Here is a 144,179-nt window from a genome sequence, read left to right on the forward strand (position 1 = left end):
AAATGGTAGTGCTGCCCCAGGTTCTGTATGTTCTGCGTAACTCACCTGTATGGATCGCGGACAAATATTTTAGACTTATAGAGCGGATGCTTAACGATCTACTGTGGGGGAGGAAGCGGGTCAGACTGAAGGCACTGTATTTTTCTATGCCTTATAATCAGGGAGGTCTTAACCTCCCTTATTTTAAGGGCTATTTTGTGGCCTCTCAACTTTGCTTTTTTAATGACTGGGAAAATAGCCATTTCTGCAATAAAATGGTGAAAGACTCAGGTCTTTCAGACTTCTTTTCAGTACTGGAGTCTTACTACCTATCAAATATACAGATTGGGTACACACTTTTTTGCAGAATGGCTATAAGGACTTGGCTGGTTATAAGAAGCTGGTGTGGAGTTAAGGCATCACTTGTTTGCACCCCACTATGGCATAATTCAAAGATCTTGAATTTAGGGGACTTGAGCTGCTGCCAGTACTGGAGGACTAAGAACGTTCAGTACCTACATCAGGTGGTCAATGGCGGACAAATTTTGCCCCTGATCGAGCTAAGGCAAAGGGCAAATCTGGGTGAGGTAGCTTGGTACGCATATTTTCAATTGAGGTCGGCACTTTCTAGCACTTTGAATAGTCATCTTTTTTTTATAGATACTCCTGAATTTCTACACGATTTAATCAGTAAAAAAACAGTCACGAGAATAAAAATATCACATTGCTATAGACATTTAATGAAAAAAAATTTTGGGGGTGTTTTCTCTCCAGGACAAAGATCCTGGTCTTCTTTACTTTCAGAGGTGGGTCCTCTAGATTGGGATAACATAGGGGAAAGTCTAAAATTAGTTTCACATAACTTCAATCACATTGTTGTACAATTCAATATTCTTCACAAAATATATGTGACACCCAAGTGGCTATATAGGAAAGGATACAGAGCCTCCTCTGACTGCCCACGATGCGGCAACACCGAGGCAGATCATTTACATCTGTTTTGGGATTGCCCAATGCTGAGCAGCTATTGGAGATCGGTCCAAACCAATTTGGCTCACAAACTTAATATTGCAGTTCCTCTGTCCCCCAGGATATGGGTCCTGGGAGACCTATCGGAGGTTAATTACCAGCCTATAAAACGCCAACTACTGACCAAAGTAATGTTTCTAGCCAGGCTTCTTATTTCCAGATCATGGTTTTGTCCTTCTGCTCCAGACTGCAATAACTGGCTGGCTCTGGTTGAGAAAGTGAAGAGCTACGAGAGGATAATGCATAAACAAAGAGGATCCTACTTAAAGTGGGGTGCAGTCTGGAAGGATTGGGATAAGAATAATTAACTTAATTAATTAATTAATTTATTTATTTATTTATAAATTTACTTATAATTTTTTTTTCTTTTCTTTGTTTCCTGCAAGGCGGGGGGGGGGGGGGGGGCGGATGGGGAATGATTTATTAGTAATGTATTATGTAAATGAATCTTTTGTATATCAATAAAAAAAAAAAAAAAAATTTAGACTTTGTGGGGTTAATCAAGAAGTTAGATATATCCCCAAAAAGATCAAATAGGGATTGTATAGCCATAAAGGCTACATCTGGGTTTGTAATTAATACCAATAGGTCATCAGCAAACGCTGCCAATTGGTGGTGATCCCCCTGCAGCTCAATACCCCGTATTCTGTCATATTGTCTTATAGCCTGAAATAGACACTCAACTGTCAAGACAAATAGCAAGGGTGACAAATGACAACCCTGTCATGTCCCATTGGAAATCTGCAAAGGGGGGGAGAGTGTGCCATTGACCACTACTTTAGCAGAGGGCTTGGAGTACATAGCCATGATAGTGTTGACAAAATCTGCAGGAATTCTGAATCTCTTCAAGGCCTTTTGCATAAACAGCCAATCAATGTGATCAAATGCTTTTTTGGCGTCTGTACCCAGCAGTACTAAAGGTACAGAACGGCTACGTACGTATTGAATGATGTTTATGAGACGAGTAGTGTTCATTCTACCTTCTCTTCCCGCTACAAACCCAACTTGTTCACTAGTTATAAGGTTTGGCAATAGTGGTTTTAGCCTAAGGGCCAGGGGTTTGGCAAACATTTTTAAATCATTGTTTAAGAGAGAGATGGGCCTATAACTGGCGCAGATCGTTTCATGTTTCCCCTCTTTAGGGATAATAGTGATGTGAGCCATCAGCATCTGTTCTGAAAGGAGGTATTCTGGGGGGTAGATAATTGGTCCGAGAACGCGGTTAATCCGCGCACACGAGCAGGTAGGGCTTCCTTATGTCACAACAAGAGAAAGCAAATTAGACACAGGCAAATAGGCCTACGTATAGTAGGTATGTCCAGCAAACCTGACGTATCTATAAAGGAACCTGAGCTTAACAACTCATTAAAGAGGATCATTAAGTATAAGTAACAGGTTTTTTTTGTATGGTAATTCTTGATCTGCAGAGCTATCTAGACTGTCACATATCTCAATAAAATTGAGGAACGGGGGAAGGGGGGAGGATAATGGTAAAGGATGGGAAAAAGAGGGAGGGGGGGTATGAGGTAGAAAAATGGGAGGGTGTGGAGGGAGGTGGGGGGGAGAGGGGAGAGGTATATGATTCCTATGGCTCCTACATTTCAGTTAGACATCTAGAAAAACATCTTTAGCGTTACCTAGCATAGAGAACAAATGCAATAACATAATAACAGCATCAGAACTTTTTCCCTAGCTAAGCTCAAGAACTGTATAAAACTCCTCAGTGCCCCTTTGCCTAGATGGTGGACGCGGCATCAGAAATAAACATAAAGTCTCAATCTGGATGGAATGATAGCCTCTTTGGTGTCATCTTAGGTAAATTCCTCTTGTGTCTTTGGGGTCTGGAGGACGAAGCAGGGGTCAAAGCAGCCAATGCCGGAACAGCAGGAAGATCTGTAAGATTCCTTACGGTGGTCCAGTCCTGAATATCTAGCGGCTCTATTTCCAGGGTGTTGTAAATCTGGACGAGGTCTGCAGGAGATCTTATCACCGCTTTCCGTCCTGGGGCATTCACTAGCAGCCCGAATGGATGGAGCCATCGGTAAATAATGTTCCTACTTTGTAGGATTTCCAGAAGCGGCTTCAAAGCTTGCCGCTTTTGCAATGTCATAGGTGACAAATCTTGAAATAAGGTGATTGTGGAACCGAAAAAGGCTACTGGGTGTTTGTCCCATGCCGCTTTGAGCAGCTTTTCCTTAGTGCTAAAGCTGGTAAGTCGGCATATTATGTCCCTCTGTGCTTCTTGAGGCTTTGGGGGAAGACGTAGTGCTCTGTGGGCCCTGTCCATTGTAAAATCATCCTTGGCGTCTGAGCCTAATATTTTGTGAAACAATTCCACCATTGAGGCCATGATGGCGTCTGAAGGCTGAGTCTCCGGTACACCCTTAATGCGCAGGTTGTTTCTGCGCCCACAATTATCTTGATCTTCTATAAGATTATACAGCTGATTAATATGGGCTTGAGTATGATCAAAGCTGTTGGTAACCGCTGAATTAAAGGCAATAGTCCCTTCCCAGCCTGCTTCAAGGGATTCAACCCTGTCTCCAACCTGCTTCAGGTCGAACTTAATATCCTGCAGGTCTTGTCTCAACGGAGCTAGCGCAGCCCCTAAGGCTTGTGTAATAAAGTCCCTGGATACTAGGAGGTTGTCTCTGGGACGTCTGCACAGGTTTCACTGTCCCTACCTCCATCAGAGTCAACCGAGGCGTCCGTGTGCTCTCCTTGTTCAGAGGCATCTCTTTCCGGCGCTATCTTGGATTCGGCTCTAGTCGGCCCGACTCCTCTCCTCAGGAATTTCTCAATTTCTCCATGGGTAGGGTGAGTCCCACGCGTGCCTGGAGTGTCTTTAGCCTTTTCTCGGCCGATTTTCCCCATTTCTGGGCTCCAGTTGTGGCTTAAAAAGCTTGTGTGCACGTAGCCAGAAGCAGAGCTCACACAGACATGTGTGTCTCGCTCTGCAGCCAAGCTCCGCCCCCAGGAGACACATTTTAAACTTAACAAATATCCTAACCTCTCCCGGTCTCTATTCCCACATTGGTATCATTGTGGATCTAATTCTGCAGCATCTAGAGGCCCGAGCATCGGGTTCCAGAGAAGCCTTCCTTTCACATATGTCTCACACATTCAAGACGTGGAGGGTAGATATATCTTGCTAAAGGGAACTATTGCCAATCAACTATACACTTTTGCAAATATATATGCCCCCAATGTTAATCAGGTGTCATGGTTAGATGAGGTGCTCTCCTTTTTGGAGACATATAAGGAGGGTCTGGTTGAGCTTGGAGGAGATTTAAATACTGCACTGGATCCTTTAATGGATTCAACATCCAAGAAGTCTGCAATATCTACCAAGGCCCTTAGACATCTTAAGAGAAAACTACATCACGGTGCTATGTTTGATGTCTGGCGTCTCCTCAATCCCTCCACGCAGGATTACACCTTCTTTTTGCCTCCCCACAAATCATACCATAGACTGGATTATATATTCTTGACCCTCTCAGACCATGCGCCAGTGTTCATTACTATTCTTGCTCCCTCACTTGAACCCCATGCATTTAGATGGAGACTACACAAACAACTTATATCCACAGAAGAAAACTTAAAGGACGTACAAACCTTATTAGTAGGGATGAGCGAACTCGAACTGTATAGTTCGGGTTCGTACCGAATTTTGGGGTGTCCGTGACACGGACCCGAACCCGGACATTTTCGTAAAAGTCCGGGTTCGGGTTCGGTGTTCGTCGCTTTCTTCGCGCTTTTGTGACGCTTTCTTGGCGCTTTTTGAAAGGCTGCAAAGCAGCCAATCAACAAGCGTCATACTACTTGCCCCAAGAGGCCATCACAGCCATGCCTACTATTGGCATGGCTGTGATTGGCCAGAGCACCATGTGACCCAGCCTCTATTTAAGCTGGAGTCACATAGCGCCGCCCGTCACTCTGCTCTGATTAGCGTAGGGAGAGGTTGCGGCTGCGACAGTAGGGCGAGATTAGGCAGATTAACTCCTCCAAAGGACTTGATTAACTGATCGATCTGCAGCTGTGGATCATTGAGCTGCTGATCCTCAATTGCTCACTGTTTTTAGGCTGCACAGACCGTTTGTCAGTCACATTTTTCTGGGGTGATCGGCGGCCATTTTGTGTCTTGTGGTGCGCCAGCACAAGCTGCGACCAAGTGCATTTAACCCTCAATGGTGTGGTTGTTTTTTGGCTAAAGCCTACATCAGGGTGAAGCTGTCACACCAAGTGCATTTAACCAGCAATAGTCTGTTCATTTTTTGGCCATATACAAAATCAGGGGCAAGCTGCGCCTGTCACCAAGTGCATTTAACCCTCAATGGTGTGGTTGTTTTTTGGCTAAAGCCTACATCAGGGTGAAGCTGTCACACCAAGTGCATTTAACCAGCAATAGTCTGTTCATTTTTTGGCCATATACTAAATCAGGGGCAAGCTGCGCCTGTCACCAAGTGCATTTAACCCTCAATGGTGTGGTTGTTTTTTGGCTAAAGCCTACATCAGGGTGAAGCTGTCACACCAAGTGCATTTAACCAGCAATAGTCTGTTTATTTTTTGGCCATATCCCAGTCTAATTCTGTCACTAAATCCATACCGGTCACCCAGCGCCTAAATACTAGGCCTCAAATTTATATCCAGCTAAATCTGTCCCTAGTGCTGTAGCTGGGCGAGTTATTTAGTGTCCGTTCAAGCACATTTCTTGTTCTGGGTTGAAATACAATTCCCAATTTAGCAATTTCATAATTTAGTGGTTTCTGCTATATCAGAGCTATTTGAAATCTATCCCTAAAAGGGTATATAATATTCAAGGTGCACATTGGGTCATTCAGAATAACTTCACACACACCCGCTACTGTGTATTTCCAAGTCTAATTCTGTCACTAAACCCATACCTGTCACGCAGTGCCTAAATACTAGGCCTCAAATTTATATCCAGCTAAATCTGTCCCTAGTGCTGTAGCTGGGCGAGTTATTTAGTGTCCGTTCAAGCACATTTCTTGTTCTGGGTTGAAATACAATTCCCAATTTAGCAATTTCATAATTTAGTGGTTTCTGCTATATCAGAGCTATTTGAAATCTATCCCTAAAAGGGTATATAATATTCAAGGTGCACATTGGGTCATTCAGAATAACTTCACACACACCCGCTACTGTGTATTTCCAAGTCTAATTCTGGCACTAAACCCATACCTGTCACCCAGCGCCTAAATACTAGGCCTCAAATTTATATCCCGCTAAATCTGTCCTTAGTGCTGTAGCTGGGCGAGTTATTTAGTGTCCGTTCAAGCACATTTCTTGTTCTGGGTTGAAATACAATTCCCAATTTAGCAATTTCATAATTTAGTGGTTTCTGCTATATCAGAGCTATTTGAAATCTATCCCTAAAAGGGTATATAATATTCAAGGTGCACATTGGGTCATTCAGAATAACTTCACACACACCCGCTACTGTGTATTTCCAAGTCTAATTCTGGCACTAAACCCATACCTGTCACCCAGCGCCTAAATACTAGGCCTCAAATTTATATCCCGCTAAATCTGTCCTTAGTGCTGTAGCTGGGCGAGTTATTTAGTGTCCGTTCAAGCACATTTCTTGTTCTGGGTTGAAATACAATTCCCAATTTAGCAATTTCATAATTTAGTGGTTTCTGCTATATCAGAGCTATTTGAAATCTATCCCTAAAAGGGTATATAATATTCAAGGTGCACATTGGGTCATTCAGAATAACTTCACACACACCCGCTACTGTGTATTTCCAAGTCTAATTCTGGCACTAAACCCATACCTGTCACCCAGCGCCTAAATACTAGGTCTCAAATTTATATCCCGCTAAATCTGTCCTTAGTGCTGTAGCTGGGCGAGTTATTTAGTGTCCGTTCAAGCACATTTCTTGTTCTGGGTTGAAATACAATTCCCAATTTAGCAATTTCATAATTTAGTGGTTTCTGCTATATCAGAGCTATTTGAAATCTATCCCTAAAAGGGTATATAATATTCAAGGTGCACATTGGGTCATTCAGAATAACTTCACACACACCCGCTACTGTGTATTTCCAAGTCTAATTCTGGCACTAAACCCATACCTGTCACCCAGCGCCTAAATACTAGGCCTCAAATTTATATCCCGCTAAATCTGTCCTTAGTGCTGTAGCTGGGCGAGTTATTTAGTGTCCGTTCAAGCACATTTCTTGTTCTGGGTTGAAATACAATTCCCAATTTAGCAATTTCATAATTTAGTGGTTTCTGCTATATCAGAGCTATTTGAAATCTATCCCTAAAAGGGTATATAATATTCAAGGTGCACATTGGGTCATTCAGAATAACTTCACACACACCCGCTACTGTGTATTTCCAAGTCTAATTCTGGCACTAAACCCATACCTGTCACCCAGCGCCTAAATACTAGGCCTCAAATTTATATCCCGCTAAATCTGTCCTTAGTGCTGTAGCTGGGCGAGTTATTTAGTGTCCGTTCAAGCACATTTCTTGTTCTGGGTTGAAATACAATTCCCAATTTAGCAATTTCATAATTTAGTGGTTTCTGCTATATCAGAGCTATTTGAAATCTATCCCTAAAAGGGTATATAATATTCAAGGTGCACATTGGGTCATTCAGAATAACTTCACACACACCCGCTACTGTGTATTTCCAAGTCTAATTCTGGCACTAAACCCATACCTGTCACCCAGCGCCTAAATACTAGGCCTCAAATTTATATCCCGCTAAATCTGTCCTTAGTGCTGTAGCTGGGCGAGTTATTTAGTGTCCGTTCAAGCACATTTCTTGTTCTGGGTTGAAATACAATTCCCAATTTAGCAATTTCATAATTTAGTGGTTTCTGCTATATCAGAGCTATTTGAAATCTATCCCTAAAAGGGTATATAATATTCAAGGTGCACATTGGGTCATTCAGAATAACTTCACACACACCCGCTACTGTGTATTTCCAAGTCTAATTCTGGCACTAAACCCATACCTGTCACCCAGCGCCTAAATACTAGGCCTCAAATTTATATCCCGCTAAATCTGTCCTTAGTGCTGTAGCTGGGCGAGTTATTTAGTGTCCGTTCAAGCACATTTCTTGTTCTGGGTTGAAATACAATTCCCAATTTAGCAATTTCATAATTTAGTGGTTTCTGCTATATCAGAGCTATTTGAAATCTATCCCTAAAAGGGTATATAATATTCAAGGTGCACATTGGGTCATTCAGAATAACTTCACACACACCCGCTACTGTGTATTTCCAAGTCTAATTCTGGCACTAAACCCATACCTGTCACCCAGCGCCTAAATACTAGGCCTCAAATTTATATCCCGCTAAATCTGTCCTTAGTGCTGTAGCTGGGCGAGTTATTTAGTGTCCGTTCAAGCACATTTCTTGTTCTGGGTTGAAATACAATTCCCAATTTAGCAATTTCATAATTTAGTGGTTTCTGCTATATCAGAGCTATTTGAAATCTATCCCTAAAAGGGTATATAATATTCAAGGTGCACATTGGGTCATTCAGAATAACTTCACACACACCCGCTACTGTGTATTTCCAAGTCTAATTCTGGCACTAAACCCATACCTGTCACCCAGCGCCTAAATACTAGGCCTCAAATTTATATCCCGCTAAATCTGTCCTTAGTGCTGTAGCTGGGCGAGTTATTTAGTGTCCGTTCAAGCACATTTCTTGTTCTGGGTTGAAATACAATTCCCAATTTAGCAATTTCATAATTTAGTGGTTTCTGCTATATCAGAGCTATTTGAAATCTATCCCTAAAAGGGTATATAATATTCAAGGTGCACATTGGGTCATTCAGAATAACTTCACACACACCCGCTACTGTGTATTTCCAAGTCTAATTCTGGCACTAAACCCATACCTGTCACCCAGCGCCTAAATACTAGGCCTCAAATTTATATCCCGCTAAATCTGTCCTTAGTGCTGTAGCTGGGCGAGTTATTTAGTGTCCGTTCAAGCACATTTCTTGTTCTGGGTTGAAATACAATTCCCAATTTAGCAATTTCATAATTTAGTGGTTTCTGCTATATCAGAGCTATTTGAAATCTATCCCTAAAAGGGTATATAATATTCAAGGTGCACATTGGGTCATTCAGAATAACTTCACACACACCCGCTACTGTGTATTTCCAAGTCTAATTCTGGCACTAAACCCATACCTGTCACCCAGCGCCTAAATACTAGGCCTCAAATTTATATCCCGCTAAATCTGTCCTTAGTGCTGTAGCTGGGCGAGTTATTTAGTGTCCGTTCAAGCACATTTCTTGTTCTGGGTTGAAATACAATTCCCAATTTAGCAATTTCATAATTTAGTGGTTTCTGCTATATCAGAGCTATTTGAAATCTATCCCTAAAAGGGTATATAATATTCAAGGTGCACATTGGGTCATTCAGAATAACTTCACACACACCCGCTACTGTGTATTTCCAAGTCTAATTCTGGCACTAAACCCATACCTGTCACCCAGCGCCTAAATACTAGGCCTCAAATTTATATCCCGCTAAATCTGTCCTTAGTGCTGTAGCTGGGCGAGTTATTTAGTGTCCGTTCAAGCACATTTCTTGTTCTGGGTTGAAATACAATTCCCAATTTAGCAATTTCATAATTTAGTGGTTTCTGCTATATCAGAGCTATTTGAAATCTATCCCTAAAAGGGTATATAATATTCAAGGTGCACATTGGGTCATTCAGAATAACTTCACACACACCCGCTACTGTGTATTTCCAAGTCTAATTCTGGCACTAAACCCATACCTGTCACCCAGCGCCTAAATACTAGGCCTCAAATTTATATCCCGCTAAATCTGTCCTTAGTGCTGTAGCTGGGCGAGTTATTTAGTGTCCGTTCAAGCACATTTCTTGTTCTGGGTTGAAATACAATTCCCAATTTAGCAATTTCATAATTTAGTGGTTTCTGCTATATCAGAGCTATTTGAAATCTATCCCTAAAAGGGTATATAATATTCAAGGTGCACATTGGGTCATTCAGAATAACTTCACACACACCCGCTACTGTGTATTTCCAAGTCTAATTCTGGCACTAAACCCATACCTGTCACCCAGCGCCTAAATACTAGGCCTCAAATTTATATCCCGCTAAATCTGTCCTTAGTGCTGTAGCTGGGCGAGTTATTTAGTGTCCGTTCAAGCACATTTCTTGTTCTGGGTTGAAATACAATTCCCAATTTAGCAATTTCATAATTTAGTGGTTTCTGCTATATCAGAGCTATTTGAAATCTATCCCTAAAAGGGTATATAATATTCAAGGTGCACATTGGGTCATTCAGAATAACTTCACACACACCCGCTACTGTGTATTTCCAAGTCTAATTCTGGCACTAAACCCATACCTGTCACCCAGCGCCTAAATACTAGGCCTCAAATTTATATCCCGCTAAATCTGTCCTTAGTGCTGTAGCTGGGCGAGTTATTTAGTGTCCGTTCAAGCACATTTCTTGTTCTGGGTTGAAATACAATTCCCAATTTAGCAATTTCATAATTTAGTGGTTTCTGCTATATCAGAGCTATTTGAAATCTATCCCTAAAAGGGTATATAATATTCAAGGTGCACATTGGGTCATTCAGAATAACTTCACACACACCCGCTACTGTGTATTTCCAAGTCTAATTCTGGCACTAAACCCATACCTGTCACCCAGCGCCTAAATACTAGGCCTCAAATTTATATCCCGCTAAATCTGTCCTTAGTGCTGTAGCTGGGCGAGTTATTTAGTGTCCGTTCAAGCACATTTCTTGTTCTGGGTTGAAATACAATTCCCAATTTAGCAATTTCATAATTTAGTGGTTTCTGCTATATCAGAGCTATTTGAAATCTATCCCTAAAAGGGTATATAATATTCAAGGTGCACATTGGGTCATTCAGAATAACTTCACACACACCCGCTACTGTGTATTTCCAAGTCTAATTCTGGCACTAAACCCATACCTGTCACCCAGCGCCTAAATACTAGGTCTCAAATTTATATCCCGCTAAATCTGTCCTTAGTGCTGTAGCTGGGCGAGTTATTTAGTGTCCGTTCAAGCACATTTCTTGTTCTGGGTTGAAATACAATTCCCAATTTAGCAATTTCATAATTTAGTGGTTTCTGCTATATCAGAGCTATTTGAAATCTATCCCTAAAAGGGTATATAATATTCAAGGTGCACATTGGGTCATTCAGAATAACTTCACACACACCCGCTACTGTGCATTTCCAAGTCTAATTCTGGCACTAAACCCATACCTGTCACCCAGCGCCTAAATACTAGGCCTCAAATTTATATCCCGCTAAATCTCTCGTTACCGCTGTCCTGTTGTGGCTGGGAAAGTTATTTAGTGTCCGTCAAAGCACATTTTTTGTTCTGGGTTGAAATACAATTCCCAATTTAGCAATTTCATAATTTAGTCGTTTCTGCTATATCAGAGCTATTTGAAATCTATCCCTAAAAGGGTAGATCATATTGAAGGTGCACATAGGGTCATTCAGAATAACTTCACACACACGCTTCTGTGCATTTCCAAGTCTAATTCTGTCACTAAATCCATACCGGTCACCCAGCGCCTAAATACTAGGCCTCAAATTTATATCCCGCTGAATTTGAATACAATACATTGGGCCAAATAATATATTTGTTGTTGTGGTGAACCATAACAATGAGAAAAACATCTAGTAAGGGACGCGGACGTGGACATGGTCGTGGTGGTGTTAGTGGACCCTCTGGTGCTGGGAGAGGACGTGGCCGTTCTGCCACATCCACACGTCCTAGTGTACCAACTACCTCAGGTCCCAGTAGCCGCCAGAATTTACAGCGATATATGGTGGGGCCCAATGCCGTTCTAAGGATGGTAAGGCCTGAGCAGGTACAGGCATTAGTCAATTGGGTGGCCGACAGTGGATCCAGCACGTTCACATTATCTCCCACCCAGTCTTCTGCAGAAAGCGCACAGATGGCGCCTGAAAACCAACCCCATCAGTCTGTCACATCACCCCCATGCATACCAGGGAAACTGTCTCAGCCTCAAGTTATGCAGCAGTCTCTTATGCTGTTTGAAGACTCCGCTGGCAGGGTTTCCCAAGGGCATCCACCTAGCCCTTCCCCAGCGGTGAAAGACATAGAATGCACTGACGCACAACCACTTATGTTTCCTGATGATGAGGACATGGGAATACCACCTCAGCATGTCTCTGATGATGACGAAACACAGGTGCCAACTGCTGCGTCTTTCTGCAGTGTGCAGACTGAACAGGAGGTCAGGGATCAAGACTGGGTGGAAGACGATGCAGGGGACGATGAGGTCCTAGACCCCACATGGAATGAAGGTCGTGCCACTGACTTTCACAGTTCGGAGGAAGAGGCAGTGGTGAGACCGAGCCAACAGCGTAGCAAAAGAGGGAGCAGTGGGCAAAAGCAGAACACCCGCCGCCAAGAGACTCCGCCTGCTACTGACCGCCGCCATCTGGGACCGAGCACCCCAAAGGCAGCTTCAAGGAGTTCCCTGGCATGGCACTTCTTCAAACAATGTGCTGACGACAAGACCCGAGTGGTTTGCACGCTGTGCCATCAGAGCCTGAAGCGAGGCATTAACGTTCTGAACCTGAGCACAACCTGCATGACCAGGCACCTGCATGCAAAGCATGAACTGCAGTGGAGTAAACACCTTAAAACCAAGGAAGTCACTCAGGCTCCCCCTGCTACCTCTTCTGCTGCTGCCGCCTCGGCCTATTCTGCTGCTGCCGCCTCGGCCTCTTCCTCCGCCTCTGGAGGAACGTTGGCACCTGCCGCCCAGCAAACAGGGGATGTACCACCAACACCACCACCACCACCTCCGTCACCAAGCGTCTCAACCATGTCACACGCCAGCGTTCAGCTCTCCATCTCACAAACATTTGATAGAAAGCGTAAATTCCCACCTAGCCACCCTCGATCCCTGGCCCTGAATGCCAGCATTTCTAAACTACTGGCCTATGAAATGCTGTCATTTAGGCTGGTGGACACAGACAGCTTCAAACAGCTCATGTCGCTTGCTGTCCCACAGTATGTTGTTCCCAGCCGCCACTACTTCTCCAAGAGAGCCGTGCCTTCCCTGCACAACCAAGTATCCGATAAAATCAAGTGTGCACTGCGCAACGCCATCTGTGGCAAGGTCCACCTAACCACAGATACGTGGACCAGTAAGCACGGCCAGGGACGCTATATCTCCCTAACTGCACACTGGGTAAATGTAGTGGCAGCTGGGCCCCAGGCGGAGAGCTGTTTGGCGCACGTCCTTCCGCCGCCAAGGATCGCAGGGCAACATTCTTTGCCTCCTGTTGCCACCTCCTCCTTCTCGGCTTCCTCCTCCTCTTCTTCCACCTGCTCATCCAGTCAGCCACACACCTTCACCACCAACTTCAGCACAGCCCGGGGTAAACGTCAGCAGGCCATTCTGAAACTCATATGTTTGGGGGACAGGCCCCACACCGCACAGGAGTTGTGGCGGGGTATAGAACAACAGACCGACGAGTGGTTGCTGCCGGTGAGCCTCAAGCCCGGCCTGGTGGTGTGTGATAATGGGCGAAATCTCGTTGCAGCTCTGGGACTAGCCAATTTGACGCACATCCCTTGCTTGGCGCATGTGCTGAATTTGGTGGTGCAGAAGTTCATTCACAACTACCCCGACATGTCAGAGCTGCTGCATAAAGTGCGGGCCGTCTGTTCGCGCTTCCGGCGTTCACATCCTGCTGCTGCTCGCCTGTCTGCGCTACAGCGTAACTTCGGCCTTCCCGCTCACCGCCTCATATGCGACGTGCCCACCAGGTGGAACTCCACCTTGCACATGCTGGACAGACTGTGCGAGCAGCAGCAGGCCATAGTGGAGTTTCAGCTGCAGCACGCACGGGTCAGTCGCACTACAGAACAGCACCACTTCACCACCAATGACTGGGCCTCCATGCGAGACCTGTGTGCCCTGTTGCGCTGTTTCGAGTACTCCACCAACATGGCCAGTGGCGATGACACCGTTATCAGCGTTACAATACCACTTCTATGTCTCCTTGAGAAAACACTTAGGGCGATGATGGAAGAGGAGGTGGCCCAGGAGGAGGAGGAGGAGGAGGAAGAGGGGTCATTTTTAGCACTTTCAGGCCAGTCTCTTCGAAGTGACTCAGAGGGAGGTTTTTGGCAACAGCAGAGGCCAGGTACAAATGTGGCCAGCCAGGGCCCACTACTGGAGGACGAGGAGGACGAGGATGAGGAGGAGGTGGAGGAGGATGAGGATGAAGCATGGTCACAGCGGGGTGGCACCCAACGCAGCTCGGGTCCATCACTGGTGCGTGGCTGGGGGGAAAGGCAGGACGATGACGATACGCCTCCCACAGAGGACAGCTTGTCCTTATCCCTGGGCAGCCTGGCACACATGAGCGACTACATGCTGCAGTGCCTGCGCAACGACAGCAGAGTTGCCCACATTTTAACCTGTGCGGACTACTGGGTTGCCACCCTGCTGGATCCACGCTACAAAGACAATGTGCCCACCTTACTTCCTGCACTGGAGCGTGATAGGAAGATGCGCGAGTACAAGCGCACGTTGGTAGACGCGCTACTGAGAGCATTCCCAAATGTCACAGGGGAACAAGTGGAAGCCCAAGGCCAAGGCAGAGGAGGAGCAAGAGGTCGCCAAGGCAGCTGTGTCACGGCCAGCTCCTCTGAGGGCAGGGTTAGCATGGCAGAGATGTGGAAAACTTTTGTCAACACGCCACAGCTAACTGCACCACCACCTGATACGCAACGTGTTAGCAGGAGGCAACATTTCACTAACATGGTGGAACAGTACGTGTGCACACCCCTCCACGTACTGACTGATGGTTCGGCCCCATTCAACTTCTGGGTCTCTAAATTGTCCACGTGGCCAGAGCTAGCCTTTTATGCCTTGGAGGTGCTGGCCTGCCCGGCAGCCAGCGTTTTGTCTGAACGTGTATTCAGCACGGCAGGGGGCGTCATTACAGACAAACGCAGCCGCCTGTCTACAGCCAATGTGGACAAGCTGACGTTCATAAAAATGAACCAGGCATGGATCCCACAGGACCTGTCCGTCCCTTGTCCAGATTAGACATTAACTACCTCCCCATAACCATATATTATTGGACTCCAGGGCACTTCCTCATTCAATCCTATTTTTATTTTCATTTTACCATTATATTGCGATGCTACCCAAAGTTGAATGAACCTCTCCTCTGCCTGTGTGCTAGGCCTAAATATATGCCAATGGACTGTTGCAGTGGTGGCTGACATGAAGCCTGATTCTCTGCTATGACATGCAGACTAATTCTCTGCTGACATGAAGCCAGATTGTCTGTTACGGGACCTCTCTCCTCTGCCTGGGTGCTGGGCCTAAATTTATGACAATGGACTGTTGCAGTGGTGGCTGACGTGAAGCCTCATTCTCTGCTATGACATGCAGACTGATTCTCTGCTGACATGAAGCCAGATTGTCTGTTACGGGACCTCTCTGCTCTGCCTGTGTGCTAGGCCTAAATATATGCCAATGGACTGTTGCAGTGGTGGGTGACGTGAAGCCTGATTCTCTGCTATGACATGAAGACTGATTCTCTGCTGACATGAAGCCAGATTGTCTGTTACGGGACCTTTCTCCTCTGCCTGGGTTCTGGGCCTAAATTTATGCAAATTGACTCTTACAGTGGTGGGTGACGTGAAGCCTGATTCTCTGCTATGATATGAAGACTGATTCTCTGCTGACATGAAGCCAGATTGTCTGTTACGGGACCTTTCTCCTCTGCCTGGGTTCTGGGCCTAAATTTATGACAATGGACTGTTGCAGTGGTGGCTGACGTGAAGCCTGATTCTCTGCTATGACATGCAGACTGATTCTCTGCTGACATGAAGCCAGATTCTCTGTTACGGGACCTCTCTCCTCTGCCTGTGTGTGTGCTGGGCCTAAATATATGCCAATGGACTGTTGCAGTGGTGGCTGACGTGAAGCCTCATTCTCTGCTATGACATGCAGACTAATTCTCTGCTGACATGAAGACAGATTCTCTGTTACGGGACCTCCCTCCTCTGCCTGGGTGCTGGGCCTAAATATATGCCAATGGACTGTTGCAGTGGTGGGTGACGTGAAGCCTCATTCTCTGCTATGACATGCAGACTAATTCTCTGCTGACATGAAGCCAGATTGTCTGTTACGGGACCTCTCTCCTCTGCCTGTGTGTGTGCTGGGCCTAAATATATGCCAATGGACTGTTGCAGTGGTGGCTGACGTGAAGCCTCATTCTCTGCTATGACATGCAGACTAATTCTCTGCTGACATGAAGACAGATTCTCTGTTACGGGACCTCTCTCCTCTGCCTGTGTGTGTGCTGGGCCTAAATATATGCCAATGGACTGTTGCAGTGGTGGCTGACGTGAAGCCTCATTCTCTGCTATGACATGCAGACTAATTCTCTGCTGACATGAAGACAGATTCTCTGTTACGGGACCTCCCTCCTCTGCCTGGGTGCTGGGCCTAAATATATGCCAATGGACTGTTGCAGTGGTGGGTGACGTGAAGCCTGATTCTCTGCTATGACATGCAGACTAATTCTCTGCTGACATGAAGACAGATTCTCTGTTACGGGACCTCTCTCCTCTGCCTGTGTGTGTGCTGGGCCTAAATATATGCCAATGGACTGTTGCAGTGGTGGCTGACGTGAAGCCTCATTCTCTGCTATGACATGCAGACTAATTCTCTGCTGACATGAAGACAGATTCTCTGTTACGGGACCTCCCTCCTCTGCCTGGGTGCTGGGCCTAAATATATGCCAATGGACTGTTGCAGTGGTGGCTGACGTGAAGCCTCATTCTCTGCTATGACATGCAGACTGATTCTCTGCTGACATGAAGCCAGATCGTCTGTTACGGGACCTCTCTGCTCTGCCTGTGTGCTAGGCCTAAATATATGCCAATGGACTGTTGCAGTGGTGGGTGACGTGAAGCCTCATTCTCTGCTATGACATGCAGACTGATTCTCTGCTGTCATGAAGCCAGATTGTCTGTTACGGGACCTCTCTGCTCTGCCTGTGTGCTAGGCCTAAATATATGCCAATGGACTGTTGCAGTGGTGGGTGACGTGAAGCCTCATTCTCTGCTATGACATGCAGACTGATTCTCTGCTGTCATGAAGCCAGATTGTCTGTTACGGGACCTCTCTGCTCTGCCTGTGTGCTAGGCCTAAATATATGCCAATGGACTGTTGCAGTGGTGGGTGACGTGAAGCCTCATTCTCTGCTATGACATGCAGACTGATTCTCTGCTGACATGAAGCCAGATTGTCTGTTACGGGACCTCTCTCCTCTGCCTGTGTGCTAGGCCTAAATATATGCCAATGGACTGTTGCAGTGGTGGCTGACGTGAAGCCTCATTCTCTGCTATGACATGCAGACTAATTCTCTGCTGACATGAAGCCAGATTGTCTGTTACGGGACCTCTCTCCTCTGCCTGGGTGCTGGGCCTAAATTTATGACAATGGACTGTTGCAGTGGTGGCTGACGTGAAGCCTGATTCTCTGCTATGACATGCAGACTGATTCTCTGCTGACATGAAGCCAGATCCTCTGTTACGGGACCTCTCTCCTCTGCCTGTGTGTGTGCTGGGCCTAAATATATGCCAATGGACTGTTGCAGTGGTGGCTGACGTGAAGCCTCATTCTCTGCTATGACATGCAGACTGATTCTCTGCTGACATGAAGCCAGATTCTCTGTTACGGGACCTCTCTCCTCTGCCTGTGTGTGTGCTGGGCCTAAATATATGCCAATGGACTGTTGCAGTGGTGGCTGACGTGAAGCCTCATTCTCTGCTATGACATGCAGACTAATTCTCTGCTGACATGAAGACAGATTCTCTGTTACGGGACCTCCCTCCTCTGCCTGGGTGCTGGGCCTAAATATATGCCAATGGACTGTTGCAGTGGTGGCTGACGTGAAGCCTCATTCTCTGCTATGACATGCAGACTAATTCTCTGCTGACATGAAGACAGATTCTCTGTTACGGGACCTCTCTCCTCTGCCTGGGTGCCGGGGCCTAAATATCTGAGAATGGACTGTTCCAGTGGTGGGTGACGGGAAGCCAGATTCTCTGCTATGGAACCTCTCTCCAATTGATTTTGGTTAATTTTTATTTATTTAATTTTTATTTTAATTCATTTCCCTATCCACATTTGTTTGCAGGGGATTTACCTACATGTTGCTGCCTTTTGCAGCCCTCTAGCTCTTTCCTGGGCTGTTTTACAGCCTTTTTAGTGCCGAAAAGTTCGGGTCCCCATTGACTTCAATGGGGTTCGGGTTCGGGACGAAGTTCGGATCGGGTTCGGATCCCGAACCCGAACATTTCCGGGATGTTCGGCCGAACTTCTCGAACCCGAACATCCAGGTGTTCGCTCAACTCTACTTATTAGAGGAATTATTTTCTCTTAACTCCCTCCCTGAGACCTCTCCACATATATTGTGGGATGCCCATAAGGCATACATGAGGGGCCAATTTATTAGCATGGGTGCCAGAATTAAAAAAGAGAGGAAAAAATGAGTGGACAAACTTTTATTCCAGATCCAGCGTTTAGAAACTATACATAAAAAACCCTTATTGGAGTCACATCTTGCCGAGCTTACTGAACTGAGAGCAATTTTAAAAAACATCCTCAACACGACATCAGCAAAGTATTATCTCCATGCGTAATTCAAATATTACGCGCATGGCGATAAGGCTTCTAAATTCATGTTGCAGCACATAAAACAGAGGAAAGCTACCCTGCTTTATATTACAGTACCTTTCGGAATACACTTGGTCCATATTTACTTTCAATTTATAATAGCTTCCTGTCTGGTGTCCCACTTACCAAAAGAGGGGAAGGATGGTTCCCTTTGTGCAAATTACCGCCCTATATCCTTATTAAATTTGGATTTAAATTTACTAGCTAAAATCTTAGCGATTCGCCTCTCCAGCTTCCTCCCATCCCTAATCAGAGGAGACCAGGTAGGCTTTGTCCGTGGTAGGGAGGGCAGAGATAACACTGCCAGGGTCTTGAATGCAATATACTGTGCAAAAAGGTCTAAGCGCCCTCTGGTCCTCCTTAGCACGGACGCAGAAAAATCCTTTGATAGGGTCAGCTGGGATTATATGAGAGAGGTTGTTTTGGCCTTTAACTTCCCCGACCCGTATATTAAAGCCATTCTATCTCTATATACACATGCATCAGCTTCTACTATCATAAATTACACCTTATCCCCGTCCTTTATTATCCGTAATGGCACCAGACAGGGATGCCCCCTGTCCCTACTAATTTTTGTTTTAGTTATGGAAACACTGCTGCAGGCACTCAGGAGAGAGAAAGGGATTGAGGGCATTAAAATGGGTCAACACGAACATAAAGTAGCTGCATTCGCAGATGACCTCCATATATTAAATACTAACCCGGTTAACGTCCTTCCTTTGATATACAAAATACTATAACAGTTTAGTCTTCATTCCAACTTCAAGATTAACATGAGCAAGTCCCATATCCTTAGCATAGATCTCCCATCTCCACTCAGAAATCTAATGAAGGCTAGCTCTCCCTTTAACTGGGATACCCCCCATATCGCCTATCTTGTTGTTAAGATTGGTCCAGACCCAACATCACTTTTCCACCTGAATTATACTCCTCTCCTTAAATCAATAACGGATCAACTATCGGTGCTAAAAAAAAAAAAAACGTGCCTTCGTGGTTTGGCAGGAAAAATATGGTCACCTCCCTTGTCCTACCCAGACTGACATACCTTTAACAGGTTCTACCTATTCCAATCCCAAAGACATACTATATTAAACTTAAACGTCAAATCAGCGCATTTGTCTGGGCTGGGAAGAGGTCTTTACTGGCTCTGTTCTTTGTAGACCAAAGGTTAATGGGGGGATCGGATTACCGGATCCTGGGCTATATGGGAGAGCTGTCTTACTATCAAGGGTAGTTGACTGGCTAACAAGCCCTACACGGAAGCCTTGGGTCTTCATGGAGTAGAGTGATCTTGGCTCGAGCTCCTCAGCCCTCTTGGTGGGAATGGGAAATTTCCCTGCCCAGGATAGACCTCTTAACCCGATTGTAAAGTCAACACTGTCAGCATGGAAGTGGCTCCAGTCATCACAACACGCTATACCCCTTCTGTCACCTCTGATTCAGATAAGAGACATCATGGCCCATGCTTCTTAAGGGATTGTTTACTTTATTCAATTAGGAACTCCACAGTTCCGATACTCTCCTTATATGGTGAAGAGGGTACAGTGTTAAACAATAAAGATATTTAGCATATTTTCCCGGACTGTAAACCCTTTCCTCCCCTACTATCCTTTTTACGTTTTTTTATTGCTAAAAATATCACTATGGAAGCTCTCTTGTGCCCCTTAACGTGGTTTGAAAGCCTATTAGTTGACCATTCTAGGCACATCAAACTGATATCCCAACTCTATAAAAAATGTAATACACCTGTGACCCTGACCAAACCGGCTTTTATAGTCCTATGGGAGAGAGATCTAGGTACTGCTTTTTCTCAAGCCGAGGTCTCACAACTCTTATTGCTACCTCATAAGTCATCCAGATGTGTCTGAACCCAGGAAAACGGTTATAAGATCTTAATTCGTTGGTATAGGTCTCCTGATATCACTTGTATGTACAGTATGAACGGTTCGGACACATGCTGGAGATGTAAAGAACAAAGAGGTTCCTTTTATCATATCTGGTGGTCGTGTCCTCTTATACAGAAGTGGTTGACCGAGATCTTCAGCATGGCCAACAAAATATGTAAGTTAGTATTTCCAGTATCACCCCAATTGGCCTTACTGGGATCAAATCCTCCCACCTCTAAAGGGATCCCCACTCGGCTTTTCTATTGTATGCTATGTGCCGCTCGTCTCCTAATTCCAAAATTCTGGCTATATACTGACCTCCCTTCCATATCTCAATAAATAGGGAAAATGGATCAGATATACAGATTTGAGGAGATCTCGGCTTGGGAGAATCGTAGGATTAACTCCTTTAGATCTAGTTGGATGCCTGGATTACATATAGAAACTTTATTTAAACACCCTATCATGAAGGCCTTTGCCCTTCAAGTTCTTTGCCCTTCAAGGCTAAAAATTCTAAAAAATTTAATAACAACATGGAAACTGTGTGAAATATGAAAATTTGAAAGTTGCTATGTGTATTGATTATTACCTCTAAGTATCCTATCATTATAATGGAATTTCGCTGTCTAATACCTGCCATACCAAATGTTACCATTATAACATTTACTTCATATGTATGTTTTACATTTTTCTCCCAAAAAATTAAAATAATAAAAAAGTAATAAAAAAAATTTGAAAAAATAACTGAAATTAGTTGCTTCCTATAACCATCAATAAGATTCTGACACCTATCACCCAGAATTTTGGACCACTCTTCCTTAGCAAACTGCTTCAGGTCTCTCTTATTGGAAGGGCTCATTTTCCCAACAACAATTTTAAGATCTATCCACAGGTGTTCAATGGGATTTAGATCTGGACTCATTGCTGGCCACTTCAGAACTCTCCAGCACTTTGTTGCCATCCATTTCTGGGTGTTTTTGACTTATGTTCGGGGTCATTGTCCTGCTGGAAGACCCAAGATCTTGGACACAAATCCAGCTTTCTGACACTGGGCTCTACAGTGCGACCCAAAATCCATTGGTAATCCTCAGATTTCATGATGTCTTGCAGACATTCAAGGCACCCAGTGCCAGAGGCAGCAAAACAGCCCCAAAACATCAATGAACCTCCACCATATTTCACTGTAGGTACTGTGATCAATTCTTTGTAGGCCTCATTCCATTTTCGGTAAACGGTGGAATGATGTGTTTTACCAAAAACCTCTATCTTGGTCTTATCTGTCCACAAGACATTTTCCTAGAAGGATTTTGGCTTACTCAAGTTCATTTTTTCAAAATGTAGTCTTGCTTTTTTATGTTTCTGTGTCAGCAGTGGGGTCCACCTGGATCTTCTGCCATAGCGTTTCATTTCATTTAAATGTCGACGGATAGTTCAAATTGACACTGATGCTCCCTGATCCTGCAGGACAGCTTGAATATCTTTGTAACTTGTTTGGGGCTGCTTATCCACCGTCCGGACTATCCTGCGTTGACACCTTTCATCAATTTTCTCTTCCGTCCAACCCCCCGGGTATATTAGCTACAGTTGCAAACTTCTTGATAGTGTGGACAAAGGCAAATCTAGATCTCTGGAGATGGACTTGTAGCTTTGAGATTGTTGATATTTTTCCACAATTTTGGTTCTCAAGTCCTCAGACAGCTCTATTCTTCTCTTTCTGTTGTCCATGCTTAGTGTCGCGCGCACACATACAATGCAAAGACTAAGTGAACTTCTCTCCTTTTTATCTGCTTTCATGTGTAATTTTTAGATTGCCCACACCTGTTACTTGCCACTAGAGATGTCCCGAACTATTCGCCGGCGAACAGTTCCCGGCGAACATAGCTTGTTCACGTTCGCCGCAGCGGCCGAACATATGCGATGTTCGGTCCGTCCCCTATACATCATCATTGAATAAACTTTGACCCTGTACCTCACAGTCAGCAGACACATTCCAGCCAATCAGCAGCAGACCCTCCCTCCCAGACCCTCCCACCTCCTGGACAGCATCCATTTTAGATTTATTCGGAAGCTGCATTCTTAGTGAGAGGAGGGACAGTGTAGCTGCTGCTGATTTAGTAGGGAAATCGATAGCTAGGCAAGAGTATTCAGTGTCCACTGCAGTCCTGAAGGACTCATCTGATCTATGCTGTAAGGACAGCACCTCAAAAAGCCCTTTTTAGGGATAGAACATCAGTGTGATTTTATTTTTTTCTGTGTAATCAAATTGCAGTTGCCTGCCAGCGTGTGTGTCAGGCTCACAGCGTATACTGTGCCCACTTGCCCAGTGCCACCACTCATATCTGGTGTCACAACAGCTTGCATTTAAAAAACAGACAAAACTTTTTTGACTGTAATATAATAGCAGTCAGTTGCCTGCCTGCCAGCGTGTGTGTCAGGCTCACAGCCCTGCAAGTGCATAGTGTCACCAGCGCAACTCATATCTGGTGTCACATTCGATTCCATTTAAAGAAAAAAAAACTATTTTGACTGAATAAATAGCAGTCAGTTACACACGTGTTTGTGTGTTTAAGGCCCAGTGCAGCGCACAGTGTCATTTCAGCGCCATTCATATCTCGTGTCACATTCGATTCCATTTAAAGAAAAAAAAGAATTTTGACTGAATAAATAGCAGTCAGTTGCACACATGTGTTTGTGTGTTTAAGGCCCAGCTGCAAGTCCATAGTGTCACTTCATCGCAACTCATATCTTGTGTCACAGTCGCTTGCACGCATAGTACAACTTAACTAATCTGAAAAAAATGACAGGCAGAGGCAGGCCACCCCACAGGGGCCGTCGTGGTCGTGGTGCTGTGATTCCCTTTGGTATTAGACTAATGCCCAGTGTTCAGAGGCCACGTACCCTGAACTCAAAAAGTTCTGAGGACATAGTTGACTGGCTAACACAGGACACCCAATCTTCTACAGCTTCCGCTAGGAAACCTTGACGCACCATCCTCCTCCAGCTCAGCTTCGGGCACCTCTCAAGTTACCACTCGCCCGCCTGCCGCCACCACCAACACTAGCACCACAGCCGCTTCACTTGATCTGTCAGAGAAGTTATTTACACATCAGTTGGAAGAAATGAGTGATGCGCAACCATTATTGCAAGAGGATGTAGATAACAGGGATATGTCTTAGTCAGGCAGCATTACACAGATGGATGTGCGGTGTGATGATGATGATGTTGTACCCGCTGCTGCTTCCTTTGCTGAGTTGTCAGATACAAGTGAAGAGGTTGATGATGACGATGTGTCCGTGGATGTCATGTGGGTGCCTGCTCGAAGAGAAGAAGAACAGGGGGAAAGTTCAGATGTGGAGACAGAGAGCAGGAGGAGATGAGTTGGAAGCAGGGGGAGGTCGTCGCAAGGAGCTAGTGGCACAGTCAGACAGCATGTATCGGCACCCGTGGTCAGCCAGACAGCACGCCAATCAACACATGCTGTTGCCACCACCAGAATGCCGTCATTGCAAAGCTCAGCAGTGTGGCATTTTTTTTGTGTGTCTGCCTCTGATAACAGCGATGCCATTTGCAACCTGCGCCAAAAGAAACTGAGTCATGGGAAGTCCAACACCCACCTAGGTACAACTGCTTTGCGAAGGTACATGATCTCACATCTCAAACGCCTATGGGATCAACACATGAGTAAAAGCAGCACACAAACTCAAAGCCACAATCCTCCTCCTGGTCCAGCATCTTCAGCCACGTCAACTACTGCTGTCCTCCTTGCCCCCTCTGAACCACCTGCCACTCCGCCTTGAGCAGTTCCTGCTCATCTGCCCACAGTCAGGTGTCTGTTAAGGACATGTTTGAGCATAAGAAGCCAATGTCACAAAGTCACCCCCTTGCCCGGCGTCTGACAGCTGGCTTGTTGGAACTCTTAGCCCGCCAGCTTTTACCATACAAGCTGGTGGAGTCTGAGGCCTTCAAAAAATTTGTAGCTTTTGGGACACCGCAGTGGAACGTACCCGGACAAAATTTCTTTGCACAAAAGGCAATCCCCAACCTGTACTCGATTGTGCAAAAGGAAGTCATGGCATGTCTGGCACACAGTGTTGGGGCAAGGGTCCATCTGACCACTGATACCTGGTCTGCAAAGCAGGTATATCACCTACACTGCGTATTGGGTAAACCTGCTGACGGCTGCCAAGCATGGAATGCGTGGCTCTGCAGAGGAGTTGGTGACACCACCACGACTTGCAGGCAGGCCTGCTGCCACCTCCTCTACTCCCCCTACTCTATCCTCCTCCATAACCTCCTCGGCTGAGTCCTCTTCTGCTGCTGCGTCTTGCTCCACATCAACGGCACCCCCCAGCTCCCCAGGGGCTATTGCACATCCCGGATACGACAGTGCCACGCAGTCTTGGGGTTGACTTGCCTGAAAGCAGATAGTCACACCGGACCAGCACTCCTGTCCACCCTGAACGCACAGGTGGATCAGTGGCTGACTCCGCACCAACTGGAGATTGGCAAAGTGGTGTGCAATTTGTTGGCGGCATTGAATTTGGGTAAGTTGACACATGTGCCGTGCATGGCACATGTGTGTAATCTGATCATACAACGCTTTGTGCATAAGTACTCAGGCTTACAGTACGTCCTCAAACAGGCCAGGAAGGTGTGTGGCCATTTCAGGCGTTCCTACATGGCCATGGCACACTTCTCAGACATTCAGCGCCGAAACATGCCGGTGAGGCGCTTGATTTGCGACAGCCCGACACGTTGGAATTCAACACTCCTAATGTTCGACCGCCTGCTCCAACAAGAAAAAAACATCATTTCCGGTCACGCCCCCTCAGCCGGCCAAAGACGATAGGATTTTGAAGTGTTCTGGACCTTCGGGCCATGTATTTCTATATATTGTTAAGTACCATACTACAGTCTGTATCATTGTTTGGAAATTGCTTCATCATGCTGGAATGCATATGCACACGCGGACCGGAAGTGATGTCACACAGTCTGATTTTTGGCGCCAAAATCAGCATAAATAAGACCGTGAGTCCCCAAGAAAGTATGCTCCTGATGAAGGGGATTTATACATGTCCCTGAAACACGTCGGGCCTTCTCCTCACCCTACCCTGATTTCTTAATAAAGGAAATATCAAGACGTACCAGCTACAGTACTGCCGTTATTTTCCTGACATTCTAGAAGCGAACCAGGCGCAGGAGGAAGGGTTTGGGGGTGTCTTGAGTTTTATCCCCCATTTCTCCTCCTGGGTGAAGTGAGTACAAACCTTCCAGATGTGTTTTTTATGATATTGGCACAAATCGATTATATACTGTGTAGTTTAATTTTCCAGTTTGTCAGACATATTGACTCTGGTAAAAAGCATTTTTAATCACCTAAAGAAAGAGTGGCGCCCCCTTATGAGATTTTTTTTTTTTTTTTTTACACTTTCCTCTGATTGCATTCTCTTGCCTAGGTATGTATCCCAGTCAAGCTTATCTCATTGGCAGCCTTCTTAATTTATTTTATTTGCTCTTAAAAGAGTTCTCTTACTTAATACCCAGAGTAAAATTTACCGTAATTATCTATTTTTTGTTTGGACCTATACCTTTGGCGCCCTGCGAGTTAGGTTTCCTGACCTTCATCTTGAGAGCCAGGTGACTAACCCCCTCTTTTTCTCTTTCCTGTCCCCAACAAGAAAAAGCCGTCAACGAGTATCTGTATGACCGGGGTGCTAGGACAGCCTCTGCGGAGCTGGGAATTTTTTTGCCACGTTACTGTACGCTCATGCGCAATGCCTGTAGGCTCATGCGTCCTTTTGAGGAGGTGACAAACCTAGTCAGTCGCACTGAAGGCACCATCAGCGACATCATCCCATTTGTTTTCTTCCTGAAGCTGCCCTGTGAAGAGTGCTGGATCAGGCCGTAGATGAACGTGAAGAGGAAGATGAAGAGTTGTGGTCACCATCATCACCACCAGAAACAGCCTTATCATCATCGCTTGCTGGACCTGCGGCAACGCTGGAAGAGGAGTCTGAGGAGGAGTCAGAGGAGGAATGTGGCTTTGAGGAGGAGGAAGACCAACCACAGCAGGCATCCCAGGGTGCTGGTTGTCACCTATCTGGTACCCATGGTGTTGTACGTGGCTGGGGGGAAGAACAGACCTTCAGTGAGATCAGTGAGGACGAGGAACGGGACATGAGGAGCTCGGCACCCAACCTTGTGCAAATGGGGTCTTTCATGCTGTCGTGCCTGTTGAGGGACCCTTGTATAAAAAGGCTGAAGGAAAATGACCTGTACTGGGTGGCCACGCTACTAGACCCCCGGTATAAGCAGAAAGTGCCTAAAATGTTACCGAAGTACCGGAAGTTGGAAAGGATGCAGCAGTTCCAAAATAAATTAAAAAAGTATGCTTTAAACAGCATATAAGGGTAATGTCACAGCACCACGGGAATCTCACAGGGGAAGAGGTGAAAGTAATCCTCCTCCTACCACGACCACGCTGGCAAGGACAGGACGCTTTACAGACGTGTTGTTGATGGAGGACATGCAGAGCTTTTAAAGTCCTACGCATCGTCACAGCCCTTCGGGGTCCACCCTCAGAGAACAACTTGACCGACAGGTAACAGACTACCTCGCCTTAACTGCAGATATCGACACTCTGAGCTCTGAGGAGCAATGAACCCCTTGACAACTGGGTGTGCAGGCTTGACCTGTGGCCAATTTGCGATAGAACTTCTGGCCTGCCCCACTTCAAGTGTCCTTTCAGAAATGACCTTCAGTGCAGCAGGAGGTATTGTCACTGAGAAGAGAAGTCGCCTAGGTTAAAAAAGTCTAGATTACCCCACCTTTATTAAGATGAATGAGGGATGGATCCCAAAGGGACTGACAGTGGGCGATACATTCGACTAAAAAAGTCCTGATGACTGACATGAGCTGCCTTGGGCTAAAAATGGTCCACACGCTGCTGTATTTTATCTCTGAATGCCGGATGACTTGGTTGACTTATCCGCCACCAACTAGGGTTCAAGCCGCAATGCTTTAGGGCACTTTCTGCCTGGGAAACATCAATTTTTCTGGCCGCTGCTACAGCGGCTGCAACAATCCCTAATTTTTCAGGCATGTGTACATGCCTAATTTTTCTGGCCTCTGGTGCTGCACTGTGGATTCAAAAACCAAACAAAAAAAAAGGCACATACATGTGTCAATTCCCCTTCGTGATCGTTACCTTGTTGTGGTGAAGGGGCTTGAGTATCACAATGAAGCGACCACCTCTATGAGTGTGTTGGCAATGGCAATGTTTGCACACCCCAGATGATAAGGTCGTTGCTTCACTGTGAACAGACCAAAAGCGATCGGCTGGATAATTTTGCATAGAAAAAACATTAATTTTCTTTGTGATCATCTAAGGTGATCATTAAAGCCTACTAGGCCAACAATGGGGCAACACTGCAGAATCATTGTTTTCTGGGTCACTTAACTGTCACTGACCTACCTCAGCACGACCATAGGCTTTGAAAAACGCCTGCAATCTCCCAAACGTGCCCACAAGCACAGTCATCACTACACCAAGATTGACGCATAGAGGAATGCGATTTATGTCATGAGTGTGTCAACTATTGACAACTCTTTGCAGTTGTCTAAAATCTATTCCATACACTTCCCCTGATAGGGGACGTAATAGGGATTAAACTGATAGGTATAGTACTACTTAACACACCACACATATTGGGATTGCACAGTACATTACACAGCGCACGCGCAGTACCCCAAATTGGAATTAAGAGGACCGACCAAGCATCTTTTTCCATCTCCCGGTTCCTAAAATCGATGCCATATACACGTATATAGGGGACGTAACAGGGATTAAACTGATAAGAATAGTACTACTTAACACGCCGCTCATATCTGGTGGCACAGTCGATTGCACAAGCAGTGCCCCAAATTTGAAGTAGGAGGACCGACCAAGCATCTTTTTCCATCTCCCGGTTCCTAAAATCGATGCCATATACATGTCCCCTGATAGGGGACGTAACAGGGATTAAACTGATAGGAATAGTACTACTTAACACACCTTATAATAACGCAGAGAGAGGAGTCTGAAGAAGAGGAGTCAGAGGAGGAAGGTGGCTTTGAGGAGGTGGAAGACCAAACACAGCAGGCGTCCTAGGGGGCTTGTTGTCACCTTTCGGGGACCCTTGGTGTTGTACATAGCTGGGTGGAGGAAGAGACCTTCAATGACATCAGTGAGGACAAGGAACGGGACATGGCTAGCTTGGTATCCAACCTTGTGAAAATGGGGAGTTTGCGGTTGTGCAAATGGACTGTTTGCGGTTGTTTGCGGTGCGTTAAACAGGGAGTTTGGTCTGTCACTGTGAAGCGGGCATAACCGTTACACTACCTGATCGATACAACATCATACCTGATGTTTTTTCAAAGCACGTTATTCCAAACAATTTAGGAATGTTAGGTGATTTATGCCCTTTATGGATTAAAACCCGACTCTGCGTCAACTACGTAATTTTCCATGGGAGTTTTGCCATGGATCCCCCTCTGGCATGCCACAGTCCAGGTGTTAGTCCCCTTGAAACAACTTTTCCATCACTATTGTGGCCAGAAAAAGTCCCTGTGGGTTTTAAAATCCACCTGCCTATTGAAGTCAATGGCAGTTCGCTCGGTTCACCCGTTCACAAGCATTTTTCCGAAAACTTGCGTTCGCTGTTCGCGAACAGAAAATTTTATGTTTGCGACATCTCTACTTGCCACAGATGAGTTTAAAGGAGCATCACATGCTTTAAACAATCTTATTTATCCACAATTTTGAAAGGGTGCCAATAATTTTGTCCAGCACATTTTTGGGGTTTGGTGTGACATTATGTCCAATTTGCTTTTTTTCCTCCCTTTTTTGGTTTTGTTCCAATACACAAAGGGGATAAATATGTGTACAGAAAAACATGTGTTGCTGCAATACTTTTCTGTGAGAAATACTTCATTTTCTTGAAAAATTTCAAGGGTGCCAACATTTATGGCCATGAATGTATATGCATTACTATATGTCAGACCCCATTAGTAAGCACATAGTTTTTTCTGTTCCCCAGTTTTACCGCACATTTACATCCTTGCAATAAAGATAAAATAGGACGTTACTCCATTGTCAATTCATTGCCGGGATAAGGTTTAGCTGTCTGTCAAGCTACAGCCAGGTCCATAAATATTGGGACATCGACACAATTCTAGCATTTTTGGCTCTATACACCACCACCACAATGGATTTGAAATGAAGCGAACAAGATGTGCTTTAACTGCAGACTGTCAGCTTTAATTTGAGGGTATTTACATACAAATACGGTGAACGGTGTAGGAACTGTTTGCAAATGTGCCTCCCACTTGTTAAGGGACCAAAAGTAATGGGACAGAATAATAATCATAAATCAAACTTTCACTTTTTAATACTTGGTTGCAAATCCTTTGCAGTCTATTACAGCCTGAAGTCTGGAACGCATATACATCACCAGATGCGGGGTTTCATCCCTGGTGATGCTCTGCCAGACCTCTACTGCAACTGTCTTCAGTTCCTGCTTGTTCCTGCGGCATTTTCCCTTCAGTTTAGTCTTCAGCAAGTGAAATGCATGCTCAATTGGATTCAGGTCCGGTGATTGACTTTCCCTTAAAAAACTCTGTGGTTGCTTTTGCAGTATGCTTTGGGTCATTGTCCATCTGCACTGTGAAGTTCTGAAGCATTTGGCTGAATATGAGCAGATAATATAGCCTGAAACACTTCATAATTCATCTTGCTGCTTTTGTCAGCAGTCACATCATCAATAAATATAAGAGAACCAGTTCCATTGGCAGCCATACATGCCCACGCCATAACACTACCACCACCATGCTTCACTGATGAGGTGGTATGCTTAGGGTCATGAGCAGTTCCTTTCCTTCTCCATACTCTTCTCTTCCTATCACTCCGGTACAAGTTGATCTTGGTCTCATCAGTCCATAGGATGTTGTTCCAAAACTATGAAGGCTTTTTTAGATGTCGTTTTGCAAACTCTAATTTGTCCTTCCTGTTTTTGAGGCTCACCAATGGTTTACATCTTGGGGTGAACTCTCTGTATTTACTCTGGTGAAGTCTTCTCTTGATCGTAGACTTTGACACACATACACCTACCTTCTGGAGAGTGTTCTTGATCTGGCCAACTGTTGTGAAGGGTGTTTTCTTCACCAGGGAAAGAATTCTTCGCTCATCCACCACAGTTGTTTTCAGTGGTCTTCCGGGTCTTTTGGTGTTGCTCACCAGTGCATTTCTTCTTTTTAAGACTGTTCCAAACAGTTGTTTTGGCCATCTCTCTGATGGGTTTGTTTTGTTTTTTCAGCCTCATGATGGCTTGCTTCACTGATAGTGACAGCTCTTTGGATCTCATCTTGAGAGTTGACAGCAACAGATTCCAAATACAAATAGCACACTTGAAATGAACTCTGGACCTTTTATCTGCTTGTTGTAATTGGGATAATGAGGGAATAACACACCTGGCCATGGAACAGCTGAGAAGCCAATTGTCCCATTACTTTTGGTCCCTTAACAAATGGGAGGCACATATGCAAACTGTTGTAATTCCTACACCGCTCACCTGATTTGGATGTGAATACCCTCAAATTAAAGCTGACAGTCTGCAGTTAAAGCACATATTGCTTGTTTCATTTCAAATCCATTGTGGTGGTGTATAGAGCCAAAAATGTTACAACTGTGTTGATATCCCAATATTTATGGACCTGACTGTATGTACCTTCACACATAAGGAGGAAAGAACAGTAAATCAGCGGCTGCTTACGAGCTAGATACAAGGAACTGCGACTGCCTGACCGCAGTAAAACAACGGCTTCTTACAAGCTAGATACTAGAAACTGTGATTCCTCAAACCCTGTGAGTCAACAACCTCTAACAGGCTGAACCACATGGTACTCAACCCTGCAAGGTGCAGCATTGTCATCCACGACCGTTGCAAGTGTGCAGACCTGTTCGCAGTGCCATTATGTCATCAAGAGAATCCAAACTGTATGAGAAAAGGTCTCACTTCTCGGCTAGCTCCAGAAATTTAAAGAGATCAGTGAGCAGCTCTACGGTCACCAGTGCCTGCGCAAAAGCTGGAGCTGTCAAAACCCACGCAACATTTGCCGAGCAAGAAAGACAGTTAAAAGTGGAGAAGGCTTGTATGGAAATGGAGAAAGCACACATGGAAGCATGCATGGATGCAGACATGCAAGCAGCACTGGCTGAACAACAAGCAGCACTGGTTGAACAACAAGCAGCTCTGGAAAAGGAATCTGCAGCTGCTGTAGCAGAGGCAGAGGCTTTAGAAGAAGCAGCAAACTCGGCAAGTGATAGACCCAGCAGCATAGTTGGGCCTGAACCTGATCATAATGGTAACTTGCAACACACTTCAGATTACGTCATGCAGCATGCAGAGTCAGATGACAGCCTAAATTCAAGTCTAAAAGCAGCGCCAACCCCTGCTGAAGAACCCCGCTTTGAACTAGACAACAGTTTCATAGGACATCAACCCCCAATGCAACCTGCATTCAGACTTCAAGTTTCATGACAGACCTGAAAGTTATAGGTCATGGTGATCATCATTCAGAAATACAATCAGAGACCTAGATCTGTCTGCATGTGAGGAAATTGATCTTCTTGTCAAGTGGCTAGGAAATGAATCAGCAGAGCATGCAAAACGGATTAGAGCCATTAATATTAACTACCCGAGCACTGGATTAAACATGATATGGGAGAGACTTGAGGACTGTTACGGCTCACCAGAAGTAATAGAGAACGTACTCTTCAAAAGAATCGAGGATTTCCCCAAAATCCAGAACAAAGGGTTCCAGAAATTGAGAGAACTGAGTGATCTGCTGACAGAGCTCCAAGTTGCCAAAGCTGAAGGAGATTTACAAGGTCTGGCAATTTTAGATACTGTACATGGTGTACATTTCCTCCATTCTCTTTTTCTTTCTTTGTGAACTTCGAGCATTAGCAAGCAAAGACTAGGAATGATCCCAGCTTTGACGTCTCAATGTTTGACACCACTTACCCCAAACCAAGTAGGCCTGTCTTACTCCGTAACATGAAAGGTACACCTGTTGCAGTACACAAGACTAGTGTATCTTCCAAAGACCCCTCAAACAAAACCTACAGTACCTCAGAGAGTGATAAGATCTCAACAAAAGTAAGTCCCATGCAGAGAATGTCCCCTACATAAAAAACCACACTAATTGCTGAAATGCAGAGGATTTAGAGAAAAACTTCTCAGGGACCGCAAAACGTTCCTCAAGGAGAACCACATTTGTTACAGGTGTTGTGCATCAACCTCTCATCTTGCAAAAGACTGTACCGTAAACATCAAATGCTCTGAATGCAACAGTGAAGATCACAATACAGCCTTACACCCTGGGCCAACTCATGGACTTTCACACACTCAGAACAGGCTGTAGAGCACAGTGGGTAGGAAAGAGACACAGTACCTCCTGAAGTGACACACCAGTGCACCGAAGTATGCAGAAAATGTCTTAGTAACAAATCTTGCTCCAAGATCTGTGTTGTCACAATTTATCCTATTTGACATAGAGAGGAAGCAGTAAAGTTGTATGCCATCCTTGATGATCAGAGTAATAGATCTCTTGCTAACTCAACTTTCTTTGATATCTTCAATATTAAAGAACACAGCTCTCCATATTCACTTGAAACTTGCACAGGTGTGAGTGAAGAAAAAGACAGAAAAGCTACTGGCTTCCAAATCGAACCCATAAATGGTGAAGCATCACTAAATGTCACGGTGGACGTACACTTTGTACAAAAGATAACACCCCAACCAGGCTCTGGACGAGAGACAGGGGAAGGGTCACCTCCTAGCTTATCCCTGACCTCTTTCCCTGCACTGCTCAGCCCACAGCAGACCTTGAAGGTAGGTGTGCTAGTGTCCTCCAGCCTGGGCTGACAAAACCCTGAACTCCCTAAGATGGTGAAGTGGGGAGATAGGAGCAGTCTGCTCGCACAGAACCTGGATTGAATAGAAGACACAAACAACCGAACTAGAAATGACACTTATCTCTGAGAGCAGGAACTGACAGCCAACCTTCCCTCCAAGCTTCCCAGACAAGAATGAACAGTATAATCCGCTCAGGGCACTGGGCAGTGTGCTATTTAAACTAATGACCCCACCTAGTGCACCTGATGAGAGGCGGATCCAGCACAGCTCCAAAGCAACCACTAAACTTGTGCTGCAATCCTGGCCAACCACCGTACAACGTCAGAGTGGGGCATGACACTACCTTTACCTACCTTTATCAAATGCAATCGGATGCCAAACAATAGAGAATAGATTCCTACACCTGAGGCAGCATTACATCATGCACATCTAAAATCCATAGCACATCTCATAACTGCACTGAACCCAGAGGCCCAAATAATACTTCTGCTAGGAAGAGATATCATAAGAGTCCACAAGGTGAGGAAACAAATAAACGGTCCTCACGATTCTCCATATGCCCAGAAGCTTGACCTGGGATGGGTCATTATAGGTGATGTCTGCTTAGGAAATGTTCACAAGCCTACCACAGTGAATTCTCTTTACATGAATACCTTGGCGAACGGATGTGCATCCCTCTTTCAGCCTTGTCCTAACAGATTCCTTGTAAGAGAAAAGCCGACAAGTGTGCTGTATCCTCACTTTTCAGAAATCGAGAACCATCCTTGTGGTGAACACCAAGACCACTTGGGGTGCAAGGTGTTCCAGAGGACAAAGGAAGACTACAAGATAGCTCCCTCTATTGAAGATGAGGCCTTCTTAAACATAATGGAGCAAGGATTCTTCAAGGATAAAACAAACACCTGGGTTGCACCACTACCTTTCAAAACACACAGACACCGTCTTCCCAACAACAGAGACCAAGCCTTTAAATGCTTCTGTTCACTCCAACGCAACTTTCAGAAAAGACCAGAAATGATGGAATATTTTTTTCTTATTCATGGACAAGATATTGGAGAACAGTCATGCAGAAGTAGCTCCACCACTAAAAGAAAAGGAAGAATGCTGGTACTTACCAATCTTTGGCGTTTACCACCCCAAGAAGCCAGGACAAATCCGAGTAGTATTTGACTCTAGTTCACAATATGAAGGAGTCTCCCTCAATGATGTTCTTTTGACAGGACCAGACCTCAACAACACACTTCTCTGTGTCCTCATCAGATTCCGCAAAGAACCCATTGCTGTAGTCGCCAACATACAACAAATGTTCTATTGTTTCCTAGTTAAAGAAGAGCACAGAAACGTCTTAATATTCCTTTAGTTCAAGGACAATGACCCTACCCAAGACAACAAATATCGCATGAAGGTGCGTGTTTATGGCAACAGCCCATCTCCTGCAGTCGCTATGTATGGACTCTCTGCCCAAGAAGGTGAAAAAGGCTATGGAGAGGATGTTAAGAAGTTTGTTGAAAGAGACTTCTATGTAGATGATGGCTTAAAGTCGTTTCCCTCACCAGAGGCCGCAATCGGACTACTCAAAAGGAGTCAAAGTATGCTTTACTGTTCAAACCTCAGGCTGCATAAGATAGCTTCAAACAGCAAAGTTGTTATGGATGCCTTTCCTACTCAAGATCATGACAGTGATTTGAAGGATCTAGACTTGGCAACAGACCCATTACCCATGCAGTGCAGCCTAGGGCTCAGCTAGGACCTCAAGTCTGACACCTTTTACTTTTCAGGTTGACCAAGAACAGAAACCCTTCACACGACGTGGAGTCCTGTCCACCATTAACAGTCTATACGATCCACTTGGATTTGCAGCCCCTGTGATCATCCAAGGAAAGACTCTGCTCAGGGAGCTAACCACAGATATATGTGATTTGGATTTGCCACTTCCCTCAGAGAAAGAGGCACTATGGGTAACATGGAGAGACTCTCTAAAAGCATTATCTAACGTGCGTATACATAGGCCATATCTCCACTTATCTCCTGTTGAGGTTCAGTCCAAGCAGCTGTGCGTGTTTTGTGATGCCTCAGTAAAAGTAATCGCTGCAGTCGTTTACCTTAAAACTATAAACATTAAAGGCCAGGTCCAAATTGGCTTTACAATGGGCAAAGCAAAGCTGGCACCAAGTCCTGAGCTTACCATACCAAGATTGGAACTTTGTGCTGCTGTTCTAGCAGTAGGGCTAGCAGATCTTGTTGTGTCTGAAATAGATGTAAGTCTTGATAGTACAGTATTTTATACTGACAGTAAAGTAAGTGTTGGGATACATTTACAATGAGACTAGGAGATTTTATGTCTATGTTCATAACAGAGTTCAAAGAATCAGGAGGTCTACACATCCTACCCAGTGGCACTATGTACCAACTGACCTCAACCCTGCAGACAATGCTACAAGAGCCGTTCCTGCAGCCCACCTTAAGGATACCATATGGCTCACAGGACCACCATTCTTTTACAAACCTGTCCTTGGCACTCTTCAGAAAGACAAATTTGAACTACCGGAACCAAACGTTGATGCAGAGATTTGTCCTCATGTTTCTGTACTCGCCACAAAAGTTTCTAACAAAGAGCTTGCATCCAAACGATTCAACACGTTTTCTACATGGAGATCACTGAACAGAGCTATAGCTGGCTTCATCCACATTACTGTCACAAGGCTCATACAGTGAACGAGCTCATGCAGGCACAAGATGTTATCATCCGTTGTATCCAACACAAAGTTTATGCTCAAGAACTTGGACTCATCCAAAATCAAAAGGGTGTCCCTAAAGACCGTTCCCTCAGAAGACTTGACCCCTTTATAGACGCTAATGGACTGTTGAGAGTTGGAGGACGTATTTCAAATGCAAAAACTCGAGAGTTATGAATATACTCCTATAATACTCCCAATCAATCATATTGCATCCTTACTTGTGCAACACTACCATGAGAAGACTAAACATCATGGACGTTTGATCACTGAAGGCGCTTTACGTACGGCTGGATTCTGGAATAATGGGAGCCAAAACATATGCAGAACCCCCCTTTACTAACATTGGTCTTGACTAGAGTTGAGCGGACACCTGGATGTTTGTGTTCGACGGGTTCGGCCGAACTTCACAAAAAGGTTTGACTTCGGGAACCGGACTTGACCCCGAACCTGAACCCCATTGAAGTCAATGGGGACGCAAACTTTTGAGCACTAAAATGGCTGTAAAAATGTCATGGAAAGGGCTAGAGGGCTGCAAATGCCAACAAAATGTGGTTAAGAGCATGGCAAGTGCTCTGCAAACAAAAGTGTATAGGGAAATGACTTTAAATAACATAAAATATGTAAAAATAAAAAAATATAATCTTGATCTAGGAGGACTAGGTCCATATGTAGGAGGTTGAGGAGGCGGTGGATGTGGTGGTGTAGGTGAAAGCAGCAGTGGATGAGGAGGAGGTAGCCTACACTGCTTTTTGGTTTTACATAGTTATTTATTTTTTAAATTGGGGTACACCTCAAAACATTGGGAAACATAACCTGTGATAACCTCCTCCAGTCGTGCTAAACACACGTTCAGACAATACACTGGCTGCAGGGCAGGCCAGCACCTCCAAAGCGTAAAGGGCAAGCTCAGGCCATGTGCCCAATTATGGTACCCAGAAGTTGCAGGGGGCAGAACCATCAGTCAGTTTGTGTAGGCGTGTGAAAACATACCGCCCCACCAAGTCGCACGTTCCCCTTGATGATCACAATCCAATTGGATATCTGCTCTATCAACTTTTGATGTTCTTTTCTGCGCCTACCATGTTGATCACGGTTAGCAGCAAATCAGGGTTACACACAAAAATTGGCGAATTTCACCCGAAAATGTAACAGACAAATTTGTGAATTTTTTTACCTGTCTACTAGGTATAGCAGTGGTATATCACAGCCAAAAATTGGTGAATGTCACCAGAAAATGTAACAGACAAGTTTGTGAATTTATTTAACGGTCTACTAGGCATAGCAGTGGTATATCACACCCAAAAATGGGTTAATTTCACCCGAAAATGTAACAGACAAATTAGTGATTTTCTTTTAGCCTGTCTACTAGGTAGAACAGTGGTACATCACACCCAAAAATTGATGAATTTCACCAGAAAATGTAACAGACAAATTAGGGAATTTTTTTACCTGTCTACTAGGTATAGCAGTGGTATATCACACCCAAAAATGGGTGAATTTCACCCGAAAATGTAATAGACAAATTTTTTATTTTTATTTTTTACCTGTCTACTAGGTATAGCAGTGGTATATCACACCCAAAAATGGGTAATTTCACCCAAAAATGTAACAGGCAAATTAGTGAATTTATTTAACTGTCTACTAGGTAGAGCAGTGGTACATCACACCCAAAAATTTGTGAATTTCAGCCGAAAATGTAACAGGCAAATTTGTGTATTTTTTTTACCTGTCTACTAGGTATAGCAGTGGATCATTACACCCAAAAATGTGTGAATTTCACTAGAAAATGTAACAGACAAATTTGTGTATTTTTTTTACCTCTCTACTAGGTATAGCAGTGAAAAACCTATAAACGAACTGCTGAGAGTTGATAAGCTATAAAAATAATATTTATTGAGATACATGATTAAAAAACATACAATACGAGATGACACCCCCAGAGGAAAGTTTCCACCGAAACGCGTGTCGGGGTGTGCGGTTCTCCTGTGGAGTTATTACTTTAAATTACGATATGTGACTTTTTATGCTTACATTGCATCCATTACTGATGTTGAGCCTTTGATAGGATTTTATCATGCTCTTTTTCCACTTATGTGGCTTGCACATGCACTTTATCATGATATCTGTTGCACTTTATTAATTAGTTATTTACTCAATTGATGATATATGTACCTGCAGAGCTGCTACTGTTTAACTGCTTATTTTGTGGTTTGCACTTGCGCTTTTTATGTATGGCATTTTCTGCCTCCATCGATTTAAGATATCCACATTTTTTGGATTTATGCAATAGATTCTTTTCCTCAGGTTCTATTTTATGTCACTTGTCTTACCAAACTCTCCCAGGGTTGTACCGCACTTTCGTCATTGATTTGTCTGTCATCTCGTATTGTATGTTTTTTAATCATGTATTTCAATAAATATTATTTTTATAGCTTATAAACTCTCAGCGTTCGTTTATAGGTTTTTCTAGTTATCTCTGAGTTAGCTCTTTTGCTGAGGGGCTTATGCCACGTTGCTGCTTTACGCATCCCTTTACGTAAGCTATTTTGTATCTAATTAGGTATAGCAGTGGTATATCAGACCCAAAAATTTGTAAATCTCACCCGAAAATGTAACAAATTAGTGAAATGACATACAATAAAATAAAATACTTACAAATAAAAAATTTAAAAAAACTTGTTTTATGAAGTGGAGGTCCATATGGAGTAGGAATTTGAGGAGGCGGTGGACGTAGCGGTGTAGGTGGAAGCACCGGTGGAGGAGGACAAGGTAGCCAACACTGGTTTTTGGTTTTAATATTTTATTTTTTTATTAGGGTACACTCCCCTTTCATTTTAGATTGATTGACGCTCAGCACTTACAATCTCCTTGTGTGCCCCAGAAGACAACACAATTGCTCATTGCATATTTTACATCCGGATTTATTTCCAAAATATTTATTCATATAATGATTTACAATATCATGGATATATTCACAATGGATCAATTCCCATTTTATTCATCACCTAGAACTTTAATATATATATATATATATATATATATATATATATATATATATAAAAATAAGAAATTCCGCAGCACATCCAGGTTGTAAGAAAGTAAAAAAAGACTTTATTCACCAAGCATGCGACGTTTCAATCCTCTCAATGGGATTTTCCTCAGGCAGTGAGGATTGATCCCATTGAGAGGATTGAAACGTCGCATGCTTGGTGAATAAAGTCTTTTTTTACTTTCTTACAACCTGGATGTGCTGCGGAATTTCTTATTTTTATACGTTTGGAGGTGGATCGCCTACCCAGCCGCTGGCACTCCGCATATACTTTACAGATAGTGGTGCTGCCCACACTTTCTCTCTATATATATATATATATATATATATATATATTATTACTGTATGACGTGTCATACTGGTGCATGATACCTCTGCAGGATGTTTCTCTTTTGCATGTTCACGTTTGTACACTTGCACTGAGCACGTTATGTCACTTTTTTTTAGCATTGTTTGTCTCACCATGCATGCACTTGGCTTATTTTGGTCAATCATTTATTATTATCATTAATATTTATTGTTCATATTTTTACACTATGTATTTCTTATAGTGTTTATTGATACATATTGATAGTTATGTAGGGAAGCTTATATACTGAAGGTTTCACATATGGATGCTATATATGTATTATACAGTATATGATTTATTTCACATACTTTTGGTTTTGTAGTATCACACATGGACTATACGCTGTCAACTTTGTTGCTTGCTATAGATACATATATACCACATATCCCTCTAATGATTCACCCATATGTATCTTGCTATAGATACATATATACCACATATCCCTCTAATGATTCACCCATATGATATATTTGTTATATACTTTAGTATTGATCATTTGGGGTTTGTCCATAGATATTATGCTACACCTCACCTATATATCAATTGGGGCTGGTTTATAATATTTAGTGATTAATGTTATGATGTGCTATAGGCCCTAACCAGGACGATTATGTGATGTGTGTGAGGTGCCCAAACTGATGACCAGCAGTGATGTGGCGCAATGTGATTGGAGCATGAGCGCTCACATGACTCTAGACAGGGGCTTCCTATGAACGGAAGGCAATGACTAGTATATGTATCTGACATTGCTCCATACTTCGATTTTCCTGTTTAGGAAAAGATTGATCATTTCCTTGACAAATACATTATGCCCTAGGTATAATGTCATCTTGTTTTATATTATCGTTGCCTTGGGTGCTTGTTAGTGGAACTGCACCGGAAGTGACATATGGTTGTGTCAGGCGACTGATGTCACTTCCTGTTTGCATCACAGAATATTCCATTCACTGCATGTATTGGGCGTCTGACTAATTAAAGGGGTATATAAGACTTAGAAGCACCATCCATGTTTATCCCCTGAAGAAGTGACAGCGAAACGCGTGTCGGGGGTCAGGATTTACTAGTCTGTATTTATTGAGCAGTTATTTTTCCCACGTTTATCCCCATTTTCATGCACTTTGCACTTTATTATTACCTATTGACTTGATACCTACTTGGCACTTGGCAGGGGTAGATGGGATTTACTGCATTTATTATATTGCTACATTACCAGCAGTGCAGTGTTATTCCGGTGTCTTCATTGCCATATATATGTTTTTTATTATTATATTTTGTATGTAGCAATAAAGATTTGGTATGTTTTTACATTTGAACACTGGCTGCAGGGCAGGCCAGCACTTCCAAGGCGTAAAGGGCAAGCTCAGGCCATGTGCCCAATTTGGAGACCCAGAAGTTGAAGGGGGCAGACCCGTCATTCAGTACGTGTAGGCATGTGCACACATACTGCTCCACCATGTTGGTGATATGCTGCCTCCTACTAAGACGTTCCATGTCGGCTGGTGGTGCTGGTTGTTGTGGCCTGCTGACAAAGCTTTTCCACATGTTGGCCATGCTAACACTGCCTTCTGAGGTGCTGGCGGTGCCCAAGCTGTGTTGGCGACCTCTTCCTCCTCCTCTGCCTTTGCCTTGTGTTTCTACTGTGCCCCCGCTGTCAGATGGGAATGCCACCCGCAGTGCGTCTACCAGCATGCGCTTGTACTCAAGCATTTTACGATCACACTCCAGTGACGGAATTAAGGACGGTACATTGTCCTTGTAACGGGGATCCAGCACCGTGGCCACCCAGTAATCAGCACAAGTTAGAATGTAAGCAATTCGTCAGTCGTTGCGGAAACACTGCAGCATGTAATCGCTCATGTGTGCCAGGCTGCTCAGAGGCAACAAAAAGCTGTCCTCTGTGGCAGGTATATCGTCTGTGTCCTCTGTATCCCCCTAGCCATGCACCAGTGATGGCCAGGAGCTGGTTTGGGTGCCACCGTGCTGTAGAAAAGGTTCCTCCTCCTCCATATCCTCCACCTCGTCATACTCCAAAACTGTGCCCTGGCTGGACAATTGTGTACCTGGCATTTGAGGGTGCAGAAATGCACCTTCAGAGCCACTTGTGAATGACTGGCCGGAAACCCTACAAAATGATCCCTCTTCCTCTTCTACGATCGCCAGCAGTGTTTTTTCATGGAGGCATAGAAGTGGGATAGTAACGCTGAGAACGGCGTCATCGGCACTGGCCATGTTGGTGGAGTACTCGAAACAGCTTAACAAGGAACACAGGTATCGTATGGAAGCGCAGTCATTGGTGGTGAAGTGGTGCTGTTCTGCAGAGCGATTCACCCTTGCGTGCTGCAGCTGAAACTCCACTATCACCTGCTGCTGCTCGCACAGTCTGGCCAGCATGTGCAAGGTGGAGTTCCACCTTGTGGGCATGTCGCATATGAGGCGGTGAGCGGGAAGGCCGAAGTTACGTTGCAGCGCTGACAGGCGAGCAGCAGCAGGTTGAGAACGCCGAAGGCGCACACATACGGCCTGCACTTTATGCAGCAGCTCTGACATATCAGGGTAATTTTTAAAGAATCTCTGCACCACCAAATTCAGCACATGCAACAGGCAAGGGATGTGCTTCAAACCAGCTAGCCCTAGAGCTGCTACGAGATTTTGCCCATTAGCTCACACCACCAGGCTGGGCTTGAGGCTCACTGGCACCAACCACTTATCGGTCTGTTGTTCAAGGCCCGTCCATAGCTCATGCGCGGTGTGGAGTTTGTCCCCTAAACAGATACGTTTTAAAACTGCCTGCTGTCGTTTACCCCTGGCTGTGCTGAAGTTGGTGGTGAAGGTGCTACGCTGACTGGATGAGGAGGCGGTAGAGGATGAGGAAGCGGAGTAGGAGGAGGAAGCAATAGGATGCAAACTAAAGCGCCCTGCAATCCTCAGTGGTGGAAGGACATGCGGCAAACTGCTATACGCCTCAGGCCTAGCCGCCACTGCATTCACCCAGTGTGCTGTTATGGAGATATAGCATCCCTGACCGTGCTTACTGGTTCACGTGTCATAAGTGAAGTGCACCTTGCCACAGATGGCGTTGCGCAGTGCACACCTGATTTTGTTCCATACTTGGTTGTGCAGGAAAGGGATGGCTCGCCTGGAAAAGTATTGGCGGCTGGGCACGACGTACTGTGGGACAGCCACCGCCATAAGGCCTTTAAAACTCTCCGTCTCCATCAGACGGAATGACAGCATTTCAAGGGCCAGTAATTTTGAAATGCCGGCATTCAGTGCCAGGGATCGCGGGTGGGTAGAGGGTACTTCTGCTTCAGTGTTTGTGAGATGGAGAGCTGAACGCTACCGTGGGACATTGTGGAGATGCTTGGTGACCCAGATGGTGGCGTTGCTGGCAGATCCTCTGTTTGCGGGGTGGCAGGTGGCACTGTCACTCCAGAGGTGGATGAAGAGGCCAAGACTGCAGCAAAACAGGAAGCAGGAGGAGCCAGAGACCTTTCTTGGTTTTTGAGGTGTCTATTCCACTACAGCTCGTGCTTTGCACTTAGATGCCTGGTGATGCAGGTTGTTCTCAGACTGCTTGGCTGATTTGCAAGGGGGTGAGGTGAAAGAATGATGGATATTGGCTGCAGGTGCCAACTCTGATCTTTCAGCAGGAGACTGGGTTGCTTACAGCGCATCCAGTTCCTTTACATTGTCTCCCACCCAATCTACTACCGCCTGTACTCGTTCTGGCCTCACCATTCGTAGAGCCACATTAGGCCCGACCAAAAACCGCTGTAGGTTCTGTAGCCTATTCGCACCTGAGGTAGGGGTTTCACTTGTGCGTATAGCTGGCACAGATCGACCAGGTCCTCTGTCTGCAACAGGAGCGCCACCAGCAGCACCACGTCCTGGGCCACGTCCCTTATTTCACGCTCTCCTCATATTTCTCAAATTCAGGATCTTGCCCTAAATGGGTGTTTTATTAATAGCAGAATAGAACCACAGTATGTAAAGGGTGTGTCTCACACATACAGATCCAGGCTAGGCCGCAATTAAAGATTTTTGCACAAAATAGTTGTCTTATTAATAGCAGAATAGAACCACAGTATGTAAAGGGTGTGTATCACACATACAGATTCAGACTAGGTTGTAATTAAACATTTTTAGCCACAGTATCTAAAGGGTGTATCTCACAAAGATATATGTAGCAAAGGCTGCAAAACTATGTTGTTTTTTTTGGGTCCAAAATGGGTGGGGGGTTTTTAATAACAAAATATGACAGCAGTATATAACGCTTCAATTTCACACGTGCAGATGCACAAAGGGCTGTAAAATTGTGTATTTTGCACAAAAAGGGTGTTTTTTAAAACCCAGAAAATTATATATGCATTTCTAGCTTAAATTGCACACTGACTAATGCGGCAGAGGCCCAAAATGAAGGTTATTGCCAAAAATGGGTGTTTATTCTAAGCCAGAAAATAATTGAAGTTTTTAAAACTTGTTTTTAACAATCACAGAAGCAGCAAGGTCTGCAATATGAATTATTTTGCAAAAACATTTTTTTTTTTTTTACTAACAGAATATAAAAGCTGTATATAACGCTTGAATTCCACACGTGCAGATGCAGCAAGGTCTGTAAAACTGTGTATTTTTCCCCAAAAGGCTGTTTTATTAATAGTAGAATAGAACCACAGTATCTAAAGTGTGCATCTCACACATACAGATCCAGACTAGGCCGCAATTAAAGATTTTTGGCCAAAATGGGTGTTTTATTAATAGCCGAATAGAACCACAGTATCTAAAGGGTTCTATTCGGCATCTCACAATGCCATATTCAGCTAAGGCTGCAAAAAATTTTTTTTGTCCAAAATGGGTGTTTTTTTTAAAAATAAAAGTATATGACAGCAGCATATAACGCTTGAATTTCACATGTGCAGATGCAGCAAGGGCTGTAAAATTGTGTATTTTGCCAAAAAAGGGTGTTTTTAAAAACTCTGAAAATTATGGCTGTATTTCTAGCTTAAATTGCACACTGACTAATGAGGCAGAGGCCCAAAATGAAGGTTATTGCCAAAAATTTGTGTTTTTTCAAAGCCAGAAAATTATAGAAGTTTTTAAAACATTTTTTTTTTTACTATCAGAATATGAAAGCTGTACAGTATATAACGCTTGACTTTCACACAAGCAGATGCAGCAAGGGCTGTAAAATTGTGTATTTTTCCAAAAAAGGGTGTTTTTAAAAACCCTGAAAATTATGGCTGTATTTCTAGCTTAAATTGCACACTAACTAATCCTGCAAAGGCACCAGATGTTGGTTATTGCCAAAAAAGGGTGTTTTTTTTAAACCAGATTATTATTGTAGTATTTGAAGCTTGGATTTGAATGCCACAAGAGCACAGATGCAAACAGTAAATGCTGGGCGGCCATATTTACGTGCACGAGTATCAGGGCTGTGCATATAGAAGTTATTGAGTCTTTGGATACATCCAGCTTTATAAATTCTCTCAGACGTTTCATTTCCATTAGAGGTGCAGTTAAACTTATCCACTCTGATAGGGGTACCAACTTCGTTGGAGCCTGCAAAGAACTGTATATCCCCTCAAACATTGACAGTGATCATGTAGAGAGATATCTTGCTGACTAAGACTGCAAATGGTCATTCAATCCCCCACACTCTTCTCACATGGGAGGCTCTTGGGAGCGTATGATTGGCTTAGTCCGCATGATCCTTGATTCTATCTTTTTAGAGCAGGGAACTTCAAAGCTCACTCATGAGACACTCTCAACCGTTATGGCCTAAGTAGTGGCAATCATAAATGCCAGACCTTTGACCTCAATATCCAACAACCCAGAGGATCCTTACTTGCTCCACTCTTCTCACCCAAAATATCAGTACAGCATCCACTCCCCCTGGTGAGTTTAGTACTAAAGACTTGTACAAATGTCAATGTAGACGAGTGTAAACTCTACCAGATGCCTTCTGGAATAAACGGAGGAAACAATACCTCTCTACACTTCATGTCCGGAACAAATTGCAAACCAGCAAACCCAACATGGAAGTTAAAGTTGGCAATGTTGTCCTTGTCAAAGACCCTTAGTCAAAAAGAAATGACTGGCCTTTGGAACTGATAACCAAGATGTTCCCAAGTGGCTGTTTTAAATACAATTGCAGCTATTTCACACTACAAGTTTGGTCTACTTCAGCTTCCTTATCTTAGTGACATCATCATCCCTGCACATAGTAGCCATTTTCTTAATTCACAGTCATCACTGCCTGAGAATAGCACATGGCTTGAAAGCCACTTGAGCCATCCTCTACATCTAAGCTCACAGTAGCATCGCTGATATGTCACATAGCCACATCCTGTTTTGCATCTGTTTTTATATGTATTTTGCAAATCCTTTTCCTCTCCTTAATAGCAGCTTATAGTTAGCAGCTAGGGACCATGCTTGTTATGCAGATAGGTAACATGCTCTTAAATGTTTGTGGTGTCCGTTATCAAATTGAGCTACTGTATAAATAAGAAATAGAATCTAAGGCCCTTATAGGGACCCTCGGGATGTCATAATCAATATACTCAACGGTCTGTAGACCAAAAAAAAAATCCCTTTAGGGGTCTCTAACTAATAATAAAATATACCTTTATTTAATCAATATTAAAACCTAAGTGCGATAAGGAAAAACTTGGTGTTAAAATTCTCAGAGTGTACTAAAGTATGATGTTTAATAAACTCTTAGCTGCTGATGGTTGCTGTTAGCAACTCAGGGATCTTGTCCCTTTCAGCAGTTATTATTTGAAGACACCTAATGTGGTGGACTAGTTGTGGAAATGCTGAGGGTAAAAAACGAATGTGTATAGGTAATTTAGCACTGGTCTCGGCAGGGGGTAGTGTTACTACCTCTGTAGTCTTGGCCTAAATGGAGTATTGGCAGGATGTGGGTATATGACTTTATTTACACACTTAGCCCAACAGTCTGTTAGTGCGTGGCTGGTTGAACTCAACAACCACACATCTCAACTGTTCAAAGCGCTCAGTACGTATTATATACAGTAGTTCTGAAGTTGTTACAACATTTTGCAACAATTTGCAGTCCTTTTGGGCTGCCCCTAATGTATTTCCTTGCCCTCTGTGTGCTGCTCAATTTGCAACAGTGTGGCTGAAATTTGTTACCACTACTTGACTCTGTTAACCCTTTCCTCTGCCATAAACTCCTACTCGGCTACCTACTTAAATGCTAAATTGCTAATACACTGCCGTGGACATTGTTCTAACTTACTCTCGGCTAATCCTAGTGCTCCTTAATAGCTCCTCACTGTCCTCTGTCTAAAAATAACCGCTACACTATAACACACCTCTCGACATGTTTCGCCACTGTGTGGCTTCGTCAGGGGAAGTGGGGTACTAGCGTGCATGAACTCTATTTATGCACTGCAAATGTCCGCCCGTCTCTCACCTATAGCCTATGACATTACCGCTAACCCTCAGTGGCAGGCCTTTCTCCCTATCAAGTGTGAGCGTGTCATTTTGCACAAACTGCGCTCACTCCCCTTTGACCGGTCTCAGGTAATTCAGCTAGTGTTCTCTCCTCCCCACAGACTCCGCCGCCCGTCGATCATCTGCTCCGATCGTATAGCTACTCCCACAGCAGTGATCTTCTGTCGCCTATGATGGGATCATAACTCAAAGTTCCTGGTCACCCGTTGTTCTAGTATGTACAGGTCCTTCTCAAAAAATTAGCATATTGTGATAAAGTTCATTATTTTCTGTAATGTACTGATAAACATTAGACTTTCATATATTTTAGATTCATTACACACCAACTGAAGTAGTTCAAGCCTTTTATTGTTTTAATATTGATGATTTTGGCATACAGCTCATGAAAACCCCAAATTCCTATCTAAAAAAATTAGCATATTTCATCCGACCAATAAAAGAAAAGTGTTTTTAATACAAAAAAAGTCAACCTTCAAATAATTATGTTCAGTTATGCACTCAATACTTGGTCAGGAATCCTTTTGCAGAAATGACTGCTTCAGTGCGGCGTGGCATGGAGGCAATCAGCCTGTGGCACTGCTGAGGTGTTATGGAGGCCCAGGATGCTTCAATAGCGGCCTTAAGCTCATCCAGAGTGTTGGGTCTTGCGTCTCTCAACTTTCTCTTCCCAATATCCCACAGATTCTCTATGGGGTTCAGGTCAGGAGAGTTGGCAGGCCAATTGAGCCCAGTAATACCATGGTCAGTAAACCATTTACCAGTGGTTTTGGCACTGCGAGCAGGTGCCAAGTCGTGCTGAAAAATGAAATCTTCATCTCCATAAAGCTTTTCAGCAGATGGAAGCATGAAGTGCTCCAAAATCTCCTGATAGCTAGCTGCATTGACCCTGCCCTTGATAAAACACAGTGGACCAACACCAGCAGCTGACATGGCACCCCAGACCATCACTGACTGTGGGTACTTGACACTGGACTTCAGGCATTTTGGCATTTCCCTCTCCCCAGTCTTCCTTCAGACTCTGGCACCTTGATTTCCGAATGACATGCAACAGTCCAGTGCTGCTTCTCTGTAGCCCAGATCAGGAGCTTCTGCTGCTGTTTCTGGTTCAAAAGTGGCTTGACCTGGGAAATGCGGCACCTGTAGCCCATTTCCTGCACACGCCTGTACACGGTGGCTCTGGATGTTTCTACTCCAGACTCAGTCCACTGCTTCCGCAGGTCCCCCAAGGTCTGGAATCGGTCCTTCTCCACAATCTTCCTCAGGGTCCGGTCACCTCTTCTCGTTGTGCAGCGTTTTCTGCCACACTTTTTCCTTCCCACAGACTTCCCACTGAGGTGCCTTGATACAGCACTCTGGGAACAGCCTATTCGTTCAGAAATTTCTTTCTGTGTCTTACCCTCTTGCTTGAGGGTGTCAATGATGGCCTTCTGGACAGCAGTCAGGTCGGCAGTCTTACCCATGATTGCAGTTTTGAGTAATGAACCAGGCTGGGAGTTTTTAAAAGCCTCAGGAATCTTTTGCAGGTGTTTAGAGTTAATTAGTTGATTCAGATGATTAGGTTAATAGCTCGTTTAGAGAACCTTTTCATGATATGCTAATTTTTTGAGATAGGAATTTTGTGTTTTCATGAGCTGTATGCCAAAATCATCAACATTAAAACAATAAAAGGCTTGAAATACTTCAGTTGGTGTGTAATGAATCTAAAATATATGAAAGTCTAATGTTTATCAGTACATTACAGAAAATAATGAACTTTATGACAATATGCTAATTTTTTTAGAAGGACCTGTATATGAAGTATGTTTTGATTGCTGCTTCGTTCGTTACAACATTTTCCTTAACCCATCAGTCTTACTTATACCACTATATATTTATCTCTATGTCTCCTGTAGTCACTCCGATGGCAGGGCACAGTTAATAGAACTCTCTTGCGATTCACCACATTGCATTCTCTTTTTACTCACAATGGACCAGGCGATGTCTGGCAATTTGTATATTAAATTAAATGGATGGCATTTAGCTGGTTTACTCCTAGGGGAATAGAGAGACAAAACTAGCATTTCCGCAACTAGTGCACCACATTAGGTGCCTTCAAATAATAACTGCTGAATGGGACAAGATCCCTGAGTTGCTACCAGCAACCAACAGCAGCTAAGAGATTATTAAACATCATTCAAGGGATTATTTTTTGGTCCACAGACCGTTGAGTATATTGACTGTATAAATAAGAACCAGGCATAGGTTCAAAACGTGCAAGCAATTCATCCTTGGATGTACATTTTATGGTTTTAACTAAGCAATAAAAAACGAATGTGTTTTTGTTTTTTAAGATACAGCGAATGCTGGAGAAATAAATTTATTTCACCTTATGGATCTTTTGTGGACCTGTTTACAAGGCCAGCGAGTGTCTCTGAGCACCACAATCAACTACCTAGATTTATTTACTGTAAAATGTTTAATCTACATTTACAAAAACAAAGATACAAATCTAGAAAATCTTTTTTTTTTTCCTATGTCTAAAATGTTAATTGACTACACTAACTGCACTAGTGCAAATTACAAATTAATTTTAAATATTGCTGCTATATAGGATAAATGCATCTGTAATGTATTGACAAAATATTTAGATAAAATATTTTAAATGAAAGAAGTGTGCAATTCATCTGTTCATTACAGGACAACCAATGATGAATTTATTTCCGAGTATACATTTATCCCTTTAATATATTAGTTTCATTAAAAAAAAAAAAATCATTACTTAGTGCTTTATCAATGTCTCTTATGTAAATGTATTCATGGAACAAATGTGACTGGTCAGGTCAAATTTGCAAGTTAATAAATGAAGGCGCTATCAAATCAATATGTGTTATTGATTAAGTAGGAGGGGTTCAGTGTAACTGATTCAGGTCCCAACATCTACTATTAATATAAATACTGCTCTAGGGAAAAACTTGAAACAGACAAAGAACTAAAATGTAAACCAATTTTAGATATTTGTTTAAGGTTATGCCATCTAGCTTAGTTTTTTTTTTTTTTGCATTGCTTTTTAGCGATTGCAACTTTCTCCATTTCCTTCTCTTGCACTCTCCCACCTGTCTTGTTTTCACCTAATGTGGACAGGACTGGTGACAAGTCATTTTTAATAGTGAAGATTCTTATTGGCTGACCTGCAAATAACAGGTCTCACTCTATCTCCTGAGTAGAAGAGGATTTGGGTTTGGAACTGAGCTAATTGACATATGCGACCACAAGCACTGGATACAATAGGTGGACACTTCTGAAAGGGTGCCAAAACAATTATGTAACAGTGATATCTAGAAACGAGAACAGTTTGGCAATGCTTGTCTATTTTGTGTGATCGAATGGAGAAAAATAATATTTAATCATGGGACAGCCCTTTTGAGATGTCAGTCAGACAAAGCCAAAAAATAATATATTTTATTGTTCATATCATAGATAAAGTATACTAAAAAACAAAGAGTTCAATATTTTCAACCTTTATTCAACTGAACAACACATAACCAGTAAAAAGAACAGATTATATTTCAAAACTGTGTACAGCGTAATGGAAATAAATGTGTCAAAATGGATACATCAGCTTTTTTTTTTTCTCTTACAAGGCTGATGGAGTGCTGATTTAGATATGCTCAATTAACCTGTCACAGCATGATGTATATTGGTGACAGTAAATGTAGGGTGATATTTTTACCACTAGTACATGACTGTGAAACAATCACAATTTCTAGTCTATATCTTGGACTGCTGACTCAAATGTATCACAGGTATCTTTTGATGAATTGTGTATATACCTATGAACATATAGTCTATCTATCTATGAGTAAGGAAGGAATGCACATTAGGAAGAATTTAGGAAAAGACGGTCCTAGGCTGGTGCTGCCATTAGGGATGCATTCAATCCATTCAAATGCATTGCCTCCAATATAGATGTTTTTTTTTTTTTTTTTTTAAACAATGTGTTTCAAAATCAAACCATCCTCTTCATTAAGTTTTCATAACACACAAGTTCAAATACATAAATCAGATAGTGATCCATTTGTGACCCAAGCAGGTTTCCATGGTTTAACAAAAAAAAAAAAATATAGAAAATCCCAAAGCAAATTGTGTTTTTACAACAGATGCAGCAACATTTTGTTGTTTTTTTTTTTACTTGTGCATATCACACATGAATGTTTAAATACATATGAATTTTCTATAAACATGAATTTTAACCTGAGGATGAGGAAAGGTCACCCTTGAAACAGATTGCTTACACTTTAAATAAAAATGTTAGAGAAAATCTATTTTAATACAATAATTCCATGAAAGTTCTGCTCTAGGACCAGCCTTTCCAAGCGATTCCTGAATGTTTAGAAAAGGAAGGATTTTTATACTTACGTAGTTAATACGGTTAAAACAAGACATAAGTCCATCAAGTTCAACCAAGGGATAGGTGGGGATGTGAATTTTAGAAAAGGGGAGTGAGACCCAGACTTCTACACATTTTCATAAGCATAAATGTTATTTAACTTTAAAAAAATTATCTAAGGGTACTTTCACACTAGCGGCAGGACGGATCTGACAGGCTGTTCACCCTGTCGGATCCGCCCTGCCGCTATTTCGCAGTGCCGCCGGACCGCCGCTCCGTCCCCATTAACTATAATGGGGACGGGGCGGAGCTCCGGCGCAGCACAGCAGTTCGCGGTGAGAGGCCACCGGACTAAAAAGTCGAACATGCAGTACTTTTAGTCCGGCGGCCTTTCGCCGTGCACTGCCATGCTGCGCCGGAGCTCTGCCCTGTCCCAATTATAGTCAATGGGGACGGAGCCGCGGTAAGCCTGTTTTAGAACTGTTCACTGTTCATGCTATGACCATATCCTAAGATGTAGAAAAATGGAGGCTCAAGCACTCGTGGTAAAGTTTTGTCAATCCCGGTCTTTATTGCACCAAATTGTATATACAAGTACAGTGGCACCCTTTATCAGCTTGGTTTACAAATTAACTGCTGAGAATAATGAACAGCAGTCGGGGCTACAGAACTGTAGTATCTGGATTCAGCACGGCCATGCCAGGTGAGACGCGCTGCTGGGATAAGCCCTCGATAACAGGCTGCATGGCCATGCCCCCCAGTTATACAACAGTATCCTTAGAAACCAACTGCAATTCTCTTTCTCCTGACAGCGGGTGTGTGCTTGAGGATACTAGAAGTGGGATGATTGTTCATCTGATCTATTCCTGTATGCTAGTGTTCTGACTAATAGAGCACCGAGTCATGACCGATCAGGTTCTGATCCTGAGACTTAGTGCTCTATTTAAATAACTTCCTGACCTTATGCCCGTGATAGTCTGTGACTCCCTAGCTGTGCTACAGGTTCCAGTTCTGTCTGTGTGTTTTGATTGCTCATATTATTGACCTCAGCTTGCTTTTGACCACTCTCTGTCTCATGTTTTTTTTTTTTTTTTTTTTTTTTTACTGTGTCTTCCGTCTTAATCTGATTTTGGCTTGGCTACTTGACTACCCTCTGTCTTCCAATTTGGTACGGTATCGTCATCCTGGATCTTACCCATTTCTGAACGACTGCTTTTGTGTGGTTTTGTCTCTCTGTTTTGTCTGTCTTGCACCTTAGTAGGGTAGGGAATGTCAACCAGTTGCATACTTGTCGTCTAGGGCTTGCACTGCAAGTAGGCAGGGGAAGCGGCCAGGGTTGCAGTTAGGGCTCACTGACTGCCGTAACAACACAATTTGTAAATGTTACATTTAGCAAAAGAATGATGGAACGTAATGAATATTTTAAGAGACAGAAGAGCAAGCTTTTTCGTTGCATTGAACATTATCAGTTTGAATTCTCAAGCATTCCCTTTCATGTTAGTTTTAAAATGTGCTAAATCAGTAATGCTCTGACCCGGACTACAAGAAGTGCATACCCACTGATCTGTTCAAGGTTTTGTTATTTATAGTAAATGTTGTAAATGAATCACTGGTTTCTGTTACTATTTTACTTTTCTGATGTACTGTATAACCCTCCAGTGGAACATTTTATAGTTTAGTAGACTATAAAGTGCTCAACAAGAAAATGCCTGGGATTTTATAAATCTGTTGTACTGTACAGTATGTAGAGATGAGTAAATTTCTTAAAATTTGTTTTAGGTCCAATTCTAGTGAACAAATTAGACCTGAATCAAAAATATTTTTGTATGACATTCTGGGTCTCCTAGGACTGTATGCAACTCCCTTAATCTTTTTTTTTTTTTTTTTTTGGTTTTAAAAGTTTTATTGAATAAATCAGTACAATACAAAAATAGAGCAGAAGAGAAGTAAACAAACTCCTCTACTCTTATATTTAAGAAGAACAGAAGAACAGAATACAGGTCTGTCAAATATTAATTATACAATAAGTATAATAAGACGGCATCCAAGGGGTTAATCGGTATAGAAAATCCCATGGAAAATATGGAAGATATACTTTAGAAAAAGGACATTTAAAAACCAGGTGGCAATTATTAATCTAAAATGTCTGTTAATTACCTTACGTTTTAGTGATATGATCCATCCGAGACGGTCCCAAGCGGAAGCAGCAGCACCGTCTGAGCAACTCAACGTCCAACAATCTAAGAAGGGTTAGGAAATAAGTAGGTGGGAAGACAGATGGGGTAGGCCCTAGATGCTGTATATCCAAGGATAATGTTGATAGTGCTAATCTCTGTCTAATAGCCTCTAAAGGAAATCCATTGCCTCCAGTTCTTTAGAAACTTATGATGGGATCTCAGTTCCCATGAGGATAACTCCTCTAATCGGTAAATTTGATCTATTTTCTGATACCATTGATCCAAAGAGGGAACCTCGGAGGATAACCATACTGTAGGGATCAGCAATTTTGCAGCATTCAATAGATGTTTGAAAAGAAGTAGATTAGGAGGGGAGGGGTTACGAGGATAAAGATTCAGGAGGACAACTTCCGGAGACGGAGTAATATTGGAATTGCAAATCCTGTTACTGATTTGAAAAACCTTTTCCCACCAATTAAGTAAAATTGGGCAGGTCCACCATATGTGGATAAAAGCGCCCCTTTCTTTTGAGCATCTCCAACATGTGTCAGATGCTGTAACTGAATATAAACATGTCTTGTCGGGGGTTTTATACCATCTTGTGATGATTTTATAGTTATTCTCCTGAATCCTGACACACCTTGAGGTTTTATGTGAAGAGTTATATATGATGCAGGTATCCTCCGGTGAGAGACTTATATTTAGATCTTTTTCCCAAAGTCTTATGAAAGCAGGCGTTAGTGCTTCAGGAGGAGTTCTCAACCTGTTGTACCATTGTGAGATCAGTTTATGTGGGGTGGAATGACGAGAGATAATATGTTCAAGCCAGGTAATAGGGCGTAACAATGTATGTAATTGTACGTTTTGAGACATGTATGCTCTTAAGAAATGGAGCCCATTAAAACTTGAGGGTGGGCTTTTTAAGAGATCACATATCTCTTTTATGGAGAGTAGGTTGCCTTCTTTGTATAGATCTATCAGTTTCAGATTAGACTGAGCAATTTCAGTGGGAAGGCAGCTCTGTAAGGCCTGGGGGGCTAAGTGAAAAATATCCTCTATTTTGAGGATAGGAGATGGGAGTGGGGAGCTTAAGGGTGATTTTTGTAAGGTGTACCACGCATTTAGAGTCGCTTTCATAACTGGAGTAATATTAGGATGGGGGGGCAGTGGAGACATGCGTCCCAATAGAGCCGCTCTGAACGGAAGTTCCAACAAGGACTCTTCCATTGGGACCCAAGATTTTTGCTTGGGGGCCGTTAACCAGTCTACTACTCTAGTGAGTAAAATAGCTCTGCCATAGAGTTCGGGGTCTGGTAAAGCTATTCCTCCCCTCTCTCTCGGGTAAGACAAAGATTTGTAAGACGTTCTGGCCTTTTTCTTATTCCATATAAAGGAACGGAACATGGACTTGAGTTTAGAGTAATATGTGGAAGGGACGGGGATTGGTAAAGTTTGTTGGAGGTAGGTAAGTTTAGGGATGATGAGTGACATTAATATGTTTTTCTTCCCAAACCACGAGAGTATAGGGATATCAAGAGAAGTTAAATCTTCCGCCAATTTATTTTGGAGAGGGATATAGTTCAAGTTAAAGAGTTGATTGGGATCTGTACTCATTTTGATGCCTAGATAGGTTAGATAAGGAGAGGACCAGTTAAATGGCGAACACGCTTCTAGATGACTTTTCAAATACTTTTTGAGTCCTGTGGATATTATTAGTGATTTATTGTGATTCACCTTGAAATTAGAAAGTGATCCATATGTTTCAAAATGGTCATAAATTTTTGGGAGAGCCATTTCTGGGTTACTTATTATTAAAAGCAAGTCGTCCGCGAATGCGGCTACTTTGTGCTGTTGGTCCCCTAGATTTATTCCCAATATATCAACATCCATCCATATAGTCTGTAGAAGAGGTTCTAAGGCGAGAACAAATAGGAGGGGAGATAGAGGGCAGCCTTGCCGAGTGCCATTACTAATTCTAAAGGAATTTGACAGGGTATCGTTGACCCTAACTGTCCCTTAATCTTTTTTAATGCCACAACAGCATTAGTGATCTTAAAGTGACATCAACATACATATATGGCTATGGGTAAATGCAAGTTCTGTATGCATGTAAACAGTTCTGTAACACACACAGTACACTAACTGACCTTGAACTATCCTTTGTGCTAAAACTTGTCTCCCTATCGATTGATTAAATCTACCTACCTAAATATACCTACCAAAACCCTAACTTTCCCTGGATTATCCTAAACTTGCTTTATTGTGTCGATGCCATTTTGTGTCATTCGCTCAGATTGAATCTAATTAATTCTAAATTAATTTGGCTAGTTTATAATTTTTTTTTTTTTTATTTTTTTTTTACAAATCTCTTTTTATTTAAGGAATTCATTAAATCATACAGAACGTAAATGACATTATGATGAGGTCATAATAACATCAAGTATAAATTCCATTGCATAAGAGAGATCATATACGAAGAGATGAGGGGAAGTGGGGAGGGAGGTGGAAAGGGTAGAAGGAATGGGAAGAAGGAAAAGGTAAAAAGGGGGAGGGGTACAATGTAGATATCACATACAACACTCAAATCAAATGTAGAAGAGTTGCAAGTACAAAGATAAACAGAGGTAAGAACTCAGCATATAGCAAAATAGCAATATTACATGGCAAAAATAATAAGGTTACATAATACTCTGGGACACTCCATATTGGTGACTGAATGATAACCTAAAGAAGTAACACACTTACTCCTGGAATAAATTGTCAGAGACAGTGTACTAGTTACTAACCCAATGACTCAATCCCAGGCAACCACTCCAAAGTTAGGAAATAGGAGTAATAGATACTCTATAATAATCAGCTAAAATGATATGAAATTAATGTCAATCTATCATCTGAAGGGGAATGGAGTCAGGACCTAGAATAGGGAGCTCTTACGGGGTCTTAGAGTCGCGGAAAGTTTTCCATGGGCTCCACAAGTTCAGGAACTTCCCATGCGTTCTGGCAGCCCAGCTAGCTAGTTCCTCCATCAGAAAAACCTGGTCAATCTTTTCAAACCAACTTTTTAGTGAAGGGGGGGAGGTGTTGAGCCAATTAGCCGGTATCAATAACCTTGCTGACTGGACAAGTAGAGTAGGCAAGTCAAATTTCGAGGGCTTCCATTTCTTGGAAGGGAGCCAGAGAAGGACTGAAAGAGGAGTCAGCTCGATTGTAGTGCCACAGATCTCATTAATTTTTTGTTCAATTTGTTTCCAGTAATTGTGGATCACAGGGCAGTTCCACATAATATGTCCTAGTGTGCCTGTCTGGGACCCGCATCTCCAACATAAATCGTTTTCTGCAAACCCCATTCTAAATAGTTTGTGAGGATCATTATACCACCTAGTGAGGGTTTTAAAAGAGTGTTCTTGCACTTTTATACATCTTGAAAACCCATGAGATCTTAGGAACGCAAGATCAATCTCCTTTGGAGATAGTGAACAATTCAAATCACTTTCCCAAGTTCTTATGAAAGCTGGAGTGCTCTTCCCTCTTTTGGGGATTAGCCACTTATACAAGAGAGACATACAATGTCTAGGTAGGGAATCATAGGAGGACAACTGTTCAAACCAGGATGGGGTATGTGTGGCACTAAATTTCGTGCGGAGAACCTGACACATATTATCAAATTCAAGTCTAGCTAAGAAATCACCTTTTTTAGCAAAATTGTAGTCAAGAATGGAAACTTTCTCTTTCCGTTTTAAATCTGACAACAAATCTAATAAAGCCACTTCCTTTAGAGTGTTCCAGAATTGTGGGATATCAGGTAAGCCCGGCTTGATGAGATATGGTGTAAGACTAATGGGCAAACTGACTGGGGGGTCTGAAAGTAGATGTACTTCTGACTGAAGATGACGTGTAGTTAGATACAAGCCCTTAGACAAACCCATAGGGGGGTTGTTGGGGGTAGTGATTCCCCATAATCCTGCCTGTTGTTTACTGGACATAAGATCTAGTTCTATATCTACTCCAATTGTTCGGTATTTGGGAATACATACTTGTAGCCAACGTTTCAGTTGTATTGCTTTATAATAGTAGTGTATATCAGGAAGACCCATTCCCCCATTTGGACGCGTTCTAATTAGCTTATCGTGCGCTACCCTGGGTTTTTTGCCCTTCCAGAGAAATAAGGCAAATGTTTGTCTAACTTTCTGAAAGTACGAGTAAGGGACATGTATGGGAACCATTTGTAGAAGATAAATTAGTTTTGGAACAATATACGTCTGCAATAAATTCTTTCGTCCAATCCAAGAAACCCATGGTAAAGTTAATGTTTGGAGTTGGGTTTGTATCTTTTTCAATAGGGGTGCATGATTCATTTTAAATAGATCAGAGGGGTCTTTCGTGAGTTCGATACCTAAGTAAGTGAGAGATTTATCGTTCCATTTGAAGGGAGAAGAAGTCTTGAGAAAATGGGCCATTTGGGGAGATAAAGCCACCCCCATTGCTACCGATTTTGAATAGTTTATTTTAAAATTAGAAACAGTACCAAAAGTGGAGAAGAGGTCTAATACATGGGATAATGCTTGTTTAGGGTTCGAAATTAGGAGCATTAAGTCGTCCGCAAAGGCCGCACATTTATGTTCAGTTTTGTTCAGTGTTAGGCCACATATATTTGGGTTGTCTCTGAATGCCTGCAGAAGTGTTTCCATCACTATGATGAATAGGGAAGGTGACAAGGGACAGCCCTGTCTTGTGCCGTTGGTGATAGAAAAGGGCTTGGATAGGGTACCGTTCACCCTCACTTTGGCACTAGGGTTATGGTAAAGTGTCATTATAGCTTTAATGAACGATTCGGGGACTCCAAATCTATTTAACGTCCGTTGCATGTATGGCCAACTTACTCGGTCGAACGCTTTCTCAGCGTCTGTGCTTAATAATACTAGGGGTTTAGCGTTCTTCTTGGCCCAATGTATGGCGTTTATAAGACGACAGGATTGGGAGTTTCCTTCCCTCCCTTTCACAAATCCTGCCTGCTCATTATTAATAATTCTGGGAATAATGGAGCTAAGCCTGGACGCTAAAATTTTTGCCCAGATCTTTACGTCTATGTTGAGCAAAGATATGGGCCTATAACTACCACAATCGCTACTGTCTGTGCCTTCTTTCGGGATTATGGTAATTATAGCTTCTAGCGATTGTTTAGGAAGGGGTTCACCTGAGGATAAAGCATGGCACCATTTGACTAATTGCGGAGATAAAATATGTAATAGTTTTTTATAATAACCAATTGGTAGTCCATCTGGACCTGGGGCCTTACCTAGGGGCATGCTTTTAATAATTTTTTGTACTTCTATCTCAGTTATCGGTTGTAATAATGAGGCGCAGTCTTCTTGGCTAATTTTGGGAAGCTTTAACATCTCTAGAAAGTTATCTATCTGTTTCTCTCTCACCGAATCAGATGACATGTTGGAGGATTTATCAACTCCAATATGTAGATTGTATAACGCGCCATAAAAGGAGCAAAATTCTTTCGCTATATCTTCAGTGGACGATACTGTATTTCCATCTTTAGTTTTGATTGAGGTGACGAACTGGGCATCTTTCCTCTGTTTGATCAGGTGTGTCATAAACTTATTTCCTTTGTCACCGTGAATGTACTGTTTGAACTTTGTGTATTGATAGGCCTTAGCGCACTTTATGTTGAGTAGCTCTTTAAGCTGTCTCCTCAGTGTGGCAAGTTCCTCAGATGCAGCAGATCTCCTAGATTGCTTCTGAATTGATTCAATCGCAGAGATCTGGTGGATAAGAGAATCAAGCTTTTCCTGCCTCTCTTTTTTAACTTTGGAGCCAAGTGCAATGAACTCTCCACGGATGAATGCCTTGTGGGCTTCCCAGATAATGGGTAGGGGAGTGTCCTGTGGGGTATTCTCTTGGAAGTAATATGATAGTTTAAGGGCAATGTCTCCAATATGTTTATCAGAATCAAGTAGCGTTTCATTTAGCCTCCAAACCCATTCCCTAGCTGGGAGACAGGAGAAGTTTAGTGAGGATGTGACCGGGGCATGATCAGATACTGTGATCGGGCCTATGACTGACTTTTTTAACATAGCTAAATGGGTGTTAGAGAGGAAAATGTAGTCCAATCTTTGGTAGGACTGGTGAACAGCCGAATAATATGAATAATCTCTTGTTGTGGCATTAAGCGACCTCCAAGTGTCTGTGAGGTACATATCTTTTAGCAACTTATGAATTCCCCCTAGTGTTTTCTGAGATTTAGTGGAAGTACCTAAGGATGAATCAAGTTGAGGACATAGAGAGACGTTCAGATCTCCACCAATTATTTTGATCCCATCTGCAAAGACATTAAATTTGGATAGGGTGTCCTTGAGCCAACTGTGATGTCTGGTGTTGGGAGCATATAAACAAGCAAGAGATACTACTAAGTGACCAATTTTCCCTTTCACGAATAGGAATCTACCTTCAGGGTCCTGCTGAACGATTGTCACCACAAACGGAACATTCTTGCTAATTGCTATAGTGACGCCCCTAGAAGCCGAACTATGTGTGCTGTGATACCATTGCGAATACTTCCATTTAGGCATTTGTGGGATTTTATTCGTTTTGAAATGGTTCTCCTGGAGAAAACAAATGTCACTCCCAATTTTCTTCAGGAGAGTGAGAATTTGTGATCGTTTCTGAGGAGTGTTACAGCCTCTGACATTAAAAGTAGTTATGTGTAGATCTGTCATGAGGAGTAGGATGAGGATTGCTGTCTAGAAATCTGAGTAGGCAGATATAGGGGTGAAACCCTCGCTAAAGCTAGCAGACTGGATCTACGCTGGACAGAGGAGTAGTGAGTGTAGCTATCGAATGGAGTGAACATGTAACCTGACATAGAGCTGAGTACCCCTATAGAGGGATTGATAGAACCGATAACAAATACAGCAACCGAACAAACTATGTGAACAGATGAACGTTGTGAGTGATTATCAACGATTAGACGCCATCGCTGCGAACCACGACACATCATCATGTGGGGACGGAGGTGTATCCTAACCCGGATCATCACAACCCACATTACCAATTACTAAGAAATTACCTTTCTAAGACAAAAACAGACATTAGCGAATAGGACTGATATTAAGATAGCTAAAGGAATGCACACCTAAGTTAGAGCATATCTTAAAACATTAGCCTTCCGATGGAAGGATCCAAGCTGCTAGAAATATAAAGCGTTAAATGGAAAAGAACTTAAAGATGCGACAAAGGAAAACCTGCGGTACTGCTGGAAGAGGAAACACCGTTGCTGCAGGCGAAAATTATAGTATGTCCTCCTTAGAATCCTGCACGAGAGATTCTGAAAACTGTTCTTCACAAGCTCAGATGAAATCAGGTAAGGTCTCTCCTCCCTGCATCTTTTTGTTATTGGGCGATTTCTGTTTAGAATGTAAAGACCAGGCTTCTTGAACGAGCTGTTGAGGTAAGTTTAGGGACCGCAATATCCACTGCAAGCCAACTTATCAATCTTTATGGGAGAAACGTCCAGAACTCTCCACACATGAGGTAAGTCCTGCTGGAGTGCGAACAGTGCAGCGACGGCCATTTCTGGCAAAGGTAACCCCGAACGGGTACAGCCACTTATACATATGTTATTATCCCTTAATGGATCAGTCAGCGGCTTTAAAATCCTGCGTTTCGCTAGAGTAGATGAAGCAATGTCCTGGAACAGCGCTACTGAAGAGTCACCTATTCTTAGATCTGTGTTCCTGCGGGCTGCCTGCAATATGGCTGCTGTATCTCTATAGCTCAGCAAACCGCAAATCACGTCTCTAGGAGCTTCACCCTCTTTGGGTGTGGGACGTAGTGAGCGGTGGATACGTTCAATAGTGATCTCTGAAGCTCTATTGTCCCCCAGCAGATTGGCGAATAAGGACTTAGCAGCTGTTTCTAATTCGTTAGGGACGATCGATTCATCCAGCCCCTTCAATCTAATGTTCCTGCGCCTGCTCCTGTTCTCTTGATCCTCGATCATGAGAAAGCATTGTTAAGAGAGGAGACCTGCGCTTCCATAGCTGTTATTAGTCCGGCACTGTGAGACGCAGCATGCTCCTGTCGGGTCTCTAGTTGCTCGACCCGATTACCCAGGGCCCTCATGTCGTGTCTCAGGTCACGTACCTCCTGAAGCAGAGGAGCCAAAGCTTGGGATAGAGTCTCTTTGAAAAAGGCTTTGGTGAGGGTGCCGCTGTCTTCATGTGCTGAATCCTCCTCAGGGGCATCTGTATAATCGGCCTCTCCTTCCTCCTGCTCAGATTCCCGCTCTGCTTCCTTCTCTATGCGGCGGGCCGCCATCTTAGCTGCGCGGGCAGGAGATAGAGCCGACTTCTTACTGAAGAATCTGTCCATATCTCCCTGATGTTTCTTGGATCTTGGGGTGTCAGGGGCCTCTCTGGACCTATCTCTGCCGATCTTGCCCATTTTGGATCTGCTTGTGGTTGTGCAAAAGCAACGTAATGTGGGTTAGATGGGAGAGAGCTCCTGCTCAAGCCTCCGTCTTGGTCAGTGGTTAGGCTCCGCCCCCGGCTAGTTTATAATTGATTTGCTTATTTCTGTTTTTTCTGGTATGTCATTCATAATTGTTTGATTCTCACTTTTTATGTTTCTTGGGAATGGTTTTGAAAGATCTCTTCGGTCATTAGGTTTGGAGAAGTGCCAGAAGTTTCAGATATTTTTGTACTATATGACACCAGTAAATACTGTAACTGTCATCTTTTTTAATCTCATACTATCAAGCAGAGAGTGTATGTTCAGCGAGCCGCCCCCTCAGGTGGAAGAGCATGTAAAATGTGAGTGGTATACTGTGACCCAATGTTTGTGTCATGGTGCTCCTACCTTCAGGCTGTCACTTCCTTGGGGTCAGTCTCTGTGCAGAGATTGAGTTTAAGAATAAAGGGAAGTCCAGACTTGGTTACATTTCAGTCATGTTTACTTGAATAGCTTGAACTTGACAATACAATCAGACAATCGGTTTCAAAGGGTTTAGTGCAATTCTTCTTTACTTGGTTCCAACAGGATGCAATATGGTGGCAGGTCTTCTAAATGCTGCTTTCTCTATTGTGCTAATCTCAGGCTTCAAGCTGGTTACTTTCTAGAGGTGCTTCTCCTGGAAGACTCCTGCTTCCAAAGGAGGGGAAATGCTCTCTCACTATGCCATGTTTTTGGTCTCTTTCTTAGGGCTCATGCACACGACAGCATGGCTTTTTCAGTGTTTTTCGGTCCGTTTTTTACGGATCCGTTGTTCCATTTTTAGTTTCCGTTGTGTTTCCGTTTTCTTTTAGTTTTTCCGTATGCCATATACAGTATACAGTAATTACATATAAAAAATTGGGCTGGGCATAACATTTTAAATAGATGGTTCAGCAAAAACTGAACAGATGCGGAAGACATACGGATGCATTTCCGTATGTGTTCAGTTTTTTTTGCGGACACATTGACTTGAATGGAGCCAAGCCCTGTGATTTGCGGACAAGAATAGGACATGTTCTATTTTTTCACGGTACGGAATTACGGAAATACTGAAACGGAATGCAGACGAAAACACTTCAGTTTTTTTTTTTTTTTGCTGAACCGTTGAAATGAATGGTTCAGTATACACTCACTTAAAGAATTATTAGGAACACCTGTTCCATTTCTCATTAATGCGATTATCTAGTCAACCAATCACATGGCAGTTGCTTCAATGCATGTAGGGTTGTGGTCCTGGTCAAGACAATCTCCTGAACTCCAAACTGAATGTTACAATGGGAAAGAAAAGTGATTTAAGCAATTTTGAGCGTGGCATGGTTGTTGGTGCCAGATGGGCCGGTTTGAGTATTTCACAATCTGCTCAGTTACTGAGATTTTCACGCACAACTTTTTTTAGGGTTTACAAAGAATTGTGTGAAAAGGGAAAAACATCCAGTATGCGGCAGTCCTGTGGGCGAAAATGCCTTGTTGATGCTAGAGGTCAGAGGAGAATGGGCCGACTAATTCAAGCTGATAGAAGAGCAACGTTGACTGAAATAACCACTCGTTACAAACAAGGTATGCAGCAAAGCATTTGTGAAGCCACAACACGCACAACCTTGAGGTGGATGGGCTACAACAGCAGAAGACCCCACCGGGTACCACTCATCTCCACTACAAATAGGAAAAAGAGGCTACAATTTGCACGAGCTCACCAAAATTGGATTATTGAAGACTGGAAAAATGTTGCCTGGTTTGATGAGTCTCGATTTCTGTTGAGACATTCAAATGGTAGAGTCTGAATTTGGCCATCCCTCATGACCATCATGTACCCATCCTCTGATGGCTACTTCCAGCAGGATAATGCACCATGTCACAAAGCTCGAATCATTTCAAATTGGTTTCTTGAACATGACAATAAGTTCACTGTACTAAAATGGCCCCCACAGTCACCAGATCTCAACCCAATAGAGCATCTTTGGGATGTGGTGGAACGGGAGCTTCGTGCCCTGGATGTGCATCACTCAAATCTCCATCAACTGCAAGATGGTATCCTATCAATATGGGCCAACATTTCTAAAGAATGCTATCAGCACCTTGTTGAATCTGCCGCATAGAATTAAGGCAGTTCTGAATGCAAAAGGGGGGTCCAACACCGTATTAGTATGGTGTTCCTAATAATTCTTTAGGTGAGTGTATGTACCGCATACTGAACTAAAAACAATGGCCAGTATACTGAACACAAAATGCTGTTGTGTGCATGAGCCCTTAGTCTAACTCCAATTAACTACTTCCTCAGCAACCCAATGGTTAATTCCATTCTTTTCTAAGGCTCTGCCACAGCATATGTCACCTGCTGGAAAACTAGGCACATTATACAGTATGTCACAACAGTTGCATAAACACATCACCAATGCACAGTATGAGAGGACCTGAAAAAGAATAGAAAGATGACATTCTCTGGTAGACATTAGAGACAGTAGCAAGGTGTTGAAATGGTAATGCACTACTCCAGGGTGGTACTACCGTACATATGTGTTTGTGAATAAGGTAAAATAATAACACAATTTGCTTGTACTCCAGCATTTCTTTAAACTACTTTGGTGGCTTTTCAGTCTGTAAAGTGGTTGTCCCATGAAAAATGTTCTTTAATTTTCCAACTAGCACCTGCATTTGAATACTTTTGTAATTGCATGTAATTAAAAATGTTTTATACTAATTAAGTTATTATATAAAATAAGAGCTACTGATCCAGCTGTCTGGTAGCAGCATGCTTATTGTAGGTGGTAGGATTTCCTAAAGAGGTTGCTTTTGAAGGTTTGGATGTTGGGGGAGAGTCTTATGTGCTGGGGTAGTGCGTTCCAGAGTATGGGAGCTGCTTTTGTGTTTGTGAGGAATCTTGTAGATGGTTGTGTGATAAACAGACAAGTGGAGAACCTTGGAAGCGGGTCTTGTAAGGATCACAGATTAAGTGTGGGGTTGTATCAGAAAGCAGATCAAAGATGTAACTAGTGTACAGGTTGTGGACAGCCTTATACAGTTGTTTTAAAAATAATAGCAGTGTGTTTAAAAAAAGTGAATGAAGCTCAAAATCAATCTAAGAGGTTTTATTTCCATAAATGCAAATGCATTGGGAACACTACACATTCTATTCCAAATCGAAACATGAAGAAAAATATATCGAATTTGTGTTAAGAAGTTAAGAAAAGTGAAGATTAAATAGCAGTGTTTGTATTCTTCTTTACAAACTCAAACATTCACTTTCTGAGAACTGCTGTACATCTGTGTTGCATGGAGTCAACCAACTTCTGGCATTCCAGAATGATTGGACTACATTCCACAGTTCTTCTCTATTTCTTGGTTTTGCCTCAGAAACAGCATTTTTTTATGTCAACCCACAACTTTTTTATTGGATTAAGATCCGGGGATTGGGCTGGCCACTCCATAATGTCAATCTTGTTGGTCTGGAACCAAGATGTTGCACGTTTACTGGGGTCGTTGTCTTGTTGGAACACCCATTTTCAAGGGCATTTTCTCTTCAGCATAAGGCAGCATGACCTCTTCAAGTATTCTGATGTATTCAAACTGATTCATGATCCCTGGCATGCAATAAATAGGCCCAACACCTTAGTATGAGAAACATCCCCATATCATGATGCTTGTGCCACCATGCTTCACTGTCTTCACTGTACTGTGTCTTGAATTCAGTTTTTGGGGGTCATATGACAAACTGTCTCCGACCACTAGACCCAAAAAGAACAATCTTACTTTCATCAGCCCACAAAATGTCTCTTTAGGCCAGTCAATGTGCTCTTTGCCAAATTGTAACCTCTTCAGCACATCATTTTTTCATGAGTGGGACTTTGCGGGGGCTTCTTGCAGATAGCTTGGCTTCACATAGACGTCTTCTTATTGTAACAGTACTCACAGGTAACTTTAGACCTTCTTTGATCTTCCTTGAGCTGATTGTTGGCTGAGTCCTTGCCATTTTGGCTATTCTTCCATTTGAATGGTAGTTTTTCACTTTCTTCCACGTCTTTCAGGTTTTGGTTGCCATTTTAAAGCATTTGCGATAATTTTAGCTAAGCAGCCTATTATTTTCTGCACTTCTTTATATATTTTCCCCTCTCCAATCAACTTTTTAATCTAGGTACGCTTTTCTTCTGAACAATGTCTGGAACGACCCATTTTCCTCAATTTCAGAGAGAAAGGCACAGGTATAACATTTGCTGCTTTCCTTCCTCAAATAAGGGCAATAATTGCCACCTGTTTTTCAAAGAATGAATGACCTCACTCATAGAACTCCACACCGCTATTATTTTGAACATGCCCCTTTCAATACGTGATTAAATTACAGAGAATCAGCAGCATTACTGTTGGGTCTGTTGGGTTTCTATTACTCTACTACACCTGCTAGTAAATTATTTGCCATGTAGAAATATAATTTCTACCAAAAACAGTGATTGATCAGGTTAGTGATGTCTGAATGCTATTATTTTGAACACAACTGTATGTAGATGTTATTATTTTAAACTGAATTCACTGGGAAATGGGTACTTAGTGGAGGGAGTGGCAGAGGGGAGACAAGCTGGGTAACTTCTACCGCTGTGCTATAGAGAGCAACCTGACCAACTGTGTTACAGTTTGGAATGGGAATTGCTCTGTTGCTGACTGTAAGGCACTGCAGCGGGTGGTGAAAACTGCCCAACGCATCACAGGAATGCCACTTCCTGCCATTGAGTATGTTCGCAAGAAGAGATGTTTATGCCGGGCACGCATCATTCTTAGGGACTCCTCTCATCCTGCCAATAAACTCTTCCAGAGTTTATATTAATATTAGAAAAATGAATATATAGTGTAGCACTATATTCTAAATATTTGCAAATTCTCAAAGTTGCGATATTCGAGAAAAAAATTTGTTTTTCTAATATTTGCGCTCAACACTAGTAATAATATTTCCTGGCACTGGTTTGGATCTTCCACCCAACTGACCCTTTTTGGCAATATCCTACATGTGGTGCTTTTGCAGGATTAGTCAGTGTGCAATTTAAGCTAGAAATACAGCTATAATTTTCAGGGTTTTTAAAAACACACTTTTTTGGGAAAAATACACAATTTTACAGCCCTTGCTGCATCTGCACATGTGAAATTCAAGCGTTATATACTGCTGTCATATTCTCTTATTTAAAAAAAAACACCTGTTTTGGGCAAAAAACTAAATTTTGCAGCCCTTGCTGCATCTCTGATTGTTAAAAACAAGCTTGAAATACAGGGAGTGCAGAATTATTAGGCAAGTTGTATTTTTGAGGATTAATTTTATTATTGAACAACAACCATGTTCTCAATGAACCCAAAAAACTCATTAATATCAAAGCTGAATATTTTTGGAAGTAGTTTTTAGTTTGTTTTTAGTTTTAGCTATTTTAGGGGGATATCTGTGTGTGCAGGTGACTATTACTGTGCATTATTAGGCAACTTAACCAAAAACTAATATATACCCATTTCAATTTTTTTTTTTTTTAGCAGTGAAACCAATATCTCTCAACATTCACAAATATACATTTCTGACATTCAAAAACAAAACAAAAACAAATCAGTGACCAATATGGCCACCTTTCTTTGCAAGGACACTCAAAAGCCTGTCATCCATGGATTCTGTCAGTGTTTTGATCTGTTCACCATCAACATTGCGTGCAGCAGCAACCACAGCCTCCCAGACACTGTTCAGAGAGGTGTACTGTTTTCCCTCCTTGTAAATCTCACATTTGATAATGGCCCACAGGTTCTCAATGGGGTTCAGATCAGGTGAACAAGGAGGCCATGTCATTAGATTTTCTTATTTTATACCCTTTCTTGCCAGCCACGATGTGGAGTACTTGGACGCGTGTGATGGAGCATTGTCCTGCATGAAAATCATGTTTTTCTTGAAGGATGCAGACTTCTTCCTGTACCACTGCTTGAAGAAGGTGTCTTCCAGAAACTGGCAGTAGGACTGGGAGTTGAGCTTGACTCAACCCGAAAAGGCCCCACAAGCTCATCTTTGATGATACCAGCCCAAACCAGTACTCCACCTCCACCTTGCTGGCGTCTGAGTCGGACTGGAGCTCTCTGCCCTTTACCAATCCAGCCACGGCCCATCCATCTGGCCCATCAAGACTCACTCTCATTTCATCAGTCCATAAAACCTTAGAAAATTCAGTCTTGAGATATTTCTTGGCTCAGTCTTGACGTTTCAGCTTGTGTGTCTTGTTCAGTGGTGGTCGTCTTTCAGCCCTTCTTACCTTGGCCATGTCTCTGAGTATTGCACACCTTGTGCTTTTGGGCACTCCAGTGATGTTGCAGCTCTGAAATACGGCCAAACTGGTGGCAAGTGGCATCTTGGCAGCTGCACGCTTGACTTTTCTCAGTTCATGGGCAGTTATTTTGCGCCTTGGTTTTTCCACACACTTCTTGCGACCCTGTTGACTATTTTGAATGAAACGCTTGATTGTTCGATGATCACGCTTCAGAAGCTTTGCAATTTTAAGAGTGCTGCATCCCTCTTCAAGATATCTCACTATTTTTGACTTTTCTGAGCCTGTCAAGTCCTTCTTTTGACCCATTTTGCCAAAGGAAAGGAAGTTGCCTAATAATTATGCACACCTGATATAGGGTGTTGATGTCATTAGACCACACCCCTTCTCATTACAAAGATGCACATCACCTAATATGCTTAATTGGTAGTAGGCTTTCGAGCCTATACAGCTTAGAGTAAGACAACATTCATAAAGAGGATGATGTGGTCAAAATACTCATTTGCCTAATAATTCTGCACTCCCTGTGTATATATATATATATATATATATATATATATATACACTCACCTAAAGAATTATTAGGAACACAAGTTCTATTTCTCATTAATGTGATTATCTAGTCAACCAATCACATGGCAGTTGCTTCAATGCATGTAGGGTTGTGGTCCTGGTCAAGACAATCTCCTGAACTCCAAACTAAATGTCAGAATGGGAAAAAAAGGTGATTTAAGCAATTTTGAGCGTGGCATGGTTGTTGGTGCCAGACGGGCCGGTCTGAGTATTTCACAATCTGCTCAGTTACTGGGATTTTCACACACAACCATTTCTAGGGTTTACAAAGAATGCTGTGAAAAGGGAAAAACATCCAGTATGCGGCAGTCCTGTGGGTGAAAATGCCTTGTTGATGCTAGAGGTCAGAGGAGAATAGGCCGACTGATTCAAGCTGATAGAAGAGCAACGTTGACTGAAATAACCACTCGTTACAACCGAGGTATGCAGCAAAGCATTTGTGAAGCCACAACACGCACAACCTTGAGGTGGATGGGCTACAACAGCAGCAGACCCCACCGGGTACCACTCATCTCCACTATAAATAGGAAAAAGAGGCTACAATTTGCACGAGCTCACCAAATTTGGACTGTTGAAGACTGGAAAAATGTTGCCTGGTCTGATGAGTCTCGATTTCTGTTGAGACATTCAAATGGTAGAGTACGAATTTGGCGTAAACAGAATGAGAACATGTATCCATCCTGCCTTGTTACCACTGTGCAGGCTGGTGGTGGTGGTGTAATGTTTGGGGGATGTTTTCTTGGCACACTTTAGGCCCCTTAGTGCCAATTGGCCATCGTTTAAATGCCACGGGCTACCTGAGCATTGTTTCTGACCATGTCCATCACTTCATGACCACCATGTACCCATCCTCTGATGGCTACTTCCAGCATGATAATGCACCATGTCACAAAGCTCGAATCATTTCAAATTGGTTTCTTGAACATGACAATGAGTTCACTGTACTAAAATGGCCCCCACAGTCACCAGATCTCAACCCAATAGAACATCTTTGGGATGTGGTGGAACGGGAGCTTCGTGCCCTGGATGAGCATCCCTCAAATCTCCATCAACTGCGAGATGCTATCCTATCAATATGGGCCAACATTTCTAAAGAATGCTATCAGCACCTTGTTGAATCAATGCCACGTAGAATTAAGGCAGTTCTGAAGGCAAAAGGGGGTCCAACACCGTATTAGTATGGTGTTCCTAATAATTCTTTAGGTGAGTGTGTATATATGTATATATATATATATATATATTATATAAACTCGCGCATTATCGGGGTACCGAGGAGACCAGTTTCTCAAGTTTAGAAATAGGAATGTTCTCCCATTCTTGTCTAATACAGGCCTCTAACTGTTCAATCGTCTTGGGCCTTCTTTGTTGCACCTTCCTCTTTATGATGCGCCAAATGTTCTCTATAGGTGAAAGATCTGGACTGCAGACTGGCCATTTCAGTACCCGGATCCTTCTCCTACTCAGCCATGATGTTGTGATTGATGCAGAATGTGGTCTGGCATTATCTTGTTGAAAAATGCAGGGTCTTCCCTGAAAGAGATGACGTCTGGATGGGAGCATATGTTGTTCTCGAACCTGAATATATTTTTCTGCATTGATGGTGCCTTTCCAGACATGCAAGCTGCCCATGCCACACGCACTCATGCAACCCCATACCATCAGAGATGCAGGCTTCTGAACTGAGCGTTGATAACAACTTGGGTTGTCCTTGTCCTCTTTGGTCCCGATGACATGGCATCCCAGATTTCCAAAAAGAACTTTGAATCGTGACTCGTTTGACCACAGAACAGTCTTCCATTTTGCCACACTCCATTTTAAATGATCCCTGGCCCAGTGAAAACGCCTGAGCTTGTGGCTATTGCTTAGAAATGGCTTATTCTTTGCACTGTAGAGTTTCAGCTGGCAACGACGGATGGCACGGTGGATTGTGTTCACTGACAATGGTTTCTGGAAGTATTCCTGAGCCCATTCTGTGATTTCCTTTACAGTAGCATTCCTGTTTGTGGTGCAGTGTCGTTTAAGGGCCCGGAGATCACGGGCATCCAGTATGGTTTTACGGCCTTGACCCTTACGCACAGAGATTGTTCCAGATTCACTGAATCTTCGGATGATGTTATGCACAGTTGATGATGATAGATGCAAAGTCTTTGCAATTTTTCGCTGGGTAACACCTTTCTGATATTGCTCCACTATCTTTCTGCGCAACATTGTGGGAATTGGTGATCCTCTACCCATCTTGGCTTCTGAGAGACACTGCCACTCTGAGAAGCTCTTTTTATACCCAATCATGTTGCCAATTGACCTAATTAGTGTCAATTGGTCTTCCAGCTCTTCGTTATGCTCAAATTTACTTTTTCCAGCCTCTTATTGCTACTTGTCCCAACTTTTTGGGGATTTGTTGACACCGTAAAAATTTGAATCAGCGTATTTTTCCTTTAAAATGATACATTTACTCGGATTAAACATTTGATCTGTCATCTAGTTCTATTACAAATAAAATATTGACATTTGCCATCTCCACATCATTGCATTCAGTTTTTATTCACAATTTGTTTAGTGTCCCAACTTTTTGGGAATCCGGTTTGTAAATTAAATGTTGCACACCTCTGCAGGTGTTCCAATGATTTTTAGTGGAGCAAAATAAGTACACCAAAACAAAACTAAAATTAGACAGCTCATTTACCCAATTTGAGAATCAAGGCCTACCGTATTTTTCGCCCCATAAGACGCACTTTCCCCCCAAAAAAATCGGGGGGAAATGCCCTTGCGTCTTATGGGGCGAATGCTGACAATTTAACATCGCTGGATGCGATGTAGAGTTGGCGGGGGCCGGGGGAGGGACTGGGAGGAGGAGCTGGGGGCCGGGAATAGCGGCGGGGCGGTGCAATTAATGTACTATGGCCCCGCCCCGCCGCTCCGGTATACCAATATTAAATGTCTTATTTAATTAAAATGTATTAGATATGCCCCCTCACTCCTATATTGCTAATCGTACCTTAAATCCTATTCCTAGGTGCTGTAATGCAGGCCGGGCGGGCGGCAGCGTAACTCCTTGATGTCACGTGCCTGCGCCGCCTACTTTATGAATGAAGCAGGCGGCGCAGGCAAGTGATGTCAGCGAGTGACGCGCCGGCCGCCCGGTCTGCATTACAGAACCTAGGAATAGGATGTAAGGTACTATTAGGAATTTAGGAGTGAGGGGGCATATCTAATACATTTTAATTAAATAAGACATTTAATATTAGTATACTGGGGGCGGCAGAGGCGGGGGCGGCGGCGGGGGGGGCGGGTGGCTGATCGAGCTGATCCGTGGATGGCACAGTTAAGAGGGGGGGGTCTGTGGATGCCACTGTTATGGGCTGGGGGGCTGTGGATGGCACTGTTATGGGGTGGGGGGTCTGTGGATGGCACATATATAACAGTGCCACCCACAGATCCCCCCTGTAACAGTGCCACCCACAGATCCCCCCTGTAACAGTGCCACCCACAGATCCCCCCTGTAACAGTGCCATCCACAGATCCCCCCTGTAACAGTGCCATCCACAGATTCCCCCCCTGTAACAGTGCCATTTACAGATCCCCCCCCTGTAACAGTGTCCGTCATCCACAGATCCCCCCCATAACAGTGTCCGTCATCCACAGATCCCCCCCATAACAGTGTCCGTCATCCACAGATCCCCCCATAATAGTGTCCGTCATCCACAGATCCCCCCATAACAGTGTCCGTCATCCACAGATCCCCCCCATAACAGTGTCCGTCATCCACAGATCCCCCATAACAGTGTCCGTCATCCACAGATCCCCCCCATAACAGTGTCCGTCATCCACAGATTCCCCCCATAACAGTGTCTGTCATCCACAGATCCCCCCATAACAGTGTCCTTCACAGATCCCCAGTAATAGTGCCACCCACAGACCACCATTAGTTCCAAACCCACCAAAAGCACACCTTTTGGCTAAAAATTATTTTTTTCTTATTTTCCTCCCCAAAAACCTAGGTGCGTCTTATGGGCCGGTGCGTCCTATAGGGCAAAAAATACGGTAATAGATAGTGATGTCCCGAACTATTCGCCGGCGAACAGTTCAAGGCGAACATGGCTTGTTCGTGTTCGCCGCGGCTGGCGAACATATGCGATGTTCGGTCCGCCCCCTATACATCATCATTGAGCAAAGTTTGACCCTGTACCTCACAGTCAGCAGACTCATTCCAGCCAATCAGCAGCAGAACATCCCTCCCAGACACTCCCACCTCCTGGACAGCATCCATTTTAGATTAATTCGGAAGCTGCATTCTTAGTGAGAGGAGGTACAGTGTAGCTGCTGCTGATTTAATAGGGAAATTGATAGCTAGGGCATTGTTCTGTGTCTACAGACTCATCTGCTGTAAGGACAGCGTCCTGACAGCACCCCAAAAAGCCCTTTTTAGGGTTGGTACATCAGTCTGCTTTTTTTTTTTTTTTTTTTATATATACAGTACAGACCAAAAGTTTGGACACACCTTATCATTCAAAGAGTTTTCTTTATTTTCATGACTATGAAAATTGTAGATTCACACTGAAGGCATCAAAACTATGAATTAACACATGTGGAATTATATACATAACAAAAAAAGTGTGAAACAACTGAAAATATGTCATATTCTAGGTTCTTCAAAGTAGCCACCTTTTGCTTTGATTTCTGCATTGCACACTCTTGGCATTCTCTTGATGAGCTTCAAGAGGTAGTTACCAGAAATGGTTTTCACTTTACAGGTGTGCCCTGTCAGGTTTAATAAGTGGGATTTCTTGCCTTATAAATGGGGTTGGGACCATCAGTTGCGTTGTGGAGAAGTCAGGTGGATACACAGATGATAGTCCTACTGAATAGAATGTTATAATTTGTATTATGGAAAAAAAAAGCAGCAGGAGAGTGATGGGGTGCTGCGCCAGATGACCTGGCCTCCACAGTCACCGGACCTGAACCCAATTGAGATGGTTTGGGGTGAGCTGGACCGCAGAGTGAAGGCAAAAGGGCCAACAAGTTCTAAGCATCTCTGGGAACTCCTTCAAGACTGTTGGAAGACCATTTCAGGTGACTACCTCTTGAAGCTTATCAAGAGAATGCCAAGAGTGTGCAAAGCAGTAATCAAAGGAATAGGTGGCTACTTTGAAGAACCTAGAATATGACATATTTTCAGTTGTTTCACACTTTTTTGTTATGTATATAATTCCACATGTGTTAATTCATAGTTTTGACGCCTTCAGTGTGAATCTACAATTTTCATAGTCATGAAAATAAAGAAAACTCTTTGAATGAGAGGGTGTGTCCAAACTTTTGGTCTGTACTGTATATATATATATATATATATATATATATATATATTGCAGTTGCCTACCCGTGTGTGAGAGGCTGCAGGCCCACAGACTGTACTGTGTGCACACCACTCATTAAGGGTGTCACAGTACCTTGCAGATAAAAAAAGTCAATTTATTATTATTTTTTAAATATAATCACAGTTGCCAGACAGTGAGAGGCTGCAGGCTCACAGACTGTACTGTGTGCACACCATTCATACAGGGTATCACAATACCTTGCAGATAAAACTGAAGTCAATTTATTTGCAAGCCAGTGAGTGTCTGGCCCACAGACTGTACTGTGGCCACTGGCCAGCTCCAGGTGTTAGTCCCATTGAAACAACTTTTTCATCACTACTGTGGCTAGAAAGAGTCCCTGTGGGTTTTAAAATTCGCCTGCCTATTAAAGTCTATGGCGGTTCGCGCGTTCGCAAACATTTGAGGAAATTTGCGTTCGCGAACTGAAAATTTTATGTTTGCGACATCTCTACTAATAGAATTGCTTATCTATTAAATAAAGAGGACACTGCCCAATTAGATAGCTCTGTGCCCTACACAGGGATTGATGTAAACTGCGCTGTCTCCTATGCATACCTTTAGTTTCAGATTACAGTCCATGCACTGTCCCTGCAGTCTCCATATGCTCTCCCTACAGTCTGTACAAACTCTCCCTATGATCTCCCTACACTGTCTTTGTACTATCATTGCGCTCTCCCTATCCAATATTACTCAAATAAAAGCTTTTAGCAACACTGTCCCTAGTGCTTGTCACGTCTTTTCCTATGCTCAGCTCACAGTAAAATGTCGGAGACCACGCAAAATGCGGCTGTTAAAGAGCTGTGACATCCCAGGGGCTGCCTAGCTGCTGATTAGCTGTCTACATGACACTATGGGTGATCTCGTGTTCTTGGGCTTCTTACTTTCACTTTGTAAAACGTGTAGCCGCCATTTTAGAAAAAACTATTTGTTATCAAGAAGCTAATGGAAATTCGCATTCATTGTGAATAAATTTTTTCCTAAACTTTAGATCAAATTCCACTTCAGACGCTTCGTTTTGCTTAACACTAGAGGCTGCACTTAAAACACAGAATTAGAGAGGAGAGAATTTTTCAAATATTCAATTCGTCCGGTTAGCAAATTTTTTCAAAAAATTCTGCATCGATCCGAATTTATTTGCGGTGAATCGCATTAAAAATGGCTATTTCCTGGCTGCAGAGAAACTTTATAGTGGTGTAGATCCTGTCTGTTGAGCATCCACCTTCAATAGGTCAGCATTTGGTCAGTAATCCATCAGTATTGCTAATGCAAAAAAAAAAAAGAGGAGTGGATCCAAAACAGACATGAGTAGAATATTTGCAAGTCTTCTGTGTTTTGTTCAATCCTGCTTTTGGCTACCAACTCACAAGCCAATTCTGATGGGACCATACAGGCCTTACAGTTGCTACACAGACTGGATCCATTGTGCGTCTCATTTTTCCTTTCTTTGACAGATCAGAAGAAGGGTAATATAATTGATGATGTCAACCAGGCCGAAAGGCAAAATAGTGGCCCATTTATGAAGTGGGGAGAGTGGGAACAGCATGAGAATTAGAGATTGCCTTGCGGTTCGCCTGGCTGTCGATTCGCGGGCGAACTTTGTTTGTTCGCTGTTCACCGAACAGGCGAACATATGTCGATGTCCACCGGCGCCATATTCTTTGCATTGTGCAGAATTTTGACCCATGACACATCCATCAGGTGAAACAGGACAGCCAATTGAGAAGTTTCAGCACATGGACACATACCCTATAAATAAACCCGATCTGGCTGACATTTTAAATTCTGTTTTTTGCCAGTGTAGGGAGAGGTTACTGTGAGGAGCAGGGACAGGCTGTTAAAGACACAAACGCTATCTAATAGGGCCACAAAAGTTCTTTTAAGGACTGGTATAGGTGTGCTATCGATAGGTGTGACTTACTGAGGGGTGTAATATACTTAATATATACTTTCTAATATAGAAATATTATAGTGCATTTGGATTGTGCAGCAGTTGCGTGTGGTTCTTCTGCAATACTGCAGCTATACAGAGGAACAAGTGGAAGGCTGAAAAGTCAGCCTGAATTTGTGGAAGGGGCATCTTACCTTTTTAAGCTCCAGCCCCCAGCTCCTCAGGGCGCTTCTGTTCATACTTTTGGTGTGTTCTCAGGTGCACAGGCCGCATTTTACCTCGTATGTTGTGTGTCACCTGGATCGCCGAGGCCGAGTTACATGTTGTATGTTACCTGGATCGCCCAGGCTGAGTTAAATGTTGTATGTCACCTGGATTGCCCAGGCCGAGTTAAATGTTGTATGTCACCTGGATCGCCCAGGCTGAGTTAAATGTTGTATGTCACCTGGATTGCCCAGGCCGAGTTAAATGTTGTGTGTCACCTGGATCGCCGAGGCCGAGTTACATGTTGTATGTTACCTGGATCGCCCAGGCCGAGTTAAATGTTGTATGTCCCCTGGATCGCCCAGGCTGAGTTAAATGTTGTATGTCACCTGGATCGCCCAGGCCGAGTTAAATGTTGTATGTCACCTGGATCGCCCAGGTTCAGCTACTGCAGATACCATGCTATGTCATTTGTCGAGGTACATACCGTATGGGAATAAAAGGTTAAGGAACAAAAAGAAACCAATGTGGATAAACAGAACTGTAAAGAAAGCAATAAATGACAAAAAGAAAGCATATAAAACACTAAAACAGGAAGGTAGCACGGAAGCATTGAAAAACTATAAGGAAAAAAATAGAACATGTAAAAAACAAATAAAAGCGGCCAAACTAGAGACTGAGAGATTAATTGCCAAAGAGAGTAAAACTAACCCTAAAATGTTCTTCAATTATATAAATGTTAAAAAGTATAAATCTGAAGGTGTCGGCCCGTTAAAGAGTAATGAGGGGGGAGTCGCAGAGAGCGACGAGGAGAAAGCAAAGCTGTTAAATATTTTTTTCTTCAATGTATTCACTGAGGAAAATAAACTGTCAGATGACATGCCGAATGTTGAAATAAATTCCCCATTAAAAGTGTCCTGTCTGACCCAGGAAGAAGTACATCAGCGACTTAAAAAGATTAAAATAGACAAATCGCCAGGACCGGATGGCATACACCCTCGTATCCTAAGGGAATTAAGTAATGTCATAGCGGGGGCGGAGCCTGGCAACAGAGCTGAATGGCCGCAAGTTAGATCGCTCTGCTGCAGACTGACAAGAAAGCGGGCATACTACGCAGTATTCACCAGCAAACATGGGGAAACCCTTAAGAGATAAATCTAGAGACACTTCGGCACACATGAAGCTGTCTTCAGGCCAGGGAGATCTGGACAAATTCGTCAAAAAGACGTCGGGACTGCAGGCTAAGAAGCCAGAGAAAATGGCGCCGCCTGATGACCCTGAGTTGCAGCCTGACACCTCGGACTCAGAGGACGGAGAAGGTAGTGAAGCAGCTGCCCCGTCAGTGAAAGAACACCTCCCGGTCTCCAGACCTTTTATGCGGAAACTCCTCGCAGAAGCACTTGATCCAATAGTGCAGGAGTTGAAAGAATATAAAAAAGACCTTCAACACATGGGAGAACGGATGGAAGCAGTAGAAACTGCACAGTCCGCCATCATAGAGTTCGGTTCCTCAGTGGCCCACTCGCTGGACTATACCCAAGCCCACATTAACACACTGTACACACAGCTTGAAGATCAAGACAACCGGGGCCGTCGGAACAACCTCTGACTCAAGGGCTTCCCTGAGAGCATCTTGCCGGACGCCATTGACACCGCATTGCTCACGTTCTTCACTAACCTGGTGGGACAGGATACGATCCAAGACTTCTCATTAGAGAGAGCGCACCGGGCGTTGAGACCGCCGCCAGGTCCCTCGGACCCGCCAAGGGATATTATATGTAAGCTTGTGAGTTATCAAGCTAAGGAATGCATCCTGAAGGCAGCGCGCGGGAAAAACCCTTTGAAGTTTGAGGGAGCTTCAGTGGCCATCTTTCAGGACCTCTCCCCAGTCACGCTGCGCAAGAGGAAAGCATTGAAGCCACTACTGGAGGTCTTAAAAGAGAAGAAACTTCTGTATCGCTGGCTTTTTCCATTTGGGCTACTTATAAATGCTCCGGATAAGAAGCTGATCATCAGGTCTCATAGTGACTTAAGGAGAGTATACAGTCATCTAGGCATTGAGGATCAAGAGATCCAAGACTGGAACTTAGCCCAGGAGATTACGGAATTGCCGCCGCTGCCGTTACCTGCTTCATGGATCCCAGGGAGGCAGGTTAAATCCCAGAAGCAAAGACAAAGAAAGAGAAGCGGGAACGGGGTCTCGAGGAGAGAGATTGGAGGAGAGACCTGAAGCGCTATCCACTATCCTCTTTCAAGTTGCAAAGTCAAGGACTTAAAAGTCTTTATTACGTGGGGTGAGAGGTTTTAGTGTCATTTACAGATTGAGACTGGTATCTTCATAATCTCCCCCATGTTGTCCCCTTTCTCCCCCCCCCCTCTCCCTCCACCTCCCTACCCCCCCCCCTCTCCCTTCTCCCCCTCTCCTTCCCCCCCTTTTCCCATCCACCCATCTCATAGCTGTGCAATCCATCTGTACATTAAGTATGTTACAAGGAGCGGAGCAGGAGAGGAACCTGCTTGGCGGTTAATTTTATATTGAGCAGTGGGGCTGCAATTCATGCGGGTCTACTATCCAGATGTTATACGAATTGCATGGTATCCGGACGATATGTTTTATGCATCAGGGATATTGGGATGGATGGGCATAGTATATGTAATGATATACTCCAGGTCCTTGCACACTTTATGAGGAGTTACTTTTTAGGCTTGCTTAAGAGTTAACTTTCCTATGTTAATTTAACTGCCCGACCTTCATTGTTGGTACTTGGTTGGCTCCCCCCGCCTACACAAAGTGTCTTCTATTAGGAAGATGTGTTCTCTACCTCTAGTGATAGAGGCTCAGCTCGCGCACCTCTGCTCCTTCACTTGCCTTAACCGTATATATTCCTGTCCTGTGAGGTGGGGAGTAGAGGTGTGCAGAGCTGCATTCCTTTGTTCCGTGTATGTATGTTATCCTTCTTTGGTTTTTCTACCTGTTAGTAGTTGTACCCGGCAATGTGCACATTTTATACTGGTCGCAATGGTTCAGCTTTTCCTGCTAGATAAACCATATGTGATGAGATTATGGATCCCTTGAAAGTAACATCACTCAATGTGAATGGCTTAAATGGGCCACAGAAGAGAAGTAGAGTTTTTCAAATTATAAAAAAGGAGAAAGTAGATATCTTATTATTACAGGAGACTCATTTCAGACACAACAGAGTACCATCACTGTTCACTAACATGTTCGCCACTTGGACGCATAGCACACACACGTCAGCATCCAAGGGAGTCTCCATAGGGTTTAGAAAAGGTCTCCCATTTCAAATTCAGGCACAGTCAGTTGACCCGGTTGGGCGTTTTGTGTTTGTGAAGGGGACACTCTTTGGTAGCAAAATTACTGTCGCCAACGTGTACGTTCCCAATACGAATCAGGTGAAATGGCTAGTGGGAACTTTACAGAAGCTACATGAGTTTAGGGAAGGAGCCCTAATGTTGGGAGGTGACTTTAATATAGCTCTGGATCATCCCCTGGACTCTACCTCTCTTCTCCCAAGACAATCTATCCCTCAAGTTAAAAAACTTAGACGAGCTTTAGATGCCCACCAGATTTCAGATGTCTGGAGAGTGCTTCACCCTCAGGGGAAAGATTACACTTATTACTCGGCAATGCATGGCACTTATGGGAGGCTAGATTATATTTATCTTTCAAATCACCTTCTTGACAGAGTTGAGATAGCGTACATAGGACCAATTACGGTCACAGATCATGCGCCAGTCTCGATGGGAATCCACCTCCTAGGAGCTCCTCCTAGATCCTGGACTTGGAGGCTTAATGAGACATTACTAGAAGATGTTAAACACAGGACACAGATAGAGGAAAAGGTTAACATGTTTTTTGAGATTAACAATGACTCGCAGATAGCTGCGCCTATTACCTGGGAGGCACACAAGGCCTTTATCAGAGGGGAGTTAATTGCTTTAGGATCGTGGGTCCGTAAGCAAAGGACGAAAGAAGTAGATTCTGTCATTTCCCAAATATCTGTGCTTGAAAACCTCAACAAGAAAAAACCCTCTAAGATTACTCATGGGGACATAGTCAAATTGCGTATGAGACTTAAAGATCTCCTCAATATTAGGTCAGCAAAGATGCTTAAGATGACAAAATTTCAGACTTATGTTCATGGCAACAGAGGCTCAAAATTGCTTACGCGCTTAATAAAGGGTCAAAGGGAAAAAACACACATTGCAAGCATACAAAATAGTAAAGGTGAATCCCTGACCTCAACTCCTGAAATAGCAAATGAATTTGCCTCTTTTTATTCCTCTTTGTACAACTTACAAACAATCGGCCCTGAGGATAAACAAAAGAAAACTGCGGCTTTCATTAATTCAGTTGTGGTCCCTAAACTTAAAGCTGAGGAGGTAGATAGTTTACTAACTCCAGTCACGGAGAGAGAGGTGGGGGATTGTCTTGTGAGTATCCCTACTGGTAAGAGTCCAGGGCCCGATGGTCTTCCCATATTGTACTATAAAAAATTCCAAAAGATTCTAATTCCCCATCTCACTAATCTCTGCAACTCCCTGTTGAGAGGAACCCCCCTTCCCTCACAATCACTGATGGCCCATATAGTAGTACTGCACAAGGAAGGGAAGGATCCTAGTAAATGTGGCAGCTACAGGCCCATTTCGCTCTTGAATGCTGATGTGAAACTGTGGGCCAAAATACTCAGCAAAAGGATAGCCAAGTTTCTCCCTGATTTGCTTGGGGAGGAACAGGTGGGATTCGTGGGGGGCAGAGAGGGTAGGCATAATGTGAGTAGGATCTTCCACGCCATCCATTATGCTAGAAAGGAGAAGACTCCTCTGGTGCTCGTAGGAACGGACGCGGAGAAAGCATTTGACAGGGTAAGCTGGTCGTTTATGAGAGAAACTCTCCTGCATTTTGGCTTCCCCTCCGCGTTCGTTGCTGCGATTCTCACTCTTTATGGAAGTCCCTCGGCAAAGGTCTTTGCTAATGGCTACCTCTCTGCTCCCTTCGGAATAAAAAACGGAACACGTCAGGGGTGCCCCCTATCGCCTACTCTCTTTGTGCTGGCTCTAGAGATCTTCCTAAATAAAATACGGGCCTCAGACAAAATTAAGGGTCTCAGAATAGGGCGCTACATGCACTCAGTGGCAGCATTTGCCGATGACCTTCTCTTACTGGTCACCAATCCAGAAGAAGCTTTACCGGAAATTATGAAGTTACTTGAAGAGTATGGAGAAGTCTCCAATTTCAAAGTTAATTACGAGAAATCAGAGATACTTAACGTCTCTATTAAAAAGGAAAGGGCGAAGGGCCTAGTCTCACTCTCGCCTTTCCAATGGCCAGGACGAGCTGTAAAATTCCTGGGAATCCAAGTAGCCGTCCGATCCCCAGCAATTCTATAGTTTGAACTATCCTCCCTTATTTTCCAAGATTAAGGCCTATCTTAGCTCTATAAAAATCCCATACCTATCTTGGCTAGGTAGGAAAAATATATTGACCACATATGTTCTCCCACAGATACTATACATTTTGAGATGTCTACCCATAATTATCCCGGACAAGTTTTTTGCTGATTTTAGGAGACTCTTCACTAAGTTTTTGTGGGCTAGTGGAAGGCCACGCCTCTCTTATTCTCTTCTTATAAGAAAGAAGGGGGAGGGAGGTCTCTCTTTCCCTGATTTAAGGACCTACCATCAGGCTATTCACCTGGGAAGGTGGACCGAATTAGCAGATTTGTCCAATAACAAATTGCATGTTGACATTGAACGTCACCTAATGGGTACTAATGCCACGAGGTACATGTGGGTTGCTAATAAGAATAGGAAGAAACATCTGTTTATGTCGGAAATGACTAACTCTATGCTCTCTTATTGTCAGAAAACAAAAGGCCTCCTGATGCATCAAAATAAACTCTCCCCACTAGCTCCACTGTCTGTCCTACCTTACTATATGAGAGGTAAGGGGAGCGTGAACCAACAGTGTTGGTATAATCTTACAGAGATAAGAATCTCAAATTTGCGCAAATCCACTGAACTAGATACTTTCATACACGATACGATGGAGAAAATCCCAAAACCCTTTCGGAATTCACTAGCTATACGGGACTTGACCATTACTTGTAAAGAGTACAAGAGAATGTACGCTGGGGAAGCTCTAGATCCAACGTGGTTGGAGAACCTTTCCTTATCCTCCACTAAGCCTCCACCGAAAATGTTATCCTACTTTTATTCCCAGCTACTCCTCGCACCACCTTCTGAGAAACTCTTGTATTTAAAGGCATGGGAACAAGAGCTTCAGATAAGCATCTCAGACATTGATGTTAAATTTATCTTAGCTCACTCGCATGGCTTCTCAAGAAGCATTCGCTTACAGGAGAACTCATTCAAAATTCTCACGAGGTGGTACAGGACGCCGGATTTCTTGCACAAAATTAACCTGATTCCAGATAATAAGTGTTGGAGATGCCTGGGGGGAGAGGGGACAATCTCACACATATGGTGGTCCTGCCCCTCCCTGAGTATTTTTTGGGAGGAAATTGGGAGGAAAATCAATGCTATTTGCAATGTGGTCATATCATTGACACCGGAATTAGTATTATTGTGGAAACCCCAACTAGACTTAACACCCTCCGCTATTAGTCTTCCCACTCATTTAATAGCTGCTGCAAAAATGCTTATTCCAATGAAGTGGAAAGAAAGAGAGCCTCCGAGGGTAGGAGAATGGCTGGAGGAAGTCCATCATATCTGTCTCATGGAGGAGCTAGTGGGTTGGAACTTGGGGAAAAGGGATAAGTTCCTTAAGGTCTGGAAACCCTGGCTGGATTTCCACAAAGAGGGATTACGGACCGACATGTTCTCATAGAGCGCACTTGTTAGAGTGTTTAATGTGGCCATGTTCTCAAGCCTTCATCGAATTGAGAGGGATTAGTAGCTTTCAGGGGAGGATAGCACTGTTTACACAGCCCTTAAGTCAGGGGTATCTAACTCACACGAAGTAGATAGATCATTGCCTTTAGCTGAACCTAAAAGACCTTGCCGGGAAGGGTTATTTGGTTTTTTGGTGTTAAGTTTATTATGAGTATGTAACACTTAATTAATGTTCCACATCAGGATTCTGTATTCCTATTCATTATTTCTGTACTTGGACGTTAGCAACAGGAAGGCATATGCACTGGAATAAGTATTACTATGCCATCTATTGTATTCCCATGCGATGATTGGATCAATGTACTGTCACATTCTAGTGTATGCTTCAGTGTTTATGCTCTCTTGCATAAAGCAAGGGGTACTGTTATTATGCTGCTTATCATAAATAAAGAATTGTTAAAAAAAAAAAAGTAATGTCATAGCCAGACCCTTATTTCTGATATTTGCAGATTCTATATTGACAGGGAATGTCCCACAGGATTGGCGCATGGCAAATGTGGTGCCAATATTCAAAAAGGGTCCAAAAACAGAGCCTGGAAACTATAGGCCGGTAAGTTTAACATCTGTTGTGGGTAAACTGATTGAAGGTTTTCTGAGAGATGCTATGTTAGAGCATCTTAACGGAAATAAGCAAATAACGCCATATCAGCATGGCTTCGTGAGGGATCGATCATGTCAAACAAATTTAATCAGTTTCTATGAGGAGGTAAGTTCTAGACTTGACAGCGGCGAATCAATGGATGTCGTGTATCTTGACTTCTCCAAAGCATTTGACACTGTACCACATAAAAGGTTAGTATATAAAATGAGAATGCTCGGACTCGGAGAAAACGTCTGTAAGTGGGTAAGTAACTGGCTCAGTGATAGAAAACAGAGGGTGGTTATTAATGGTAAATACTCAGATTGGGTCACTGTCACTAGTGGAGTACCTCAGGGGTCAGTATTGGGCCCTATTCTCTTCAATATATTTATTAATGATCTTGTAGAAGGCTTGCATAGTAAAATATCAATTTTTGCAGATGACACTAAACTGTGTAATTAACACTGAAGAGGACAGTATACTACTACAGAGTGATCTGGATAGATTGGAGGCTTGGGCAGATAAGTGGCAGATGAGGTTTAACACTGACAAATGTAAAGTTATGCACATGGGAAGGAATAATGCAAGTCACCCGTACTTATTAAATGGTAAAACACTCGGTAACACTGACATGGAAAAAGATCTAGGAATTTTAATAAACAGCAAACTAAGCTGCAAAAAACAGTGTCAGGCAGCTGCTGCCAAGGCCAATAAGATAATGGGTTGCATCAAAAGGGGCATAGATGCCCGTGATGAGAACATAGTCCTACCACTTTACAAATCATTAGTCAGACCACACATGGAGTACTGTGTACAGTTCTGGGCTCCAGTGAACAAAGCAGACATAGCAGAACTGGAGAGGGTCCAGAGGAGGGCAACTAAAGTAATAACTGGAATGGGGCAACTACAGTACCCTGAAAGATTATCAAAATTAGGGTTATTCACTTTAGAAAAAAGATGACTGAGAGGAGATCTAATTAATATGTATAAATATATCAGGGGTCAGTACAGAGATCTATCCCGTCATCTATTTATTCCCAGGACGGTGACTGTGACGAGGGGACATCCTATGCGTCTGGAGGAAAGAAGGTTTGTACACAAACATAGAAGAGGATTCTTTACGGTAAGAGCAGTGAGACTATGGAACTCTCTGCCTGAGGAGGTGGTGATGGTGAGTACAATAAAGGAATTCAAGAGGGGCCTGGATGTATTTCTGGAGCGTAATAATATTACAGGCTATAGCTACTAGAGAGATATCGTTGATCCAGGGATTTATTCTGATTGCCTGATTGGAGTCGGGAAGGAATTTTTATTCCCCTAAAGTGAGGAAAATTGGCTTCTACCTCACAGGGTTTTTTTGCCTTCCTCTGGATCAACTTGCAGGATGACAGGTCGAACTGGATGGACAAATGTCTTTTTTCGGCCTTATGTACTATGTTACTATGTTACTATGTTACCTGGATCGCCCAGGATAAGCTAAATGTTGGGTGACAACTGCACCGTCAGGTTCAGCCGCTGCTGATACTACGCTAGATGTCATGTTTTGTTGTTAGAATAAGTCTCTGCCTTCATGTTTACGTTTTATGGTTCGCGGTGGTTAGTGTTTTATGTATGCACGTGCTTCGGATTACTAATGTCTATATTTTCAACGCCTGTTGGCAGTTATGTTCCTTAAGCCACCTTCTAGCCAATCCAATCATTCAAGTCTCTGCATATCCCATCAGGTCCGGCTTACGTTTTAATTACTTATCGTCACCGCAACGTCATCGTTCTGGCTTCGGGGGCCTCTGGCTTCGGGGGCCCTATGACTGATACGGCCTCATGGCTCCTGGGGCCCCATGACCGTTTTTCATGTTTTGTTTTGTTTGTTAGGGGTACGACATGGTTGTAAGCTGGTTAGTGTCCCAGGTTTGCTGTTGGAGGGGGTCATGGTTATGCGAGTCCCCAAGGCATTCTGGTACTGCATAAGTGGTTTAAAAAAAAAAAAAAAAAAAACATAAGAGGCTCGCCCGAGTGGCTCTTCGCTTATAGGACCTCACGATTGTCACCAACACTTTACCGGTGAATGGCTAATCGACGTTATTCGGTCCGTACAGCTTAATGAAGTCTAGAATCACCCATCAATTTTCCTAAAGAAGGCTGTTTCACAAACACATTTCACCACTGAATGACAATGCAAATTCACTGCAGAACGGCTAATAAAAAATACTTATTTTTGCTTTTAATACAGCCAACAATGTCTGTGTGACAATGTAAATTCACCGCAAAACGGATAATAACACGTACTTGTGGTGGGATCAGCTATCAGAAACGTACCTGACCTACCTTACCCTAGCTCTGCCTAGTTGAGTTATGCCATAACTGCTGTAGTAGTAGGGCAACCTAAAAGGGGTTACCCTAATATTAAATAACCGTAAGATGGTGAGGGTGGGTGAAAAGCCGGCATGCTGACATCTCCTAGGGGCCGAGGACGGCCCTAAATAGCGCCGTTCACCAGCCTCCCCTCCAATAAATACTGCAAATAAAGTTGACTAAAACTTATGGTCGGATCGGCTATCAGAAACGTACCTGACCTACCTCACCCTAGCTCTGCCATAACTGCTGTAGTAGTAGAGCAACCTAAAGGGGGCAAAAAAGATCAGACCGTAGGTACAGTAACATTTATTTAAACAATTATTACATGACCAGTTTCTGAAAAGCAAGAGACATTTTATTATGCGGATCTGCAATATATCGTACATAACAGGATGATTTCCACCTACCCAACCTCTTAATGACATGCAACGGGATGTTATTTCATGAAGCAGTGGATGCCGCTCCAATTCTGAAAGAGTGGCCAGATATCGACATCGGATTCATCCCCATATTGACTAACAAAATGTGAATGTACTTCATGAAGGTCTGAGTACTAAGGGGGGAGCCATTAATGGCTAACAACAGCGACTCATCCAGAGCACCCCTGAATAACTCTAGCTATTTATAAAAGACCCTGACCGGGCACCAATTGTTACCTGTGGCAAAATATTTTACCTCTACTAATTCCCCAGGCTAAGAATTTAAATTCTGAAATTTCATCTCCATTTGCCAATAACTCTTGTGGAACACCTAAAGGGTTAACAGCATTTTTAAAATCAGTTTTGAATATCTTGAGGGGTGTAGTTACTTAGATGGGGTCACTTTTATGGAGTTTCTACTCTAGGGGTGCATCAGGGGGGCTTCAAATGGGATATGGTGTCAAAAAAAACAGTCCAGCAAAATCTGCCTTCCAAAAATCCTATGGCATTCCTTTCCTTCTGCGCCCTGCTGTGTGCCCGTACAGAAGTTTACGACCACATATGAGGTGCTTCTGTAAACTACAGAATCTGGGCAATAAATATTGAGTTTTGTTTGGCTGTTAACCCTTGCTTTGTTACTGGGAAAAATGGATTAAAATGGAAAATTAGCCAAAAAATTGAAATTTCATCTCCATTTGCCAATAACTCTTGTGGAACACCTAAAGCGTTAACGACATTTGCAAAATCTGTTTTGAATACCTTGAGGGGTGTAGTTTCTTAGATGGGGTCACTTTTATGGAGCTTCTACTCTAGGGTTACATCAGAGGGGCTTCAAATGGGACATGGTGTCAAAAAAAACAGTCCAGCAAAACCTGCCTTCCAAAAACCGTATGGCATTCCTTTACTTCTGCGCCCTGCTGTGTGCCCGTACAGCGGTTTACAACCACATATGGGGTGTTTCTGTAAACTACAGAACCAGGGCCATAAATATTGAGTTTTGTTTGGCTGTTAACCCTTGCTTTGTAAAAGTAAAACAAAATATTAAAATGGAAAATCTGGCAAAAAAGTGAAATTTGAAATTGTATCTCTATTTTCCATTAATTCTTGTGGAACACCTAAAGGGTTAACAAAGTTTGTAAAATCTGTTTTGAATACCTTGAGGTCTGTAGTTTCTTAGATGGGGTCACTTTTATGGAGTTTCTACTCTATGGGTGCATCAGGGGGGCTTCAAATGGGACATGGTGTCAAAAAAAACTGTCCAGCAAAACCTGCCTTCCAAAAACTGTATGGCATTCCTTTCCTTCTGCGCCCTGCCGTGTGCCCGTACAGCGGTTTACAACCACATTTGGGGTGTTTCTGTAAACTACAGAATCAGAGCCATAAATATTGAGTTTGGTTTGGCTGGTAACCTTGCTGTGTAACTGGAAAAAAAATATTAAAATTGAAAATCTGGCAAAAAAGTGAAATTTTGAAATTGTATCTCTATTTTCCATTAATTCTTGTGGAACACCTAAAGGGTTAACAAAGTTTGTAAAATCCGTTTTGAATACCTTGAGGGGTGCAGTTTCTAGAATGGGGTCATTTTGGGGTGATTTCTATTATGTAAGCCTCGCAAAGTGACTTTAGACTTGAACTGGTCCCTAAATATTGGGGTTTTGAAAATGTCTGAAAAATTTCAATATTTGCTTCTAAACTTCTAAGCCTTGTAACATCCCCAAAAAATAAAATATCATTCCCAAAATGATCCAAACATGAAGTAGACATATGGGGAATGTAAAGTAATAACTATGTTTGGAGGTATTACTATGTATTATAGAAGTAGAGAAATTGAAACTTGGAAATTTGCTATTTTTTACAAAGTTTTGGAAATGTTGGATTTTTTTATAAATAAAAATTTATTTTTTAGACTTCATTTTACCAGTGTCATGAAGTACTATATGTGACGAAAAAACAATCTCAGAATGGCCTGGATAAGTCAAAGTGTTTTAAAGTTATCACCACTTAAAGTGACACTGGTCAGATTTGCATACAATGACCTGCGGCATGTGGCATCTTTGTGTGTATATTATGAGGTAACCATCTGTCACACCAGTAACTGAATACATCTAAGGCACTTTTTAGTAGTTAATGATTGTATATAATTAGTTAGATTATAATCAAATATCCACATGACAGGTTCCCTTTAAGGTGAAATAAGGCTCTGTCCCAACGGGGTTAAGGTCAGAGTGGCAAAAAGCTACAAAAGCCATTAAATAGGATATGTGCCCCATGCCGCCAGGTGGGTACATTTCCCTAAACTCATTGAACAACCCCCCCAAGCGATCTCCTGGCCGCGGCGAGGTGCAACGCTAATCCATCACCAGTAGATTGTGATGAGGAGTTGGTATCGGCAAGGAGTCTGCTTCTGGGAATACCTGGAAGAAGAGCTGAAAGTTAAGCCGGGAAAGAGCGTCTGCTGCAACATTTTTATCACCACTAATATGTGTACACACAAAATGAAACCCATGCTGTAGTACCAGCCAAACAAACCTCCACCTCCACTGCCTACCCCAGGCCTGTGCCGCCCCAACATGGGGTAAATCTCAAATAACGGAGACGACTGACTAAAAACCGGTGCAGGGCCTTCGGAAATTGGTCAAATAACCATGGACTGGAATTTGAACCGAAGGTTAACTTATTGGAAAAATAATATCGACCTTCCCACCTGATACCGTGCCACTGTCATAACTCAGGTTGTAACGACAGTAACTTAAACGCGTCTGTAACCTCCACTTTTGACAACCATGCCCCTTTATCTAAAAGGAGTATCATCTGGATAGCCTTGTCAACAGAAAAATACTTCATAGAGAACTCGTGTGGAAACCATTTTCTAAGCCGTCAAGTGCATACTGAACCCAGCCAGGCTCAGGATGGTCCCTCAAGTGAGACTTAAGTAGTTAAGTGTCTACCACACTTAGTCATGCTGTGTGTTTGTCCTTCCATGGACAAGCAACTTGGGGATGGGCTCTGAAACATATGGAACACAAGTGTAATAACCTACACTGACTGTAGTGACATGTATAATTAAAATTATTACAAACTTGTGACCTACCAAGATACTTAATCGGCCCAATTTATCAACCTCTGAATTTACCCTGCTATTGCCAGGTGATGGACTTAGAATGTTCCTAGTCTGTGCCACTTCTGACAGTAAAGTAAGACTGGAACACCATTCAGCTGTATGCGAGAAAGAATTACATGTCGCACACAGCAGGGCTTTAAGACCCGCAAAGTGGCGGCAAAACAACTCTGTCAATATTAGACCAAGCTGTGATGTGCCTGAACTGAGCAAGAGCAGCTGCTGCTTTGACTGGAAACAAACGGTGGTAGTCATAAAAAGGCGTACTGCCGTATTTATGACCTAAATCCACCACCTTATATAAATAAAGGTCCAACTCTTCCCTCCTATGTGGGCTGACTGAACAGACAACATCACAAAATAGACTAAATGCTAGAACAAACTCAAACATTTAACTTCCTATTAAGTCTTACATCTTTGTATTTGAAAATAATGGAAACTATAGTCTTATTGTCAGGGACCTCATGCGCTGCTATAAGTAGTGAAGCTAAATTAACATCATTACCCTCAAGGGTGTTCTGACGGATGTTAGCTGGAATAAAATGTGACGGTACTATGTTGAGAAAATTAGCTGAACCACCAGCAACCCTAGATTGTGATGTTGAGGCCACTGAAAGTCTCTGCACCACTAAGCTAGACGAAACATGCCTATTCTCCATCGTCTCAAGCCTAGCCTGGATGTCTGAAATGGACATGGCCATTGAATTAATCACTGCATGAAGTTGGGTAAGAGATGTCTGTATAGTGTTCGTGGACAACATCTCCTGACTGGGACCTGTAGTCTCTGGGGAGAGGAGGTGGAAAAGTTCTGCTTTCCTAGCTGTTGCTGGGAAAGGTATCTCCCTCTTCAACACCTCCACCATCAACTTAAGAATAATCCAAGACCTCAATGAAGGAACAGCACCCTGTTCAGACTAGAGATCAACACTTCCATGTAACAAAGATGTTCCCGAGATGTTGGAGGCGTGTGACATTGTGGAACTAAAACAAAATGCATGACATAAATGAAAAAGTAACTGACCTTAACCAGAGCCTACTTGTGACATCTCTAATGATCCGTGCCACCTAGTGTCTGTAACGTGATCAGCTACTGTAATCGTGCCAGTAGCCAGGGCCGGCGTCATAACCCGGCATCCCCAGGCAAGTGCCGGGGCCCAATGCTCCTGGGAGGGCCCACTGAGCTGCTATGAGCACTTCCATCAATACAGATGGGAGCTCTCACTGCTGTCATTTCAGTTACGCAGTACCCCTTTGGTGGGGCCCTCTGAGCTGCAGAGACTCAGACACGCCCCCTGAGCTGCAGAGACTCAGACACGCCCCCTCTACACAGGACACACGCTGCCTGAGGAGAGAGACCGCAGGGCTGGAGCTGTGAGTGAGTCTGCACTGTGACTGTCTCTTGTCTGTGGGACAGAAGAGGGGGGACTCTTCGATCGGCTGCTGCTTCATTCTATTTAGTTGTATTACTGTTTCATTAAGCAGTTTGCCTCCATTATACCTGCCCCCCCCCCCATATCCTGTCCTATCTCATCCTCATGGGGCCCCTGCTGTCTCCTTTCCTCCCTCATGTATCCAGAGCTCCTGTTTCACCCCCCTATCTCCTATTGCTGCCCTGCACAGACCTCCTGCCCCTACTTCTTGTATGAATCCCCCTCAGAGTCCCTTCAACCTACTTGCTTTGTCCACCCCTCCTGTACATCCAGGGCCCCTGTCTCACTCCTCTGCCTCTCATTATGGTGGCATCTGAACAGCATTCACCATAAGGACCTTCTAACGTCACAGGGTCATGTGACTGTGCCCCCCACCCCGTACTGTGCCCACTTATACCCTGCATTGTGCCCTCTTACCACACCCTGTACAGTGCCCATAGTCATTCCCTGTACTGTGCCCTCTTATACCCTTTTATCCGGTCACTGTATGGTGGTTTTACCATTGTATGGCTGTGTTATCACTATATGGCGGTGGTATCCAATGACTGCATGGCCATAACTGTATCCCCTTCCCTGCCCACGCCATCCTTTTTTAGACCTGGCATGAGCGGGAAAAGATACAGATTGCGGTGCTAAGGACCTTTGTGCCACAATCTGTGTCAGAAATACGCCTAAGGCTACTTTCACACCTGCGTTTAGGTGCGGATCCGTCTGGTATCTGCACAGACGGATCTGCACCTATAATGCAAACGCTTACATCCGTTCAGAACGGATACGTTTGCATGATAATGCAAACGGATCCGTTAAGACTTTACATTGAAAGTCAATGGGGGACGGATCCGTTTGAAAATTGAGCCATATTGTGTCAACTTCAAACGGATCCGTCCCCATTGACTTACATTGTAAGTCTGGACGGATCCGTTTGCCTCCGCACGGCCAGGCGGACACCCGAACGCTGCAAGCAGCATTCGGGTGTCCGCCTGCTGAGCGGAGCGGAGGACAAACGCTGCCAGACTGATGCATTCTGAGCGGATCCACATCCACTCAGAATGCATTAGGGCTGGACGGATCCGTTCGGGGCCGCTTGTGAGAGCCTTCAAACGGAACTCACAAGCGGAGCCCCGAACGCTAGTGTGAAAGTAGCCTAACATAGACGTATTTCTATATAATAAATTACCCCCTAATTGTATTATTATTCGGGGGTAGGGCTAATATCATTATATTATATAGATTCTAGTGTATTATACTGTGCCCTGTATTTCCCAGTAGAAAATGATCCTTAGGAAACACAGTCCTCACCACTGACCACCAGGACCAGGCAGCGCTCTGTCAGTACATGGCGGCCTCCCTCTCCGCCACACTGCTCCGCTGTGTACTGGTGCTTATTCTGACACTAGGGCCGGGTTCACATCCCATTTGTGCCATCCATTTAATGTATACCAAAAATATATGCGTTAACAGATGCCTCAGACTGATGCCGTACAGTGGCGTCCGGTCACCATACAATCCTCAGACTGATGCCGTACAGTGGCGTCCGTTCACCATACAATCCTCAGACTGATGCCGCACAGAGGCGTCCGTTCACCATACAGTTCCATTGTAAAAAAAACATATACGTTAACGTATGCATTTTTTACTTGACTCTGCAGGATACAAAAACGTGGAGTGCTGCACATTTGTATACATGAAACCGATAGGAAAAACGTGATGTGAACACACATTGGGGGGAGGGGGGCGTACTAAAATTTGCTGTGGGGCCCAGTCAGTTCTAGCTACATCACTGCACAGCTCCTTCTCTCCTCCAGGCCTGGCTCACTGCTGCAGCGGGCCGCCGGAGAGAAGGAGCGCAGGGAGCTGCGGTTAGTGAATGACAGGACCACCAGCTCCCCTGCAATGATAGGTATGTGAGGGGGCCACTGGGGGGTCATTCATCACACTGTGAGGGCCCCTTACACAGTATAATGACTCCCAGTGCCCCCCATTTAGTATAATGATCCCCATTGACCCTCCATTTAGCATAATGACCACCAGAGCCCCCATTAAATATAATAACCCCTCGTGCCCCCTCCATACAGTATAACCCCCAGTGTGAGGGCGATTGGGGGTCATTATTCTGAATGGAGGGTCACTGTGGGGTCATTATACTGTGAGGGCCCTTTACATAGTATAATGACCCCCAGTGTCCCCCATTTAGTATAATAACCCCCAGAGCCCCCTCCATACAGTATTCCCCCAGTGTGGGGGCTACTGGGGGTCATTATTCTGAATGGGGGCGACTGGGGGTTATTATTCTGAATGCAGTGTGAAGGGCCACTAGTAGTCATTATACTGTGTGAAGGGCCACTAGTAGTCATTATACTGTATAGGGGCCACTGGGGGTCATTATACCGTGTGGGAGCCACAGGGGGACATGTCAATGTAAAAAAATGCCTCATGGGGGGGCGGAGCTAGCGCCGGACAGAGATGGCCGCATAGTTCACTGCTCTCCTAAGAGGATCGTGTATAACACAAGCTATCAGCAGCGCTTTTGGGCGAGAATGGTCAAAATCGGTAACCCGAAACAAGGGGATCACTCCACCGCCTCTAAAGGTCAAGTTCCTCCGGGTGACATGGAGAAATTTCTCAAGAAGGCTGCAGCAACGGTCGCGCAGAGAGAAACCAAGATGGCGCCGACGCCACAACCTAAAGCGCAGAAGCGTGCTCCAGGGGGGAAAGCGAATCAGAGGATCCTCAGGTCAGTTCGGACCTACCCCTAACCAGAATATATCTGGATCGGGCCCTGAGCAGGGTTATGGAACCCATCCTCACGGAAATCTCGGCGTTTAGGCAGGAGGTAAGACACATCGGGGACCGGGTGGAGGCCTTAGAAACACGCCAAACAGCGTCCCTAAATCACCATACGGCAGTGTCTGATGCCTTACGCCGATGCTCTACTTACCTGAATGGGCTTCACAATGCGATCGAGGATCAGGAAAATAGAGGGCGCCGCAACAACTTAAGGTTCCGTGGGATCCCAGAGGCGGTACTACCTGGGGACATACCAGCAACCGTCCTGGCTATCTGTGGCTCACTATTGGGGTCTGACTTCCCGCAAGAAGTGGTCATCGAACGGGCACACAGAGCCCTGCGCCCGAAACCCAAGCCCTCTGACCCGCCCAGGGATGCTATCTGCAAGTTTCTGAATTTTCCGGTCAAGTCCGCCATTTTAGAAGCAGCCCGCAACAGTGCATATTTATCCTATTAGGACTTTAAACTTGAAATCTATCAAGATTTGGCCCCTTCTACTTTGAAGAAACGTAGGGCACTAAAGCCCCTGACCGACTGGCTTCGTTCTAATAAAATCATATATCGCTGGTCCTATCCTTTTGGACTCTCGTTCGCATGTGCAGGGAAAAAAGTTTTCATCTCATCCTTCACAGACCTGCAAGCTACCTACGACGTCTTGAACATCGACCCCTTGCCAATCGAGAATTGGGAGCTTTACCAGGATCTGAGCGACCTCCCAGAACTTCCTAAAATAGCCCCTTTTGAGGTTCTGCGTACCCCGAAGTCATCCAGATCCAGGAAAAGAGGACTGCAGTTTACTTCTAGAAGCCTTTCCCGAGATCACCAATCTAATCCGCAGTAATTCCTCTCTGCATGATTGGGACCATGCCTTACCGTTTTCTTTTTTCCTTCCTGAGTAGGTTCTCATACGTTTTTTCTACTAACTAACTTTTAATGGATATACCGTTAAAATGTATATATCTGCTTTACCACCCGGGTGGATTCATTCTCCCCGATAACCCATTAGATCTCTGAGGTGTTATACGACCTCTTTCCAGGTCACAAGACCACACTCCCCCCTCATGTATGTAGCATATTCAATTATGCTTAGTTCTTTTTTGTCTGTTTTATTATGTTTTGTTCTGTGTTCTTACCCTGTTATTTCCCCAAGGTACGATACACTTCTATTTGCATCATGCGACCATTGCTGCATCCTGATCCTGTTTACACATTTAGAGATGAGAATGCACGATACCCTTTTGCTCTCATGGAGGAGACACCGTTGGCTTAGAGGTAACTCCACTTACACTACACCATATGGCTGACCTACATGTTGCTTCTTATAATGTCAAAGGCTTCCACTCCCCTTCCAAGAGGAGTCAGGTTTTTGCCATTCTAAGGAAAGCCAAGGCCGAAGTGGTGTTCCTCCAGGAGACGCACTATCGTTTTAATCGCTACCCCAACATGCAATACTCCTATTATTCTAATTGGTATCACTGTGGAGGTAACTCCTCTGCGTCAAGTGGGGTGAGCATAGGTTTTCACAAAAAGATCCCATTCAAGCTTGCCGACCAAGTACTTGACCCAGAGGGAAGATATATGCTGATTAAGGGTTCCATTGGCCAACAAATTTACACCTTCATTAACATCTATGGTCCTAACTCCAACCAATCCCAATGGATAGCCAATTTAGTCCCAATTATCAACCCTTTTAGAGAAGGGATTGTAATAGTGGGAGGAGACCTGAACATTGCCTTATTCCCACAACTCGACATATCTTCACACAGATCATCCCACTCTGGCAAATCCCTCAAATTTGTCAGGAAAACCCTCTGGGATCTCCACTTGGTTGACTCCTGGCGCTCCTTTCACCCCAATGACCTTGACTACACCTTCTACTCTCCATTCCACGGCACATATCATCGGCTAGACTACCTTTTTATCTCTAAGGAACATCTCCATCTATGTAGCGCAGCGTCGATAGGCTCCATTCACTTGTCTGACCACTCCCCCATATTTCTTAAGGTTCTAGCCCCTGCTAAAAACCCTACATGTTTTAATTGGCGTTTAAATGAGACCCTGTTAGGCTCCCAAGATTTAGTAGACGAAGTCTCCAAACACCTAGCAGATTATTTCTCTTTGAATGAAGGTGCAGACATCTCTTTTAACACCCTCTGGGATGCCCACAAACCGGTTATTAGGGGTCACTTTATTAATATTGGGTCCTATAGGAAAAAGTTACAAGAAAAAGCCATAGACAAAGTCCTGAAAAAAATACAGAGTCTTGAGTCTAGCCATAAATCTTCCCCCACTGAATCCCAGTTAAGAGAACTTTCTGAATACAGAGCGAAACTTAAATCTCTTTTATCATCTAAAGCAGCTAAATACTTCATGAGCATGCAGCATAAGTTTTTTGCTCACGGAGATAAGGCCACTAAATTTCTGATGAGTAGAATCAGGGGTAGGAGGTCTTCTAATTATGTTCATCAGTTATCTTCTCCTGGTGGTGAACCGATCTTTTCTATTACCCAGATCGCTGCTCAATTCCGGGAATACTATAATAATTTATATAACCTTTCCCCCCCTGATTCTACTGACAAGAGAACGTCTGCTATAAAAAGTTTCTTAGATTCATCCAAAGTGCCTCATCTCTCCCTTGAGCAGAGATTAAAGCTAGAAGCCCCTTTCACCATTCTGGAACTCAAGAACGCAATGTTACAAATGCCTGTAGGAAAGAGTCCAGGCCCAGACGGACTTCCACTCTCATATTATAAGACCTTTCAGAACCACCTCCTCCCCCATCTCTTAAAGGTTTGTAATCAGTCTCTGCTAGGCAGCCCACTCTCCAGAGACATGACTCCAGATATGCGCCACGCATATCTCCCTTATACCAAAGGAAGGGAAAGACCCCAAACAATGTTCCAACTACAGGCCCATATCCCTCCTAAACATAGACCTCAAGCTCCTAGCCAAGATGTTAGCCAATAGGCTTGCCGTCCTCCTCCCCCTCCTCATACATGGTGATCAGGTTGGCTTCGTCCGGGCCAGAGAAGGCAAAGACAACACTTCCAGAGTGATTAATGTCCTCTGCCATGCCAAAAGGCTTTCTTCCCCCCTGCTTCTCCTTAGTACAGATGCGGAGAAAGCATTTGATAGGGTTAATTGGCAATACCTAAAACACACTTTGCTTAAGTTTGGCCTCCCTGATCCCTTTATAAGGGCAACTTTTGCCATGTATGAGCAGGCGTCAGCTAGGGTACAAGTTAACGGAAGCTTATCTGCCCCATTCTCGATAAGCAATGGGACAAGACAAGGCTGCCCCCTCTCACCCCTCCTATTTATCTTGGCACTAGAACCGCTTCTTGCTGGCATTAGGCGGGATGAGGAGATTTCAGGTCTATGTTTGGGAGGCAGGGAGCAGAAATTTGCAGCATTTGCCGACGACGTTCTTATGATGACGACTAACCCTAAAACCTCTCTACCTAGGATTCAAACCCACCTGACTACTTTCAGTTTAGCCTCGGACTTCAAAATCAATGCAAGCAAATCCCTAGTCCTATGCAGGGGAATTCCCCAATCCACAAAGAACGAGTTGATGAGAGACTCACCTTTCAACTGGTCTTCGCCTACTAGTACATACTTAGGGGTCAAACTCAGTCCAAACATACACAACCTTTTTTCTCTTAACTATATCCCCCTTAGAAAATCCATTTTTGAGGCCATTGACAAACTGGCACAATCCAACCCAACTCTTTCTTGGTTCGGCCGCAAGAATCTCCTTGCATCACTAATCCTCCCTCGTCTAACCTACTTACAACAGGTATTACCTATCCCTGTTCCCAAACAATATTACGTGCAAATTACCAAAAAGTTTAGAACTTTTATTTGGAATAGCAAAAAAGCGAGACTGTCGTATTCCCTACTTACTAGGCCTAGAGATGCAGGAGGGATTGGAATGCCAAAACGAAACTTATGGTAGGGCTATCCTCCTTACCCAAGCGGTGGCCTGGTTGCGGCCTCCCCCGCACTCTTCCTCAGTGGAAACTGATATAGATATCTTGAAGAAATCCCCCAGGGCCCTGCTCCTTGGTTCACAAATGGTTTTCCCAGGGCAATATTCCCATTACCCAATAATAAAAGCCACATTAGAGGCCTGGAAATGGTTCTCGTCCTCGCACTGCTCTGTTCCATTCCCCTCTCCCCTCCTGACAGTAAAGGATATTGTTGATACAGCTCCTTCCCCCATAAGATCTGCGACCTCCCAAGGGCTTAAATCCTTCTCCATACATATTAACACTTTGGCACTTCCCTCGGGAGAGTGGATGGATTATCAAACAACAAACACTCTTTTAAACCCCCATCCTTGTGATATCTTCACTATCGTATATATTAGAGCTTATCTGAAACAACATATAAATATAGGGGATTTGTCTCGCCCTATAATGTGGTTTGAGTCGATTATCTCTCACCACTCCACCCATAGGAAACTCATTTCGTTGATTTATAGCAGACTTCGCTCGCCTCCTATGCTCGCTAAACCATCATGTGTTAGTAGTTGGGAAAGAGACCTCAATATTGTGATCCCATTTAATAATCTACCTTGTCTCCTAAGTTCTCCCCATGGTGCCTCCCGCTGCGTACGAATTCAGGAAAATAGCTACAAGATCCTCACTAGATGGTATAATACCCCTGATAAGACATCATTGTACTCTGATTCAGCTTCAGGCGTATGCTGGAGGTGCCACGGGGAGAAGGGAACTTTTTTCCATATATGGTGGACCTGTCCTCTCATTCATAAATGGTGGACAGAGATTTTTGCTCATTCAAACAAGATCTGTGGGACCTCTATTCCAACCTCCCCGCAGCTAGCTCTCCTATCCATCCCTCTAACTGAACATGCGGAAAAACCGCCATCCGTATTTTCCCAAATGCTAATGGCTGCGCGCCTTTTGCTCCCCAAGCATTGGCTACAACCCCACATCCCAACCATAGACCACTGGATCCAAAAAATGGACCAAATCCATAGGTTCGAAGAGCTCTCTTCTTGGGAGATGCGATCCCATGAAACCTTTCTCAAGAAGTGGCTCCTCTGGTCGGTTTTCAGAAACCCCCATAAGTAAACAAGACTCCCACGCGAGGACACTGGGTCGCTGTCCCAGGGGGTTGACCTCTGCCTTAACAGTTCACCCCCTAGACAGCCTTCTGCCTTGGCGGTCACTGGGCAAGCTACATACCCTCTGGGTCTGGCGAACGTACACAAAGAATAGCCCTTCTCACCTCCTATAGACAGTGTCCTGATTAGGGGTAAGCACCCTCTTATGCCTGCATGTTTGTCTTATTTCGCTCTGAGATGCTTTGATCCAGCCTAATAATATGCTCCCTTCTCCCCCACAATTCCACTTTATCTGACTATGTAATACCAATGGTGCATAGAATGTGTGTTTTGATCTTATGCAGCATCTGTTGTCAAAATGTGATGTACTTATTGTAGTATCTTGACAGGCCTGCGTGCCTCTACCCTGGTACCATGTTACCCCTTGTTTATTGTTGGAAAACCAATAAAAATATAAATAAAAAAAATAAAAAATGCCTCATGGGGGCCCACTGGGATTTATCGCCCAAGGGCCCACATGAACCTGGAGCCAGCCCTGCCAGTAGCCGTGAATATCGAAAAATCGTGCCTATACCCACCACCAATTAACTAATAACCATGGCTATAGTCCTGTCAGGACAAATATTGCTTCTGCGTTGTATGTTGTAATCGTGACCGGACCGTCGTGACCATAATGCCTGTGGACATGGCTGGCTTGCAAAAACTTTGTACCTGTCATCATAACAGGCTTCGTAATATAGTGCCTGCAGTTGTGACAGGACTTATAAGATTGTGCCTGTAGTCGTGACAGACTTTGTAATATCGTGCATGTAGTCGTGACAGGATTTGTAACATTGTGCCTGTAGTCGTGACAGGACTTATAACCTCGTGTCTGTAGTCGTGACAGAATTTGTAATATTGTGCCTGTAGTCGTGGCAGGATTTGTAGCATTGTGCCTGTAGTCGTGACAGGACTCGTAACCTCTTGTCTGTAGTCGTGACAGACTTTGTAATATCATGCCTGTAGTCGTGACAGGTCTTGTGCCGGCTCTACCCATCTCCACAACCCCAACCAGTAAGATCTATTATGTGGGATCTACCTGAACCAATCACCACAAAAGAACCTAAGTGAAGGCTAGAGCACCCCTACGATGACTCGACTATGCTGAGCATACCTACCCTCTGTCAAGCAGTAGCACCGAACTGACACCAACTTGACCCAAGACGACACCCACGGACCTAATAAAACGTATACATAATGGTCAAAAAGGTCCCTGAACGCATTTGCTAAATTCTGAATGCCGCTTCCTTATTCAGAAGATTTTCATTTCCCCCCAGTTTATTTATATATTTTTTCTTCTAAAACATTCACTTATTACGGCACTTGACACCCGGTTGTGCCGACGTCACCCACCGCCGTGCATCAACACGAGACTCCTTCTTTTCTTTTCTTTTCCATAACAAAATGGCATGATTCCATAATTGGTACAACATTATTATTGTATCCCCCCCCCCTGAGTGGCGTGGGCTAAATGGTTAATGAAATAAGCGACAGAGAGAAAAATTAGGAGCGCGAGTGCTAGGTAGTACCAACATGCTTGGTCTGTAGTACCTGTAGGATTGCTATGGTTATGGAGAGGCTGCGCTTATTTTAAGGAATAAGAGTGACGATGAGATGCCTAGTTCAATATTATAGGGAGTAGAGTAGTGCTATTTGAAAAACTCAGTGTTGTAGGATCGCACAGTGGGTGATAAGGGCCCCATGCATATAAAAGAAAACAAAGCCCAGTTAAAATGTATTTTTATTTTTTTATAAATGCGATGTGATATGTCACGGATCCCACACTGCTGAGAAACACAAGGTAGGGCACAAATCGGAAGGCACTGCACCAGTGCAGGCAAGACGCCCCAAGAGCACAGACCACGGACGCCACCGCACAATGCCGGGACCATCCCCGCCCGCAAAACATTTTGCCACCAGTGCTCGCGTTAAGAATGTAAGTCCCCCCACACCCCCCAACCCCGATCCTACCAAGTCAGCCGTTGGTTTGTAGAGCTGAAAAAGCGCTCCCCTTGCACCGCGTACTTGAACCGCTGCTGATGTGCGATGCCACAAACTCTGCCGAGACCGCACGCACGCTGACCCAGAAATGAAATACCGGCGTGCTGACGTCTCCTAGGGCCCGAGGACAGACCTAAATAGCGCCGTTCACCAGCCTCCCCTCCCACAAATACAGCAAATAAATTTGTCTAAAACTTAGTTTTCCCATTAATACTCCCCAAATAACAATGTTGGTTCACTGCAGACTGGCTAATAAGATATATTATTTTTCCTATTAATACATCCCTAAAAATATATATAACAATCACAATTCACGCAGAACAGCTAATAGGACCTATGTATCAATCCTATTAATACACTTTGTAAATGGCTGTAGTACAATGGAACTTCACCGCTGAATGGCAATTTTTTTCTGCACTAATACAAACCAAAAAGGGCTATCATTTTATCACTTTACCACACAACTGCTAATAAGCCCTTTTTCTTTTTTCCCCACTAATACACGTCAAAAAGGGCTTTAGAACATAAATCTGCACCTCTCATTGGCAAATACTTTTTTGTGCACCTAATACATGCAAAAAAGGGCTTTGCAACATATAACTGTACAGCTGAACGTCAAATATATTTTTACTTTTTCCACTAATACACACCACAAAAGGCTTTAGAACATATAACTGCACCGCTGAACAGCAAAAATATTTTTATTTTGCCACTATTACACAACAAAAAAGTGCTTTAGAACAAATAACTGCAGCACTGAACGGCAAATATATTTTTACTTTTTCCACTAATACACACCACAAAAGGCTTTAGAACATATAACTGCACCGCTGAATGGAAAATACTGTATATTTTTCTTTTGCTACTAATACATGCCACAAAAGGTTTTAGAACATATAACTGCACCGCTGAAATGGCAAATATATATTTTATTTTGCCACTATTACATGACTAAAAGGTAGAGTTGAGCGAACACCTGGATGTTCGGGTTCGAGAAATTCGGCCGAACATCCCGGAAATGTTCGGGTTCGGGATCCGAACCCGATCCGAACTTCGTCCCGAACCCGAACCCCATTGAAGTCAATGGGGACCCGAACTTTTCGGCACTAAAAAGGCTGTAAAACAGCCCAGGAAAGAGCTAGAGGGCTGCAAAAGGCAGCAACATGTAGGTAAATCCCCTGCAAACAAATGTGGATAGGGAAATGAATTAAAATAAAAATTAAATAAATAAAAATTAACCAAAATCAATTGGAGAGAGGTCCCATAGCAGAGAATCTGGCTTCACGTCACCCACCACTGTAAGAGTCCATTTTCATAAATTTAGGCCCAGCACCCAGGCAGAGGAGAGAGGTCCCGTAACAGAGAATCTGGCTTCATGTCAGCAGAGAATTAGTCTGCATGTCATAGCAGAGAATGAGGCTTCACGTCAGCCACCACTGCAACAGTCCATTGGCATATATTTAGGCCCAGCACCCAGGCAGAGGAGGGAGGTCCCGTAACAGAGAATCTGGCTTCATGTCAGCAGAGAATCAGTCTGCATGTCATAGCAGAGAATGAGGCTTCACGTCAGCCACCACTGCAACAGTCCATTGGCATATATTTAGGCCCAGCACCCAGGCAGAGGAGGGAGGTCCCGTAACAGAGAATCTGTCTTCATGTCAGCAGAGAATCAGTCTGCATGTCATAGCAGAGAATGAGGCTTCACGTCAGCCACCACTGCAACAGTCCATTGGCATATATTTAGGCCCAGCACACACACAGGCAGAGGAGGGAGGTCTCGTAACAGAGAATCTGTCTTCATGTCAGCAGAGAATCAGTCTGCATGTCATAGCAGAGAATGAGGCTTCACGTCAGCCACCACTGCAACAGTCCATTGGCATATATTTAGGCCCAGCACACACACAGGCAGAGGAGAGAGGTCCCGTAACAGAGAATCTGTCTTCATGTCAGCAGAGAATTAGTCTGCATGTCATAGCAGAGAATGAGGCTTCACGTCAGCCACCACTGCAACAGTCCATTGGCATATATTTAGGCCCAGCACACACACAGGCAGAGGAGAGAGGTCCCGTAACAGAGAATCTGTCTTCATGTCAGCAGAGAATTAGTCTGCATGTCATAGCAGAGAATGAGGCTTCACGTCAGCCACCACTGCAACAGTCCATTGGCATATATTTAGGCCCAGCACACACACAGGCAGAGGAGAGAGGTCCCGTAACAGACAATCTGGCTTCATGTCAGCAGAGAATCAGTCTGCATGTCATAGCAGAGAATGAGGCTTCACGTCAGCCACCACTGCAACAGTCCATTGGCATATATTTAGGCCCAGCACACACACAGGCAGAGGAGAGAGGTCCCGTAACAGAGAATCTGTCTTCATGTCAGCAGAGAATTAGTCTGCATGTCATAGCAGAGAATGAGGCTTCACGTCAGCCACCACTGCAACAGTCCATTGGCATATATTTAGGCCCAGCACACACACAGGCAGAGGAGAGAGGTCCCGTAACAGACAATCTGGCTTCATGTCAGCAGAGAATTAGTCTGCATGTCATAGCAGAGAATGAGGCTTCACGTCAGCCACCACTGCAACAGTCCATTGGCATATATTTAGGCCCAGCACCCAGGCAGAGGAGGGAGGTCTCGTAACAGAGAATCTGGCTTCATGTCAGCAGAGAATCAGTCTGCATGTCATAGCAGAGAATGAGGCTTCACGTCAGCCACCACTGCAACAGTCCATTGGCATATATTTAGGCCCAGCACCCAGGCAGAGGAGGGAGGTCTCGTAACAGAGAATCTGTCTTCATGTCAGCAGAGAATTAGTCTGCATGTCATAGCAGAGAATGAGGCTTCACGTCAGCCACCACTGCAACAGTCCATTGGCATATATTTAGGCCCAGCACACAGGCAGAGGAGAGAGGTCCCGTAACAGACAATCTGGCTTCATGTCAGCAGAGAATCAGGCTTCACGTCACCCAACATTGGAACAGTCCATTGGCATATATTTAGGCCCCGGCACCCAGACACAGGAGAGGTTCATTCAACTTTGGGTAGCCTCGCAATATAATGGTAAAATGAAAATAAAAATAGGATTGAATGAGGAAGTGCCCTGGAGTCCAATAATATATGGTTAAGGGGAGGTAGTTAATGTCTAATCTGGACAAGGGACGGACAGATCCTGTGGGATCCATGCCTGGTTCATTTTTATGAACGCCAGCTTGTCCACATTGGCTGTAGACAGGCGGCTGCGTTTGTCTGTAATGACGCCCCCTGCCGTGCTGAATACACGTTCAGACAAAACTGCTGGCCGCCGGGCAGGCCAGCACCTCCAAGGCATAAAAGGCTAGCTCTGGCCACGTGGACAATTTAGAGACCCAGAAGTTGAATGGGGCCGAACCATCAGTCAGTACGTGGAGGGGTGTGCACACGTACTGTTCCACCATGTTAGTGAAATGTTGCCTCCTGCTAACACGTTGCGTATCAGGTGGTGGTGCAGTTAGCTGTGGCGTGTTGAAAAAAGTTTTCCACATCTCTGCCATGCTAACCCTGCCCTCAAAGGAGCTGGCATTGACACAGCTGCCTTGGCGACCTCTTGCTCCTCCTCTGCCTTGGCCTTGGGCTTCCACTTGTTCCCCTGTGACATTTGGGAATGCTCTCAGTAGCGCGTCTACCAACGTGCGCTTGTACTCGCGCATCTTCCTATCACGCTCCAGTGCAGGAAGTAAGGTGGGCACATTGTCTTTGTAGCGTGGATCCAGCAGGGTGGCAACCCAGTAGTCCGCACAGGTTAAAATGTGGGCAACTCTGCTGTCGTTGCGCAGGCACTGCAGCATGTAGTCGCTCATGTGTGCCAGGCTGCCCAGGGGTAAGGACAAGCTGTCCTCTGTGGGAGGCGTATCGTCATCGTCCTGCCTTTCCCCCCAGCCACGCACCAGTGATGGACCCGAGCTGCGTTGGGTGCCACCCCGCTGTGACCATGCTTCATCCTCATCCTCCTCCACCTCCTCCTCATCCTCGTCCTCCTCGTCCTCCAGTAGTGGGCCCTGTCTGGCCACATTTGTACCTGGCCTCTGCTGTTGCCAAAAACCTCCCTCTGAGTCACTTCGAAGAGACTGGCCTGAAAGTGCTAAAAATGACCCCTCTTCCTCCTCCTCCTCCTCCTCCTCCTCCTCCTGGGCCACCTCCTCTTGCATCATCGCCCTAAGTGTTTTTCAAGGAGACATAGAAGTGGTATTGTAACGCTGATAACGGCGTCATCGCCACTGGCCATGTTGGTGGAGTACTCGAAACAGCGCAACAGGGCACACAGGTCTCGCATGGAGGCCCAGTCATTGGTGGTGAAGTGGTGCTGTTCTGTAGTGCGACTGACCCGTGCGTGCTGCAGCTGAAACTCCACTATGGCCTGCTGCTGCTCGCACAGTCTGTCCAGCATGTGCAAGGTGGAGTTCCACCTGGTGGGCACGTCGCATATGAGGCGGTGAGCGGGAAGGCCGAAGTTACGCTGTAGCGCAGACAGGCGAGCAGCAGCAGGATGTGAACGCCGGAAGCGCGAACAGACGGCCCGCACTTTATGCAGCAGCTCTGACATGTCGGGGTAGTTGTGAATGAACTTCTGCACCACCAAATTCAGCACATGCGCCAAGCAAGGGATGTGCGTCAAATTGGCTAGTCCCAGAGCTGCAACGAGATTTCGCCCATTATCGCACACCACCAGGCCGGGCTTGAGGCTCACCGGCAGCAACCACTCGTCGGTCTGTTGTTCTATACCCCGCCACAACTCCTGTGCGGTGTGGGGCCTGTCCCCCAAACATATGAGTTTCAGAATGGCCTGCTGACGTTTACCCCGGGCTGTGCTGAAGTTGGTGGTGAAGGTGTGTGGCTGACTGGATGAGCAGGTGGAAGAAGAGGAGGAGGAAGCCGAGAAGGAGGAGGTGGCAACAGGAGGCAAAGAATGTTGCCCTGCGATCCTTGGCGGCGGAAGGACGTGCGCCAAACAGCTCTCTGCCTGGGGCCCAGCTGCCACTACATTTACCCAGTGTGCAGTTAGGGAGATATAGCGTCCCTGGCCGTGCTTACTGGTCCACGTATCTGTGGTTAGGTGGACCTTGCCACAGATGGCGTTGCGCAGTGCACACTTGATTTTATCGGATACTTGGTTGTGCAGGGAAGGCACGGCTCTCTTGGAGAAGTAGTGGCGGCTGGGAACAACATACTGTGGGACAGCAAGCGACATGAGCTGTTTGAAGCTGTCTGTGTCCACCAGCCTAAATGACAGCATTTCATAGGCCAGTAGTTTAGAAATGCTGGCATTCAGGGCCAGGGATCGAGGGTGGCTAGGTGGGAATTTACGCTTTCTCTCAAATGTTTGTGAGATGGAGAGCTGAACGCTGCCGTGTGACATGGTTGAGACGCTTGGTGACGGAGGTGGTGGTGGTGGTGTTGGTGGTACATCCCCTGTTTGCTGGGCGGCAGGTGCCAACGTTCCTCCAGAGGCGGAGGAAGAGGCCGAGGCGGCAGCAGCAGAAGAGGCCGAGGCGGCAGCAGCAGAAGAGGTAGCAGGGGGAGCCTGAGTGACTTCCTTGGTTTTAAGGTGTTTACTCCACTGCAGTTCATGCTTTGCATGCAGGTGCCTGGTCATGCAGGTTGTGCTCAGGTTCAGAACGTTAATGCCTCGCTTAAGGCTCTGATGGCACAGCGTGCAAACCACTCGGGTCTTGTCGTCAGCACATTGTTTGAAGAAGTGCCATGCCAGGGAACTCCTTGAAGCTGCCTTTGGGGTGCTCGGTCCCAGATGGCGGCGGGCAGTAGCAGGCGGAGTCTCTTGGCGGCGGGTGTTCTGCTTTTGCCCACTGCTCCCTCTTTTGCTACGCTGTTGGCTCGGTCTCACCACTGCCTCTTCCTCCGAACTGTGAAAGTCAGTGGCACGACCTTCATTCCATGTGGGGTCTAGGACCTCATCATCCCCTGCATCGTCTTCCACCCAGTCTTGATCCCTGACCTCCTGTTCAGTCTGCACACTGTAGAAAGACGCAGCAGTTGGCACCTGTGTTTCGTCATCATCAGAGACATGCTGAGGTGGTATTCCCATGTCCTCATCATCAGGAAACATAAGTGGTTGTGCGTCAGTGCATTCTATATCTTTCACCGCTGGGGAAGGGCTAGGTGGATGCCCTTGGGAAACCCTGCCAGCGGAGTCTTCAAACAGCATAAGAGACTGCTGCATAACTTGAGGCTGAGACAGTTTCCCTGGTATGCATGGGGGTGATGTGACAGACTGATGGGGTTGGTTTTCAGGCGCCATCTGTGCGCTTTCTGCAGAAGACTGGGTGGGAGATAATGTGAACGTGCTGGATCCACTGTCGGCCACCCAATTGACTAATGCCTGTACCTGCTCAGGCCTTACCATCCTTAGAACGGCATTGGGCCCCACCATATATCGCTGTAAATTCTGGCGGCTACTGGGACCTGAGGTAGTTGGTACACTAGGACGTGTGGATGTGGCAGAACGGCCACGTCCTCTCCCAGCACCAGAGGGTCCACTAACACCACCACGACCATGTCCACGTCCGCGTCCCTTACTAGATGTTTTTCTCATTGTTATGGTTCACCACAACAACAAAAATATTATTTGGCCCAATGTATTGTATTCAAATTCAGCGGGATATAAATTTGAGGCCTAGTATTTAGGCGCTGGGTGACCGGTATGGATTTACTAACAGAATTAGACTTGGAAATGCACAGTAGCGTGTGTGTGAAGTTATTCTGAATGACCCTATGTGCACCTTGAATATTATATACCCTTTTAGGGATAGATTTCAAATAGCTCTGATACAGCAGAAACCACTAAATTTTTAAATTGCTAAATTGGGAATTGTATTTCAACCCAGAACAAAAAATGTGCTTTGACGGACACTAAATAACTTTCCCAGCCACAACAGGACAGCGGTAACGAGAGATTTAGCGGGATATAAATTTGAGGCCTAGTATTTAGGCGCTGGGTGACAGGTATGGGTTTAGTGACAGAATTAGACTTGGAAATGCACAGTAGCGGGTGTGTGTGAAGTTATTCTGAATGACCCTATGTGCACCTTGAATATTATATACCCTTTTAGGGATAGATTTCAAATAGCTCTGATATAGCAGGAACCACTAAATTATGAAATTGCTAAATTGGGAATTGTATTTCAACCCAGAACAAAAAATGTGCTTTGACGGACACTAAATAACTTGCCCAGCAACAACAGTACAGCGGTAACGAGAGATTTAGCGGGATATAAATTTGAGGCCTAGTATTTAGGCGCTGGGTGACAGGTATGGATTTAGTGACAGAATTAGACTGGGATATGCACAGTAGCGTGTGTGTGTGAAGTTATTCTGAATGACCCTATGTGCACCTTGAATATTATATACCCTTTTAGGGATAGATTTCAAATAGCTCTGATATAGCAGAAACCACTAAATTATGAAATTGCTAAATTGGGAATTGTATTTCAACCCAGAACAAAAAATGTGCTTTGACGGACACTAAATAACTTTCCCAGCCACAACAGGACAGCGGTAACGAGAGATTTAGCAGGATATAAATTTGAGGCCTAGTATTTAGGCGCTGGGTGACAGGTATGGGTTTAGTGACAGAATTAGACTTGGAAATACACAGTAGCGGGTGTGTGTGAAGTTATTCTGAATGACCCAATGTGCACCTTGAATATTATATACCCTTTTAGGGATAGATTTCAAATAGCTCTGATATAGCAGAAACCACTAAATTATGAAATTGCTAAATTGGGAATTGTATTTCAACCCAGAACAAAAAATGTGCTTTGACGGACACTAAATAACTTTCCCAGCCACAACAGGACAGCGGTAACGAGAGATTTAGCGGGATATAAATTTGAGGCCTAGTATTTAGGCGCTGGGTGACAGGTATGGGTTTAGTGACAGAATTAGACTTGGAAATGCACAGTAGCGGGTGTGTGTGAAGTTATTCTGAATGACCCTATGTGCACCTTCAATATGATCTACCCTTTTAGGGATAGATTTCAAATAGCTCTGATATAGCAGAAACCACTAAATTATGAAATTGCTAAATTGGGAATTGTATTTCAACCCAGAACAAAAAATGTGCTTTGACGGACACTAAATAACTTTCCCAGCCACAACAGGACAGCGGTAACGAGAGATTTAGCAGGATATAAATTTGAGGCCTAGTATTTAGGCGCTGGGTGACAGGTATGGGTTTAGTGACAGAATTAGACTTGGAAATACACAGTAGCGGGTGTGTGTGAAGTTATTCTGAATGACCCAATGTGCACCTTGAATATTATATACCCTTTTAGGGATAGATTTCAAATAGCTCTGATATAGCAGAAACCACTAAATTATGAAATTGCTAAATTGGGAATTGTATTTCAACCCAGAACAAAAAATGTGCTTTGACGGACACTAAATAACTTTCCCAGCCACAACAGGACAGCGGTAACGAGAGATTTAGCGGGATATAAATTTGAGGCCTAGTATTTAGGCGCTGGGTGACAGGTATGGGTTTAGTGACAGAATTAGACTTGGAAATGCACAGTAGCGGGTGTGTGTGAAGTTATTCTGAATGACCCTATGTGCACCTTCAATATGATCTACCCTTTTAGGGATAGATTTCAAATAGCTCTGATATAGCAGAAACCACTAAATTATGAAATTGCTAAATTGGGAATTGTATTTCAACCCAGAACAAAAAATGTGCTTTGACGGACACTAAATAACTTTCCCAGCCACAACAGGACAGCGGTAACGAGAGATTTAGCAGGATATAAATTTGAGGCCTAGTATTTAGGCGCTGGGTGACAGGTATGGGTTTAGTGACAGAATTAGACTTGGAAATACACAGTAGCGGGTGTGTGTGAAGTTATTCTGAATGACCCAATGTGCACCTTGAATATTATATACCCTTTTAGGGATAGATTTCAAATAGCTCTGATATAGCAGAAACCACTAAATTATGAAATTGCTAAATTGGGAATTGTATTTCAACCCAGAACAAAAAATGTGCTTTGACGGACACTAAATAACTTTCCCAGCCACAACAGGACAGCGGTAACGAGAGATTTAGCGGGATATAAATTTGAGGCCTAGTATTTAGGTGCTGGGTGACCGGTATGGATTTAGTGACAGAATTAGACTGGGATATGGCCAAAAAATAACCACACTATTGCTGGTTAAATGCACTTGGTGACGGGCGCAGCTTGCCCCTGATGTAGTATATGGCCAAAAAATGAACAGACTATTGCTGGTTAAATGCACTTGGTGTCACAGCTTGACCAACCACACTACTGAGGGTTAAATGCACTTGGTGACGGGCGCAGCTTGCCCCTGATGTAGTATATGGCCAAAAAATAAACAGACTATTGCTGGTTAAATGCACTTGGTGTGACAGCTTCACCCTGATGTAGGCTTTAGCCAAAAAACAACCACACCATTGAGGGTTAAATGCACTTGGTGACAGGCGCAGCTTGCCCCTGATTTAGTATATGGCAAAAAAATGAACAGACTATTGCTGGTTAAATGCACTTGGTGTGACAGCTTCACCCTGATGTAGGCTTTAGCCAAAAAACAACCACACCATTGAGTTTTAAATGCACTTGGTGACAGGCGCAGCTTGCCCCTGATTTAGTATATGGCCAAAAAATGAACAGACTATTGCTGGTTAAATGCACTTGGTGTGACAGCTTCACCCTGATGTAGGCTTTAGCCAAAAAACAACCACACCATTGAGGGTTAAATGCACTTGGTGACAGGCGCAGCTTGCCCCTGATTTAGTATATGGCCAAAAAATGAACAGACTATTGCTGGTTAAATGCACTTGGTGTGACAGCTTCACCCTGATGTAGGCTTTAGCCAAAAAACAACCACACCATTGAGGGTTAAATGCACTTGGTCGCAGCTTGGATGCACTTGATCGCAGCACCGCACAAGACACAAAATGGCCGCCGATCACCCCAGAAAAAAGTGACTGACAAACGGTCTGGGCAGCCTAAAAACAGTGAGTGAGCATTTGAATTTCAGCAGCTCAATGATGCACAGCTGCAGATCGATCGATTAATCAAGTGAAGTCCTTTGGAGGAGTTAATCTGCCTAATCTCGCCCTACTGTCGCATCCGCAACCTCTCCCTACGCTAATCAGAGCAGAGTGACGGGCGGCGCTATGTGACTCCAGCTTAAATAGAGGCTGGGTCACATGGTGCTCTGGCCAATCACAGCCATGCCAATAGTAGGCATGGCTGTGACGGCCTCTTGGGGCAAGTAGTATGACGCTTGTTGATTGGCTTTCTTGGCCTTTCAAAAAGCGCCAAGAAAGCGTCACAAAAGCGCCAAGAAAGCGACGAACACCGAACCCGAACCCGGACTTTTACGAAAATGTCCGGGTTCGGGTCCGTGTCACGGACACCCCAAAATTCGGTACGAACCCGAACTATACAGTTCGAGTTCGCTCATCCCTACTAAAAGGGCTTTAGAACATATAACTGCAACACTGAACAGCAAAAATATTTTTATTTTGCCACTATTACACAACAAAAAGGTCTTTAGAACAAATAACTGCACTGCTGAACGGCAAATATATTTTTTCTTTTTCCACTAATACACGCCACAAAAGGCTTTAGAACATACAACTGTAGCAATGAAATGGCAATTATATATTTTTATTTTGCCACTATTACATGACTAAAGGGGCTTTAGAACATATAACTACACACTGAACTGCTAATTTATTTTTCTTTTGCCACTATTATAAGCCACAAAAGGCTTTTGAACAAATAACTGCACTGCTGAACGGCAAATATATTTTTTCTTTTTTTCTCTATTACAAGCCACAAAAGACTTTAGAACATATAACTGCACCGCTGAACAGCAAATATATTTTTTCTTTTCCCACTAATACACGCCACAAAAAGGATTTAGAACATATAACTTTAACGCTAAATGTTAAATATATTTTTTTCTGTTTCCACTAATACATGCCATAAAAGGCTTTAGAACATATGACTGCACCGCTGAAATGGCAAATATATTTTTATTTTGCCACTATTATATGACTAAAAGGGCTTTAGAACATATAACGGCACTGCTGACCATTAAATATATTTTTATGTTGCCACTATTACATGACAAAAAGTGTTTTAGAACAAGCAACCGCACCGCTGAATGTCAAATATATATTTTCTGTTTCCACTAATACATGCCACAAAAGGCTTTAGAACATATAACTGCACCTCTGAAATGGCAAATATATTTTTCTTTTGCCACTATTACATGACTAAAGTGGCTTTAGAACATATAACCGTACGCTGAACTGCAAATTAATTTTTCTTTTGCCACTATTATAAGCCACAAAAGGCTTTAGCACAAATAACTGCACTGCTGAATGGCAAATATATTTTTTCTTTTTCCACCAATACACGTAAGAGAAAGGCTTTAGAACATATAACTGCACTCCTGAACGCAAATTTAGTTTTCTTTTGCCACTATTATAAGCTACAAAAGGCTTTAGAACATATAACTGCACCGCTGAACGGCAAATTAATTTTTGTTTTGCCACTATTACAACTCACAAAGGACTTTAGAACACATAACTGCACTGCTGAACGGCAAATATATTTGCTGGACGATGGGCAAGGCAAGAGTTCCATGGCAAATTGCGTCAACTCTGGCCACAGGTCAAGCCTGAACATCCAGTAGTCCAGGGGTTCCTCGCTCTTCAGAGCGTCCACATCGGCTCTTAACCCGATGAAGTCGGACACCTGTCGGTCTAGCCGTTCCTTTAGGCTGGATCTGGAGGGCGGCTGTCGATGGGTTGTCAGCAAGAATGATCTCATAGCCGAAGTGACCAACACATCTTTAAACTGCCCTCTTCTTGCATGCACTGTAGGATTGGTACTCGCAACTGTTTCTCTGTGGGTGGAAATTCCTCTGCCAGCGCCCGCAACAGCGGAATGCAGCATCTCTCACAGAAAGGCCTGGAAATGCATTCTGACAGCCCTCTGTGATGCTGGTAACATGTGCGCCATCTTTTGGTTGTACCGGGGGTCTAAGTACGTTGCCACCCAGTACTGGTCCTTTCCCTTCATGCTTTTCATACAGGGGTCCCTCTTCAAACACTGGATCATGAAGGTCCCTATTTTCACTAAATTGGAAGTGGTGAAGTGGCCTGGCTCCTGCTCATCGCCCAGGTAAAACACCAAAAGAGAACGGGGCTAGCACATATAGTAATGGATATAAACTTTATTATAGTCTCAGAACCAGACAAAATACAATAAAATACAGGTAAAGGATTGTACAATGGTGAATGGAGAACACACAGGACGACATGGTACACCACTAATCAATCAACATATCAAGGCTGGTGGGATCATATGAATATAACATGATGTATACATAACCCAAACAGGGTATCTAATATATATAACCAGCCACAGCTATCAAGACAAAGTAGAAATCAGATACAGTACATAAATGTATAAAGTGCAAAGTGCAAAAAATTACAGAGTACATAGATCTAGTATACTGAACTGTCTACTAATGAGCCATAGAGTAAATACCTGAGTGGTGAACCAGAGAGCCCCAACGCGTAAGCTTCTTCAGGGGAGGAAGGAGTGTGTATCACACATCATGATTGATAAGTGGTGTCCCATATTGTCCTGTGTGTTCTTCATTCACCATTGTACTGTCCTTTACCTGTATTTTATCTCGTTCTGAGACTATAATAAAGTTTATATCCATTACTATTTGTGCTAGCCCCTTTCTCTTTTGGTGTTTTACTTAGAGTTCTTACAGGTAGTCATTAATGGCACATTTCTGCTGGAGAAGCCTATCAAGCATATAAAAGGTGGAGTTCCAGCACGTCGGGCAGTCACAAATCATACGTCTGAGAGGCAAGTGGTGTCGCCGCTGTACGTCAGCAAGGCAAGCCATGGCCATTTAAGATCATCTAAAATGGACAGAGATTTTCCTGGCCTGCTGCAAGGTGTCCTGGACTCCGGGGTATTTGGCAACAAATTGCTGCATGACTAAGTTCAGGACGTGTGCCATGCACGGCATGTGTGTCATTTTGACCGGTTTCAGCGATCAGCAGATTGGCACCGTTGTCGCACACCACTTCACTAACTGTCAAATTGAGCGGGGTTAGCCACTGATCGACCTGTGACCGCAGAGCTGAAAGCAGTGCAGGAGCAGTGTGGCTCTTGGCTTCCAGGCACAACAGCCGCAGCACAGCATGGCAACATCTCACCTGACATGTCAAATATGTTCTGGGGAGCTGGGGGGGTGCAGCGGAAGAGGCAAAAGCAGTGGAAAAGGAGGAGTCAGCCAAGGAGGAGACGAAGGATGGAGTAGGAGGAGAAGAAGAGGCAGGCCTGCATGCAATCCGTGGTGGTAACACCAAATCAACACGGGTGCCATGTGTTACATGCTTGATGGCCGTCATAAGATTCACCCAGTATGCAGTAAAAGTTATGTAACTTTCCTGCCCGTGTTTGCTAGACCACCTGTCTGTGGTCAGAAGTATCTTGGCACCGACACTGTGTGCCAGAGAAACATTCACTTCCTGCTGAACGTGGCCATATAGCTCTGGGATGTCCTTTTGGGAGAAATATTTCCTTCTGGGGACCTTCCATTGTGGCCTCCGAGTCCACCAATTTATATGGCAGTAGTTGGCAGGCTAGCAGTTCCATCAAGCCAGCGGTCAGCCGTTGGGCAAGAGGATTATCCAGCGTCATCATTTTTTATGCTCGAACATTTGGGCCGTGGAATCCTGCCTTGCGCCAGATGAATGCAACGACGGCACGGTGGAAGGTTGAGTGGAGGACAAATGGGAGGAGAGAGGAGAAGGAGAAGAGGCAGGACGTGGAGCACCAGGATTCTGGCTTTGTGGGTTCTGATGGCGTTGCTCTCACTGGGATCGGTAATGGGAGGCCAAGTGCCTTCTTAAGGCAGTCGTCCCTAGGTGAGTGTTGGGATTATCGTCACTTATGCATTGACAGTACAGGCTGCAGATAGCAACACTATTATCAGCAGCTGACAAGTAAAAAAAAATGCCAACACTGCGGAGCCATGTGCCGGCCTCCTGAGAGCGCAAGATGTGACCATGTCTGGTGGATGGCTCGCTCCAGATACATTTGTAGTCTGCTTTTTGCTTTCTGTGCACTGCGATTTCTGCCTGCTTCTCCTCCTTCTCCTCCCTATCTGCTGCTCCGTTTCTCCCTATGAACTCCCCTCCTCTGCCTATCTTGTGGTAACCCACGTGACGTCCATTGACACATTATCATTGTCACCTTCACCACCACAGACATTAGAGATCTCGGAGTAGGCAGCAACAGCAGGGACCACTCTTCTTTGGGCTGACTTGGGTACTGTCGTTAGACCGCTGGGTAGCAGCCGTTGCTACCTCCTCCTTCTCATCCGATGCCAAGAATGGCTGCGCATAGGTAAGGTCTGGGAATTAATGGGAAAATAATTCCTCTGACTCGAGTGGAGGGGCTATGGTGGTGGTGGTGGTGGCCTTGGTGTCTTTTGGGGTGCACACAGCAGAGAGTGAGGAGGATGCAGATACAGAGGATGAGGAGGGTGCAGAGGCGGAAGGCTGAGTGAGCCACTCAACCAACTCTAGTGCGTCCTTTGACATAATTGCATGCACCTTCTCCAACTTCCCACTTAGGCTCAGGCCTGGTGCACCTGCACAACTACTTCCACCCCTGCGGAATGGCCGGCCTCTTCCTCTGCCTGTCATTTTCAAAATGACCCTGTGACAAAGTCCCTATAGAAGAGCAGTATTTGTGGAAGCAGGTATATAGAACCTCTTAATGATTATTAGCTGGAAGCAGGTATAGCAAACCCCTTAACCCCTTCCCGACCTTTTACGTACTGTTTCGTCATGGGAACCACTGAGTTCCCGCAATATGATGTAATGCCGATGCTGGAGGATTAACCCCTTCTATGCTGTGGTCCGCGCTGACCCGACATAGAAGAGGTTTGTGTCGGGTGAGCGATCGCATTGAGTCCCCGCGCTGCTGTGGCGGGACCCGATGCGACACAAGGCAGACCGATGCCGTGCAGAGGCTGCCCAATGCCTTGCACGGCATCGGGAACTGCCTTCTACGGGAGCCGAGGAGATCCAACCTCAGGCTGGGTCTCCTAGGCAACCTGTTAGTGTATGATTTAGTGTCATAGACTAACAGGCAATGCATTACAATACAGATGTATTGTAATGCATTGCAGAGAAAATCAGACCCCCATAAGTGAATGTCATAAATAAAATAAAGTAAAAAAAAGTTTAAAAAAGTGTTTTCAATAAAATTAATAAAGTAATAAAATTAATAAAGTAAAAAAGAAAAAAAACGCCCCTTTCCCCTTATTTTAAAATAAAAAACTGAAAAAAAAAAAACACACATATTAGGTATTGCCACGTCTGTAATGACTGGCTCTATAAATATATCACATGATCCACCCTGTCCGATAAACACCATAAAAAAAAATAAAAAAAACAGTGTAAAAAAAAGCCATTTTTTGTCAACTTACATTACAAAAAGTGCAACACCAAGCGATCAAAAAGGCATATGCCCCCCAAAATGGTATCATGAACCCCTACCTAAGATAATCGCCCCAAAAATATAAAAACTATAGCTCTCAGAACATGGAGACACTAAAACATCATTTCTTTTGTGTCAAAACAGCTATTATTGTGCTAAAGTGAAAAAAAATAAAAAAAGGATACATATTAGGTATCACCACGTCCATAAGAAACAGCTCTATAAAAATATCACATGACCTAACCACTCAGGTGAACACCGTAAAAGAAAAATAATATATATGTGTAAAAAAAAAGCCTTTCTTGTCACATTACATCACAAAAATTGCAACAGAAAGTATTCAAAAAGGCGTATGCCCCCCAAAATAGTACTAAATCCCACAAAAAATTAGACCCTACCTGAGAGAATCTGCCAAAAAATAAAAAAAGCTATGTCTCTCAGACTATGAGACACTAAAATATGATTATTTTTTGTTTCCAAACTGCTATTTTTTTGCTAAAGTAAAAATAAAAAATGTATACATATTAGGTATTGCCACGTCCATAAAAAACAGCTCTATAAAAATATCACATGACCTAACCACTCAGGTGAACACCGTAAAAAAAATGTGTAAAAAAACAAAGCAATTTTTGTCACATTACATCACAAAAATTGCAACAGCAAGTGATCAAAAAGGTGTATGCCCTCCAAAATAGTACCAATCAGACCGTCACCCCATCCCGCAAAAAATCAGACCCTACCTGAGAGAATCGGTCAAAAAAAAAAAAGCTATGGCTCTCAGACTATGAGACACTAAAATATGATAATATTTTGCTTCAAAACTGCTATTATTGTGCTAAAGTGAAAAAAAAAAGTATACATATTAGGTATTGCCATGTGCGTAACGATCTGCTATATGACCTATTCCCTCGGTTAAACGCTGTGCCAAAACATCCATTTTTTTGTTACCCTGCCTCACAAAAAACATAATATAGAGCAATAAAAAAATCATATGTACCCCAAAATAGTACCAATAAAACTGGCACCTTATCCCGTAGTTTCCAAAATGTGGTCACTTTTTTGAGTTTCTACTGTAGGGGTGCATCAGGGGGGCTTAAAATGGGACATGGCATCTAAAAAACAGTTCAGCTAAATTTGCCTTCCAAAAACCATATGGCGTTTCTTTCCTTCTGCGCCCTACCGTGTGCCCGTACAGCAGTTTACGATCACATGTGGGGTGTTTCTGTAAACCGCAGAATCAAGGTTATAAATATTGATTTTTATTTGGCTGTTAACCCTTGCTTTGCTACTGGAAAAAATGGATTAAAATGTAAAATCTGCCAAAAAAGTGAAATTCTGAAATTTCATCTCCATTTTCCATCAATTCTTGTGGAACACCTAAAGGGTTAAGGAAGTTTGTAAAATCAGTTTTGTATACCTTGAGGAGTGTAGTTTTTAAAATGGGGTCATTTTTTGGGTGGTTTCTATTATGTAAGCCTCACAAAGTGACTTCAGACCTGAACTGGTCCTTAAAAAGTGGGTTTTGGAAATTTTCCGAAAAATTTAAAGATTTGCTTCCATACTTCTAAGCCTTCTAATGTCCCCAACAAATAAAATGTAATTTTCAAAATGATCCAAACATGAAGTAGACATATGGGGAATGTAAAGTAATTACTATTTTTGAAGGTATTACTATCTATTATAAAAGTAGAGAAATGTAAATTTGGAAATTTGCAATTTTTTTAAAAAAAAATTAAAATTTGCAATTTTTTTATGAATAAAAATGTTTTTTTTTTAAACGTATGTTTACCACTGTCATGAAGTACACTATGTGTGATGAGAAAACAGTTTCAGAATGGCCTGTATAAGTAAAAGCATTTTAAAGTTATCACCACATAAAGTGACACATGTCAGATTTGCAAAAAATGGCCTGGGCAGGAAGGTAAAAACAGGCCCGGGGTTGAAGGGGTTAATTAGTTTTTTGTTTTTTTTGGGGGGTGGGCACTGGTATATCACACCAGTTGAAGTTATTTGTTACAATAGCGTTTGTCCCTCTGTATAGCTGGGGTTTCTCAGCAGAACCGCACACAACTCGTGCAAATTACAAATGTACTGTATTTCACACCCCTGCCTCAATCAACTTTTTGGGGGGAAACTGGTATATCACACCTGTTGAAATTATTTGTTCAAATAACATTTGTCACTCTGTATAGCTGCGGTATCTTAGCAGAACCGCACACAACTCTTGCAAATTAAAAATATACTATATGGAAATTATATTACAGATATAACACACCCCTGCCTCAATCATTTTTTGGTGGTAACTGGTATATAACACCCCTGCCTCAATCAGTTTTTTTGAGGGGCAAATGTTATACCACACCAGTTGCAATTATTTGTTCAAATAGCGTGTGTGACTCTGTATAGATGCAGTATCTCAGCAGAACCTCACACAGCTCCTGCAAATTACAAATGTACTATATGAAAATTTGAATTATAGGTATATCACACCCCTGGCTCATTCAGTTTTTTGGGGGGCAACTGGTATATCACACTAGTTGAAATTATTTTTTCCAATAGCGTTTGTCCCTCTGTATAGCTGGGGTATCTCAACAGAACCGCACGCAACTCCTGCAAATTATTAATGCACTATATGAAAATTATATTATAGGTATATCACACCCCTGCCTCATTCCGTTTTTTAGTTATTCCAATAGCTTTTGTCCCTCTGTGTAGCTGCAGTATCGCAGCAGAACCACACACAACAGCTGCACAATACAAATGCACTATAATATACTTTTGTCATGGTTTGAATCTCTCTGTGACAATGGCCACACCCATCTGCCTCCCAGCCAAGCTCTTGAACTAATCTCTGCTTACCTCATTTGCATAGCCAATCAGAGGGGGTTTTACAATTTACCAATGGAAAGAGGTGTTCCAACTGTCAATATAAATATATGTGATGCATTCAATAAAGAATTGTCAGTTTGAACTCACATACAGCCTGACTGGTGTTAGTTCTGTGAGAATTAAAACGACACGAGTGGTCGTTTGAGGCCGGATCATCAACGGCGGAACCAGCAGATATTGTGGTCATATCAGGGAGTGCCATGAGAGCAGAATAGAGCAAGCAGGGGCTCGTTGCAACTTTCTATGGTAGAAAGGATACTAAAAGTATATCACACCCCTCAGTATGTCGCACCTATCGATAGCACACCTATACCAGTCCTTAAAAATACTTTTGTGGCCCTATTAGCTAGCGTTTGGTGTCTCGATACTCTCTAACAGTCTGCCCCTGCTCTACACAGCAACCTCTCCCTACACTGGCAAAAAACTGAAAATGGCAGCCAGATTGGGCTTATTGATAGGGTATGGGGTGTGTCCATGTGCTAAAACATCTTATTTGGCTGTCCTGTCCCACCTGATGGATGTGTCATGGGTCAAAGTTCTGCGCTATGCAAAAAAAATATGGCGTGTGCGAATATCGCCATATGTTTGCATTTTCGGCGAATCGCGAATGAGCAAAGTTTGCCGCAAAACGACCGCCGGGCGAACCACAAGGCCATCTCTACTTCTGTATAATGTTTGCGCATCCTAAATATCAGTGACATTAATTCAGTGTAATTTTTTTATTAGCCGCTTGTAACAGCGACATTACTTGCGCTATACCTCCTGTATAACGTTTGCGCATCCTAAAATTATCTGTGACATTCAGTGTACTTTTTTCATAGATGCTGCGGACAGCAACATTATCTGTGCTACATCTCCTGTTTAACACGTGCAGATCCTAAAAATATCTGTGACATTCTGTGGACTTTATTTGGGCATACACTTCTAAAACCTGCGCTACTGTACATGTGACATACTTGCAAGCATTTATACCATTTAATATGCGCAAGGAACGGGGAAGTGGCCGTGCTGCTGATGGTGCATGCATAAGCTATGGCCCTGGGCGCGGTGAAACTGTGTCTGCTGCCAGAGCACAAGAAACACACTCTTCCACGATACCTAGTTTCATGTCCCAGCTAGCAGGGCAGTGCAGGACACCACCCTCGAAGTCAAACCAGTATGACCAGGTGGTCGGTTGTATTGCAACAGATAATGCTTCCAGTCGGTTAAGCACCACCCTGTCTTCCGCAAAGTCAAGTCTCAGTAGCCAAGAGTCTGGTCAACATAATCCTGACCCTGATACTCCTTCCTCCCCACCATGGAGAGTCTTGGCAAACAAGTGATCGCACACTCAGATATTCCGAGGAGCTCTTTTCATCATCGCCATTCCTTGATTTCGGCCTCTCGATAAGCCAGCTTGAAGAGGAAATTTAGGAGATATTGTGCCCTGATTCCCAAACTCTTGAGCATCCACATTCACAAGAAGATGACGGTGGAACCGCAATTAGTGTTTCACAGGGTGGATGATGATGATGAGACACAGTTGTCAATAACTGTAGTTGTAGTTAGGTCAACAAGTCAGGAGGATAACCAGAGTAAGGAAGTAAAAGAGGAGGTGGTGGAAAATGAAGTTACTGACCCAAACTGGGAAGGTGGCAAGTCGAGCGAGGACAGCAGTACAGAGGGGGAGGGATCCGCAGCACCGCAACAGGCAGGAAGAGGCAGTGGGGTGGCAAGAAGTCGGGCCACACCAATCAGGCCCGCAATTGTTCCCCGGAGCACACCCTTGCGGCAATATCCCTTGCCAAGGGGTAGGTGTTCGTGTTCTGCAATCTGGCATTTTATTGAAGAAAGTAAGGACGATAAAAGAATTGTCATTTGCAACCTGTGCCGTACCAAAATGAGCCAGGGCGTGAACACTAGCAACCTCACCACCACCAGCATGATCCGGCATATGAAATCAAAGCACTCTAATAGGTGGTCCGAATGTCTGGGTCCACAATCAGTGTCTGCGGGTCACACCACTGCATCCTCTTCCCCTGTGTTATGTGCTGGCCAATCCCCTATTCAAGATGCAGGCCCAGATGCCTCCTGCCATACAACTAGACCTTTGCAAGCACCATCAGCTAGCACATCCACTTCTGTGTCCCAGCGCAGTGCACAGATGTCGATACACCAGGCCTTTAAACGAAAGCACAAATACCCAGCAACCCATCCACAGGCCATAGCACTAATTGTGCACCTTTCCAAATTGCTGGCCCTGAAAATTTTGCCATTTAGGCTTGTGGACACTAAAGCCTGATGGCGGTGGCCGTCCCCCGTTACTCTGTCCCTAGTCGCCAATATTTTTCACGGTGTGCAGTCCCAGTCTTACACCAGCATGTGTCCTGTAACATCACCCATGCCCTGACTAACACAGTTATTGGAAAGATTTACTAAGCGACTGACACATGGACAGGTGCTTTTGGCCAGGGACACTAAATTTCCCTGACGGCACACTGGGTGAATGTTGTGGAGGCCGGGAGCGAGTCATACCCTGGGATGGCACAGGTGCTACTGATGCCAAGGATTGCGGGCCCCAATTCCATCAGGGTTACCGCCACCACCCACATAGTGGCTCTAACCCCCACTTCTCCTCCTCCGCCACCTTCTCCTCCACTTCCACCTCTGAATTATCCTTGTGCAGCACCAGTCAGTCATCAGTTGGTAGATGGAAGCAGTGTAGCACTGCAGTGGGGAAGCGGCAACAGGCCGTGCTGAAGCTGTTCTGCCTAGATGGCAGTCAGCACACTGCCGCAGAGCTGTGGCAGGGGATAAGAGACCAAACTGAGTTGTGGCTCTCGCCACTCAACCTAGAACCAGGCATCTGGTCGTAACTTGGTGGCGGCTTTGGAGCTCGTAAAACTCTTACACATCCCATGCCTAGCCCACGTCTTAAACTTAGTGGTTCAGCGGTTTCTCAAAACCTAGCCAATTTGCCTAAGCTACTGGTGAAGGTGCGCCACGTGTGTGCACATTTCCGCAAGTCATCGACAGCTATAGCTGGTCTGTCAACGCTGCAGCAGCGATTGCGGCTTCCAGCTCACCGACTGTTGTGTGACGTGAGCACGCGCTGGAACTCGAGGTTCCACATGTTGGCCAGGCTTTGTAAGCAGCAGAGGGCAGTAGTGGGATACCAGCTGCAACACTGTCGTCACCTTTCCAGTCAGCTTCCGCTATTCACAATCGAGGAGTGGTCATAGATGTCTGACCTCTGTGAGGTTTTAAGAAACTTTGAGGAATCAACACAGATGGTGAGCGGCAATAACACTGAGGAGGGGAGACAAGGGGAACACACAGCAGTTCCAACAGAGGCAGGGCAAAACTCTCCATGGCCTGGGACAGTTTTATGACACCCCGCCAGCACCCTCAACCTGATGCGCCGCCTAGTGTCACAAGGAGGGAAACATTTTGGAAGATGGTGAAGGAGTACGTAGCAGACCGTGTCAGCGTCCTCAGTAATCCCTCTGTGCCTTAGAACTATTGGGTGTCCAAGCTGGACATGTGGCACAAACTGGCTCTCTACTTCTTGGAGGTGCTGGCCTACCCCGCTGCCAGTGTTTTTGAGCGTGTATTTAGTGCTGCTGGGGGCATAATAACTGATAAGTGCATCCGCCTGTGAACCGAAAATGCTGACTGGTTGACTCTTAAAAAAATGAACCATACATGGATTGACTGACTTCTCTACTCCACCTTTTATGGTGTATTGAATAAACTGTATTCCCATGCACCCCTTCCACCACTAAAAAGGGTATATGGTTCAATCTCCCTTTTCTCGTCCTCCTCCATTATATCAACATGCTTATTAGGCTGCCCTCACCCATAATGTTTTAGACTTTAGAGGGTCACCAGCAGGCCCTCGCCCATATTAACTATCGGTACATAGCAAAGGTTGCCTAGGCCTTTAAATGGTTCTTCAGGCTGGTTCAGTAGGCTATGCAATCATGGAGAAAACTTCTTACTTGACAGTTGTCCACAAGAAGCGGGTTGTTCACAGAGAGCTGTATCCAAGCATACAGTAGTGAAGGAAAATTGAGTGGAAGGAAAAAGTATGGTAGAAAAAGTATAACTGCAGCCTTGAAAGTATTGTCAAGATAAGGCCCCTCAAGAATTTGGGAACGTAACTAAAGGCTCATGGGCCCTGGTGCAAAAATTTTGCTTCGGTCCCCCTTCCTTCAGTGCTTGTAGCAAGAAGAAGGGGTGCACCTAGCCTTTCTGCTGCCTGAGGCAAAAATTGAAACGGCAATCCCCCCGTGCCAAATTCTCAACCTAACCCCTTCTCTCCAGCTCTACTGTTAAAGACATACATACAGCACTCCAAAATATTTAGGGTAATACAGCGCCACATAGCTCTTACATTGAGTAACCTCTCCTTCGATGAAGATGTTTTTTTTCCTCATCTTCTCTATTCGGAGCAGACCAACATGATTTCTTTCAGCCATCTCTTATCTTTTCAGAGTTTGACAGACATCTTAGTTTCCTACTTTTCCATCATCTTCTAACCTTCTGAATACCCCTTATACTATATTGGGTGCTCTCACACGATAAGGATATTACTTGGTACGTTCACTATATATATACTATTGTCACACTGCCTGAAGAACGTATTTAAAAGAAAATAAGTGTTTATTAATATCTAGTTAAAACGGGAAATAACTGTACATCACTTTCGTGACTATCAGGCTCCAGGCTCAGGTAATGTAGTTCAGGAAATTATTATACCCACTACATAACATGTAGTCTAGACTAAGTCCTTATCTTGCTGACACGTTGGTGCCAATATGTGCTGGAGAAGGAATCAGGACACGGTTCTTATATTTGAACCCGGCACAAGTGTGTTCATTAGCAGTCCTACCTAGCGTGAATTGCAGAGCAGCTGAAAGTGAATCAAAAGCTGGAAGCCCTGGGCATTCCAGCATAAAGCATCCACGCAGTATTGATTAATGCTATAGACGCTCACTCAGCTGCCTGCATCTGCCTATCCATTCATGCAAGACAGCACTGGGTCTCGATATCAGACCGCATTCACACTACCAGGTCAGCTGTTGCGCTGCCTGACACTTGGTCTGCACCCTGCCTATAGGTCTGACATGGTCTGCCAGTGCCACGTATAATCAGGAGCAAAGGTCTATCAATAGAGGTAAGCCTGTAGAGGAAAATTGCCTCACACTTTTGCGTGTCAAGGCTCTGGCGCTATGACGGCCGTACGCGGCCGCACAAGCGCCGAAAGGATATCAGACAAGCCCCGCCTGTAGGGGAGGTGTGTGCTAGTACTCCGCGAATCATGGAGAGGCGCGTCATCTTACGCTCGCCCCTTGATCCGCCCAGTACTCTCGTCACTACACACACCTCCTCAAACTTGCGCAACATGCACTAATGTATTGGAGGAACCGAAAGTTGTGGCTATACATATATCATATAAACGCCTCGTACCGATGTCGGTATAGTGAAGAACCCTAACAGGTGACAGATCGGTATCCATCTACCTCAGTTCTAGAACCATTATATAAAGGTAACACAAACCAGAGCTACAACACTGTGTTACCTATCCTCCCTGCGTGTTAATCACCATACCTGTTCTCCGCCACTACATGCCAGTCACAGTGAAGAGGGTAGGGCTTCAAGGGAGGCAGGCAGGGAAGAACATCAACACACCTCAGTGTCTGTCTGTACTTAGTAAACAACAGTGGAAGGAACCATAGTTGTGTCATGCAGTTGGATTAAATGAAGCAAGCATATGAGATAGCTTCATTAAGACCTCTTGGGTGGATAGTTTTTAACTTGAAAATCCACATTGCTTCTTTCCGGAGTAGCAATGTATCAACATCTCCACTACGTATGGATCTATTGATCAGAACAATCCCTTGAACCCGCAAAACATCTGGATTACCGTCATGTGCCTCACGTACATGACGTGACACCGTTGTGTCCCGTGAATTGCGGATGTCTGATAGGTGTTCACCTATTCTCCTCCTAAGCTCACGCTTGGTCTTGCCTACATACCGTAGGCCACATTTACAGGTAATCAGGTACACTAAACCCACTGAGGTACATCTAATGAAGGACCGAATATTACAGGTCCTTATCAAAAAATTAGCATATTGTGATAAAGTTCATTATTTTCTGTAATGTACTGATAAACATTAGACTTTCATATATTTTAGATTCATTACACACCAACTGAAGTAGTTCAAGCCTTTTATTGTTTTAATATTGATGATTTTGGCATACAGCTCATGAAAACCCAAAATTCCTATCTCAAAAAATTAGCATATCATGAAAAGGTTCTCTAAATGAGCTATTAACCTAATCATCAGAATCAACTAATTAACTCTAAACACCTGCAAAAGATTCCTGAGGCTTTTAAAAACTCCCAGCCTGGTTCATTACTCAAAACCGCAATCATGGGTAAGACTGCCGACCTGACTGCTGTCCAGAAGGCCATCATTGACACCCTCAAGCAAGAGGGTAAGACACAGAAAGAAATTTCTGAAGGATTAGGCTGTTCCCAGAGTGCTGTATCAAGGCACCTCAGTAGGAAGTCTGTGGGAAGGAAAAAGTGTGGCAGAAAACGCTGCACAACGAGAAGAGGTGACCAGACCCTGAGGAAGATTGTGGAGAAGGACCGATTCCAGACCTTGGGGGACCTGCAGAAGCAGTGGACTGAGTCTGGAGTAGAAACATCCAGAGCCACCGTGTACAGGCGTGTGCAGGAAATGGGCTACAGGTGCCGCATTCCCCAGGTCAAGCCACTTTTGAACCAGAAACAGCGGCAGAAGCGCCTGACCTGGGCTACAGAGAAGCAGCACTGGACTGTTGCTCAGTGGTCCAAAGTACTTTTTTCGGATGAAAGCAAATTTTGCATGTCATTCGGAAATCAAGGTGCCAGAGTCTGGAGGAAGACTGGGGAGAGGGAAATGCCAAAATGCCTGAAGTCCAGTGTCAAGTATCCACAGTCAGTGATGGTCTGGGGTGCCATGTCAGCTGCTGGTGTTGGTCCACTGTGTTTTATCAAGGGCAGGGTCAATGCAGCTAGCTATCAGGAGATTTTGGAGCACTTCATGCTTCCATCTGCTGAAAAGCTTTATGGAGATGAAGATTTCATTTTTCAGCATGACCTGGCACCTGCTCACAGTGCCAAAACCACTGGTAAATGGTTTACTGACCATGGTATTACTGTGCTCAATTGGCCTGCCAACTCTCCTGACCTGAACCCCATAGAGAATCTGTGGGATATTGGGAAGAGAAAGTGGAGAGACGCAAGACCCAACACTCTGGATGAGCTTAAGGCCGCTATCGAAGCATCCTGGACCTCCATAACACCTCAGCAGTGCCACAGGCTGATTGCCTCCATGCCACGCCGCATTGATGCAGTCATTTCTGCAAAAGGATTCCCGACCAAGTATTGAGTGCATAACTGAACATAATTATTTGAAGGTTGACTTTTTTTGTATTAAAAAACACTTTTCTTTTATTGGTCGGATGAAATATGCTAATTTTTTTAGATAGGAAATTTGGGTTTTCATGAGCTGTATGCCAAAATCATCAATATTAAAACAATAAAAGGCTTGAACTGCTTCAGTTGGTGTGTAATGAATCTAAAATATATGAAAGTCTAATGTTTATCAGTACATTACAGAAAATAATGAACTTTATCACAATATGCAAATTTTTTGAGAAGGACCTGTATATCTCTCCCCAGTTGAAAAACTGGTGAAGGAATCTCCTTTCATTATGTGTTTGCATATAATACAGGAACCACAGGGGAAGTTGCCTTTTGCTGTATTTTTAAGCCATTTCCCAGGCGTAGGTCGTGTATAGAGGCTATGGACCAATTGATCACGTAGGTTGGAGCCACGTCGATACGTAACAGATGGACGATCAGATATAGATGATCCTATGTCTGGATCAGACTGGAGGATAGACTAATGATTCTGCAGAATCTCACGGACCTGTCGATGGGCCTTATCAAAAGTAGCTAGGATACGAGGGGTGTAATCAATATTGGACCTACTTTTTGGGACTAGCAATTCACTCTGATTCGCACTCATGGCATGATGGTATGCCTTTTTCAGAGTGTACTGTGGGTACCCTCGATTTTTAAACCTAGATCTCAGATCCGAGGCCGCTGCCTTGAACTCACCAACCTCAGAACAATTTCTCCTGGCCCTGAGGTACTGTCCTTTCGGAATGCCACTTCTCAGGGCCAGGGGATGTCCACTCTCCCAATGCAGGAGACTATTGGTGGAAGTTTGTTTTCTGAATAGTTTGGTGGTAATTCTCCTGTCCCTACCTATTGGAATGGTAAGGTCCAGAAATGTAATCTGGCTCTCTTGCATTTCAGATGTAAAAAATAGGCCTACTTGGTTCGTGTTCAGGGTTTCCACAAAGTGCGTGAAACTAGTTTTGGTGCCATTCCACAGTATCAGCACATCATTTATATATTTGATCCATAACTGGATACAATATGTGTATTGTTCCATCATGTCAGTAAACACCACCTCCTTCTCCCACCAGCCCAGGAAGAGGTTTGCGAACGTCGGGGCACAAGGACTGCCCAGGGCACAAGGACTGCCTGTTGCAACCCCTCCTGAGCTGGTGGTAGATACGTTGGTCAAAGAGGAAGATGTTTTGTGTCAGAATAAAATTCAAGAGTTGCATGATGAAGGCATTATGGAGACGACAATGGTCACCTCTCTGTTGGAGAAAAGTCCCTACAGCCTCACATCCCATTCATGGGGTATGGATGTGTACAGAGCTTCGACGTCCAAGCTTGCCAACCATACTCTCTAGTACCTTTTTAAGAACCTCTATTTGTGGTGAAGAGAGGTCAAGCTTAGACAGGTTGACAACCTGGATTTCCTCTACGTAGAATCCTGAAATGCAAGAGAGACAGATTACATTTCTGGACCTTACCATTTCCGGGACAGGAGAATTACCACCAAACTATTCAGAAAACAAACTTCCACCAATAGTCTTCTGCATTGGGAGAGTGGACATTCCTTGGCCCTGAGAAGTGACATTCCAAAAGGACAGTACCTCAGGGCCAGGAGGAATTGTTCTGAGGTTGGTGAGTTCAAGGCAGCGGCCTCGGATCTGAGATCTAGGTTTAAAAATCGAGGGTACCCACAGTACACTCTGAAAAAGGCATACCATCATGCCATGAGTGCGAATCGGAGTGAATTACTAGTCCCAAAAAGCAGGACCAATATTGATTACACCCCTCGTATCCTAGCTACTTTTGATAAGGCCCATCGACAGGTCCGTGAGATTCTGCAGAATCATTGGTCTATCCTCCAGTCTGATCCAGACATAGGATCATCTATATCTGATCGTCCATCTGTTACATATCGACGTGGCTCCAACCTACGCGATCGATTGGTCCATAGCCTCTATACACTTCCTACGCCTGGGAAATGGCTTAAAAATACAGCAAAAGGCAACTTCCCCTGTGGTTCCTGTATTATATGCAAACACATAATGAAAGGAGATTCCTTCACCAGTTTTTCAACTGGGGAGAGATATAATATTCAGTCCTTCATTAGATGTAGCTCAGTGGGTTTAGTGTACCTGATTACCTGTAAATGCGGCCTACGGTATGTAGGCAAGACCAAACATGAGCTTAGGAGGAGAATAGGTGAACACCTATCAGACATCCGCAATTCATGGGACACAACGTTGTCACGTCATGTACGTGAGGCACATGACGGTAATCCAGATGTTTTGTGGGTTCAAGGGATTGATCTGATCAATAGATCCATACGTGGTGGATATGTTGATACATTGCTACTCCGGAAAGAAGCAATGTGGATTTTCAAGTTACAAATAGAGTTGAGCGAACACCTGGATGTTCGGGTTCGAGAAGTTCGGCCGAACATCCCGGAAATGTTCGGGTTCGGGATCCGAACCCGATCCGAACTTCGTCCCGAACCCGAACCCCATTGAAGTCAATGGGGACCCGAACTTTTCGGCACTAAAAAGGCTGTAAAACAGCCCAGGAAAGAGCTAGAGGGCTGCAAAAGGCAGCAACATGTAGGTAAATCCCCTGCAAACAAATGTGGATAGGGAAATGAATTAAAATAAAAATTAAATAAATAAAAATTAACCAAAATCAATTGGAGAGAGGTTCCATAGCAGAGAATCTGGCTTCCCGTCACCCACCACTGGAACAGTCCATTCTCAGATATTTAGGCCCCGGCACCCAGGCAGAGGAGAGAGGTCCCGTAACAGAGAATCTGTCTTCATGTCAGCAGAGAATTAGTCTGCATGTCATAGCAGAGAATGAGGCTTCACGTCAGCCACCACTGCAACAGTCCATTGGCATATATTTAGGCCCAGCACACACACAGGCAGAGGAGAGAGGTCCCGTAACAGAGAATCTGGCTTCATGTCAGCAGAGAATCAGTCTGCATGTCATAGCAGAGAATCAGGCTTCACGTCAGCCACCACTGCAACAGTCCATTGTCATAAATTTAGGCCCAGCACCCAGGCAGAGGAGAGAGGTCCCGTAACAGAGAATCTGGCTTCATGTCAGCAGAGAATCAGTCTTCATATCATAGCAGAGAATCAGGCTTCACGTCACCCACCACTGTAAGAGTCAATTTTCATAAATTTAGGCCCAGAACCCAGGCAGAGGAGAAAGGTCCCGTAACAGACAATCTGGCTTCATGTCAGCAGAGAATCAGTCTTCATATCATAGCAGAGAATCAGGCTTCACGTCACCCACCACTGTAAGAGTCAATTTTCATAAATTTAGGCCCAGAACCCAGGCAGAGGAGAAAGGTCCCGTAACAGACAATCTGGCTTCATGTCAGCAGAGAATCAGTCTTCATATCATAGCAGAGAATCAGGCTTCACGTCACCCACCACTGTAAGAGTCAATTTTCATAAATTTAGGCCCAGAACCCAGGCAGAGGAGAAAGGTCCCGTAACAGACAATCTGGCTTCATGTCAGCAGAGAATCAGTCTTCATATCATAGCAGAGAATCAGGCTTCACGTCACCCACCACTGTAAGAGTCAATTTTCATAAATTTAGGCCCAGAACCCAGGCAGAGGAGAAAGGTCCCGTAACAGACAATCTGGCTTCATGTCAGCAGAGAATCAGTCTTCATATCATAGCAGAGAATCAGGCTTCACGTCACCCACCACTGTAAGAGTCAATTTTCATAAATTTAGGCCCAGAACCCAGGCAGAGGAGAAAGGTCCCGTAACAGACAATCTGGCTTCATGTCAGCAGAGAATCAGTCTTCATATCATAGCAGAGAATCAGGCTTCACGTCACCCACCACTGTAAGAGTCAATTTTCATAAATTTAGGCCCAGAACCCAGGCAGAGGAGAAAGGTCCCGTAACAGACAATCTGGCTTCATGTCAGCAGAGAATCAGTCTTCATATCATAGCAGAGAATCAGGCTTCACGTCACCCACCACTGTAAGAGTCAATTTTCATAAATTTAGGCCCAGAACCCAGGCAGAGGAGAAAGGTCCCGTAACAGACAATCTGGCTTCATGTCAGCAGAGAATCAGTCTTCATATCATAGCAGAGAATCAGGCTTCACGTCACCCACCACTGTAAGAGTCAATTTTCATAAATTTAGGCCCAGAACCCAGGCAGAGGAGAAAGGTCCCGTAACAGACAATCTGGCTTCATGTCAGCAGAGAATCAGTCTTCATATCATAGCAGAGAATCAGGCTTCACGTCACCCACCACTGTAAGAGTCAATTTTCATAAATTTAGGCCCAGAACCCAGGTAGAGGAGAAAGGTCCCGTAACAGACAATCTGGCTTCATGACAGCAGAGAATCAGTCTGCATGTCATAGCAGAGAATCAGGCTTCACGTCAGCCACCACTGCAACAGTCCATTGTCATAAATTTAGGCCCAGCACCCAGGCAGAGGAGAGAGGTCCCGTAACAGAGGATCTGGCTTCATGTCAGCAGAGAATCAGTCTGCATGTCATAGCAGAGAATGAGGCTTCACGTCAGCCACCACTGCAACAGTCCATTGGCATATATTTAGGCCCAGCACACACACAGGCAGAGGAGAGAGGTCCCGTAACAGACAATCTGGCTTCATGTCAGCAGAGAATTAGTCTGCATGTCATAGCAGAGAATGAGGCTTCACGTCACCCACCACTGCAACAGTCCATTGGCATATATTCAGGCCCAGCACCCAGGCAGAGGAGAGAGGTCCCGTAACAGAGGATCTGGCTTCATGTCAGCAGAGAATCAGTCTGCATGTCATAGCAGAGAATGAGGCTTCACGTCAGCCACCACTGCAACAGTCCATTGTCATAAATTTAGGCCCAGCACCCAGGCAGAGGAGAGAGGTCCCGTAAAAGAGGATCTGGCTTCATGTCAGCAGAGAATCAGTCTGCATGTCATAGCAGAGAATCAGGCTTCACGTCAGCCACCACTGCAACAGTCCATTGTCATAAATTTAGGCCCAGCACCCAGGCAGAGGAGAGAGGTCCCGTAACAGAGGATCTGGCTTCATGTCAGCAGAGAATCAGTCTGCATGTCATAGCAGAGAATCAGGCTTCACGTCAGCCACCACTGCAACAGTCCATTGTCATAAATTTAGGCCCAGCACCCAGGCAGAGGAGAGAGGTCCCGTAACAGAGGATCTGGCTTCATGTCAGCAGAGAATCAGTCTGCATGTCATAGCAGAGAATCAGGCTTCACGTCAGCCACCACTGCAACAGTCCATTGTCATAAATTTAGGCCCAGCACCCAGGCAGAGGAGAGAGGTCCCGTAACAGACAATCTGGCTTCATGTCAGCAGAGAATTAGTCTGCATGTCATAGCAGAGAATCAGGCTTCATGTCAGCCACCACTGCAACAGTCCATTGGCATATATTTAGGCCTAGCACACAGGCAGAGGAGAGGTTCATTCAACTTTGGGTAGCATCGCAATATAATGGTAAAATGAAAATAAAAATAGGATTGAATGAGGAAGTGCCCTGGAGTCCAATAATATATGGTTATGGGGAGGTAGTTAATGTCTAATCTGGACAAGGGACGGACAGGTCCTGTGGGATCCATGCCTGGTTCATTTTTATGAACGTCAGCTTGTCCACATTGGCTGTAGACAGGCGGCTGCGTTTGTCTGTAATGACGCCCCCTGCCGTGCTGAATACACGTTCAGACAAAACGCTGGCTGCCGGGCAGGCCAGCACCTCCAAGGCATAAAAGGCTAGCTCTGGCCACGTGGACAATTTAGAGACCCAGAAGTTGAATGGGGCCGAACCATCAGTCAGTACGTGGAGGGGTGTGCACACGTACTGTTCCACCATGTTAGTGAAATGTTGCCTCCTGCTAACACGTTGCGTATCAGGTGGTGGTGCAGTTAGCTGTGGCGTGTTGACAAAAGTTTTCCACATCTCTGCCATGCTAACCCTGCCCTCAGAGGAGCTGGCCGTGACACAGCTGCCTTGGCGACCTCTTGCTCCTCCTCTGCCTTGGCCTTGGGCTTCCACTTGTTCCCCTGTGACATTTGGGAATGCTCTCAGTAGCGCGTCTACCAACGTGCGCTTGTACTCGCGCATCTTCCTATCACGCTCCAGTGCAGGAAGTAAGGTGGGCACATTGTCTTTGTAGCGTGGATCCAGCAGGGTGGCAACCCAGTAGTCCGCACAGGTTAAAATGTGGGCAACTCTGCTGTCGTTGCGCAGGCACTGCAGCATGTAGTCGCTCATGTGTGCCAGGCTGCCCAGGGGTAAGGACAAGCTGTCCTCTGTGGGAGGCGTATCGTCATCGTCCTGCCTTTCCCCCCAGCCACGCACCAGTGATGGACCCGAGCTGCGTTGGGTGCCACCCCGCTGTGACCATGCTTCATCCTCATCCTCCTCCACCTCCTCCTCATCCTCGTCCTCCTCGTCCTCCAGTAGTGGGCCCTGGCTGGCCACATTTGTACCTGGCCTCTGCTGTTGCAAAAAACCTCCCTCTGAGTCACTTCGAAGAGACTGGCCTGAAAGTGCTAAAAATGACCCCTCTTCCTCATCCTCCTCCTCCTCCTCCTGGGCCACCTCCTGTTCCATCATCGCCCTAAGTGTTTTCTCAAGGAGACATAGAAGTGGTATTGTAACGCTGATAACGGTGTCATCGCCACTGGCCATGTTGGTGGAGTACTCGAAACAGCGCAACAGGGCACACAGGTCTCGCATGGAGGCCCAGTCATTGGTGGTGAAGTGGTGCTGTTCTGTAGTGCGACTGACCCGTGCGTGCTGCAGCTGAAACTCCACTATGGCCTGCTGCTGCTCGCACAGTCTGTCCAGCATGTGCAAGGTGGAGTTCCACCTGGTGGGCACGTCGCATATGAGGCGGTGAGCGGGAAGGCCGAAGTTACGCTGTAGCGCAGACAGGCGAGCAGCGGCAGGATGTGAACGCCGGAAGCGCGAACAGACGGCCCGCACTTTATGCAGCAGCTCTGACATGTCGGGGTAGTTGTGAATGAACTTCTGCACCACCAAATTCAGCACATGCGCCAAGCAAGGGATGTGCGTCAAATTGGCTAGTCCCAGAGCTGCAACGAGATTTCGCCCATTATCACACACCACCAGGCCGGGCTTGAGGCTCACCGGCAGCAACCACTCGTCGGTCTGTTGTTCAATACCCCGCCACAACTCCTGTGCGGTGTGGGGCCTGTCCCCCAAACATATGAGTTTCAGAATGGCCTGCTGACGTTTACCCCGGGCTGTGCTGAAGTTGGTGGTGAAGGTGTGTGGCTGACTGGATGAGCAGGTGGAAGAAGAGGAGGAGGAAGCCGAGAAGGAGGAGGTGGCAACAGGAGGCAAAGAATGTTGCCCTGCGATCCTTGGCGGCGGCAGGACGTGCGCCAAACAGCTCTCCGCCTGGGGCCCAGCTGCCACTACATTTACCCAGTGTGCAGTTAGGGAGATATAGCGTCCCTGGCCGTGCTTACTGGTCCACGTATCTGTGGTTAGGTGGACCTTGCTACAGATGGCGTTGCGCAGTGCACACTTGATTTTATCGGATACTTGGTTGTGCAGGGAAGGCACGGCTCTCTTGGAGAAGTAGTGCCGGCTGGGAACAACATACTGTGGGACAGCAAGCGACATGAGCTGTTTGAAGCTGTCTGTGTCCACCAGCCTAAATGACAGCATTTCATAGGCCAGTAGTTTAGAAATGCTGGCATTCAGGGCCAGGGATCGAGGGTGGCTAGGTGGGAATTTACGCTTTCTATCAAATGTTTGTGAGATGGAGAGCTGAACGCTGGCGTGTGACATGGTTGAGACGCTTGGTGACGGAGGTGGTGGTGGTGGTGTTGGTGGTACATCCCCTGTTTGCTGGGCGGCAGGTGCCAACGTTCCTCCAGAGGCGGAGGAAGAGGCCGAGGCGGCAGCAGCAGAATAGGCCGAGGCGGCAGCAGCAGAAGAGGTAGCAGGGGGAGCCTGAGTGACTTCCTTGGTTTTAAGGTGTTTACTCCACTGCAGTTCATGCTTTGCATGCAGGTGCCTGGTCATGCAGGTTGTGCTCAGGTTCAGAACGTTAATGCCTCGCTTCAGGCTCTGATGGCACAGCGTGCAAACCACTCGGGTCTTGTCGTCAGCACATTGTTTGAAGAAGTGCCATGCCAGGGAACTCCTTGAAGCTGCCTTTGGGGTGCTCGGTCCCAGATGGCGGCGGTCAGTAGCAGGCGGAGTCTCTTGGCGGCGGGTGTTCTGCTTTTGCCCACTGCTCCCTCTTTTGCTACGCTGTTGGCTCGGTCTCACCACTGCCTCTTCCTCCGAACTGTGAAAGTCAGTGGCACGACCTTCATTCCATGTGGGGTCTAGGACCTCATCGTCCCCTGCATCGTCTTCCACCCAGTCTTGATCCCTGACCTCCTGTTCAGTCTGCACACTGCAGAAAGACGCAGCAGTTGGCACCTGTGTTTCGTCATCATCAGAGACATGCTGAGGTGGTATTCCCATGTCCTCATCATCAGGAAACATAAGTGGTTGTGCGTCAGTGCATTCTATGTCTTTCACCGCTGGGGAAGGGCTAGGTGGATGCCCTTGGGAAACCCTGCCAGCGGAGTCTTCAAACAGCATAAGAGACTGCTGCATAACTTGAGGCTGAGACAGTTTCCCTGGTATGCATGGGGGTGATGTGACAGACTGATGGGGTTGGTTTTCAGGCGCCATCTGTGCGCTTTCTGCAGAAGACTGGGTGGGAGATAATGTGAACGTGCTGGATCCACTGTCGGCCACCCAATTGACTAATGCCTGTACCTGCTCAGGCCTTACCATCCTTAGAACGGCATTGGGCCCCACCATATATCGCTGTAAATTCTGGCGGCTACTGGGACCTGAGGTAGTTGGTACACTAGGACGTGTGGATGTGGCAGAACGGCCACGTCCTCTCCCAGCACCAGAGGGTCCACTAACACCACCACGACCATGTCCACGTCCGCGTCCCTTACTAGATGTTTTTCTCATTGTTATGGTTCACCACAACAACAAATATATTATTTGGCCCAATGTATTGTATTCAAATTCAGCGGGATATAAATTTGAGGCCTAGTATTTAGGCGCTGGGTGACCGGTATGGATTTAGTGACAGAATTAGACTTGGAAATGCACAGAAGCGTGTGTGTGAAGTTATTCTGAATGACCCAATGTGCACCTTGAATATTATATACCCTTTTTGGGATAGATTTCAAATAGCTCTGATATAGCAGGAACCACTAAATTATGAAATTGCTAAATTGGGAATTGTACTTCAACCCAGAACAAAAAATGTGCTTTGACGGGCACTAAATAACTTTCCCAGCTACAACAGGACAGCGGTAACGAGAGATTTAGAGGGATTTAAATTTGAGGCCTAGTATTTAGGCGCTGGGTGACAGGTATGGGTTTAGTGACAGAATTAGACTTGGAAATACACAGTAGCGGGTGTGTGTGAAGTTATTCTGAATGACCCAATGTGCACCTTCAATATTATATACCCTTTTTGGGATAGATTTCAAATAGCTCTGATATAGCAGGAACCACTAAATTATGAAATTGCTAAATTGGGAATTGTACTTCAACCCAGAACAAAAAATGTGCTTTGACGGACACTAAATATCTTGCCCAGCAACAACAGTACAGCGGTAACGAGAGATTTAGCGGGATATAAATTTGAGGCCTAGTATTTAGGCGCTGGGTCACCGGTATGGATTTAGTGACAGAATTAGACTTGGAAATGCACAGAAGCGTGTGTGTGAAGTTATTCTGAATGACCCTATGTGCACCTTCAATATTATATACCCTTTTAGGGATAGATTTCAAATAGCTCTGATATAGCAGAAACCACTAAATTATGAAATTGCTAAATTGGGAATTGTACTTCAACCCAGAACAAAAAATGTGCTTTGACGGACACTAAATATCTTGCCCAGCAACAACAGTACAGCGGTGGGTAACGAGAGATTTAGAGGGATTTAAATTTGAGGCCTAGTATTTAGGCGCTGGGTCACCGGTATGGATTTAGTGACAGAATTAGACTTGGAAATGCACAGAAGCGTGTGTGTGAAGTTATTCTGAATGACCCTATGTGCACCTTCAATATTATATACCCTTTTAGGGATAGATTTCAAATAGCTCTGATATAGCAGAAACCACTAAATTATGAAATTGCTAAATTGGGAATTGTACTTCAACCCAGAACAAAAAATGTGCTTTGACGGACACTAAATATCTTGCCCAGCAACAACAGTACAGCGGTGGGTAACGAGAGATTTAGAGGGATTTAAATTTGAGGCCTAGTATTTAGGCGCTGGGTCACCGGTATGGATTTAGTGACAGAATTAGACTTGGAAATGCACAGAAGCGTGTGTGTGAAGTTATTCTGAATGACCCTATGTGCACCTTCAATATTATATACCCTTTTAGGGATAGATTTCAAATAGCTCTGATATAGCAGAAACCACTAAATTATGAAATTGCTAAATTGGGAATTGTACTTCAACCCAGAACAAAAAATGTGCTTTGACGGACACTAAATATCTTGCCCAGCAACAACAGTACAGCGGTGGGTAACGAGAGATTTAGAGGGATTTAAATTTGAGGCCTAGTATTTAGGCGCTGGGTCACCGGTATGGATTTAGTGACAGAATTAGACTTGGAAATGCACAGAAGCGTGTGTGTGAAGTTATTCTGAATGACCCAATGTGCACCTTCAATATTATATACCCTTTTAGGGATAGATTTCAAATAGCTCTGATATAGCAGAAACCACTAAATTATGAAATTGCTAAATTGGGAATTGTACTTCAACCCAGAACAAAAAATGTGCTTTGACGGACACTAAATATCTTGCCCAGCAACAACAGTACAGCGGGTAACGAGAGATTTAGAGGGATTTAAATTTGAGGCCTAGTATTTAGGCGCTGGGTGACAGGTATGGGTTTAGTGACAGAATTAGACTTGGAAATACACAGTAGCGGGTGTGTGTGAAGTTATTCTGAATGACCCTATGTGCACCTTCAATATTATATACCCTTTTAGGGATAGATTTCAAATAGCTCTGATATAGCAGAAACCACTAAATTATGAAATTGCTAAATTGGGAATTGTACTTCAACCCAGAACAAAAAATGTGCTTTGACGGACACTAAATATCTTGCCCAGCAACAACAGTACAGCGGTGGGTAACGAGAGATTTAGAGGGATTTAAATTTGAGGCCTAGTATTTAGGCGCTGGGTCACCGGTATGGATTTAGTGACAGAATTAGACTTGGAAATGCACAGAAGCGTGTGTGTGAAGTTATTCTGAATGACCCAATGTGCACCTTCAATATTATATACCCTTTTAGGGATAGATTTCAAATAGCTCTGATATAGCAGAAACCACTAAATTATGAAATTGCTAAATTGGGAATTGTACTTCAACCCAGAACAAAAAATGTGCTTTGACGGACACTAAATATCTTGCCCAGCAACAACAGTACAGCGGTAACGAGAGATTTAGAGGGATTTAAATTTGAGGCCTAGTATTTAGGCGCTGGGTGACAGGTATGGGTTTAGTGACAGAATTAGACTTGGAAATACACAGTAGCGGGTGTGTGTGAAGTTATTCTGAATGACCCAATGTGCACCTTCAATATTATATACCCTTTTAGGGATAGATTCCAAATAGCTCTGATATAGCAGGAACCACTAAATTATGAAATTGCTAAATTGGGAATTGTACTTCAACCCAGAACAAAAAATGTGCTTTGACGGACACTAAATATCTTGCCCAGCAACAACAGTACAGCGGTAACGAGAGATTTAGAGGGATTTAAATTTGAGGCCTAGTATTTAGGCGCTGGGTGACAGGTATGGGTTTAGTGACAGAATTAGACTTGGAAATACACAGTAGCGGGTGTGTGTGAAGTTATTCTGAATGACCCAATGTGCACCTTCAATATTATATACCCTTTTAGGGATAGATTCCAAATAGCTCTGATATAGCAGGAACCACTAAATTATGAAATTGCTAAATTGGGAATTGTACTTCAACCCAGAACAAAAAATGTGCTTTGACGGACACTAAATATCTTGCCCAGCAACAACAGTACAGCGGTAACGAGAGATTTAGAGGGATTTAAATTTGAGGCCTAGTATTTAGGCGCTGGGTGACAGGTATGGGTTTAGTGACAGAATTAGACTTGGAAATACACAGTAGCGGGTGTGTGTGAAGTTATTCTGAATGACCCAATGTGCACCTTCAATATTATATACCCTTTTTGGGATAGATTTCAAATAGCTCTGATATAGCAGGAACCACTAAATTATGAAATTGCTAAATTGGGAATTGTATTTCAACCCAGAACAAGAAATGTGCTTGAACGGACACTAAATAACTCGCCCAGCTACAGCACTAGGGACAGATTTAGCTGGATATAAATTTGAGGCCTAGTATTTAGGCGCTGGGTGACCGGTATGGATTTAGTGACAGAATTAGACTGGGATATGGCCAAAAAATAAACAGACTATTGCTGGTTAAATGCACTTGGTGTGACAGCTTCACCCTGATGTAGGCTTTAGCCAAAAAACAACCACACCATTGAGGGTTAAATGCACTTGGTGACAGGCGCAGCTTGCCCCTGATTTTGTATATGGCCAAAAAATGAACAGACTATTGCTGGTTAAATGCACTTGGTGTGACAGCTTCACCCTGATGTAGGCTTTAGCCAAAAAACAACCACACCATTGAGGGTTAAATGCACTTGGTGACAGGCGCAGCTTGCCCCTGATTTTGTATATGGCCAAAAAATGAACAGACTATTGCTGGTTAAATGCACTTGGTGTCACAGCTTCACCCTGATGTAGGCTTTAGCCAAAAAACAACCACACCATTGAGGGTTAAATGCACTTGGTGACAGGCGCAGCTTGCCCCTGATTTTGTATATGGCCAAAAAATGAACAGACTATTGCTGGTTAAATGCACTTGGTGTGACAGCTTCACCCTGATGTAGGCTTTAGCCAAAAAACAACCACACCATTGAGGGTTAAATGCACTTGGTCGCAGCTTGTGCTGGCGCACCACAAGACACAAAATGGCCGCCGATCACCCCAGAAAAATGAGACTGACAAACGGTCTGTGCAGCCTAAAAACAGTGAGCAATTGAGGATCAGCAGCTCAATGATCCACAGCTGCAGATCGATCAGTTAATCAAGTCCTTTGGAGGAGTTAATCTGCCTAATCTCGCCCTACTGTCGCAGCCGCAACCTCTCCCTACGCTAATCAGAGCAGAGTGACGGGCGGCGCTATGTGACTCCAGCTTAAATAGAGGCTGGGTCACATGGTGCTCTGGCCAATCACAGCCATGCCAATAGTAGGCATGGCTGTGATGGCCTCTTGGGGCAAGTAGTATGACGCTTGTTGATTGGCTGCTTTGCAGCCTTTCAAAAAGCGCCAAGAAAGCGTCACAAAAGCGCCAAGAAAGCGACGAACACCGAACCCGAACCCGGACTTTTACGAAAATGTCCGGGTTCGGGTCCGTGTCACGGACACCCCAAAATTCGGTACGAACCCGAACTATACAGTTCGAGTTCGCTCATCCCTAGTTACAAACTATCCACCCAAGAGGTCTTAATGAAGCTATCTCATATGCTTGCTTCATTTAATCCAACTGCATGACACAACTATGGTTCCTTCCACTGTTGTTTACTAAGTACAGACAGACACTGAGGTGTGTTGAAGTTCTTCCCTGCCTGCCTCCCTTGAAGCCCTACCCTCTTCACTTTGACTGGCATGTAGTGGCGGAGAACAGGTATGGTGATTGTAACAGTGTTGTAACTCTGGTTTGTGTATCCTTTATATAATGGTTCTAGAACTGAGGTAAATGGATACCGATCTGTCACCTGTTAGGGTTCTCTACTATACCCCCAAATCGGTACGAGGCATTTATATGATATATGTATAGCCGCAACTTTTGGTTCCCCTAATACATAAGCGCATATTGCGCAAGTTTGAGGAGGTGTGTGTAGTGACGAGAGTATTGGGCGGATCAGGGGGCGAACATCAGATGATGCGCCTCTCCATGATTCACGGAGTACTAGCACACACCTCCCCTACAGGCGGGGCTTGTCTCATATCCTTTTGGCGCTTGTGCGGCCACGTATGGCCATCATAGCGCCGGAGCCTTGACACGCAAAAGTGTGAGGCATTTTTCCTCTACAGGCTTACCTCTATTGAGAGAACTTTGCTCCTGATGATACGTGGCAGACCATGTCATGTTGAAACGCGTTGAGCCGGTGATCTTTACTTAGGACACAGCTCTATAGGCAGGGTGCAGACCAAGTGTCAGGCAGCGCAACAGCTGACCTGGTAGTGTGAATGCGGTCTGATATCGAGACCCAGTGATGTCTTGCATGAATGGGTAGGCAGATGCAGGCAGCTGAGTGAGCGTCTATAGCATTAATCAATACTGCGTGGATGCTTGATGCTGGAATGCCCAGGGCTTCCAGCTTTTGATTCACTTTCAGCTGCTCTGCAATTCACGCTAGGTAGGACTGCTAATGAACGCACCTGTGCCGGGTTCAAATATAAGAACTGTGTCCTGATTCTTTCTTCAGCACATATTGGCACCAATGTGTCAGCAGGATAAGGACTTAGTCTAGACTGCATGTTATGTAGTGGGTATAATAATTTCCTGAACTACATTACCTGAGTCTGGAGCCTGAGTCACGAAAGTGATGTACAGTTATTTTCCGTTTTAACTAGATATTAATAAACACTTTATTATTTTCTTTTAAATATATTGGGTCCTCCCCAATACTATACTGCAGAAAAAGTTCCCCTGAAAATACTAGTACCACACAGATAGTGTCACCTTCAATAATTATTGGCACAGAGTGCCCTAAAAAATGACTGCACCAAGCAAATAGTGCCCCTGAAACTAACAGTGTAAACATAATGTCCCCTGAAAATGATAGTGCTAAGCTGATACTGTGCCAGGATGCGCCCCACAGTAATAGTGCTCTAAAAAGTTCCACTAATAGTAATAAGTTCACCCAGTGTTAACAGAGCTCTCAATAGTAATAATGCCCCTATTGTGCCCATAGTAGTAATCATGTTCCTAGTAGTAATACTTCTCCTTATAATATGTGCCAGTAGAAAAATGCCCCCTTACGATAAGACACCCATACCAAATCCCCAAATGAGACCACCATATCAGATCTCAGATCAGACTCCCATATCAAATCCTCAGATCATACCCCCATATCATTTCCTCAAATCAGGCCCCCATATCAGATGTTCAGACCCCAAGTTAAACCCCCTTTAGGCCACCATGTCAGTCCCACATATCAGACCAGATCCCCATATAAGACCTCAGATCAAACTCCAAATCAGATGCTTAGACCCTCTTATCAGATCCTAAGACCCCCATGTCAGATCCCCATATCAGATCCTCAGACCCCCATATTAGACCTCAGATCAGATCCTCATATAAGATCCTCAGACCCCCTTATCAGATCCTTAGACCCCCATATCAGACCTCATATCAGACCCAAAATAGATAAATTCACTTACCTCTCCTGCTCCAGTGCTGCTCTCCAGGCCCAGCATTCTCTTGCTGCATTCTCATTACCCGGTCTTCTCGAGGCCTGCTATCTGACTGCTTACAACCTCATCAGATGATGGTTAGCCGGCACTCCGTTCAAGAGGCGTGGTGCACGAGTCCGAGACGAAGGTCCCATCAGTATAAGCAAAAGAAGAGACCAGCACTCACTTTGTCTTCTGATAATTCAATCTCTTTATTCGTCACATGTAAGATATTCTGTGACGCGCGTTTCGGCTCTAATACGAGCCTTTCTCAAACAGATACTATACAGAAATGAAAAAGTGTATACGGTTTAAATAGACCGCCTAAGCGGAAATGACGTCAAATAGCCATGGTAATCATTTAAACAACAAAGTGAAACAAAAAATCAGAAACACGTGAGAAGCAAACCAACTGCAACAGCATCAATCTAACTAAATTAACGATCATGCGGAGTTCTTTAAATGATCACGACGACTTGTAATTCAGATGATGCGGTTGGGGGTTCCTCACGTTTTCTGAAAGAATACATAAAAAACAAGTAAATGCAAAGTTATAGTATATATATAAAATGGAGCTTGGAAAATTACAGGAAGCTATTCAAATCATACTCCCGGTTTGTCTGTAGTGTGGGAATCCAATAGGATTCACGTTTTTTCAGCATCTTAATCCGATTCCCCCCTCTACGGGGTTGCGCCACCTGCTCAATTATTTGGAAGCGCAATTGCGCAATATTATGTTTGCAGCGATCAAAGTGGTAAGGGACCGGTAAAAGCAAGTTATTTTTCCTTATAGTGGACTTATGTTTGGAGAAGCGATCTTTCATCCGCATAGATGTTTCACCTATATATAAAAGTCCACAAGGGCACTTTAGTAAGTATATAATAAAACTACTTTTGCATGTGAACAGACCCCTAACCGGGAATCGCTTGCCTGTGTGAGGGTGTGTGAAATATTCCCCTTTAATTACACTTGAACAATGTATACACCCCAGACAAGGAAACGTGCCCTTTCCCTTCGTGATTTTGCCGATTACCTGAACTCGGTTTGGTCCGAGCTTCAGTTTACTTTGCATTACAACGATCATGAAATTAATTTTCTGGACACCCTGGTCATTAAGGGTGAGAATGGGTCGATTGTGACTGATTTCTCTAGCTATCATCCTCCCACAGTAAAAAAAAAGCGTTACCCCATTCTCCGTTTCAGAGGGTGCGTAGGATTGTATCCGATGTTGAAGTGAAAGAAAAGCGTCTTGATGAAATGTCTATGAGATTTGAGAAGAGAGGTTATCCCACTGCACTGCTGGGTAATGAGAGGAGTAAGGTTACCTCCTTGACCCCTAAACAGGAGTC

This window comes from Bufo gargarizans, chromosome 1 (genome assembly GCF_014858855.1).
Source record: "Bufo gargarizans isolate SCDJY-AF-19 chromosome 1, ASM1485885v1, whole genome shotgun sequence".
In the NCBI taxonomy this organism is placed as follows: Eukaryota; Metazoa; Chordata; class Amphibia; order Anura; family Bufonidae; genus Bufo; species Bufo gargarizans.